The sequence below is a fragment of the Tamandua tetradactyla genome, chromosome 3 (genome assembly GCF_023851605.1).
Source record: "Tamandua tetradactyla isolate mTamTet1 chromosome 3, mTamTet1.pri, whole genome shotgun sequence".
Taxonomy (NCBI): domain Eukaryota; kingdom Metazoa; phylum Chordata; class Mammalia; order Pilosa; family Myrmecophagidae; genus Tamandua; species Tamandua tetradactyla.
In genome coordinates, this window is record NC_135329.1 from 40,639,974 (window position 1) to 40,755,940 (window position 115,967).

Below are 115,967 nucleotides of genomic sequence, written 5' to 3' on the forward strand. Positions count from 1 at the left end.
CTGGACTGGCTAGTCTGACTGTGAGACTCGGCTGCGGTGAGATCCCCGAGCGGCGCGCGATTTCCCGAGCAGCGGTAGCTGTGGCGGCCGGAGCTCCTCCCTCCCTCCTTCCCGGGCCGGCTGAGAGTCTCGGAGATGCAAGTTTCCCAAGCCGAGGTGGCAGGCGCCCCTCTTTTGCGGGCGGCTTCCAGGTCTGGCTACGAGTGTCGGATCAGAGGGCTACCCAAGCCGTGGTGACCCTCCCCCGCGGCGACTTCCTGGTCCGGTGGCGAATTCCCCAGGCCCATTGCGGCGGGCCACCAGCCACAAGGTCCCCTCAAGCCGTGGCGGCTGAGGCCCCCACCACACGCGGCCCCCCAAACCAACGGAGAGAATTGGATCGGAAATCCCCAGGCCGCGGAGATTGGTGACCGGAGGTGGGGGGGATCCATTCCAAACACTCGAGACAAATGTGTGCCACGAGCGCCACCTACTGGACAGGATAAGAAAAACAGAACCCAGAGATTTCACAGAAAAATCTTACAACCTTGTTGGGTCCGACACCAAGGGAAATCTGACTAAATGCCCAGACGCCAGCAGCAGAAGATAACGGTCCACGCTCAGAAGATTGAGAATATGGCCCAGTCAAAGGAACAAACCAATAGTTCAAATGAGATACAAGAGCTGAGACAACTAATGCTGAATATACGAACAGAAATGGAAAACCTCTTCAAAAATGAAATCGATAAATTGAGGGAGGACATGAAGAAGACATGGGCTGAACATAAAGAAGAAATAGAAAAACTGAAAAAACAAATCACAGAACTTATGGAAGTGAAGGATAAAGTAGAAAAGATGGAAAAAGCAATGGATACCTACAATGATAGATTTAAAGAGACAGAAGATAGAACTAGTGATTTGGAGGATGGAACATCTGAATTCCAAAAAGAAACAGAAACTATCGGGAAAAGAATGGAAAAATTTGAACAGGGTATCAGGGAACTCAAGGACAATATGAACCGCACAAATATATGTGTTGTGGGTGTCCCAGAAGGAGAAGAGAAGGGAAAAGGAGGAGAAAAACTAATGGAAGAAATTATCACTGAAAATTTCCCAACTCTTATGAAAGACCTAAAATTACAGATCCAAGAAGTGCAGCGCACCCCAAAGAGATTAGACCAAATAGGCATTCTCCAAGACACTTACTAGTTAGAATGTCAGAGGTCAAAGAGAAAGAGAGGATCTTGAAAGCAGCAAGAGAAAAACAATCCATCACATACAAGGGAAACCCAATAAGACTATGTGTAGATTTCTCAGCAGAAACCATGGAAGCTAGAAGACAGTGGGATGATATATTTAAATTACTAAAAGAGAAAAACTGCCAACCAAGACTCCTATATCCAGCAAAATTATCCTTCAAAAATGAGGGAGAAATTAAAACATTCTCAGACAAAAAGTCACTGAGAGAATTTGTGACCAAGAGACCAGCTCTGCAAGAAATACTAAAGGGAGCACTAGAGTCAGATACAAAAAGACAGAAGAGAGAGGTATGGAGAAGAGTGTAGAAAGAAGGAAAATCAGATATGATATATATAATACAAAAGGCAAAATGTTAGAGGAAAATATTATCCAATCAGTAATAACACTAAATGTTAATGGACTGAATTCCCCAATCAAAAGACACAGACTGACAGAATGGATTAAAAAACAGGATCCTTCTATATGCTGTCTACAGGAAACACATCTTAGACCCAAAGATAAACATAGGTTGAAAGTGAAAGGTTGGGAAAAGATATTTCATGCAAATAACAACCAGAAAAGAGCAGGAGTGGCTATACTAATATCCAACAAATTAGACTTCAAAGGTAAAACAGTTAAAAGAGACAAAGAAGGACACTATATACTAATAAAAGGAACAATTAAACAAGAAGACATAACAATCATAAATATTTATGCACCGAACCAGAATGCCCCAAAATACGTGAGGAATACACTGCAAACACTGAAAAGGGAAATAGACTCATATACCATAATAGTTGGAGACTTCAATTCACCACTCTCATCAATGGACAGAACATCTAGACAGAGGATCAATAAAGAAATAGAGAATCTGAATATTACTATAAATGAGCTAGACTTAACAGACATTTATAGGACATTACATCCCATATCAGCAGGATACACCTTTTTCTCAAGTGCTCATGGATCATTCTCAAAGATAGACCATATGCTGGGTCACAAAGCAAGTCTTAACAAATTTAAAAAGACTGAAATCATACACAACACTATCTCGGATCATAAAGGAATGAAGTTGGAAATCAATAATAGGCAGAGTGCCAGAAAATTCACAAATACGTGGAGGCTCAACAAAACACTCCTAAACAACGAGTGGGTCAAAGAAGAAATTGCTAGAGAAATTAGCAAATACCTCGAGGCGAATGAAAATGAAAACAAAACATATCAAAACTTATGGGACACAGCAAAGGCAGTGCTAAGAGGGAAATTTATTGCCCTAAATGCCTATATCAGAAAAGAAGAAAAGGCAAAAATGCAGGAATTAACTGTCCACTTGGAAGAACTGGAGAAAGAACAGCAAACTAATCCCAAAGCAAGCAAAAGGAAAGAAATAACAAAGATCAGAGCAGAAATAAATGAAATTGAAAACATGAAAACAATAGAGAAAATCAATAAGACCAGAAGTTGGTTCTATGAGAAAATCAATAAGATTGATGGGCCCTTATCAAGATTGACAAAAAGAAGAAGAGAGAGGATGTAAATAAATAAGATCAGAAATGGAAGAGGAGACATAACTACTGACCTCACAGAAATAAAGGAGGTAATAACAGGATACTATGAACAACTTTACGCTAATAAATACAACAATTTAGAGGAAATGGACGGGTTCCTGGAAAAACATGAACAACCAACTTTGACTCAAGAAGACATAGATGACCTCAACAAACCAATCACAAGTAAAGAAATTGAATTAGTCATTCAAAAGCTTCCTAAAAAGAAAAGTCCAGGACCAGATGGCTTCACATGTGAATTCTATCAAACATTCCAGAAAGAATTAGTACCAACTCTCCTCAAACTCTTCAAAAAAATCGAAGTGGAGGGAAAACTACCTAATTCATTCTATGAAGCCAACATCACCCTCATACCAAAGCCAGGCAAAGATATTACAAAAAAAGAAAACTACAGGCCAGTCTCTCTAATGAATATAGATGCAAAAATCCTCAATAAAATTATAGCAAATCGTATCCAACAACACATTAAAAGAATTATACATCATGACCAAGTAGGATTCATCCCAGGTATGCAAGGATGGTTCAACATAAGAAAATCAATTAATGTAATACACCATATCAACAAATCAAAGCAGAAAAATCACATGATCATCTCAATTGATGCAGAGAAGGCATTTGACAAGATTCAACATCCTTTCCTGTTGAAAACACTTCAAAAGATAGGAATACAAGGGAACTTCCTTAAAATGATAGAGGGAATATATGAAAAACCCACAGCTAATATCATCCTCAATGGGGAAAAATTGAAAACTTTCCCCCAAGATCAGGAACAAGACAAGGATGTCCACTATCACCACTATTATTCAACATTGTGTTGGAGGTTCTAGCCAGAGCAATTAGACAAGAAAAAGAAATACAAGGCATCAAAATTGGAAAGGAAGAAGTAAAACTATAACTGTTTGCAGACAATATGATACTATACGTTGAAAACCTGGAAAAATCCACAACAAAACTACTAGAGCTAATAAATGAGTACAGCAAAGTAGCAGGTTACAAGATCAACATTCAAAAATCTGTAGCATTTCTATACACTAGCAATGAACAAGCAGAGGGGGAAATCAAGAAACGAATCCCATTTACAATTGCAACTAAAAGAATAAAATACCTAGGAATAAATTTAACTAAAGAGACAAAAAACCTATATAAAGAAAACTACAAAAAACTGCTAAAAGAAATCACAGAAGACCTAAATAGATGGAAGGGCATACCGTGTTCATGGATTGGAAGACTAAATATAGTTAAGATGTCAATCCTACCTAAATTGATTTACAGATTCAATGCAATACCAATCAAAATCCCAACAACTTATTTTTCAGAAATAGAAAAACCAATAAGCAAATTTATCTGGAAGGGCAGGGTGCCCCGAATTGCTAAAAACATCTTGAGGAAAAAAAACGAAGCTGGAGGTCTCGCACTGCCTGACTTTAAGGCATATTATGAAGCCACAGTGGTCAAAACAGCATGGTATTGGCATAAAGATAGATGTATCGACCAATGGAATCGAATAGAGTGCTCAGATATAGACCCTCTCATCTATGGACATTTGATCTTTGATAAAGCAGTCAAGCCAACTCACCTGGGATAGAACAGTCTCTTCAATAAATGGTGCCTAGAGAACTGGATATCCATATGCAAAAGAATGAAAGAAGACCCATATCTCACACCCTACACAAAAGTTAACTCAAAATGGATCAAATATCTAAACATTAGGTCTAAGACCATAAAACAGTTAGAGGAAAATGTAGGGAGATATCTTATGAATCTTACAAGTGGGGGCAGTTTTATGGACCTTAAACCTAAAGCAAGAGCACTGAAGAAGGAAATAAATAAATGGGAACTCCTCAAAATTAAACACTTTTGTGCATCAAAGAACTTCATCAAGAAAGTAGAAAGACAGCCTACACAATGGGAAACAATATTTGGAAACGACATATCAGATAAAGGTCTAGTATCCAGAATTTATAAAGAGATTGTTCAACTCAACAACAAAAAGACAGCAACCCAATTACAAAATGGGAAAAAGACTTGAATAGACACCTCTCAGAGGAGGAAATACAAATGGCCAAAAGGCACATGAAGAGATGCTCAATGTCCCTGGCCATTAGAGAAATGCAAATCAAAACCACAATGAGATATCATCTCACACCCATCAGAATGGCCATTATCAACAAAACAGAAAATGACAAGTGCTGGAGACGATGTGGTGAAAGAGGCACACTTATTCACTGTTGGTGGGATTGTCAAATGGTGCAACCACTGTGGAAGGCAGTTTGGCGGTTCCTCAAAAAGCTGAATATAGAATTGCCATACGACCCAGCAATACCATTGCTGGGAATCTACTCAAAGGAATTAAGGGCAAAAACTCAAACGAACGTTTGCACACCAATGTTTATAGCAGCGTTATTTACAATTGTAAAGAGATGGAAACAGCCAAAATGTCCATCAACAGACGAGTGGCTAAACAAACTGTGGTATATACATACGATGGAAGATTATGCAGCTTTAAGACAGGATAAAATTATGAAGCATGTAATAACATGGATGGACCTAGAGAACATTATGCTGAGTGAGTCTAGCCAAAAACTAAAAGACAAATACTGTATGGTCCCAATGATGTGAATCGACATTCGAGAATAAACTTGGAATATGTCATTGGTAACAGAGTTCAGCAGGAGTAAGAAACAGGGTAAGATAATGGGTAATTGGAGCTGATGGGATACAGACTGTGCAACAGAACTAGATACAAAAACTCAAAAATGGACAGCACAATAATACCTAATTGTAAAGTAATCATGTTAAAACACTGAATGAAGCTGCATCCGAGCTATAGGTTTTTGTTTTGTTTTGTTTTGTTTTGTTCTTACTATTATTACTTTTATTTTTTTCTCTATATTAACATTCTACATCTTTTTCGGTTGTGTTGCTAGTTCTTCTAAACCGATGCAAATGTACTAAGAAACGATGATCATGCATCTATGTGATGATGTTAAGAATTACTGATTGCATATGTAGAATGGTATGATTTCTAAATGTTGGGTTAATTTCTTTTTTCCCCTTAATTAATTAAAAAAAAAAAGAAAGAAAAATGCTTGAATAGCAGTTCCAGGGTGCAAGTGACCTGGAAGGGTCTTTTACACTATATAGGGAGGTCCTAGATGAATAAGCTTAGCAATTGGGATGCAAAGAACTGGGTAAATGTGTTCAACTGTGACTCCACCAGGGGCAAGATGTTGCAGCCAGCAAAGTGTCTGCCCCTGCAGCTAGCTTGGGGCATCAGGCCCCCCAGCTCTGCAGCCCAGAACTCCCTTGGGGAACTTGGAAGCCAGTAACCATGCTTTTCCTGCTCATGGAGGCCATCCAGCTAGTACACAGAGGCTAAAGCTCCCCTTTCCATACCTGGAACCCTCAGGAGTGCACAGATGGGGAGGTGAGCATGAGGAAGCTACACTGCACCTCTAACCCCCACACCTGGGCCCTGGCACCCAAGCGTACTGCATCCTCACTTCCTGGCCTGGAATGACCCTTGCCCACACCTGTGAAACACCCCACCCTGTCCTGCACTCCACCCTGCCACTGTACTCCCACACCCCACCTTGCACCACCCCAACATTCTGCACCACCCAATGGCATGCCACACCTTACCCCTCACTGCCACACCCCTCACTCCCACACCCCACCTTATGCTGTGCAACCTGCACCCCACCCCAAACCCCACACCCACCCCATATCCCATTCCATGCCCAGCAAGTAGACATTTCCAGGTAGGCTGTAGTCAGGGACAGCTGACATACCAAGTCCCAAAGCCCAAGGTCATCCAAGTAGATCCAAGTAGGAGCCTGAGGGCAATCAGTCCCATCAGAGTTATAAGCTGAATCTCCACTGACATGCACACTGTCCACCCCCTGGCCCTGGGGTTGGTGGTTTTTGGCATGCACCGGGACAGCGGATCTGGCTGGGATTGCACAGGATCTCCATCCAGTTCACCTGGCTGTTGTAATTGGGGAGAGGTGTGCCTAAGGGAAAGAGGAGGTCTAAGAGTGTTATCTGCTGGGAAGAAATGGAAAGTTCAGTCTGGCAAACTGCCTATCTGACTAGATTTTCAATTAGAGATGCATCCCCGTATGAGGTCTGGGTCTTGATTCGGCAGGGAAATATTGGCAAACCAAGTGCAAAAGGAGACCTTCAATGCAAACTCATGCAAATACAAAACCTTAGATGATGGAGAGAAATCAACTTTCAAAATGACCCTATCAAGATAATCAATTGCCTTAAAGCCAACATAAAATCACAAAGCTTATGAAGATGCTGGCAGATATGGCCCAGCCAAATGACCAAATTAAAACACTGGAGGAGACACAGACTTAGGGACAACTAATCAAAGATGTTCAGACAACTCTTAAAATAAATCAATGGGTTGGCTAATGACATAAAGGATATCAAGAAGACACTAAAAGAGGATAAAGAAGAATTTGAAAGAATAATAGCAAAATGGAAGATATCACAGACATGAGAGATACTGTAGGACAAATTACAAATATACTAGAGACAATAGCAGATTTGAAGAGACAGAAGAAAGAATAAGCAAAATACAGGCCACATCAATTGAATATGAATGCACAAAAGAACAAATGGCAAAAACAATGGAAAAATTTGAATTGGATCTCATGGAAATGATAGACAACATGTAGCACACAAATATAGGAATCATCAATGATCCAGAAGGAGAAGAGAAGAGTAAGGGCTAGGTAAAGTACTTGAGGAGATAATGTGGGAAAACACCCCAATCATTATAAAAGACATAAATATACAAATCAAAGAAGCCCAACAAACCTCAAGGGGAATAAATCCAAATAGACCTACACCAAGACACATACTAATCAGTTTGTCAAATGTGGAAAAGAAGCAGAAAATCCTGAAAGTGACAAGAGAAAAGCTATTCACCACATTTAAGAGAAACTACATGAAACTGAGTTTGGAATACTCAACCAGCATCATGGAGACAAAAAGCAGTGGTATGATATATGTAAGATCCTGAGAGACAAAGACTTTAGCCAAGAATTCTTTTCCCAGACAAATTGTCCTTCAAAAGTGAGGGAAAGATTAAAATTTTCACAGGCAGACAAAAATTGAGAGAATTTGTCCACAAGAGACCAGCCCTTTGCCTGTGACAAAGCTACTTGAATTAATAAACACATTCAGCAAAGTGATGGGATACAAGATTAATGGGCAAAAATCAGTAATGTTTCTGTACAGAAACAATGACCTCAGGAGACAATTAAGGAAAAAATCTGCTCAAAATAGCAACTAAAAGAATCAAATCTTTGGGAATACACTTAACCAGGGATGTAAAGGACATATACACAGAACACTAAAAACATTGCTAAAAGAAATCAAAGAAGATCTTAATAGGTGAAAAGACATTCCCTGCTCATGAATAGGTAGATTAAATATAGTTAAGATGTCAACTCTACTCAAATTGATCTACAGGTTCACTGCAATACCAATCACAATTCCAACAACCTACTTTGAAGATTTGGAAAAATGAGTTTCAAATTCATTTGGAAGGGATATGGAATGCAAATAGCCAAAACCATCCAAAAAAAAGAAGAACGAGGTGAGAGGATTAACACTTCTTGATTTTAAAACTTACAACAAAGCCACAGTGGTCAAAACAGTCTGGTACTGGCAAAAAGAAGTATTGGCCAATGGAATCAAGTCGAGTGCAGAGATAGGCCACCAAATCTATGGTCAATTGATCTTTGACAAGGTCTCCAAATCCACTAAACTGGGACAGAAAAGTCTTTCCAATAAACGGGCATGGGAGAACTGAATATCAATAGCCAAAAGAATGAAAAAGGACCCTTACCTTACCCCTCATTCAAAAATATACTCAAAGTGGGTCAAGACATAAATATAAGAGCCACTACCATGAAACGCCTAGAAGATAATATAGGGGAACATTTTCAAGACCTAGTAATAGGAGGTAGCTTCATAAACTTTACACCCAAAGCACAAGCAATGAAAGAAAAAAATAGATAAATGGGAACTCCTCAAAATCAAATGCTTCAGTGACTTTGTCAAAAAGGTAGAAAGGCATCTAACTCAATGGGAGAAAATATTTGAAAATCACATATCAGATAAAGGTTTGATATCCTGTATACATAAAGAAATCTTAAAACTCAACAACAAAAGAACAAACAACCCCATTATAAAATGGGCTAAAGATATGAATAGACATTTTTCCAAAGAGCAACTACAAATGGCTAAAAAGCACATAAAGAGATGCTCATTTTCATTAGCTATAAGGGAAATGCAGATGATGGCTAAAATGAGACATCATCTCACACCTGTAAGAATGGCTGCTATTAAACAAATAGGAAACTACAAATGTTGGAGAGAATGTAGAGAAATTGGAACACTTATGCACTGCTGGGGAGAATGCATAATGGTATAGCTGCTATGAAAGACAGTTTGGCTGTTTCTTAGAAAATTAAATATTGAGTTGCTCTATGGCCCAGCAATACCACAACTTGGTATATAGCCAGAATAGTTGAAAGCAGTGACACAGACATTTGCACACTGATGTTCATAGCAGCATTAATCACAATTGCCAAAAGATGGAAACAATCCAGGTGCCCATTAACAGTTGAATGGGTAAACAAAATGTTGTATATACGTACAATAGATTATAATGCAGTAGTAAAATTAAATGAAGTCCTGAAGCATATAACAACATGGATGAAACATGAAGGCATAAGGCAGAGTGAAATAAGCCAGACACCACAAAAAGATATATACTGTATGCTTTTGCTACTATGACCTTGGGAAAGGTAAATTCAGAGGCTTATAATATAGAACACAGGGGACCTAGAGATACACAGAAGTTAGAGATGGGTGAATGGTTAGCTAATGAGGCTGAACTTAAATGTAAGAGAGTAATATATAATCTAAATGGAGATATCTTCTAAACTTCTAAAGAGAAAAAAATAGCCAAGTCATGGAATATTTGAAACACACAGTTTCTAAGATTGAACTATTATATTTATGGAAATTTAGCACTTAACAGAGACTATATTTATTTCTTTAAATATACATGGAATGTTTATAAACTCTGGGATCATGTATTTCATGTATTATGAAAAGTGAATTTAGCCACAAAGAAAAACAATAAATTCCACAGTAACAATATTATTCAATGTTGTCCAACATAATTAAATAAATTGTGAAATAAATAACAAAAGGATAGATTTTTAAAAACTATTATACTTTGGGAAAATAAATAACTTACTCAATAACATGGGCATTAAAATGCAAATCAGAAGGGGATTATGAAATATTTAAAAGTGAATGGAAATGAAAATAAGAATGTCAAAATTTGTGAGACAAAGTTACAGTAGAACTTAGAAGAAATTTTATCATTTTCAGGAAACAAAAGAAGTAAAAGAGAAAAAAATATTCAATATGATAAATGGAAAAAGGAAAATGGAATAAAACCAAAGTAATAAGAAGGAAGGAAATGAATACTAGGACAGAAACAAGCAAAACAGATAATTTTTTTTTAAAAAAAGATTAAGAAAAATAAAAGTGCGGCTTGGAAAGATTAATAGTATAAATAGACCTTGAGCAAGACCAGTTCAACCCAAAAGAAGCAAACAAAGAAGATGCAAATAAACAAAATTAGAACAATAACAATATAAAACTACATACATTAAGACATTTGCCAAAATAAGAAACATGTAGTTTAAATAATCATACATGTTTTTCAAAAATATAAATGCTAAAATTGTAACAGGAAGAAATAAAAAACTTAAACATATACGTTACAGAAACTTGGTGATTTACAGAAAGTGATGAGGAGTGAAAGAAATATTTAATTCCCAGAGCAACAAATAAAACAAAAAATTAAAGTATAGTTAAAAAGAGGGAAGAATTAAAATGGAATAATAACAACAATGAATAAACTCAAAAGAAGACAGAAATAGCAACAGAAAAACAACATAAAAGCATAAGACAAATAGAAAACAAACAGCTTAGTGGTAGATCAAAATCCAACCATTTAATGATTACATTAAGTATGACTAGACCAAATGCTCCAATTAAAAGATACAGATTGTTAGGCTAGAAAACAAAGCAAGATCCAACTACGTGTTATCTACAAGAGATACATTTTAAAATGTAAAGGCACAGACAGGTTAAAAATGAAAGGGTGGAAAATAAAATAAAATAATCCATGTACTTTATGCATAATTATTCTGTAAACCCACAACTAAAAAAGTTAATGTACTCCTACAATTGTTTTATAAGAGAGTGGCTAAGAACTCAGTTCTCACAGCAGCCAGCGTGGTGGACCAGGAGTTGAGCCTAGCTCTTTTTCCATGTCAAGTATTCTTTTCTCTATAGAATATTGTCTCCCAGGTGCTATAATTCAAGGAGGAATGTGTTAAGTGCCAATAAAATAGAATAGAATAAAATAAAATGATGGAAAAAGAGAGTGCATGGGTAGTGTAGTTGAGTTGGTTAGAATGCCTGCCTTTCATGCGGGAGACCCGGATTTGATTCCCGGACCATGCACCCAAAGGAAAAAAAAAAGGATAGAAACAATACAAACATTTAACATTTAGTATAAGAACATTTGAGTGGTTACATTAATATCTGAAAATGATTAATAAATCAATTCATCAGGAATACAAAACAATAAGAATGCATGTGTGCTCAGTAATAGAGCTTTAAAATACATGAAGCAATACTGAGAAAGCTAAAGAGAGGAAAATACAATAGTTGGAGACCTTAACACACCACCCAGGCAAAATCAATGAGAATGTGGAATACATGAAAAACTCCACCACTGCCTTGACTTAACTGACAACCAGTTTGGAAAAATTTGACTTTTTCTTATAAATTAAGCACACACCTACCCTATGACTTGAAATTCAACTCTCAATATTCACAGAAGAAAAAAATTGTACGTATTCCAAAACATTTGTACAAAATTATTCATGCTGACTTTAGTCATGATAGTCGAAAACTGGAAATTACCTAGATATCCATTAGAGGGACAATGGATAAACAAAGTATTGCATTATTTACACAATGAAATACTATTTAGAAATAAAAATGGATTTAATTTCTGATACACAATAATGTGGATAAATCTCATAAACATTAGGAGGGTAAGCAAAAGAAGCCAGAGGCAAAAAAGTAAATATTGCATGACTTTATTTATAGAATATTTTATAATAGGTAAAGTAATCTGAAGTGAAAAAACAAAACAGAAACCTGGTTGCCTCTGTGGGTGAGGAGAGCAGAGATTGGGAAGGGGTGTGAGAGAACCTGTGGGATGATGAGTACTCAGGTTCACAGGAGCATGTGTCCACTGTTCAAAACTCATTGAATTACATTAAGTATTTTTTTACTCTATATAAATTTTACGTCAAAAAAGACTCTAGTTAATACATTTGCCTTTTTTTTTTTTGTATCCTGTGTGGTGGGGGGTCACATTTCATTCTTTTTCCATGTGAATATCCTGTTATTGCAGCATCACTTGTTGAATATTTTTTTCTCGGAAAGTACATGGGCCAGAAATTGAGCCCGGGTCTCCCACTTGGCAGGCAAGAATTCTACCACTGCACTATCCTTGCACCCCCTAATACATTTGCTTTTACAGTGATATGGGTTAGTAACAAGAATATCAATAACAATAAAGCAAAAACTCATAACAACAGAAACCAAAATATGTAGGAAGTAACCTAAATATACAAGAACACTATTTAGAAAGAAATGGGTCAATGGAACAAACTAGAAGATTAGAGACAGGCACATGTATACATACAAACACAGGCACACACACACATACATATACATAACATCTTAATATTTTATATATTAATTGGGAAAAATAATCAAATGTTTAGAAGATGGTACTGGGAATACTTGTTCACCATATGGAAAAACACCAAACTGATATCCTGCTCTGGCAGATTTGTTTTCCAAAGATGGCCACACCAATATTTCCCATCCCATATGCTCTTTCATGATAAGACCATGTCACTTTCTTATAGAAAGTTGGGGTCTAAATCTCACCTTGAGTTTCAGTAGCCTTGAACCACTCTAACCAACATCAAAGGATATGGTGGTAGATAAAATAATGGTCTCCAAAGAGCCTAATGCCTGAAACTGTCACTATGTTTCCTTACATGCCTTACATGGCAAAAGGAACTTTGTATCTAGGTTTAAGGGTATAAAACTTGAGATGGAGAGATTGTTCTGATTATTTTGGTGGGCCCAATCTAATCACATGAGTTCTAAAAGTGCAGATCCTTTCCTGAAAGGGTTAGAAAGACGAGTGAGAGAAGAAGAGATTGGAAGCATGAGAGGGACCCAGCCTACTGTTGCTGGCTTTGAAGATGCAGGAAGAGGGCCATGAGCCAAAGAGTGTAGCAGCCTCTAAAAGCTGGGAATGGCCCTCAGCTGACAGCTAGTAAGGAAATGGGAATCTCAGTCCTATACATGCAAGCAACAGAATTCTGTCAATAGCCCAAATGACCAAGGAAACAAATTCTTCCCTAGAGTTTCCAGAAAGAAACACAGCCCTGCCTTCACCTTGAATAAATGGAAAGAAATTCCTTATAGGGCATCTTAGCATCACCAATATCAGTTGTCTCTAAGTTCGTGTATAAAAATCATGGGGTCTCGACAAAAATATCAATAAGGTTTTTTCTTAAAATTATATAAGTTGATACTAAAGTTCATGTGGAAAAATAAGCATGCAGAAATTAGTTAGAAATCACTGAAAAGAAACTACAGACTGAAAACAACTATACACCAAAAACAAAACTACAGAGTCTTTATAATTAAAACATTGAAATAGATACACAGACCAGTGGAACAGAAAACAAAGTCCAGAAATAAATGCAAGTGCATATGAAAAGTTAATATGTGATAAAAGTGGTATCTCAAGTCATTAGAGCAAATAAGGACTTTTTAATAAGCTGTGTTGGAACAAGTGGATAGCAATTCAGAAAAAGATAAAGTTAAATTTGGTATACTACACGCAAGAACAAAATCTGGATTAGAGATCAAAATGCAAAATAATGAAATTATACACGTATTAGGTGAATTCCTCTATAATCTGGGCGCAGAATGCTTTCTAAATATGATTGAAATGCAGATGCAGTGAGAGACTGACAAATATGACTTTTTTTTTTCAAACTGTAAGTTTTTATTTAATAACAATCTAAGGAAAAACATAGTTTAAAATGACATTTCAAAACAAACAAATTCTGGTAAATTTATCACCAAGACACTGGCACTGAAAAGAACATTTAAAGGATGTACCCCAGGCAAAAGGAAAACAATTCCAGGAGATTTGTGTTCAAGGAATAAATGGTGAGCAAATATGAAAATAAATGACTGACTAAATGATAGCCGACATTGGCTGCATAATTATGATTTTTAAAATGTCCATGACAAAATAAAATTAGCAAACTCCACATGTAAAGTCAAAAGACAAATGACAACCTAGAAAAAATATTTACAACATACATTAGAGATAAAGGGTTAGTATTCCTAATATAAAGAACTTTTAATTAGAGGAACTAAATGATATAAAAATTTACTGAAAATGAACAAAAATATAAACAACTTGCAAAAAATATATAAAAATGGAATTCTTGAGAACCCAGAAATAACCCCCCACATCTTTAGCAAATTGTTTTTCAACAAGAGTGATAAGATTATTCAATGGGGAAAAAAACAATCTCTTCAACAAACAGTGATAGAAAACTGGATAATCACACGCAAAAGAATGATGTTGGGCTGTTATCATAGACCATATAAAAATGAACTCAAAATTGAATCAAAGACCTAAACGTAAGAGCTGAAACTATAAACATTTTAAAAGAAAACATAGGGACAAATCTATATGACCTTGAATTTGGCAATGGTTTCTTAAATTTGAAACCAAAAGCACAGTTAATAAAAGAAAAAATAGATAAATTGGACTTAATGAAAATTAAAAAGTGCTACGCATCAAAGCATTCTATCAAGAGGACAGTGAAAAGACAACCCACAGAATATTAGAAAATTTTTGCCAATTATATATATGTTAAGGGTTTCATATCCAGAATACATAAAGAATTCCTACAACTAAATGACAAACAATCCAATTAGAACACAGGCAATGACTTGAGTAGACATCTTTCCAAAGCAGATAGACAAATGGCCAATAAGCACACATAAGGAAGCTCAACATCATCTGCCTTTAGGGAAATACAAATCAAAACCATAATAATATATCATTTTATATCTACCAGGGTGGCTGTGACAAAAATTTAAAAACAAATGAAAGTAGCAAAAGTTGGTGAGGATGTGGAGAAATTGGAATCCTTGTACATTACTGGTGGGAATGTAAAATGCAACCTCTGTTGTGGAAGCAATTTGACAATTCAAATTAGAGCTACCATATAACCTAGCAGTTCCACTCCTATGTATATATCTAAATAATTTAAAACAGGGAATCAATAGACACTTGTATGTCAATGTTCATAATAACATAATTCACAATTGCCAAAAGGTGGAAGCAACCCAAGTGTCCATCAACAGATGAATGGATAAACAACATGTGGTATAGCCATACAATGGAATATTATTCAGCCATAAAAAATGAGGTTCTGATGCATGCTTCAACATGATCCTTGAAGACATCATGTTGAGTGAAATAAGCCAGACACAAAAGGATAAATATTGTATGGTTGCACCAATTAGAAATAGATAGAATAGGCAAATTCACAGAGATGGAAAGTAGATTAAAGGTTAGAAGGGCAGGCTACGGTGGCTCAGCAGGCAGAGTTCTCACCTGCCATGCCCGAGACCCGGGTTTGCTTCCTGGTGCCTGCCCATGCAAAAAACAAAAAGAAAAACAAAAAATGGTTAGCAGCAGCTAGGGAGAGGGGGAATTGGGGAACTATTGCTTAATGGGTACAAAGTTTCTTGTTTGGGTGATGAAACTGTTTCAGAGATGGATGGGGGTGATGGTAGTTCAACACTGCAAATGTAATTAGCATTACTGAATTGTACACTTTAAAATAATTAAAATGGCAAAGTTTGTGTTATATATTTCATCATAATAAAAAAGGCTTTAAGTGAGCCTTAAAGAGATGAAAAGATGTTAAACTTCATTTATAAGAAGAGAAATGCAAATTGAAACTTCTCTGAGGTACCATAATTCAGCCATTATATTGTAAAAAGTCTAGACTTGCCAATACGCCCTGGGGAAGTAGTGGAGAAACTGACACGCTCATACTTTGTAAAACAACTCCCATTTAGGGGAATTTGACAATATCTAACAAAACTAAATATGCATTTGCCTTTGACTCAGGAATCCCTCTTCTAGGTCTTTATTCTGAAGAAACAAGCACAACAATGCAAAAATACATATACACAAGGTAATTTGTTGAAAGATTATTTGTAATCACAACTTATTGCAAACTATGTAATGCCCAAGTAAAGGAGATGGTAGAATAAATAACAATATACTCAAGGTATGGAGTATCATGCAGATGTTTTAAAAATTAAAATCTCTAAGAAATGATAATGGAGCATTTTCCTGGACATAATGTTAAATGAAAGAAGCAAAGTACAAATGAATAATAGTGCTATATTTGGGTTAAGGAAAGAAGAGACAATAAAAATGATTTACTTTTTGCAAAAGGGAAAACACAGAAAGGATAAACCACAGCTAACATGATACTCAATGATGACAAAGTAAACGCTACCCCCCTGAAATCAGGAACAAGATGAGGCTGTCAACTCTTAACATTTCTAGTCATCATTGAACTGGAGGGTGATTTCACAAGAAGATGAAATGAAAGACATCCAGACCAGAGAGAAAGAAGAAAAACTATTTTTATTTGCAGGTGACATTGTCTTGAATATAGAAAATCCCAGAAATCCACTAAAAAATTATTAGAACTAAAACGAGTTTGGCAAGTTTCAGAGTAAAGATTAAACTACAAAATCAATTGTATTTCTATACATTAGCAATAAACAATATGAAAATGAGATTAAGAACAGAATTCCATTTGTAACAGCATTAAAAAGAATAAAATACTTAGGAAAAAATGTAACAAAACCAGTGTCCTTTAGTTTTGTAGGGTGGCCAAAACAAAGTACCATTAACTGGGTGATTTTAAATAACAACAATTTATACTCACAGTTCTAGAAGTCTGAATCAAAGTGTTGGCAGGGCATACTTCCTCTAAAGTCTGTAGGATTCAGGCAGTGGTCTGCTAACAATCCATTACATTCTGTGACATAATGCAACCTGTGCCTCCATTACATGTTTGTCTCCTCTCTCTGTGTCCAATTTTCTCCTTCTTATAAGCATGCCAGTCACACTGGATTAGGGCCTATCCCAATGCAGCTTGGTCTCATATTAAGTGATAACATGTTCCAAGTGCCAGTTTCCATTTAGAATCACATTCATGGGATTTGAGATTTGACTTGAACATACATTTTTGGAGGTACAATTCAATCCATAAGACAGTGTAAGACTTAAATCCTGAAAACTATGAAACATGGTTGAAAAAATTAAAGACCTAAACAGTGACATTACATGTCCTTGTATAGAAAGACTTAAAATTTTTAAAGATGACAATATTTCAAAAATTGATCTATAGATTCAAACAATGCCTTCCCAAATCCATTTCTTCTTTAATTTTTTAAAGAAATTAACAAGCTTATCCTAAACACATATGGAAATTTAAGGGACCCAGAATAACCAAAACAATCTTGAATAAAAACAAAGTTGGAGGAATCACATGTTCTAATTTCAAAACTTAAGTACAGAGCACAATAGCTATCAGGATTGTGTGATACTGCCATAGGAATAGACTAGAGATCAATGGAATAGAATTGAGAATCCAGAAATAGACCCACACATGTACATCAATTGAGTTTTGACAAGGGTGTCAAGGCCATTGAATGGGGATAGAATAATTATTTCAGCAAAGGAGCAGGGACAACTGAATAGCCATGAGCAAAAGAATGAAATTCGATCCCCTGTGCTAGTTTGAAACTGTTATGTACCCCAGAAAAGCCATGTTCTTTTCCTAATCCAGTCTTGTAAGGGGAAGACTTATTGTTTAGGGTTGAAAATTTGATTAGATTGTTTCAATGAAGATGTGACACACCCAATTGTGGATGTGACCTTTTGATAAGATGGAGATGTAACTGTACTTATTCAGGGCAGATCTTAATTAGTCTACTGGATCTTTAAGAGAGCTCACGGAGAGGGAAAGAGCTCAGAAGTGACATAGACACAGACACTTGGAGATACTTGGAATGCTGAAGGAGATGTTTGGGGTATCTACACAGAGAGAAAATGTCTAGATGTGGACATTTGGGGATGCAGAGGAAACTGCCAGATAACCCCATAGGATCTGCAAGAACCGTTTGAAACCAGAAGCCAGGAAAAGAGCCCAGCAGATACTGCTATGTGCCTTCCCATGAGATGCTGAGCAAGTCAGACCCAGAGTTTTGCCCTGGAGATGCTAAATAAAGGGCCAACAGATGCTTAGAGAGAAAGCCACTGGAATCAGAAACACAAAGCAATGAACTGGGAACAAGAACCTCAGATGCTGGCCACATGCCTCTCCAGGTGACAGAGAAATCCCAGACACTATTCAACATTCCTTGAATCAATGTATCTTTCTGTGGATGCCTTAGTTTGGACACTTTTATGTCCTTAGAACTGTAAACTTGTAATTTAATAAATCCCCTTTATAAGAGCCAGCCCATTTTCGGCATATTGCATTCTGGCAACATTAACAAACTAAAACCCTTCCTCATATCATACACAAAAATCACACCATAAATCACAAAACTTAACTTAGAATGGACCATAGAACTAAATGTTAGCAGTAAAACTATAAATCTTCAGAATAAAATATAGGTGTAAACCTTTGTGTTCCTGAATAGGAAACGCTTTCTTAGACATAACACTAAAAACACAAGCATCAAAAGAAAAATAAAAACTTTTGTGCTTCGAAGGATACTAGTGAAAAAGACAATGCCCAGACGGGAGAAAAAATGCAAATCATACATTTGATAAGGGACAGGTATGCAGAATACATAAAGAACTCCTACAACTCAGCAATAAAAGGACCAATAACCCAATTAAAGAATAGATAATGGATCTGAGTAGACATTTCTCTAAAGAAGATATACAAATTATCCATAAGCATACAAAAAGACATTGAATATCTTTAGCCATCAGGGAAATGAAATTCAAAATTTCGAGGAGATATCACTTCGTATCTACAAAGACATGAATAAAAAAGATAATAAATGTTGGTGAAGAGGAAACTGGAATCCTCTCACATTGCTGATGGGAATGTAAGATGGTGTAGCCAGTGAAAAACAGTCTGGCAGTTCCTCATATGTTTAAACATAGAGTTACTGTGTGACCTAGCAGTTCCATTCATTATAAACCCAAGAGAAAGAACAACTGTATGTCCACACAAAAACTTGTACACAAATACGAAAGGAACCAGTCACAAAGACCACATATTGTTTGATTCCATTTATATTAAATGTTCAGAACAGGCAAATATGTAGTAGATCAATGGTTTCCTTTGACTGAGGAAGGAGTGTGGGGGAAATGGGAAATGACTGCTTATGGGTATGGGGTTTCTTTGGGGGGTGAGGAAAATAATATAAAATTGTTTATTTTTATGATTCACAATTCTGTGAATACTAAAAGCCATTGAATTTTACCACTTTAAATTGGTGAATTGTATGGTATGTGAATTATAGTTCAATAAAGCTGCTAAAATGAGGGAAATTGTTTATCTACAAAAGGAGGAGAGAACAGAATGGAGGAAATGGAATAATGTTTCTCTGGGCATAGTTTTTTGATAGTTTGACTTTTGAAGTCATGATAATATATATATTTTTGTGTGTGCTATATGGTGGGGGTCACATTTCATTCTTTTTCCATGTGACTATATGCTATCACAGCATTTGTTGATCTTTTTATTTTTATTTTTATTTTTTGGAGTGCCTGGGCTGGGAATTGAACTTGGGTCTCCTGCATGGCAGGCAAGAATTCTACCACTGAACTATCCATGCAACCTGATGATAATATTTTACATATTGAAAAAAAGTAAATTAACAAGAACAAAGAAAACTCTAAAACTGAATGTAAACTGAAGCAAATGAACCCAACTGTGTTTTAATGAATGATATAATCATCTGAAAAGGGATCAGGGAAAAGCCTGTTTAAGTACCTTGTAAACATAGCACTTTGACTATATTCCCTCATACAAAGAGAAAAAAAACTGCAAACAAATCTCAAACTCTTCTTAGTAGGCTTGTTTTTTATAGTCATGTGGGTACAATTATGAAAGTATTTTGTATTGTATGTTTCAGCCATGTGTCATTATATTGATGCTGGGTGAGCCAGGGTTCTCACCATGCATGACGTGACATAAAGCATGAAGTAGGGGAAGGCAAGGAAATGCCCTGGGAGTTGTATTGAAATTGGAGCTAGAAGGTCTAGCAGTTATGATGGCCCACTAGCAATGGGTACATCAATACCCATCTGTGTTAGTTAGATTCAGTTGTCAACTTGGCCAGGTGAGCATACCTAGTTTTGTTGCTGCAGACATAAGCCAATGGTATGTGAACCTCATCTGTTGCTAATTACATCTGCAGTCGGCTAGGAGGCGTGTCTGCTGCAATGAGTGACGTTTGACTTAATTGGCTGGTGCTTAAATGAGAGATCGCAATGTAGCACAGCCAAGCAGCTCAGCATTCCTCATCTCGGCACTTGCAGCTCAGCCCAGGCCTTTGGAGATGCAGAAAGAAATCACCCCGGGGAAAGTTGTGGGAACCCAGAGGCCTGGAGAGAAGGCTAGCAGAGATCACTCTGTGCCTTCCAAGTAAGAAAGAACCTCAGTGGAAAGTTAGCTGCCTTTCCTCTGAAGAACTAACAAAATAAATCCCCTTTTATTATAAGCCAATCTGTCTCTGGTGTGCTGCATTCCGGCAGCTGGCAAACTAGAACACCATCGCTTAATTTCTAAATACAATTCCTTACTAAAGAGAACCAGGAGCTATGGAAAAACAGATGATTCCAGTGGTGAGGCAGAGAAGGAAAATCATTGTTGCATTAAATAATAAGGACGTGCTCAAAAAGGGGATGGGGCATGAAAAAGGACATGGAAGCCAGTTTCAAAAGCTCCCCCTGGCATATCTGGGACAATTTGAACATCAAAATAAATAAAGACAATAAGGAATTATAATCCATTATTAAATATAGTAAAGTTATAGAGCAAAGTAAGGGCCCATGAATTCAGATTGATAATAAATAAAAAATGGAAAGAGCGTAAAGCTCTTTTTCGTGAAGAATGAATGCTAATACATATGGAAGGAGTAATGGAATTAGAAAATTAACATTTTTCAACCATCACAGTAAAAGTGGATTCATGTGTGATGCAAACATAATTTAGCACCAATGGATGCTAAATCTAGAGGTGGGAACAGTTTTATTGAAATACAGAATTTTTAAACCACTTCAATAGCTTTCCTCACAGATTATTTATTAATTTTAAAAAGTAAGATAATAATTATTCAGTGAAGAAACCAGATAACATCTTGATCCAGTGGCCAAAATTAACACTATCAATAAGGGATAAGCAAACAGATGCCTCTGAATTGGACACCCCCAAAAAGTCATTTACATAGTACTCCATGCAAAAATGCATGACCCAAATCTAATCCTGAGAAAATATCAGATCAACACAAATTGAAGGATATTCTATAAGTGGCTAGTATTCTTTAAAAATCAATATCATTAAAGACAAAGAAAAGCTGGGCACTGTTGCAGACTGAAGGTTTATTTGATGCAAAAACTAAATACAATATATGATCCTGGACTGGATCCTGCATCAGGGGAGAAAATAATGTAAAAGACATAATTGGGACATTGTCAAACTTGTAATATGAACTATAGATTAGATTAAAATAGTGTGATATGTGTTAAATTTATTGAATTTGTTAACTCCTATAGTTACATAAGAGGATATCCTTGTTTTTTTGGAATATACACTGAAAAATGAATGGGTAAGGGACATGAAGTTAAACAGTTAAAGAGAGAAAGAGAGATTGAAAGAGAGACTGCTATAACAAATGTAGCAAAATGTTACAGTTGGTGATGATGAGTAAAAAGTCACTGGGAATTTTTTACTTTTTCACCAAGTTCTTCGTAAGTCTGAAATTAGTTCAAAATAAAAAGTTAAAAATTAATAATGAAATGAAATGCAACCCTTTAAAAACAAAATTTTAAGCACAATGAAATACAACACTTTCAAAAATGAAGAGCCTTTTTGAGGCCATAATTTCCAAGGCTTCTCAGACGAGGGAGTGTGAGTTTAGTGTTCCCTTCTATGTCTCTCTTCCCATCAGGTCTGCAATTTCAGATTGGAAATGTTTTCTATCAAGGGCTCTCTAATTATTAAAACCTGTTCATTTGAACCCCAAAATGAAAGATGATATACACATATATGGGCTGAAAGTTGTCAAAGATTAGTATTTTTAATTAGGGCATTGCTCTAATTGATACTCTGTACCAGGATCATTACTAAAAGTAACAGAAACCACTAGTACAGTGGCTAAAGCAGTTTATTTTCCTGTCATTACATGGAGTTCAGAGGCAGGCATTTCAAGGCTTCTCTGGCACTTCAGCAGTGCCACTTGTCTCTTTCTGCTCCACTATACTTGCTGTGTTGATTTTGATCCTCATGCTTTTCCCTCTTGAGAAAAGCTGGTGTACCAGTAGGCATCATGACTGCATTTAAGGCAAAAAGGTTAGGGATGAATGGCTTTCTTCTTTCAAGGTTTGCTTTGCAAAGGAAAACAAATCCACCCGAGCAACCCCTTGTTATTTTTCATTGGCCGAAACAGTGGTATGTGGAGTTGCGAGGAGACAGGAAAACTGAGTTTTCAGAGGACAAATTGATTTAAGGATTTATGTTGGCTGAGCCCATCTACAGTCCCTGTAACTGGCTCCAAATAAAAACGTTAAAAGTTATCCATAGTAAATGAATTTTTTAAGTGAGCTTTGCCAATCAAGGAAATCAGATACTAGGACATCAACAAAAAATTACAAGTCATATTAACAAAAATGAAGATACGGCCCAAAGGAACAAACTAACACTTCAATTGAGATACATGAGTTGAAACAACTAAATAATGCTCAGTTAAGTATGCTAAACCAAATAAAAAATCAAATCAACAAGGCAAAAGAGATGAAAGACATAAAGAAGACATTGATAGAACATAAAGAAGAACACAAAAGTTTGAAAAAACAAATGGCAGAACTTACAGGAATGAAAGGCAGAAAAGAAGAGATGAAAAGCACAGTGGAGATTTACAACAGCAGATTCGAAGAGGCAGAAGAAAGGAATTGTGAACTAGAGAACAGATGTGAACTCCTACACACACACACACACACACACACACACACAAGTAGGGAAAAGAATGGAAAAATATGAGCAAGGTCTCAGGGAATAGAATGATTAAATGAAGCCCATGAATACACATGTTATGGGCAGTCCAGAAGGAGAAGAGAAGGAAAAAAGGGCAGAAGGAATAATGAGGAAATTAGCACTGAGGATTTCCCATCTCTTATGAAAGACATAAAATTACAGATCCAAAAAGTGCAATGTACTCCAACAAAAATAGATCCACAAAGACCTATTTGAATACAATGATTGATTTACCAGTTTGTCGAATGCCAAATACAAAGAAAGAATTCTAAAAGCAGCAAGAGAAAAGTGATCCATCACATACAAGGGAAGCTCAATAAGACTATGTGGAGGGTTCTCAGTAGAAACCATGGAGGTGAGAAGGCGGTGATATATTCAAGATACATGAAATATGTAATACGATATATTAAAGATTCTGAAAGAGAAAAACTGCCAACCAAGAATTCTATACCCAGCAAAACTGTTTTCAAAAATGAGAGGGAGCTTAAAATATTCCAAACAATCACTTAGTTTGTGACTAAGAGATTAGCTCTACAAAAAATACTAAAGGGAGCATTACAAACAGAGAGGAAAAGACAGGAGAGAGAAGTCTGGAGAAAAGTGTACAAATGAAAACATTCAGTAAGGGTAAAAAGGGAAAAAAAGACAAAATGGTATAAGAAAGTACTGCCTTTACAGTAATAATATCAAACGTTAATGGATTAAACTCACTGTCATGGTCAGGTTCATGTGTCAACTTGACCAGGTGGTGGTGCCCAGTTGTCTCGTCAGGCAAGCACGGGCCTGTCTGTTGCTATGAGGACATTTCATGGATTTAAATCATGACCACGTTGGCTGCATCCCCAACTGGTTGTACTTGCAATCAGTTAAGAGGAGTGTCTTCTGCAATGAGTGTTGCTTAATCTAATCACCGTAAGGTTTTAAGGAGGATTCAGAAGAGACAATCACTCCCTGCTTCAGCCAGCTAGCCTCTCCTGAGAGTTCACTGAGGACCTTCATTGGAGCTGCCAGCTTATGGCCTGCCCTACAAGTCTTGGACTCTTACATCCCCGTGATTGTCCAGCCAGCCTCTCCTGAGAGTTTGTTGAGGATCTTCATTGGAGCTGTCAGCTCATGACCTGCCCAACAGACCTTGGACTCTACATCCCCATGGTTATGTGAGACCCTTTTATAAAATTTATATTTACAGATGTCTCCTGCTGATTCTGCATCTCTAGAGAACCATACCTAATACAGCTTGGTACTGGGAATGGTTCTTAAGAAATAGAATCTTAAAAATGGGTTTTTATTATTGCTTTTCTATTCTGACTAGACTCAAAGGCACTAATGACTCTGTTTCCCACAGTCAGGATGACACTGCCAATCCATGGGGTGAACTGGCAAAAGAGATCATCAAAATATCACCATTCAACTCTGCTAATTGTTCACTTATACAAAGCCAGGCTGTAGATGATACTGTTTTTGACACCCTTATGGAGTTTTGTGGATTTAAGAGGTATAGAGATGTTGGCTGGTTGTTGTTAGATATGCTGTATGCATTGATGAAGAAAAGGATTGAGATGAAGGCTTCAAATGAGAAGCTTATGCTCCGTATGATATATGTAAAAGTTTCTGAGTGCCCTGAAGAAAATCTATTTCCTGTAGCCACAGACTTGAGATCTCTGAAAATAAGACTCAGAGTTTCATTGTTAGAGTAGCAACTTTACAACATAAACTGAAATCTCAATCTTACATGGTGTCTGCCATTAAAGTGAAGGCATTAATAGGAAAGGATTGGAACGCTGAAAAATGGGATGGTGACATGGATTGATAGTGATGATTGTGGAGATATTGAAACCCTAGATCATGCTGAGTCTTTTCTAGATAACTGTGTAATAGTCTGCCCTGAGGACATAGCCGCCCCACCTCCAGCCTGCCCTGAGTTGGCCACCTAACCTCACCTGAAGGGATTAACCCTTCAGTGCCTGTGAAGCACATAATTACCCCCCATGGAGAAATAGCCCTTGCTTCTCTGCCTGGAGTGATTAATCCTGTTTCACCAGATGAAACTGTAAATAGATGCCCTGAAGCAATTGGCTTGGAAGATACTTATAATTCTTTTCATGACCTACCCTACTACCCCTCTTTTCTTCCAGATCTATAACTGGACTGAAGTGCCAACAGGCCCCAAAAGGTGAGGTACAAAATGTCACCCATGAGTAGGTATGCTATACTCCAAAGAACTGTGTGAGTTTTCTGATTTATATAGAAAGAAATCAGGGGAATATGTGTGGGAATGGATTTTAAGGGTGTGGGATAATAGTGGAAGGAATATAAACCTGGATCAGACTGAATTTATTGATATGGGCCCACTAAGCAGAGATTCTGCATTCAATATTGTAGCTTGAGGGGTTAGAAAAGGCAGTAACTGTTTGGATGGTTGGCTGAAACATGGATCAAAAGGTGGTTGACATTACCTGAGGTTGAAATGCCAGAACTGTCCTGGTATAATGTAGATGAGGGGATCCAACGACTTAGAGAGGTTGGAAAGTTAGAGTGAATTTATCATGGGAAGCCTGCTCTTACACCCCAGGAATGTCCAGAGGATGCACCTTTTACCAGAACTGTGAGAAATAAATTTGTGAGCTCTGTAGTCACTCTTCTCTGTTGGTCAAATATTACCATGGGCACTGCTGTCACTGAGCTGGAATCCTTAAACACAGTGGGGATAATTAGATCCTGAGGTGGCAGAAGCCAGGTGGCAGCACTTGATCACCAAACACAAGATGGCCATGGCTATCATAATGGACAGCAGACTCAAAGCAGGAATCAAAATAATCTGACTTGCAGAGACTTGTGGTGTTGGCTAGTAGATCATGAAGTACCTAGAAGTACATAGATGGACAATCTACTAAATTCTTGTTTGAGCTATAAAAGCAGAAGAGTTCTAAGTCAAGTGAACAGAAGTCTAACTTGAATTACAAAAACAGAGGGTCATGGCGCCTTAATCAATTTCCAGACTTGAGATGGTTTACTGACCCAGAGCCCCTAGAATGAGGGGGAGGCCAGGACCCTTTGAGGGAGGACTCTATTACATGCCACAAATTTATACTGTTAATCTTCCTCCAGGCCTTCCCCAAGGAGACCAGTGGCCTTTTACCAGGGGAACTGTGCACTGGGGAAAAGGAAATGATCAGATATTTTAAGAATTATTAGACATTGGTTCAGAAGTGACATTAATTCCAGGGGACCCAAAACATCACTCTGGTCCACCAGTCAGAGTGGGGGCTTATGGAGGTCAGGTGATTAATGGAGTTTTAGCTCAGGTCCATCTCACAGTGGGTCCAGTGTGTTCCCGGACACATTCTGTTGTTATTTCCCCAGTTCCAGAATGCGTAATTGGAATAGAGATGCTGAGCAACTAACAGAATCCCCACATTAGCTCTCTGACTCATGGAGTAAGGGCTATTATGGTAGGAAAGGCCAAGTGGAAGTCACTAGAAACTGCCCCTATCTAGCAAAATAGCAAATCAGAAGCAATACTGGACTTGAAGGATGCAGGGGTGTTGATTCCCACCACATCTCCATTCAACTCTCCTACTTGGCCTGTGCAGAAAGCAGATGGGTCTTGGAGGGTGACAGTGGATTATCGTAAGCTCAACCAGGTGGAAACTTCAATTGCAGCTGTTGTTCCAGATGTGCTATCATTGCTTGAGCAAGTTATTACATCCCTTGGTACCTGGTATGCAGCTATTGATCGGGAAAATGCTTTTTTCTCAATAGCTGTTAGGAAGGACCACCAGAAACAGTGTGCTTTCAATTGGCAAGGTCCCCAATATATTTTCAATGGACTACCTCAGGGGTATATAAACTCTCTATCCCTATGTCATAATGTTGTTCACAGGGACCTTGATTGTTTCTCCCTCTCATAAGACATCACACTGGTTCCATATATTATTGCTATCATGTTGATTGGACTTAGTGAGCAAGAAGTAGTAACTTCTCTAGACTTAATAGTAAAGCATTTGTGTGTCAGAGGTTGGGAGATGAATCCGACAAAAATACAGGGGCCTTCCACCTCAGTGAAATCTCTAGGTGTCCAGTAGTGTGGGGCATGTCAAGAAATCCCTTCTAAGTTGAAGGAAGGATGAGTTGCTGCATCTGGCCCCTCCTATGGCCAAAAAAGAGGCACAATGCCTAGTTGATCTCTTTGGATTTTGGTGACAACATATTCCTCATTTGGGTGTGCTACTCCTGCCCATTTATCAAGTGACTAAAAAAGCAGCTAATTTTGAGTGGGGTCCTGCACAAGAGGAGGCCCTGTGACAGATCCAGGCTGCTGTACAAGCTGCTCTGCCACTTGGACCATATGATCCAATGGTGCTGAAAGTGTCAGTGGCAAATAGAGATGTTCTCTGGAGCCTTTGGCAGGCTCCTGTAGAGAACCATAATGCAGACCCTTAGGATTTGGAGCAAAGCCTTACCATCTGCTGCAGATAACTACTTTCCTTTTGAGAAACAGCTTTTGGCCTGCTACCGGGCCTTAGATGAGACTGAATGCTTAACCACAGGCCACCAAGTTACCATGAGACCTGAGTGGTCTGTCATGAGCTGGGAGTTGTCTGACCCACCAAGCCATAAATTTGGGCATGCACAGCAGCACTCCATCATAAAATGGAAATGGTATATACAAGATAGAGCCAGAGCAGGTCCTGAAGGCACAAGTAAGTTTCAACAGGAAGTGGCCCAAATGCCCATGGTCTGCACATTTGCCACAATACCTTCTCTTTCCCAGACCAGAGCTATGGCCTTTTGGGGAGTTACTTACAGTGAGTTGACTGAGGAAGAAAAAACTTGGGCCTGGTTTACAGATGGTTCTGCATGATATGCAGATATCACCCAAAAGTGGACAGCTGTAGCACTACAACCCCTTTCTGGGATGTCCTTGAAGGACAGTGGTGAGGGGAAATCCTCCAAGTGGTCAGAAATTCAAGCAGTGCACCTGGTTGTTCATTTTGCTTGGAAGGGGTACTGGCCAGAGGTGCATTTGTATATTGACTCATGGGCTGTTGCTAATGGTGTGGCTGAATGGTTAGGGGTTTGGAAAGAGCACAATTGGAAAATTGGTGACAAAGAGGTCTGAGGAATAGATTGTGGATAGACATTTCCGAGTGGGCTAAAAACATGAAGATATTTGTGTCCCATGTGAATGTGCACCAGAGAGTGACTTCAGCAGAGGAAGGTTTGAATAATCAAGTGGATAAGATGACCCATTCTTTGGATACTAGTTAGCCTCTTTCCCCAGCAACTCCTGTCATTGTCCAATGGGCTCATGAACAAAGTGGTTATGATGGCAGGGATGGAGATTATGCATGGGCTCAGCAACATAGACTTCCACTCACCAAGGCTGATCTGGCTATAGCCACTGCTAAGTGCCCAATCTGCCAGCAGCAAAGACCCACACTCAGCCCCCATTATGGCATCATCCCCCGAGGTGATCAGCTGGCTACATGGTGGCAGGTTACATTGGACCACTTCCATCATGGAAAGGGTAGTGATTTGTTGCAATTGTAATAGACACATACTCTGGACATGGGTTTGCTTTGCCTGAATGCAATGACAAAACTACTATCCATGGACTTATAGGCTACCTTAAATATCATCATGGTATTCCACATTGCATTGCTTCTGATCAAGAAACCCACTTCACAGCAAATGAAGTGCAGAAATGGGCACATGCTCATAGAATTCTCTGGTCTTATCATGTTCCCCATCATCCAGAGGCAGTTTCATTCATAGAATGGTGGAATGGCCTTTTGAAAACTCAATTACGGGGCTAACTAGGCGGCAATACCTTGCAGGGCTGGGGTGATGTTCTCCAGGAAGCTGTGTATACTATGAATCAGCATCCACTGTATGGTGCTGTTTCTCTCATAGATAGGATCCATGGGCCAGGAATCAAGGGGTGGAAATGGGAGTGGCACAACTCACTATTACCCCTAATGATCCACTAGGAAAAGTTTTGCTTCCTGTCCCTATGACCTTGAGCTCTGCTGGTCTACAGGTTTTAGTTCCAGAAGGGGGAGTGCTTCCACCAGCAGAAAGAACAATGCTTTCATTAAACTACAATCTAAGACTGCCATTTGGTCACTGTGGGCTACTCATGCCCCTGGATCAACAAACCAGGAAGGGGATTACTTTACTGGCTGGGGTGATTGATCCAGACTTTCAGGGGGAAATATGACTGTAACTACACAGTGGAGGTAAAGAAGAGTTTTTCTGGAATATAAGGGATCCCCTGGGGCATCTTTTAGCACTACCATGCTCTGTGATAAAAGTCATTGGAAAACTTCAATAACCCAATCCAGGAAGGACTACCAATGGCTCTGAAATTTAAGGAATGAAGGTTTGGGTCACCCCACTAGGCAAAGAATGACAGCCAGCTGAAGTGCTTGCTGAGGGTAAAGGGAACATGGAATGGGTAATGGGAGAAGGTAGAGAAGGTAGCGATAAATATGAACTACGACCACGTGATCAGTCACAGAAATGAGTACTGTAATGGTATGACTATTTCTTCCCTGCTTTGTAATTAGTATCTATGTATTTATACATAAATCAAATATCTTTGTTTTCTTCATTATTTTATCCTCTTTATCATATGACATAAGCTGTTTTTTTTTTTTTTATATATACATGGGCAGGCACTGGGAATCGAACCCAGGTCCTCTGGCATGGCAGGCAAGCATTCTTGCCTGCTGAGCCACCGTGGCCCACCCATAAGCTGTTTTTTTTTTTTAATAGTATTTAAGTTGTAAGATATCAAGTTTAAGAGTGAATATTACCCAAGGACTTGCACCCCATTCTGGACAGATTTAATGCATTTCTGGATGTATGCAGGATAGTTGAGTATAGCTCAACAGTTAAATGAGGAAAAAAATGTATCTGTTATTGTTTTCTATTTAGAGATTAAGTATGTTTAAGGTGATGTGTATAGCTGTCAAGTTGACAAGGAGTGGAATGTCATGGTCAGATTCATGTGTCAACTTGGCCAGGTGGTGGTGCCCGGTTGTCTGGTCCGGCAAGCGCTGGCCCATCTGTTGCTATAAGTACATTTCATGAACTTCAATCATGACCATATTGGTTGCATCCACATCTGATTGCTAAGAGGATTGTCCTCTGCAATGAATGATGCTTAATCTAATCACCAGACGGCTTTTAAGGACGATTCAGAAGAGACGATCGCTTTTCCTGCTTCAGCCAGCCAGCCTCTCCTGAGAGTTCATTGGAGCTGCCAGCTCGTGGCTCGCCCTACATATCTTGAATTCTTCCATCCCAATGGTGTCCAGCCAGCTTTTCCTGAGAGTTTGTTGAGGACCTTCACTGGAGCTGCCAGCTTGCACCTGCCCTACAGACCTTGAACTCTGCATCCCCATGGTTTCTTGAGACAATTTTATAAATTTTATATTTACAGATCTCTCCTGCTGATTCTGTTTCTCTAGAGAACCCTAGCTAATATGCTCCCCAGTCAAAAGACATAGACTGGCAGAATGGACTAAAACACAATCAACATCTATATGCTGTCAACAAGAAACTCACTTTAGACCTAAGGAAAGAAGCAGATTGAAAGTAAGGTATTGAAAAAAGATATTTCACACAATAATCAGAAAAGAGTGGGTATAGCTATACTAATATCTGACACATTTGACTTCAAATGTAAAACAATTAAAAGATAGAAAGAAGGACACTATATTAATAAAAGGAACAATTCATTAAGAAGACATAAGAATCATAAATATTTATGCACTGTTCCGGAGTCCCCCAAAATAAATGAGGTACATCCCCAAGGGTTCCACACACTAGAGTAACTTTCCAGAAACCTACAACCTCCAGATGGGTCCCTGGGCCAGATAAGTCCTGAAACCTAGAAGCCCCAGTTTCTCCAAAACTTCAGATAGTTCCATCTCCCTACCCCATAATAGTGACAGACCTTTCCAACATGAAAAATTAGAATGGTCATATATCAAACACCCCTAAAGAGAGTGATAGAAAGATCAAAGGTGGTGGTGGAATTATACAGAGAAGATAGGATTTAACAAATGAATATGTTTGCTGAATCATTAAATTGATATCTCTTTTAGTCTAAAGCAGTTAGAAGTAAAAACCTATAATTGTGGAATTGTAATCTATGCCAAACTCTGAAATATGTTCTACAACTAATTGTGGTGCTGTGCCTTGAAATTTGCTTTTCTCTATATATGTTATTTTCCACAAAAAAGAAAAAAATCAATTGTGATGATAAAAAATATATTTATGTCTTCTAGCCTCCTATATTCCGGAGTAGCTAGAAGGAAAAATCTGAGAGGATCATATGGTAGCCCATGACAAACTCTAGGATCAGTCCTGTAACTACTTGTTGAAGACTGCTTTGAAAACTGTTTCTTTTCTCTTTCTTTGCTTTATATATATGTTATATATATGAAGTACAAAACACTGAAGGGAGAAGAAGACACCTTTACAATAATAGTTGGAGACTTCAATACACTACTCTCATCCATGAACAGAACATCTACACAGGGGCTCAATAAGGAGACAGATATTTTGAATAATATAATAATCACTGTTAATTACCATCACAATAATGTGTAGAATCACCTCTATTTCCAAACATTTACAATCAACTTTACTACAAATTCTGCATAAATTAAGCACCAGCTCCCCATTCTCTGCCCTCATCCTATCTTTTGTTGACCCATGTTCTGTATATTAATACCATGAGTTTACTTGTATATTTTGTTCATACTAGTGAGGTCACACAGTATTTGTCCTCATGTGTGTGACATTTCACTCATCATAATGTTCTCAAAGTTCACCCATGTTGTCACATGCATCAGACTTCATTTCTTCTTATGGCTAAACAATATTTCATCATAAGTACGTAGCACATTTTATTTATCCATTTATTACCTGATACCTGGCTTGTTTCCATCTTTTGGCAATTGTGAGTAATGCTGCTATCAATATTGGCCTGCAAATATCTGATTGCGAACCTGCCTGCCGTCCTTCTGAGTATATACCTAGTAGTGGAATTGCCAAATCATATGGCAGTTCTGTATCAACTTCCTGAGGAACCACCAGACTATCTTCCAGAGAAAATGTATCATTCAACATTCCCACCAACAGTGAATAAGTGTTCTAGTTTCCACATACTCTCCAACACTTGTAGCTTTCTGGTTTTTAAAAATAGTGGCCATTCTAGTAGGTGGGAAATGATATCTCATTGCAGTTTTGATTTGCACTTCCCTAATAGCTAGTGGTATTGAACATCTTTTAATGTGTTTTTAGTCATTTGTACATACTCTTTGGAAAATGTCTATTTGAGCCTTTTGCCCATTTTTTAATTGGGTTGTTTGACATTTTATTATTGAATTGTAGGATCTCTTTGTATATTCTGGATCTTAAACTCTTATTGGATATGTGTTTTTCAAATATCTTCTTCCTTTGAGTAGCTTGCCTTTCACCTTCTTGACAAGTCCCTGTGTATCACAAAAGTATGCAGTTTTGAGGAAGTCCCATTTATCTATTTTTGTTCTTTGCTCATACTTTGAGTGTAGGTCTAAGAAGCACCCTACTACCACAAGATCTTGAAAATGCTTCCCTAGATTTTCTTCTAGGACTTTTATGGCCCTGACATTTATATTTAGGCCTTTTAATCCATTCTGAGTTAATTCTTATATGAGGTATGAGATAGGGTCCTCTTTCATTCTTTTGGATATGGATACCAGTTTTCCCAGCACTAATTGTTGAAGAGACTGCTATCTCCCAGTCAGGTGGACTTGGCAGCCTTGTCACAAATCCATTGACCATCGAAGTGAGGGTCTACATCTGAACTTTTAATTCTATTTCAGTGGCCAATATGTCTATCTTTATGCCAATACCATGCTTTTTTGATCACTGTAGCTTTGCAATGTGCTTTAAATCAGGAAGTGAGAGTCCTCCAATGTCATTTTTTCTTTCTCAAGATGTTTTTGACTTAGGTTGGATTATATGATGTGTGTGTGAATAAAATTGTTTAAAAATGAAAAAAAAATCTTGTTTTTGGCATTCAGGTCCCTTAACCTTTCCATGTAAATTTGATAATTGATTTTTCCAATTCTGTAAAGTAGGGTGTTGGAATTTTGTTTGGGTGGAATTGACACCTTCACAATATTTGTCTCCCAATCCATGAACATGGAATGTCCTTCCATTTATGTAGGTCTTCTTTGATTCCTTTTAGTAATGTTTTATAGTTTTCTGAATAGAGGTCCCTTAAAACCTTGGTTAAGTTTATTCCTAGATATTGGATTCTTTTAGTTGCTATTGTAAATGGAGATTTTTCTTGATTACCTCATTAGATTGTTCATTATTTGTGTATAGAACCACTCCTGAGTTGTGTGTTAATTGTGTATCTCACTGCACCCATTTACTAGCTCTAATAGCTTTGTTGTAAATGTTTAGGTATAGAATTATATCACCTGCAAAGAGTGATTGATTTGCTTTTTCCTTTCTGATTTGGATGCCTTTTATTTCCTTTCCATGCTAATTTCTTTACTTAGAACTTCTAGCTCAATGTCAATAACAGTGATGGCAGGGGTATCCTTGTCTTGTTCACAATCTTAATGGGAACGCTTTCAGTCTTTCAACACTGAATATGATGTTAGCTGTAGAGTTTACACATATGCCCTTTATCATGTTGAGGAAGTTCCTTCTATTATCAATTTTGAAGTTTTTTTTATCAAGAAAGGAGGGTGGATTTCATCAAATACTTTTCAATCGAGATGATCATGTGGTTTTCTCTTTTGACTTGTTAATGTAACATAACATTAACAAATATTACATCTATTGATTTTCTTGTATTTGAACCACCCTTGCATACCCAGGATAAAAACAACTTGATCATAGTGTATAATTCTTTCAATGTGTAGTTGGACTTGATTTGCAAGTATTTTTTTAAAGATTTTTGCATCTGTGTTCATTAGAAAGATTGGTCTGCAATTTTCTTTTCTTGTAGTATCTTTATCTGGATTTGGTATTAGGGTGATGTTGGCTTCATAGAATGAGTTAGGTGGCATTTCCTCCTTTGAAACATTTTTGAAGAGTTTGGTAGGATTGATAATAATTTTTATTGGAATAATTAATAGAATTCACCTGTAAATACATCTGGTCCTGGGATTTTCTATGTTGGGAGGTTTTTTTATGGCATGGGCAGGCTCTAGGAATAGAACCCGAGTCTCTGGCATGGCAGGTATGGTAGTTAGATTTAGTTGTCAACTTGGCCAAGTGAAGGCTTAGGCTGTTGCTGTGGACTTGAGCCAATGGTACATGAACCTTATCTGTTGCTAATTACATCTGCAGTCAGCTAGAAGGAGGGCCTGCTGCAATGAATGATGTTTGACTTAATTGGCTGGTGCTTAAATGAGAGAGCACAACATAGCACAGCCTAAGCAGCTCAGCATACCTCATCTCAGCACTTGCAGCTCAGCCCAGGCCTTTGGAGGTGCCGAAAGAAATCACCCTGGGGAAAGTTGTTGGAACCCAGAGGCCTGGAGAGAAGGCCAGCAGAGACTATCCTGTGCCTTCCCACATAAGAAAGAACCTCAGTGGAAAGTTAGCTGCCTTTCCTCTGAAGAACTAACAAAACAAATCCCCTTTTATTAAAAGCCAATTCTTCTCTGGTGTGTTGCATTCTGGCAGCTAGCAAACTAGAACAGCAGGCAAGAATTCTGCCACTGAACCACCATTGCACCATGGTGATGTGACCCATTCAATTGTGGTAACTTTTGATTAGATGGTTCCCATGGAGATGTATTTCTACCCATTCAAGTTCGGGGTGCTTACTGGAGCCCTTTAAGAGGGAACAATTTTTGGAAGAGCAACAAGAGCCCACACAGCCAGAGATTTTGGAGTTGAAGAAGGGAAACACCCCAGGGAGAGCTTTATGAAACAAGAAGCCAGAAGAGAAAGCTATCAGATGTCACCATGTTTGCAATGCGCCTTTCCAGTTGAGGGAGAAATCTTGAATGTCATCAGCCTTCTTGAACCAAGGTATCTTTGCCTGGATGCCTTAGATTAGACATTTCTATAGTCTTGCTTTAGTTGAAACATTTTCATGGCCTTGGAACCGTAAACTTGCAACTTGATAAATTCTCCCTTTTTAAAAGCTGTTCCATTTCTGGTTTATCACATTCTGGCAGCTAGCAAACTAGAATAGTGTGTTTCTAGCATATTGTACATTTTATCTAAGTTATCTAGTCTGTTTGCCTAACATTGTTCATAGTATCCTCTTATGATTGTTTATATTTCTGTAGGGTCAGTAGTAAATTCACCCTTCTCATTTCCAATTTTATTTTCATCTTCTCTCAGTTTTTGTCAGTCAAGATAAAGGATTGTAAATTTTACTGATCTTCCCAAAGAACTAACTTTTGGTTTTGTTGATTCTATTGTTTTTTTGTTTTGTTTTCAAATTCATTAATTTCGACTCTAATCTTTGCTATTTCTTTCTAGTTGCTTTGGGATTAGTTTTATGTTCTTTTTCTAGTTCCTCCAGGTATGTAGTTAGGTCTTTGATTTTTGCTCTTTCTTCCTTTTTATGTAGGCATTTCAGGCTATAAATTTCCCCTCAGCACTATCTTCACTGCATCCCATAAGTTTTGACATGTTGTGATCTCATTTTCATTTGCCTAGAGATATTTACTGATTTCTCCTTTTTAAAATATTGTTATTGAGAAATCTTCACACACATATAGTCCATAGATGCTGTACAATCCATAGCTCACAATATCATCACATAGTTGTGCATTGATCACACTGATCATTTTTAGAACATTTGCATCACTCCAGAAAAAGAAATAAAATGAAAAAAGAAAGAACTCAAATATTTAATACTCCTTACCTACTGATTTCTCCTGCAATTTCTTCTTCGACCCCTTGATTGTTTAATAGTGTGTTGTTTAACCTCCAAAAAATGTACGCATTTTCCAGCCCTCCATCTGTTGTTGATTTCTATCAACATCTTCCTGTAAACTACAAATAGGGGGAATCCTAAGTTCACAATGGCATGCACAAGATAAGATGAATGCTCAGAAAACATAGATCCCTGCAATTTCACCTTGGGCTATTCTTCTTAGTAAGAGGGCTAAACTCTAAAGTAGAATGCCCACTAATGCAGGGTTAATTTGCAAAGACTGTAAAATATGTTTCCTGCATTGACTTGCTGGTTTTTGTTAGCACCATATAAAGTTAAATTGATATCAAATCAACTTATAGATTTAGGATGCTAAACTTAAACGCTATGTTAACCACAAAGAAAATATTGGAAATACATGTACAGAAATAAATGAGTAGGGACTCAAAACTTTTCACTACACAAAAATCAAATAAATATGAAAATAGGCATTAAAGGAAGAACAAGGGAAAAAAACGTGTAAGACTTACAAAGACAAGTCTCAAAATGTTAAAATACTGAAATCATATAACGCATCTTTTCCAACCACAATGCAATGAAGCTAGATGGCAATGATAGAGGAAGAGCTGTAAATCACAAATATATATGGAAATAAAACAGCACACTCTTAAACAACCATTAGGTCAAAGAAGAAATCACAATGGTAACTAGGAAATAGCTTGAAATGAATGAAAACAAAGACACAACATACCCAAACTTACAGAATGCAGCAAAAGCAGTTCAGAGAGAGAAACTTATAGCTCTAAAAAGTCAGATCTCGAATTAGAGGTTTAATCTCATACCTGGAGGAAACAGAAAAAGAAGAGCAAAGTAAACCCAAAGCAAGTGGAAGGAAGGAAATAAAGATCAAAGTGGATATAAATGGAATATGGAACAAAAATTGCAATTGAGAGAATTAATGAAACTAAAAGTTGGATCTTTGAAAAGATCAGTAAAATCCACAAACCTTTCCTAGACTAACAAAGAAAAGGAGGACAAAATAACCAAAATCAGAAATGAAAGGGGGACATTATGACTAATCCCACAGAAATAAAAAGGATGATACTATGAATAAAAAAGGAGGTAACCTAGATGAAATGAACAAATTCCTAGAAACACGCAAACTGTCTAGTCTGACTGAAGAAGAAAAAGATGTTACCAGATGAGCAGCAAATAAAGAGACTGAAACAGAAATAATAAACAACAAAAGCCCAGGAGCAGATGGCCTCACTGATGAATTTTACCAAATATTCCAAAAAGAATTAACACTAATTCTTCTCAAACTCTTCCAAAAAAATTGAAGAGGAGGGGACACTTCAAACTTATTTCATGAAGCCAGCATCTCCCTATTATCAAAGTCAGATGAAGATACTACAAGAACAGAAAATTACAGACCAAGCTCACTAATGAATAGAGATACTAAAATCCTCAACAAAATACCAGCAAACTGAATCTCAACAGCACATAAAAATATAATACGTCATGATCAGTGGGTTTAATCCCAGTTATGCAAGGGTGGCTCAACATAAGAAAATCAACTAATATAATAAGCCACATTAAGAGAATGAAAGCAAAAACTACATCATCAACTCAAATGATGCAGAAAAGGCATTTGAAAAAATATAGTACCCTTTCCTGATAGAAATACTAAAAAAATAAAATACTGGGAATAGAAGGTAGCTTCCTCACCATGGTAAAGGTCATAAACAAAACCCCACAGCTAACACCATAGTCAATGGTGAAAGACTAGAGTCTCCCCGCTGAGGTCAGGAAGAAGACAGGGATGCCCACTGTCACCACTGTCATGCAACACGATATTGGAAGTTCTAACCAGAGCAATTAGGCAAGAAACAGAAATAAAAGTCCTCCAAATTGGAAAGGAAGAAATAAAACTTTTCATATTTGCAGATGACATGATCCTACATATAGAAAATCCTGAAAAATCTATAACAAAACTACTAGCACTAATAAATGAATTCAGCAAAGTGGCAGGGTACAAGATAAATATGCAAAAATCAGTTGTGTCTCTAATACGAGTAATGAAAAATCTGAAAAGGAAATAAAGAAAACAATTCCACTACCATAAAATTACAATTGCAACTAAAAACAAAAACAAATATCTAGGAATAAGTTTAACCAGGAATGTAAAGGTCTTACAGACATAAACTACAAAACTTTACAGAAAGAAATGAAAGACAATCTCAATAGTGAAAGGACCTTACATGTTCATGAATTAGAAGGCAAAATATAATTAAGATGTTGTGCTGGTTTGCCAGCTGCTAAAATGCGATATACCAGAACTGAAATGGTTTTTATAAAGGGGAATAATTTAATAAGTTACAAGTTTACAGTTCTAAGCCGATAAAAATGTCCAAACTAAGGCATCCAGGTAAAGATACCTTAGTCCAAGGAAGGTATGGGTCTGGAACAGCTCTGTCAGCTGGGAAGTCATGTGGCTGGCATCTGCTGCTCCCTTGTTCCTGGGTTCTCTTTCTTTCATCTTCTGTTCCTGTGGGGGCTCCTCACTTGGCCTCTATGGGGCTGGCTTTCATCTCTTGGCTTCCCTTGGCTCTCTTCAGGCTCTGGCTTGCCTAACATCTCATGGGAAGGCACACAGCTATGTCTTCTGGCCTCCAAGCATCTCCAAACATCTGTGTCTCTCCTTTCTGTTGGCTCTGAAGTTTCTATTGACTCTCTCTCTGTCAGCTCTGTCATTTCTGTTATTTCTGTCAGCTCTGTCTCTGTCAGCTCTGAGGTTTTTGTTGTTTCTGGTTCTCTCCAAAATGTTTCCTCTTTTAAAGGATTCCAGTAAACTAATCAAAATCCACCTGGAATAGGCAGAGCCACAGCTCCGTGGAGATAATCTAATAAAAATTGCCATCCTACTGTATTGAATCAGGATGATAAGAAATGACTGCCCCCACAAGATTGAATCAGGATTAAACATAGCTTTTCCAGGGTACATAATATTTTCACACCAGCATAGATGTCAATTCTTCACAGAAATCAAGGCTATTCCAATCAAGATTTCAACAGTCTTTTTTTGCAGAAATGAAAAAGTCAATCCTCAAATTCATATGGAAGGATAATGGGTCCCATATAGTCAAAAACAGTTTGAAAAAGAACAAAGTAAGACTCATACTCCTTGATTTTAAAATGTATTTAAAAGGCCACAAAATTCAAAATAGCATGGTACTGGCAAAAGAAAGGACATACAGACCAATGAAATACAAGAGAGAGACATAAAGAAGCCCTCACATCGATGACCAACTGATTTTTGGCAAGGGTACCAAATGGGAAATTGCAGTCTCTTCTACAAATGGTATTAGGAAAACTGGATATACATATGCAAGGGATGGATATGGACCTCAATACCTCATACCATATATAGACATTAACTCAAAATGGATTAAAGACCCATGTAACTAAATAACCTGTACAAAACAGTATAAGTCTCCAAAAACAAGGCATAGGGATACATTTTCAAGACCTTGTGTTAGGCAATAGTCTTTTTGATTATATGCCAAAAGAATGGGCAATCAAAGAAAAAATAGATAAACTGGACTTCAGCAAAATTAAAAACTTCTGTGTATCAAAGGTCTTCATCAAGAAAGGAAACAGTGAATCTACAGAATGGGAGAAAATATTTGGAAGCCATGTTTAACATCCAGAATCTAAAAAGGGTTTAACATTCAGAATCTAAAAAGAAATCCCGCAACTCAACAACAAAATGACAAACAACCCAATTAAAAAATCTACAAAAGACCTGAATACACATTTCTCCAAAGAAGATATACAAATGGCCAATACGGACATGAAAAGATGCTCAATATAATTAGCCATTAGGGAAACAGCAATTGAAACAACGAAATTTCATTACATCCACTAGACTGATTCCTATTAAAAAGAGGAAAATTACAAGTGTTGGAGAGGATGTGAAGAAATAGGAACACTCATTCATTGCTGGTGGGAACATAAAATGGTACAGCCACAGTAAGAAAGACAAATTTAGCAGTTCCTCAGAAAGTTAAGTATAAAATTACCACATGACCTGGCAATCCCACCTCTAAGGATATAGCCAAAGGAATTGAAGGTAGGGATTTACATATTAACACTTATAGTAGCATTAGTCATAATTACCAAAAGGTGGAATCAGCCCAAGTTTCCATCAACCCATGAATGGATAAACAAAATGTATATCCATACCATGAAATATTATTCAGCTATACAAAAGAATGAAGTTCTGATGCATGCTTCAACATGAATCTTGAAAACATCATGTTGAGTTGAGTGAACTAAGTAGACACAAAAAAGACAAATATTGTGGGATCTGATATGAAATAATTAGAACATGGAAATCCATAGTAAAAAACAAGAATACCAGTTCCCAGGGGTTGGGTGTAGGTCAGGAATCGGGTGTTAATCCTTAACTGGTAGGGTGTCTCAGTTTGGAATGATAGACAGTTTTCGTAATGGATGGTGGTAACTGTAGCACAACACTGTGAATGTAATGCCAATGAATTCATATTAACACCAGTGAATGTAATTAACACAAAGTCCAAAAAAAATGGGAATGTATACAACCTAAAATTGTATACCTATTACCAGAAGAAAAGCAAAACAAAACAAAACAATCATAGAACTGTATAACCGAAAGAGTGAAACTGAATGTAAACTATGGATTGGAGTAATAGTATAATTATGATAGCATTTCATCTATGGTAACAACAGTACCAAACTAAAGCAACATGTTAGTAACAGGGAAAACTTTAGAGGGAACTTTTGTACCTTCTGTATGATATCTCTATAGTCCTACAACCGCTCTAATATAAAGCAAAAACAAAGACATGATGCCTATACCTATGGTGTGAACGAAAGGGTAAGCTGATCTTCATGGCTTCACCTGGCTTCCTTGCCTGCTGGTTTCCATGGGCACTGACAAGAAATTGGAGTGTATTTATTCCTCCATCTCACTTCCCACTGGGCTAAGTTTTGATTACTGAAATTTAGTCAAGAGGCCTCTCCTGTGGCCACTGGTATATCCAGCCGCAGGAAACCCTTGAATTGAGGATGGGAGTGGCTTCCTAGCTGCTCTGTTAATACACCCTTCAATCAACCTTCTTCAATTACCCCTTTGAATTGTCATCAGTTTTCTGACAGGGCCCTGCTTGCCATGTACGGAAATTAAGATTATTCCTTCAACAGTTATGGCTGAGCACCTATCCTATGCCAGGCACTACTGCTACTTGGAATAAATTAGTGAGCAAAACAGACAAAAATCCCTGCCTTAGAATTGATATTCTGGTTACACAAAGATGTAACTAACTTTTTTCCTGGGAAAGATCTGTTAAGTATTTTAATATATTCTGTCCTAAACATTTGGCGAAGTGTCCCAGGTTACAGGTGCACTGATTTATTTGCTGTGCCTCCTTGGGCAAGTGGCAACCTTCCTGAGCTTCAACTGAAGAATGGGAACCAATAGTGCCTACTTCATAAAGAAATCATATATGTTATTTAGCACAGTGCCTAGCAAAAAATAAGCACTAAGCAGCTACCATGAGCCATGTTATAGCAAGTCCAGTGATACTTTGAGGAAACTGGGATACTGAGAAGAGAAATAGGCTTGATGTTACATTTAAGAGTGGGGGAGGAGAAGGTCAAGATGGCAGTATACAAAGTGTGAGATTTAGTTTGTCTTCTAGGGCAGTTAGTAAATGGCCAGGAACTGTCTGGAACAACTGTTTGGGTGACTTCTGAGACCAGATACACACCAACCAGGAACAATTTGAAGGACCGAGACTTAACATAAATTCATTGGCACAGAACTGTAAGTAAATTCTTCCACGCTGTGCCGCTCTCCCACTGGCACAGCAGGCTGACTCAGAGTCTCTCCCCAGTGGGAAACAGAAGCCCTCTCTACTAGGAACAAGGGTGGCAGAGCTCAACCACACTCCAACTGCGGGTTCGATTAACAAATTCGGCTGCTGAATATCAGCTCCAACCAGATAAATGTACAAAGCAAACAAGAAATACACCCTGTATCAGCTCCACTCACAGCAGACAGAAGGTAGGGTTGAGGAGAAATAAATAATTGAATAGATGAGATAGACAAGAATGGGGATAGAAAGTCTTCCTTTCCCAGAGAAAATGCCCTCTCCTATTTTTATTGAATCACTCAATCTCTTTGGCCTATTTTCCCCACTTTGAAAATAAATCTGGGTACAGAAAAATGTATCTCTACCAAAAGAAAAAAAAAGGGATTCTGGCAAACTGGACAGCACACAGCCTGGCTAAAGGCAAAAGCTATTTTTACCACTTCTGATAACTGCAATCATGTTGACACTTAAGGGCAACATTGCTAGACCTGAATTTTTTTTTTAAGAGATTCCAGAAATTCTGGTTGCTAGGTGAAATCTCTCATTTCAACATTTGCTCTCACTCTTAAATCATGTAACAGCCCACAAAACCCACCTGCAGCTGGAAGGCAATCAGTATACACCCAGTGAGTGAGACAAGCCTAGGCTCCCACCTTTGCACTTGGATGTTGAGTGCCTCCCTTTTCGCGGACACAGATTATAATCCACACACACGCAGTTGACCGGAGAATTAAATGATAGTGAAGAGACCCAGAAAAGTGGTGGGCAGATCTGGAAGGTAATATCAGTCTCTGGGTAATATTATGGCCTGGGTAATAAAGGTCAATAATGACCTTGAACTTAAGGTTTCAAAAACGTTTTTCTACCCCAGCGACCTGGTTTTAGTGTTCACTATTGAGAAGGTCCTGGTCAAAATGGGAATTAGTGTGTGCATAAGACAATAAAGTGGGTTACCTTACGTTCAGTATTTTTATGGCATGTATCTGTCTCTTTGCATTTAAGCAACTAATAGGACACACAGGGTGAACCCCTAAAAAGTTAACGTCCTCCTGGAGGTCAGACAAAAATTCAGCTAAATATTTCAAACTTCAAACTGAATGCTGAACACACAAAGACTTATCATCACATTGTTTATCTTCAAAGTTTAAGACATTCACAATGACATAAACAGGAAGATATATTTATTTTGAGAGACAGGGAGTGGCATCCATTTGGGTCCTGTAAACATCAGTTACATGAGTCTTCTCCGACGCAGCTGGAAAACACCAGCTGTCACTGCTTCTGCAAGAAAGGACACCACCGCTCAGCAAGTACACCATCACGGAGCTACAGGGATTCTGATTGAATAATCTTTATAGGGACATGATTTGCTGGGTAATTTTAATATTTAAGTCACTTCTTCAAATAAGATAAATAGGTATTACATGTCTTGACCTAAATATAGTCAATAATTTATAAAGTTTAAAGCACAGCTAATAAAAATGCACTACTGCCTAACAGCGCAAGTCACATCATTTTTAGGACCAATAAGCACAATGTGCTTTCAATAAAAAAAAATACATTTTATTTTCATTGCACACTCATGGCCAAAATAAAATTTTCTACATCTGTCGATAATGCTGCTAAGTTGATGGTGACAGAACTTGGACGCCAGTGGGAAAACAGGTCACTTTATCAGGCAGTTGAGAAAAGGATGACCTAACCCAAGCACTCTGGAATTCCATTCTAGGGAATGTTGCAAAAAACCTTCTAAGGATCTCAGGCTGCAACTGATGATAAGCTCTAAATGTGTCCAGAACTAGCCCACATCATGTAGGGCAACAGTGATCAATATCTTGAAATCTACAGAGAAACATCAAAATATTAGGCCCAATTTGGATACCTTTAGGTAACTTCCTCAATTTTAAAAGGTTCTAAAGTCTAGACAGGTCTGATTACTAAAATCCTGCCTTATTTAGTCAAATGAGCGACATAAGATGAATAAAAAATTCTCATTCTAAGTAAGGTTTCCTGATTACAACAACAAAAAAATTTCTTAAAAGAGGGACCTAACTTATCCCCACATTCACATGAGGGTGGGTAGATTTCAAGACTGGTTTCTTTTTCCCTACTGGGGTTATAAGCCTTTACAATGTCTTTATACCACTTGGCCACTAGATGACACTGTTGCATCATGTAGTTTTAAAATTTCGCAACTGGAAAATTGTAAGGGTAACAAGTCATACCACTTTCCAGCTTAGGCCGATTCTTTCCAAACTGAAAGAATCTGACTTTTGAATAAGAAACCCAAAATGTGGATGTGTGAATAGAAAGAATCAACGCTGACTCATCCACATTTACCACGTGAGCATTTCCAATTTGAAGTTACTCCAAGTGTTCAGACAAAGCCATGCTTCCTTCTCAACAGGCTGCAATGCCTCGATCCCAAGAACTCCTTTTCTTAAAGGAGGTAAAGTGGTCCAACACGGTTACGCCTACCAGGAATGAACCAAAACAGTTCAATTATAATGCCAAAAATCTGCTCCTGCAGGTAAACCAAGGGTTTACTCCAAGGCTACTTCAAAATTAATACTAATGAAATACGAAATTAGTATTTCACTTAGAAACAAGACTATAAACACAAATATTCACATCCTTTTATATATATATACATAAAAGTCACTCTTCAAGGAACTTCATATAAGCATGTGTGCTGCTATCTTGCAGGCAGGTATTATCAGAAGTCATTGGTTCCTGAAACAGTTATTGCTTCTTCTTCTGGAGAACTTGCCCATTGGTCCTTTCAGGTTGACGGCTTTTTGTTTCTGGTTGTGCAAAGTTCCAATCCACTGGATTGAGAAGTTGCTGAGTCTTCTTATGGGTCCAATATGGATTAAGGATTAGTGTAAGCAAAGCCAGTCCAACAAGGAAGAGTGCAAAATGCGGCAGATACAGACTGCTCATCAAACCATCCCAGTGCCAAAAGCACACCCACCACATGTGGTAGGTTAGGATCATGCGGCAGTGAAACATGTGAATCATCAGCCACTGATTTAGCTTCCAAAACAGAGACTCTGACCAGCCAGCCTGCAGAGGAGACAAGATAAATTCAAGTTTCAATACCACACAGTTAAAACCCATTCTTAACACTTTGTACTGTGAAACACAACATAGGCAGAAAAGTGACAGATTACAAAGTCCATTTTAACAAGCATGTATAGAACGAACTTCAAAGTATGGGATGGGTTACAGTTCCTCAATTTCAGGTATTTCCTTAGAGCTGCTCTTAAACATTGGAGACTAAAAGGAAACATCAATAATGATACAGTAGTCATTCTCATTTGTTAAATTCTATCTTCTCTGTTACAACCCCTCCCTTTCATTTGCTCCTTCTCTTGATCTTTAGGGATATTTGGGCAATGACCATTCTAATGTCTTCATGTTGAAAAGGGATGTCAACATTATGGGGTAGGGGGTGCAACTGGTTGATGTTCTTGGAGAGACTGGAAGCTCTGGGTTTCAGGACCTATCTGGCATAAAAACAATCTGAAGGGTTTAGGTTTCTGAGAAATAAACTGAATGAAACTATTAGAGCCTCAGACAGAGCCCTGGATATTCTCTGGGATACTGCTGGTTGAGGCTTGGCATACCATGGCAATTTCTTAATATTTTAAAAAGGTTCTTCCTACCTTACTTCACTGTACAAAACAAATTCACCTAAAAGCAAAAGAATTTTCTGACCCAGACTCTTCCCTCTTCGGGGCTTAATTCTTAAAGATAAACACCAGCCTCTGTGCATGAGAGGACATATGCCAAAAGGCAGTTTGATACTTGCTTGTTGTACACCTGGTTCTTCCTCATTTTTGCTCCCTATCCTATCATTTATTTACCTTGATATATTGAGTAAAAATAAAAGTGCTTGTCTAGTCCTGCTATACCAAGCTTTCACACCTAAGCCCTAGGAGGAAAAATCTCCTAGAAGAGGTAAGTTAACAAAGAGATAAATTTCCTATCTTGTTTTTTAATTTTTTTACCCTAGTAGCACTTGGACACATACCAAAGTGTACTTGCCTTAAAATTATTTTAAATTTGCATTAAAACTAATTCCATTAGTCGTAGGTAAAACTGATTATGAAACTTGAAGATGACAGGCATCAACTTGATGCAGCTGCAGAACTCTCAATCGAGCATGGAGAGAGAGACCTGCCACCTCTCAACAGATCACAGAGAGACCTGCCGTCCAACTAGTCAGGACTGGGATAGTTCAGTCCACCTCACACCGATGTGTTTCCTGCATACCCTTCTCTCTCTAATCTCCACTTTTACTCTGGCCAAATCCAAGTGGCAAAGATTTTCCTGAGCAGTTCTACATCGCAACACATTTCTTTCCAGAATAGGGAAACTTTCTTGCATTGGCAGAATAAGGAAACTCAATAGTTAGGAATGGAAGGTGCAAAAGAAAGCTGGGGCTGCTTTAAGATCAAGCAAGGTAATATGGGGGGCTGGTGCACACCAGGGCAGAAAAGGACACCACTAAATTCTGAAAAGGAGGAATTTATTTTACAGGATCTAAATTTACAAAACCTTATAAGAAGGACATGACAAATTATTAAATTAAAAAAAGGAAAATTCTAATTTCATGATTCATAAAAATGTACACATACAACTCTGACAAAGAAAACAACAATGGACATCAGTAAGTTAAGAGAGTACTTTAAATTGCACAGACAAACAGAATTTTAAAAAGGTAACTTTTTTGCCCTAAAAGACATTCATAAACATTTTGAACTGTCTACCATGGTTAGATCAAACATACCCATGCTCTTTTCTAGCACTAGTGACAATTAATTTATCTGTACATAATACCCAAAAGAAATACTCTAATTTGAACTTCTGGTAAACAGTTTTAAATATTAAAAACTCCAGGTAAATTAGCTTTTACTAAGTTTAGACTGAAAAAAAAAAAAAGCGAGGGGGGCCGTGCAGGGTAGGAAGCAAATTAATATAGCAAGAATAGGGAAAGACTGAAAGACCAGCTCAGCTGAGGTCTGTGGGGCACACTTCTCTGAAGCAGATTCCTGCATGCACCATCATTCACACTTATGTCAGTCTTTAAGGATGCTCTGAACTGCCTCTCTCTCAGCACACTACACCTCGGGCTGCTTTTCACCAACAGACCAAGTGCTTAGTTTGTCTCCAACACACATATAAATTTTAAAATATTCAAAATAAAATAAGATAAAATCAAAATTAAAAAATGAACAAAAAAGTATACAAAATGCAGGTCTGGTAGGTGGTAACTACATACTCCACAGCATGCCAAAGTATGGTAAACATACAGGAAGAGGTAAGGTGCAAGAACCTAAAAGCAAAAGAAAAAAAGCACAGTACCTCTAGATTAAAGGGGAAACGACATGGAATGAGAAGAAACTCACAGACCAAAAGAACCTGTGTTCATCCAACTTGAGGATTAATAAAGGATTAAAACCAAATTATAATGGGCTAATGCTTTAGTATTTTTCCTTGTTTGTAATTACACTACCTGATTATGAAAGCTCTAAGTAGAAGTCACAAAAGTAATCAACGCTCAACTGGCCACAATAACAAGATGCAAAGAGAGTGATGGTTAATCTCCAGCTGTGGCATAGGCAGAGTCTTGAGCTCATCACTCACTTTGGACGTCTAATGGCAGCACTAGGTGGAATCCAGACTCAGAAGATGCTGGACCACTGCTCCCACAGCTTTACTATAGCTCAGTTCCCTTGTGCAAACTCCTCTACACTTGGTAACAAGTGCACCGAAGCTGAACCAAAGCACCAAGTGAATTTTCATGTCACCATGGGAACACAAACAGTTAACAAAGCATCAGAGGTCTGGAGATCAAGAAAGCAAGTAAGTGACCATGGATTCTATTTCTATATAGGTGTTTTTATACACTCTCAGCGTCTATGTAACTGAAATTATTAACTCAGAGAGACGTAAAAGAAGCTTTGAATGAAAAAGAGCTTTTTTCTGCCATGTTTCTGGATACAAAAACCTAGATACAAAGATGTTACATCTTCGCTTCCTGAATCATCGAAAGATTTAGTCCAATAAAAAAAATACACTAGTATTTCACTAACCTAAAATAATTTAGAAATTCATCTGACAGTATAAACATAGAACAGACCAGAGAGGCTTGAAAGAGAACAAGAGGACTAAATAATGAAATATTAAAAAGTTCCACGAGTAAAATGTGGTACCAATGCAAAACATACAAATGAAACAACACAAATTATACAAATAAATAAAAATACATGGAAAATTAATATTGGGTGTGTTCTGGTTTGAAACTATTATGCACCCGCTCCAATCTTGTGGAGGAATTCATGTTACATAATCCTGATTCAATACTGCAGGGTGGGACCTTTTGATTAGGCTGTTTTCATGGAGATGTGACATAACCAATAGTGGGCGTGATCTTAGCAAACTAAAGCAGGGTGGCATGTCAAATCCCTAGGAAAAGACTGAATAATTTCAATAATATAAAGACAGTAGGCTAAGCCCTAGTTCCATCTTATGTAAAAATAATTTTCAAATGGATTAAATGATGTTTTCTCAAACAAAAACAAAGTCATAAAAGTACAAAAAGAAAATATATATGAACAGTTTTGTAATCACTGTGTGGGAAAGGGCATTCTGAACATTGTAACTATTAATCATAAAAGCAAAAATGATTAAAAAAATAAAGCAAATTCTCTGAAAACTTTTAAAATATAATCCAAATTAAAAGAATGCATGGTAAAAAATGTGACAAAGACTATTTTACAAGTTCTTATAAACAATAAAAAAAAGACCAACTCCCATTAGGAAAAGGAAAAGGGCAAGTCAAGGACAAGCAAAGAAATTCACAGAACAAATGTAAATGTCAAACATGAAAAAAATAGTGTAATATTGCTAGAATTCAAAGAAATAAAAACAAAAAGAATGTTTAACTTAGATTGGCAGCAATTAAAAAGACTGATATCTAAAGAAATTTTGGAAACAGGATCGTCTCATACTTTTGGTCGGAGTATAAATAAGTACTATCTTCTGGGGGGATATTCTGGCAATTTATATCTAAATATAAAATAGGCATACTCTAACTCAGCACTTCCACTTTTAGCTAAGAATATAATCAGAAAAGTGTGTAAAAAGTATGTACAACATATCATGTTCCCTGGAGCACTGTTCATAACAGCAGGGGGGAAAACAAGAAATAACCTAAATGCTCAACAATATGGAATACATTGATTAAATCAAGGGACACTTAGCAATGTTACTTTACAACACCATTAAAAATTATGATGCGGCTAAATAATTCTTTACTGGTATGGAAAGAAGGCCATGATTTTGCAAAACAACCTGTAGAATAATAAAGAGAGAGGATGGGGGGCTGGGGTATATTCATGTATTTTAATTTATCCAGAAGGAAAAAAAACCCACTAAAACCCTATACAAAAAAAATAAAGGTGGGATTATCATGGTGGGAACTCTGCATGGTGGGATTATCAGTGAATTTTACTTAGTTTTTTTATACCTTTCTGCCCTTCTGTGTTATTTACATTTTTCTTAATATGCATACATTAACACAAGTTTATATTAAAAAATTTCTGATGAATAAAAACAAAATAATCTTCATTATAAAAATAGGAACAGTTAATACTAATTTTTAAACCCTTAATTGACATGTGCCTTTTAAGTTTAAGGCTTTCCAAGAGGGGTTGTATCGTGAATTCATGATCCAAAAGTCTGACTTTACTTCCCTGAGCAGCCCAGAAAACTAGTAAAATGAAATGTTATATTGTCATTACCACAATTCACAGATAAAAATAATTCTTCTGCACTTAATGTCTGTTTCTCTCCTCAAAAGACTTTATTTAAAATTAATATGCAACCAAGATGTTTCTTACTAAGTGAAGGAATAAACCAACAGTGGTACCTCTGTACAATGGAATTCAGTGATAAAAAAAAACGAGCAATGTGGCATGTACACACAAGGGACTGTCATTTCATAAAAAGGAATGAAGTGCTGATGCATGTGACAACATGGATGAACCTTGAAAACATTATTTTGAATGAAATAACCCAGTCACAAAGACAAATACTGCATGACTTAATGCATACGAAATGCCTAGAAGAAACAGATTTCATATAGATAGTAGATTATAGGTTATCGGGGGAAGGGTGTGGGGGAGAGGGAAGGGAGAGCTATTGCTTAATGGGTATAGAGTTTCTGCTTGAGGTGATGCAGAAGTTAAGAGCAATGGATATTGGAGATGGTAGCATAGTATTTTGAATGTAATAAATAACAGATTTGCACATTTGAAGGTGGCTAAAATGGGTAATTTTTAGTTGTATATATGTGATTACAATAAAAAGTTAACTGAAAAAAAAAAGGAGAAAAGAAAGAAATGTGCTATCAAGCATGAAAAGGCATGGAGGGACCATACTGCTAACTGAAAGAAGCCAATCTGAAAAGGCTACACATTGTATGATGCCAGCTATATGACATTCTAGAAAAAGCAAAACTACAGAGACAGTGAAAGGATCAGTGGCTGTCAGGGGTTTGGGGGTAAGTGGGGAGTGATGAGTAATAGGCAGGGCACGGGGCACGTTTGCAGCATTGAAACTGTTCTGTATGACACCGTAAAGGTAGATACATGATGTGAGAGCTGAACTGGAGAAACAAGCAAGCACGAAGACACTGCCACAAAGAATCAACATCTCCAGGCTCTCTGGCCCCCACCTGCTGATAAACCCCTGTGCATAAACATTCACCCTCTGGCAGTTACGACCTTGCAGCATTCTTAGGATAAGACTCCCTTGCCTCAAAATTCCCCCTCCCGCAGTTACAATCTTGCAGAACTAAGGCAGTGTTTTCACTAATAGAAGGCAGCCAAACGCCCAAAGACCCATGTGCGAGAAATCTGCCTAACTCTACCCCCAACCCCTTTTAAAACCCTTACTCGAATCTAGGCAGGCTGGAGTTGATTTCTTGAGTCAACTCTCCATGCGGTCCTCTGCTAATAAATCTGAACCCCTGCTGATGATGTCATGTCCCTGTCTCTAAATTGTGTCTCCAACCTTGGCCCAGCCGGGACTGTCATTTCTGGTGCCGAAACTCAGGGAAGCAGTTCCTCCCTCTCCCCCAACCCTCCATGCCAGGGGACTGGGTCCCCCTTTCCACCCATCCTGTGCAGAGAGCTATTCTCAAATCTATTCTCACTCTCTCCCTCCTTGACCCGGCTCGCCCTCATCTCTGTCCTACTTGCAAATTCCTTTTCATGTAGTGGCACATTTGGTTTCAAGCACTGGGGAGAGAGGTCTGCCCTATCCCCTGATCCTTGATCTCAGGGATGGTCCCCCCTCCTCACCGGAGATACTGCCATGGAACTGCTGGACTTAGGACATCTCAACCCTGTCATTGATTAACCTTGCACACAACAACAGTCACAGCCAATTTCTCGGATGAGTGTCAATCCTCTGGGAAACTCTAGCTTTTGCACCTCGGCCCCGGTTAACTCAGGGCACCTGAGTTTGATGCTCACAGTTTGATGCTCACCCTCCTCAAAATGGGTTCAGAACAGTCACATCCACCTACAGGCACTTCTCTCAGATGTCTACTAAAAATATAAAACCTCTTGAACTAGCAAAGGCAATTAATGCGCACCCCCCCCACCAAAAAAAAAAAAATCAATTTTTCTCTCCATTGCTGTCTGGCTACAATATCAGCTAAAATTCACAGCAAATGGCCTGAACATGGAACACTTGATTATGGGGTCCTTTTAAACCTCAACAATGTTCTTAAATGCTACAGCAAATGGTCTGAGACACCGTATGTCCAAGCTTTTCAGGCTCAACGAAGTCACCCTTCTCTCTGACAATCTTCTACTACTTTTCAAATTCTTCTCAATGAAAAGCCTTCCTGCCCTCTGCACCAGTCTTTTCCTCGCTCTCTGCTCCACTGTCCTCCTCTCCCTCTTTCACAGACCCCTCCATGCCTACCCTCCTAATCTCACAACCACACACCTGTTCAAAAACCCAAATTTGTTCTCAACCCATCCTACGCCTTAGGGAAGTAGCAGGACCAGAAGATATGAAAAAGGCCTGGAGGTGGTTAACTATAATAAAATTGAGGAAATGACCCAAGGACCTAATGAAAACCGAGCAGCCTTCATAAGTCGCCTTACAAAGGCAATACTCAAATATACTAATCTAGATCCCAACACAGAGGCTGGCAGTCTATATCTTCCTACTCACTTGATATCTCAGTCCCTGATATTAAAAAAGAAACTGCAAAAACTAGAGGACAGCCCCAAACTCCACAGTGAGACCTAGTTAAGGCAGCTTTCTGGATGTTTAACAACAGAGAGGGAGAATGTAAACGGGAGGAGAAAAAAAAGGGGAGCAGGCATGGGAGAAAAGAAATCAAGCTAAATTCTTAATGTTACTCACAGACCTATAAAAGGGTCAGCAGCAGGGAAGACCAGCTAACAATGCCAGAGCCTTCCTGAGGCCTTCTTTTAGGTGGGGCAAAGGACACTAATCCCCAACCTCTACTGGGTCCCTGCCCTCTGTGCAAACAGAGTGGGCACTGAAAGGTGAGTTGTCCTTCGGTCTCTAACCCAAGGAAAAGACAACCTCCCCAGACGCACATCCCAGCCGCAGACCCGGAGCAGTGGTTTGCTGTCTCTGACTTTCTCGAACTTGCCACGGACAACTGATAAGGCTCGGGTTCAGAAGCCCCAGCACTTCCCATCACTGCAGCGACACCCAGGGTAACAATGGTGAGAGCAGGTAAACCCATCTCTTTTCTCTCAGACACTGGAGCCTCCTACTCCGTATTCCCCAAATCTTCTGACCCTGTCTGTCTCTCCTTCCTCCATCTCCATTGTTAAAGCAAATGGAATACATTTCACGCCCAATACTAGCCCTTCCCTGACCAGCATTTTAAACCAGCACATCTTTACTCATCACTTTTAAATAATATCCTCCTGCCCTGTTCTTTCCCTACTTGGTAAAAATATACTAATTAAATGACCCACAGTCACACACCCTCCGATCATAACTCCACAACAACCAAATTTACAGCCAACCATAGTCCTGCTGTTCTCCTTAAAAACCTCCGATCCCGCCTCTCCCCCAGACCGCTTCTCAGCGCCCATACAAATCTCCATCAAAATAAATTAAATTTTACATACAATTTGTAAAACTGTTTGATTACTCCGTTTAAGTAAATTAAGAAATTAATGCTAATATAACCAAGTTATAAATATAATGTTATTTATATCTTGTGAGACTGCATAAAAACAAACCAAGGTTTAAATTGTGCTGGATTAACACGAAGAAATGGAACCATGCATGCCACAACATTCCTCTAATCTCTATGCTCTTACTCTATTTCTACAAGCTAATTTTTTAGTTCTCTATGCACAGCATGTATGTATTGTAAATAATAACGTAACTGAATTGGCTATGATGAAATTAACTGTCCCCTTCTCTAAATATCTGCAGCATTTAGAGATGTTTTACTAGCAGGGTAAAGTATCTTATTTATCCCCTAACCATGTGGAAAATGTTTCTTGCACTTAGATACCCAAATCCTTACCTTTACCTAGTGTTTATGTTTCCTTATCATTTCTTGTAGGTATAATTAAAAATGTGTTAAAAGCTTCTCATATTATAGTTACTGATACTAATCATCATTGGTATGATTTCTTATTGTACTCTGTAACTGCACAAAAATATTGGAATGCTATAATTCACCCTATATTAATTATTACTATAATTTAAACTAAATTATTTCTTCTAATTATCACATGTGGCAAAAAATATATAAAATATATTTGATAGTGACCCCCAAAATGTTAACAAAGTATATGATAAAATTTCAGATTCTAAGGCTGATTGAAGGGTTAATAAGGCAAGAATCTTCAAGGTCCCTGCAAGTGACCCTGGTAACTATATGATCAGAGGTTGTTTAGGCTGCACATTCCTTCTTGGAGAATCGGCTCTTCTCCCAATTGATAAAGTGTAATTGGTAAAGATGTTTAAGCTCCAAGAAATATCCTTGGGAGCCTAGCCACCTCCTTGTGTTAAGTACAGGAGACCAGTCACATAGGACATTGGCAATTAGCCACCTTTATTCCAAAATGGTATTTAAAAGCCTAAGAATGGGTCTTCAAATTTCAATAGCATCTTGTGTAATTAAATTCATTTAATAAAAAAGTTAAAAATGAAATGACTTGCCTTATAGTCAAGCTTTTAAAAAAATTATATAATGATCATGAAACTTTGAAAAAGTACATTTTTTTAGGAAACAAATATAATATCTTTATGTGCTGTAATTTAAAATTATATATTAATGTTTCAAGTATGCATTAACTAAAGCATTTTAAGTATCTGACATTATTCTGAAAAGTTTAATTTTGATGATAATTTTATGTGGTGAGATACTTGTTTAAAGGCAGCTTCCAAAATCATTTTAATAACTGAAATATGAAGAGTATAAAGGCTGTGTTTTTACTAAAAAGAAAAAGAGAGTAGTTTTGTCCTAAAATAAAATGAATGGCTGTTACAAAATGAGGAAACTAGACAAAACCTGAGTGGTTGCAGAACGTTTGTGGAAAAGGAAATTATGGTCAAAGTTGGGAAAAAATTTGATAAGCCTTTCTATAAAAATTTTTAAAGCTTTAGTATCAGACAATATACTGATGCAAGACTAAAATTTAGTTTTCTCTCTGTTAAAGTAACAAAATTTTCTTAGATTGTCTGCTTTTAGTAAAAAGCTATAAAAGTTTTTATTTTAATTAATCAGGATAAAAAGCAAAAAGTCTATGTTTTATCAAAATAACTTCTTATACTTTATGCTTACTTTATTATGTTCCGGTTAAAAACAAACAAAAACAGGATGTCCTCAGCTTTAATTAAGTGAGGAAACAAATATTATTTCAAATCTAATGGCTTTTAACATTTTGCTTTCTCAAAGTCAAACCCTAAAAGAAAAGTTTTATTCCAAACAGTTGTACATTTGTTCTTTAACTTTATAAAAATGAAGCGCTAAAAATAAAGTTTAAGTTGCATAAAAATGTTTTAAAAAGTTATAAAAATTAAAAAATTTTCTGTTAAGCCAAACCTTCTCAGTTCTGCTTACAGAAATAAAATAACAGCCTCAAGAACACACTGTGGCTCAGTAAATCACCAACTTCCTCCATTTTATCTGGGAAACCTGGTTACAGAGTAACCTACAGAACTCCACCCCTGAAGAAATTCAATTCTATACCTTCATTCTCTCAGTATGCATCATAAACCTATTTTCTTAAGCACTGCTCTCCTATCATCCTCCTCTTTATCCATTTCCTATTTCATCCCTCCCCTTTGGGTTATGCTGCCACGCCGGTCTGGCAACTCTTACCCTCCCAACACCTCAAATCTACACTCAACCTAAATCAAAAACTTCTAACAAAAGAATAAATTCCTCACTTGTTTATAACTACTGGTTCTGTCTCTCTCCTTCAACATCAACATACTCCACCATCCCTACTCCCCTTTCCCTCTGGAGTTCCAACCAAGCAAAAATATCCCTTCCAATTCCTTCACCTACCTCATACCTCATATCAACACGCCTATCCTCCTGGCACTCCTAACTCCTTTTTATTAATACTCCTTTTTGTATCTCTAGGACCACATGCTTTCAGAATCTTTACCCAATTTCTGTGGAAAACTATTAAATCTATAACCCAAACCCAAATTAATCATGTTCTCCTCCTCTGAGATTACAGGTATCCACATCTCAATTAACTCCAATGAACAGTATAACCAAATAGAACCAAATCGCCACTTCCCTGGGGAAGAGGTAAAGGAGACCACCCCATCTGACGTCCCCTAACAGCAGGAAGTAGCCAGATCTGACTCCGAAGCGTCTGCTCTAACACCATCCTCTACCTCCTCCCCTCTTCCCAACTTCCCTAATTTTTCTTTCTTTACATATAAGAAGGACCGGAATATGTGAGAACTGAACTGGAGAAACAAGGATGAAGATACTGCCACAAAGAATCAACATCTGAGGCTCTCCGGCCCCCACCTGATGATAACCCCCTGTGCATAAACATCCACCCCCCGGCAGTTATGACCAGGCAGTATTCTCCGGATAAGACTCCCTTGCCCCAAAGTTCCCCCTCCCGCAGTTACAATCTTGCAGAACTAAGGCAGTGTTTTCGCCAATGGAAGGCCACCAAACGCCCAAAGACCCCCCAGTGAGAAACCTGCCTAACTGTACCCCCAACCCCCTTTAAAACCCCTACTCAAATCCAGGCAGGCTAGAGTTGATTTCTTGAGTCAGCTTTCCATGCTGTTCCTCTGCTAATAAATCTTCCTTCCCTTGCTGCCAGTGTCGTGTCTCTGTCTCTGCTTTGCATCTCTGACCTCTGGACAGCCCAGGACTTTCACATGACATTATACCTTTGCTGACACATAGAACTGTCTAAGGCCAAAAGTGAACCCTAATGCAAACTATGGGCTTTAGTTAACAATAATGTAACCAGGATACTGGTTCACCAGCTATCACAAATGTACCACACTAATACAAAATGTTAATAATAGGAGTAATTGGGGGGAGAGAGTGAGTGTCGGGTATACAGGAACACCCGGGCAAATTTTCTGTAAACCTAAAACTGTTCAAAACATTAAAGTCTATTAAAAAGAAAATACACACACACACACAATCTCACAACTAAGTACATCTTTGAATAAATTAAAAACAGTCCAAATAGCAGTAATTTTTTTTTTTTAAGTTTGGTGCATGCTTTATGATAAAACTTTTACATGTGCTTATTTACTTACATGGGCACTTTACTCATGCACTATTCACAATGACCCCAATTTCAGAAGTGAAACAGACACCATCCGGTTAAGTAACTTGCCCAAGATCACAGTTAGGAAGTGGGGAGGTTGGGATTGGACCACAAACTTACTGAAAAGTCCTCTGTTAGCCCATGAAATACACACATCTCATTTTTATCAAAGTAATGCTAATTATGCTGCTCAGGACTGGCTCTATCATTAGATAATCAATTATAACTTTAAATGGACTCAACAGAAATGATGAATGCTTTAAAGAATGACTTTAAACCCCCAACATTTAATCACATAGATATGGTATATATTTCCTTTACCACTCATCAAACTGGTAATTATCTGAGCGACATCTATAACTTTACCAGGCTTTAAGCAGGATAGTACGGACAGGGTGGTGTTTTTGTTTGTTTCTCAGTTTACTGAAGCATAATGTGCAGAGAGAAATGTGTTGCTTTCTAGTCACTAGCTACCACCACCACCCCTTAACTCAAGGGTAGCTACTATCTTGATTTTAAAATAGATCACCTGGCACTGTGGGATCAACAATTACATCTTGATCAAAAGGGGAAAAAGAAGTGTAACAAATAAAGTATCAGTGGCAGAGAGGGTTCAAATAACGTTGAGAGGCTACTCTGGAGGTTGCTGTTATGCAAGCTTCAATTAGACCTTGCTACCTATCATAACCTGCCAAACCCTAACGAGGATCATTCCAGCCAATCCTAAAGAACACCTAGGACAATTTATAAGATTCCACAAGGGTTCCATGCACTAGAGTAACTTTCCAGAAACCTACAACCTCCAGATGGGTCCCCAGACCAGATAAGTCCTGAAACCTAACCTAGCCTCTCCAGAATATCAGATAGTTCCATCTCCCTACCCCATATTGGTGACAGACCCTTCCAACACGAAAAAGTTAGAATGGCCATAGTCCAAACACCCCTAAAGAGAATGATAAAAACATCAAAGATGATGGTGGAGTTATACAGAGAAGATACGATTTAACAAATGAATATGACTGCTGAATCATTAAACTGATATCTTTTGGTCTCTAATTTCTTAGAGCAGCTAGAAGTAAAAACCTAAAATTGTGGAACTGTAACCCATGCCAAACTCTGAAATATGTCCTACAACTATATTGGTGCTCTGCTTTGATATTTATTGCTTTTTTGTATATATATTATTTTTTATAAAAAAGAAAAACAAAGTCGATTGTCATGATAAAGAAATATTTATATCTTCTAGCCTCCTATATTTTACAGTAGCTAGAAGGCAAAATCTCAGAGGATAGTATATGACAAACTCTAGGATCTGTCCTGTAATTATTTGTTGAAGAGTGCTTTGAAAACTATTGCTTTTTCTTTGTTTTGTATATATGTTATATTATAAATTAAAAAAGCAAAACAACAACAACAACAAAGAATAGATCAGCTTTGCCTGGTTTTCTACTTTATATAAAATGGAATCATGCAGTAGGTTTCTTGCATCTGGCTAATTTCATTCAACATCATGTGAGCGTAATTCATCCAAACTGCTGTATCTATTTGTAAATTGTTTACACTCACTGCTGCATAGCACTCCATTTTGGAATTATTGCAGTGTTATGTACCCTTTCTACTGTGGGTGGGCATTTGGTAGTTTCCAATTTGGGGCCACATGAACAGAACAGTGCTGCTATGAAGATTCCACTACATGCGTTTTGTTGTATTTTTTTCCGCATGGGCAGAACTGGGAATTGAACCTGGGTCTCCAGCATGGCAGGCGAGAACTCTGCCTGCTGAGCCACCATGGCCCACCCTCCACTACATGCGTTTTAATAAACATATGGACACATTTCTGTTGGGTATATATCTAGGTGTAGAACTGCTCTACTTTCCTTTCAGATGTATATATATATATATACTTTTTTTTTGCCATGGAAGTTTTATTTTTGAAGCATAATATGTTCCAATGTTATGGAATGGATTATATAATAATCCTGTGCCAAAGCTTCTTTCTCTAATATGTACTCCTGCACTCCACACTTAACTATAAATATACTTGGTGTGACCGAGAAACAGTTAAATTATAGTCCCTTGTCCTCAAGAAGCTTCGAATTTTGTGCAGAGGAAATGCATCAAGGGAAAACTGAAAAACTATGTGATATGGGGACTAACAAGAGATGTGCACAGGATATTTACAGGGGTACCAAGTCTTAGCATCTTATTTAAAATGACCCTCACACATCATCCAGCACAGCAGCTTTATCTATCATCCATTCTTCCAGCAAGTGACCTCAGAGGTAAAATGGGCAATTAAGTGACTCTCTCAATCCACTTATGGTTTCCAATCCTTCTGTCCTACAGAAGATTTATACAAATCACACCCCATCCACCTACCCCCCAGACATCTCCAGCTTTCTCTCAAAAATACACACATTCACAATAACCTCTCCAGCCTCTTCACTCTAACCTACTGTCTATAACTTTTTTTTCATGGCTTCCCTATAAGGCTTTGCACTGGCAATGATTTTTGCCAAGCTGGCATTGATAAGCTATGACTCAACTAAAGCCTCACTTTTTCCTTTTCCAGGCTATACAGGTTCCCACTTGAGTCCCGGATACATGCTGTAAGCTGCACATACCTCTATTCCAGGACTCACACATTCTATCCTGACCCCAGATGGGACAGCCTGGGGGAATAGCAGGGATGTCCTTCCTTGGAGTCTCAGTTGCTAGCACAGTGCTGGCACGTAATAACTGGTGTTTAATAAATGTTTGTACATATGAACAGTCTGTACCATTATGCTGCCAATTGATTTTTTCTTTTTTTTTGGTGCATGGTCTGGGAATTAAACCCGGGTCTCTGCATGAAAGGTGAGCATTCTACCACTGAACCACCCGTGTCAATTCACTTTTGATGTGCTTAGACCACTTTCCAACTAGACCTTGAAGGCAAAAAGGATATTTTAGATTTCCATTGTTTCTGCTCAAAGTTAACAATGGTGTTTTATACGAAAGAGGGCCTGAAAACAATCTGACCAATTTGGGGTGACTGCATTAATAACAACAAAAAAGCATTTTTTCAAGTTTCATATAAATTATCCTGTGAAGCTGGCACGTAATAACTGGTGTTTAATAAATGTCTGTACGTATGAACAGTCTGTACCATTATGCTGCCAATTGATTTTTTCTTTCTTTTTGGTGCATGGTCTGGGAATTAAACCCGGGTCTCCGCATGAAAGGTGAGCATTCTACCACTGAACCACCCGTGTCAATTCACTTTTGATGTGCTTAGACCACTTTCCAACTAGACCTTGAAGGCAAAAAGGATATTTTAGATTTCCATTGTTTCTGCAATTTCCATTGTTTCTGTAACAATGGTGTTTTTTTTTAATTTCATTTTTTTTTATTAATTAACGGAAAAAAAGAAATTAACCCAACATTTAGAAATCATACCATTCTACATATGCAATCAGTAATTCTTAAAATCATCACATAGATGCATGATCATCGTTTCTTAGTACATTTGCATCAGTTTAGAAGAACTAGCAACACAACCGAAAAAGATATAGAATGTTAATATAGAGAAAAAAATAAAAGTAATAATAGTAAAAACAAAACAAAACAAAACAAAACAAAAACCTATAGCTCGGATGCAGCTTCCTTCAGTGTTTTAACATGATTACTTTACATTTAGGTATTATTGTGCTGTCCATTTTTGAGTTTTTGAATCTAGTTCTGTTGCACAGTCTGTATCCCATCAGCTCCAATTACCCATTATCTTACCCTGTTTCTAACTCCTGCTGGACTCTGTTACCAATGACATATTCCAAGTTTATTCTCGAATGTCGATTCACATCATTGGGACCACACAGTATTTGTCTTTTAGTTTTTGGCTAGACTCACTCAGCATAATGTTCTCTAGGTCCATCCATGTTATTACATGCTTCATAAGTTTATCCTGTCTTAAAGCTGCATAATATTCCATTGTATGTATATACCACAGTTTGTTTAGCCACTCGTCTGTTGATGGACATTTTGGCTGTTTCCATCTCTTTGCAATTGTAAATAACGCTGCTATAAACACTGGTGTGCAAATGTCCGTTTGAGTTTTTGCCCTTAATTCCTTTGAGTAGATTCCCAGCAATGGTATTGCTGGGTCGTATGGCAATTCTATATTCAGCTTTTTGAGGAACCGCCAAACTGCCTTCCACAGTGGTTGCATCATTTGACATTCCCACCAACAGTGGATAAGTGTGCCTCTTTCACCGCATCCTCTCCAGCACTTGTCATTTTCTGTTTTGTTGATAATGGCCATTCTGGTGGGTGTGAGATGATATCTCACTGTGGTTTTGATTTGCATTTCTCTAATGGCCAGGGACATTGAGCATCTCTTCATGTGCCTTTTGGCCATTTGTATTTCCTCTTCTGAGAGGTGTCTATTCAACTCTTTTTCCCATTTCGTAATTGGGTTGGCTGTCTTTTTGTTGTTGAGTTGAACAATCTCTTTATAAATTCTGGATACTAGACCTTTATCTGATATGTCATTTCCAAATATTGTCTCCCATTGTGTAGGCTGTCTTTCTACTTTCTTGATGAAGTTCTTTGATGCACAAAAGTGTTTAATTTTGAGGAGTTCCCATTTATTTATTTCCTTCTTCAGTGCTCTTGCTTTAGGTTTAAGGTCCATAAAACTGCCTCCACTTGTAAGATTCATAAGATATCTCCCTACATTTTCCTCTAACTGTTTTATGGTCTTAGACCTAATGTTTAGATCTTTGATCCATTTTGAGTTAACTTCTGTGTAGGGTGTGAGATATGGGTCTTCTTTCATTCTTTTGCATATGGATATCCAGTTCTCTAGGCACCATTTATTGAAGAGACCGTTCTGTCCCAGGTGAGTTGGCTTGACTGCCTTATCAAAGATCAAATGTCCGTAGATGAGAGGGTCTATATCTGAGCACTCTATTCGATTCCATTGGTCGATATATCTATCTTTATGCCAATACCATGCTGTTTTGACCACTGTGGCTTCATAATATGCCTTAAAGTCAGGCAGTGCGAGACCTCCAGCTTCATTTTTTTTTCCTCAAGATGTTTTTAGCAATTCGGGGCACCCTGCCCTTCCAGATAAATTTGCTTATTGGTTTTTCTATTTCTGAAAAATAAGTTGTTGGGATTTTGATTGGTATTGCATTGAATCTGTAAATCAATTTAGGTAGGATTGACATCTTAACTATATTTAGTCTTCCAATCCATGAACACGGTATGCCCTTCCATCTATTTAGGTCTTCTGTGATTTCTTTTAGCAGTTTTTTGTAGTTTTCTTTATATAGGTTTTTTGTCTCTTTAGTTAAATTTATTCCTAGGTATTTTATTCTTTTAGTTGCAATTGTAAATGGGATTCGTTTCTTGATTTCCCCCTCAGCTTGTTCATTGCTAGTGTATAGAAATGCCACAGATTTTTGAATGTTGATCTTGTAACCTGCTACTTTGCTGTACTCATTTATTAGCTCTAGTAGTTTTGCTGTGGATTTTTCCGGGTTTTTGACGTATAGTATCATATCATCTGCAAACAGTGATAGTTTTACTTCTTCCTTTCCAATTTTGATGCCTTGTATTTCTTTTTCTTGCCTAATTGCTCTGGCTAGAACCTCCAACACAATGTTGAATAATAGTGGTGATAGTGGACATCCTTGTCTTGTTCCTGATCTTAGGGGGAAAGTTTTCAATTTTTCCCCATTGAGGATGATATTAGCTGTGGGTTTTTCATATATTCCCTTTATCATTTAAAGGAAGTTCCCTTGTATTCCTATCTTTTGAAGTGTTTTCAACAGGAAAGGATGTTGAATCTTGTCAAATGCCTTCTCTGCATCAATTGAGATCATCATGTGATTTTTCTGCTTTGATTTGTTGATATGGTGTATTACATTAATTGATTTTCTTATGTTGAACCATCCTTGCATACCTGGGATGAATCCTACTTGGTCATGATGTATAATTCTTTTAATGTGTTGTTGGATACGATTTGCTAGAATTTTATTGAGGATTTTTGCATCTATATTCATTAGAGAGACTGGCCTGTAGTTTTCTTTTTTTGTAATATCTTTGCCTGGTTTTGGTATGAGGGTGATGTTGGCTTCACAGAATGAATTAGGTAGTTTTCCCTCCGCTTCGATTTTTTTGAAGAGTTTGAGGAGAGTTGGTACTAATTCTTTCTGGAATGTTTGATAGAATTCACATGTGAAGCCGTCTGGTCCTGGACTTTTCTTTTTAGGAAACTTTTGAATGACTAATTCAATTTCTTTACTTGTGATTGGTTTGTTGAGGTCATCTATGTCTTCTTGAGTCAAAGTTGGTTGTTCATGTCTTTCCAGGAACCCGTCCATTTCCTCTAAATTGTTGTATTTATTAGCGTAAAGTTGTTCATAGTATCCTGTTATTACCTCCTTTATTTCTGTGAGGTCAGTAGTTATGTCTCCTCTTCCATTTCTGATCTTATTTATTTGCATCCTCTCTCTTCTTCTTTTTGTCAATCTTGCTAAGGGCCCATCAATCTTATTGATTTTCTCACAGAACCAACTTCTGGTCTTATTGATTTTCTCTATTGTTTTCATGTTTTCAATTTCATTTATTTCTGCTCTAATCTTTGTTATTTCTTTCCTTTTGCTTGCTTTGGGATTAGTTTGCTGTTCTTTCTCCAGTTCTTCCAAGTGGACAGTTAATTCCTGCATTTTTGCCTTTTCTTCTTTTCTGATATAGGCATTTAGGGCAATAAATTTCCCTCTTAGCACTGCCTTTGCTGCGTCCCATAAGTTTTGATATGTTGTGTTTTCGTTTTCATTCGCCTCGAGGTATTTGCTAATTTCTCTAGCAATTTCTTCTTTGACCCAGTCGTTGTTTAAGAGTGTGCTGTTGAGCCTCCACGTATTTGTGAATTTTCTGGTACTCCGCCTATTATTGATTTCCAAGTTCATTCCTTTATGATCTGAGAAAGTGTTGTGTATGATTTCAATCTTTTTAAATTTGTTAAGACTTGCTTTGTGACCCAGCATATGGTCTATCTTTGAGAATGATCCATGAGCACTTGAGAAAAAGGTGTATCCTGCTGATATGGGATGTAATGTCCTATAAATGTCTGTTAAGTCTAGCTCATTTATAGTAATATTCAGATTCTCTATTTCTTTATTGATCCTCTGTCTAGATGTTCTGTCCATTGATGAGAGTGGTGAATTGAAGTCTCCAACTATTATGGTATATGAGTCTATTTCCCTTTTCAGTGTTTGCAGTGTATTCCTCACGTATTTTGGGGCATTCTGGTTCGGTGCGTAAATATTTATGATTGTTATATCTTCTTGTTTAATTGTTCCTTTTATTAGTATATAGTGGCCTTCTTTGTCTCTTTTAACTGCTTTACATTTGAAGTCTAATTTGTTGGATATTAGTATAGCCACTCCTGCTCTTTTCTGGTTGTTATTTGCATGAAATATCTTTTCCCAACCTTTCACTTTCAACCTATGTTTATCTTTGGGTCTAAGATGTATTTCCTGTAGACAGCATATAGAAGGATCCTGTTTTTTAATCCATTCTGCCAATCTATGTCTTTTGATTGGGGAATTCAGTCCATTATCATTTAGTGTTATTACTGTTTGGATAATATTTTCCTCTAACATTTTGCCTTTTATATTATATATATATCATATCTGATTTTCCTTCTTTCTACACTCTTCTCCATACCTCTCTCTTCTGTCTTTTTGTATCTGACTCTAGTGCTCCCTTTAGTATTTCTTGCAGAGCTGGTCTCTTGGTCACAAATTCTCCAGTGACTTTTTGTCTGAGAATGTTTTAATTTCTCCCTCATTTTTGAAGGATAATTTTGCTGGATATAGGAGTCTTGGTTGGAAGTTTTTCTCTTTTAGTAATTTAAATATATCATCCCACTGTCTTCTAGCTTCCATGGTTTCTGCTGAGAAATCTACACATAGTCTTATTGGGTTTCCCTTGTATGTGATGGATTGTTTTTCTCTTGCTGCTTTCAAGATCCTCTCTTTCTCTTTGACCTCTGACATTCTAACTAGTAAGTGTCTTGGAGAACGCCTATTTGGGTCTAATCTCTTTGGGGTGCGCTGCACTTCTTGGATCTGTAATTTTAGGTCTTTCATAAGAGTTGGGAAATTTTCAGTGATAATTTCTTCCATTAGTTTTTCTCCTCCTTTTCCCTTCTCTTCTCCTTCTGGGACACCCACAACACGTATATTTGTGCGCTTCATATTGTCCTTGAGTTCCCTGATACCCTGTTCAAATTTTTCCATTCTTTTCCCGATAGTTTCTGTTTCTTTTTGGAATTCAGACGTTCCATCCTCCAAATCACTAATTCTATCTTCTGTCTCTTTAAATCTATCATTGTAGGTATCCATTGTTTTTTCCATCTTTTCTACTTCATCCTTCACTTCCATAAGTTCTGTGATTTGTTTTTTCAGTTTTTCTATTTCTTCTTTTTGTTCAGCCCATGTCTTCTTCATGTCCTCCCTCAATTTCTCGATTTCATTTTTGAAGAGGTTTTCCATTTCTGTTCGTATATTCAGCATTAGTTGTCTCAGCTCTTGTATCTCATTTGAACTATTGGTTTGTTCCTTTGACTGGGCCATATTCTCAATCTTCTGAGCGTGGACCGTTATCTTCTGCTGCTGGCGTTTGGGCATTTAGTCAGATTTCCCTGGGTGTCGGACCCAACAAGGTTGTAAGATTTTTCTGTGAAATCTCTGGGTTCTGTTTTTCTTATCCTGCCCAGTAGGTGGTGCTCGTGGCACATGTTTGTCTCACGTGTTTGGAAGGGATCCCCCCGGTCACCGTTCTCCACGGCCTGAGGATTTCCGATCCAATTCTCTCAGTTGGTTTGGGGGGCCGCGCGTGGTGGGGGCGTCAGCCGCCGCTGCTTGAGGGGACCCTGTGGCTCCTTTATTAATTTCCCTATTGGTGTTTGGTTGGACCCAGTCCCTGCCACTGTCGGAAATTCCCTCCTCTCCCTGGAGGGGTGTTGGTCGCTGGCCGCAGCGGGCCCGGGGAATTCGCTACCGGACCAGGAAGCCGCCCGCAGGGGAGGGGCGCCTGTCACAGGCCGCCGCGGCCTGGGGAATTCGCCATCGGACCAGAAAGCCACCTGCGGGGGAGGGCCACCGCAGCTTGGGTAGCCCTCTGATCCGAGACTCATAGCCGGACCAGGAAGCCGCCCGCAAAAGAGGGGTGCCGGCCGCCGCAGCTTGGGAAACTTGCCTCTCCGAGACTCTCAGCCGGCCCGGGAAGGAGGGAGGGAGGAGCTCCGGCCGCCACAGCTGCCGCTGCTCTGGAAATCACGCGTCGCTCGGGGATCTCACCGCAGCTGAGTCTCGCAGTCAGACTAGCCAGTCCAGACTGGGGTATGCTGTGTGTCCATTCCCTGCCGTGGCCCCGGGAGCTGTTTCTGTTCACCTAGTAGTTGCTCTGGAGGAGGAACTAAGACGCACGTACCTTACTAAGCCACCATCTTGGCCCCGCCTCAACAATGGTGTTTTATACACAAGAGGGCCTGAAAACAATCTGACCAATTTGGGGTGACTGCATTAATAACAACAAAAAAGTATTTTTTCAAGTTTCATATAAATTATCCTGTGAAAAGTGTATTTTAAAGAATTTCATATACTTCAAAAACAAAAAGGGAATTAATGGCACAAAACCTGCCAGACAAACAAAAAACCTAGGTCATCAACAATTCTAAACACTAGTAAAACAATCATTCAAAAATAAAAAATAAAAAGCAGAAAAGGTATGAATATGCAAATTTTATTAAGATTATTAAAAAGTATGTAAAGGAAGGAAAATCCCTGTTTTCTAGGGATATTTACTGAGACATAAGATCCACTGAGTTTTCTTTCTTTATGGAATTGGAAAACTAAAAGATCTGTTTACAATTAATAAAATGGAATTCAACCAAAATAAGTTTATTACTGAATTTGCATGCTACAATTTAGTCTGCTGATGAGTTTACAGTATGGTTCACAATGAAGTTCTAAACATTCATACAAATATTAAATGCTGTCAAATAACAAATCTGTACTCAGTAAGGAGAGACTTTATTGGAAAAGGATTATAGCAAGGAGGGGAAAGGGACTCCTGCAATAGGGAGAATACTCTGGCTATACAATCCACAAACATTTTAAGAGTTAGGCAAAAACGGTGTTGTTTTGTATAAAGGAATAAAGACTATAAAGAACCCAGTGTAGAGGAATAAGAGGGAAGGGTGGAGAGATGAGATAGTTGATTAGATTTGTTCTCCCTGAGGCCAGCCTATTCTCTGGGAGCCCTGAGGGACAGTATGGTGACTGAGGCTGAGAATGGGCCAGAATTGAGGACCTTAACCAAAGTTTGATTATCAGGAATTTTGTTCCAACAGAGGAGTGGGAATAAGTCCATGAGCTAATCATTTATGAGACTAAGAATGGGAGCATGGAGGGTGTGTGTCCAGCCTTGTCATAGGCAAACAAGGGTTTTATCTAAGTCATATGGAGAAAAGTGGTTCTTTGCAGTAAACAATTTTCAGAAATGCAAGCATGAGGGTATTTCTTAACCATCGCTGTTTTCCAGGGTTACAAGATTCAGGGAAAACTCAATATTATCAGGTGCATAAAGTACTCTTCTCGGCTCTTTGACTTCTGCTGACAATAGTAAAAACTGAGACTGAATCATACACTTTACAAGAAACACTTACCTTTAAGAGCATCCAGGAAATGCAGGTGAAGGGGGTGCTCATCTCCAAAAGCATTGTGGTCATAGCTAGATAGTGGCCAGCTTTGAGATTGATCACTGAACCAAGGAAGCCAAGAAAGGCAAAGAGATGGTGGACAACTAAAAACAAATCAAACGTCCGGAAAAACAAGTTGGACAGGTGAACCGCCACATTCTCAAAGAAAAAGAATCCAGTTGCAGTGGCAATGTTGAACCAACACCAGTTCTGCTGGTTAACTGCTTTATCAGCTTGAAGTACAGAGTCCACCAACAGGGCCCACAGGCCTGCCACTGTACTCTGAACACCAAAGACAGCCCGAGTGGCTGCAAGATTCCAGAAGACCTTTTCTTTGGCCACCAAAGAACGGTAAGTGGAGTTCAGGGAGGAAGACAGCTGGTGGCAGACCACAAAAACACCCAGGTAAAAGAAAAAACCGGCTATCACTAGTGTTAAGCGGATTTTCCAAGAAGCATAGTCCAAATCAAAAACGCTCTCTGATGTCGCTCCATCACTTTCAAGATTCATTGTCCTAAATTTTATATCAAAGGAGTTTCAGGGTAAACACAGGGCTTGTGGGTCCTATACTCTGTCTTCTCCAAGAAAACAAAGTTAATGCAATCGTTCCTACGGTCTTCATAGATGTGTCTTCAATCTGAAGAAAGAAAAGTCAAGTCACTTTTGGCTGACTAAGCAGAAGCTAGGAGATACCACTACTCAGTACCACACAAATATAAAAGATCTTTATCTTAAAAAAATTCTTTAGTATTATACATATAAAAAGATAAATAAACTTTGCAGGATGATATTCACTGGAAATACCACAATGAAAGAAGAAAATCTGAAAATAGATATGACCACTAATTGGAGGCAGGAATTTGCTAACAGAAACAGAAGGTCTTATACTCCTCCAGTGGATATACCACAAATTAGGCTCTAACTTCCACAGCAATATAATGGTCAGTTACACAATTTACAGATTCCGCAGAATTAAACATACACACACACACATGCACTTAAATAACTACCTTGTGAAAGCATTTTACTTCTAGAATCCAAGACAAAAACACTGCTACCCCACTTCCTTTTCTACTGTGTACCATTCTGCCACATCTGGGGGGGAAAGGTGAAGTCTAGTGAAAAAGCCCAGCCAGACTTTAAACCTGGTAATAGGGAACAAGCAGCTCCAGATGCTAACAAAGCAAGGATTCTCAGTACTGGGGATCCCAACCCCCAAAGTGGATAAAAACCACACTCAAACAGTATAGACTGGTCTCTCTTTTCTGGTACAAAGTGGGGTGTGCAGAATTGCTGTCTATTGACCCTGAGTTTTTGGCCACCTGGGGAGACCAGCCATGAAGAGCCTCCTTCCCCTGTTCTTTTGGACTCTTTGCGCTGTGTAAGTAATAAAGTGGTCATTGTCTGAAAGTTTCTGTTGTGCCCATGAGTCTGGGCCTCCATGATGTAACTTAATCCACAGCCTTCCTGGAACAGGGAAGTACCACTGACTAGGCTAAACCCTTTTGCTACAAGCTCCTAGGGCACCAGGGCATTTTCCCTTATAATACATAAAGTGTCTCTGTTTACTCCTATCAGCATTCTGAAGGCACAGTCCATGTCTGCCTTGTCCATCACTGTATCCCTGCTGCCTGATAAATGTCTGGTGACGATTAGGTGTCCAGTAAGGATCTGTTGAATATATGAACAGATTTTAAATTATGCTCAAGTGGTCAAATTTCCCTAATTTAGGACTTGTCTTATTTGTTAAATTGCAAAAATACCAAGTCCCAAGTTTTCAAAATTAGCAAGAATTTTGAAGTTATCTATTCCAGCCTTTCAATTTAATTGGAAGGAAACCAATGCACAGAATTAATTACTGACAAAGGAGGATTAAAAACCAGGCTTTCAGATTCTCCACTGGATTTCTTTCCCATTACGCTTCCATTTTCACACCTCATCTGTTCTGTCAGGGCTCACTTAGACAGGACATCTTCTCAGGAAGGGGGAAGGCCCTCTCTGCATCCACATCTAGTGAACACAAAGCGAGACCGGGGGAGAGGGAATCATGCTACCTAATACACGGTTTGAACTCCGAATTCTTAAGGAATATCACAGAAGAAAAAAACCGTAAGAGCCCATTCACCCCAAACCCACATCTGACTGAATTGTGAGGACAGAACAAGAGCCAAGGGCACTGAGAGGGCTGACCAGAAACTGCATTTTGGTTCAAAGGTGCCTAAATCTCTCCAGTAGAACTGATTCTAAGATATGCTAAAGACCTGTTTGATGCATTAAACTAGCGTTAATCTACATTAGCCAAAAATGAACCCTCAGCTCCAAAGACATACAAAGCACCAGCTGACAGAGGCATGTGCTGAGACCTGATATCATGGGCCTCATGTAAACTATGAATGAAATATTTATAACTGCTAGAAGTTTAGATTTAATAATGGTTATATAATCAAAGCCCAAAATGGAAGTGTTTACCTTTCTCTTAATTTAACCATTCTAGCTTTAATACAGTCCAGATCTCTATGAATATGAATCTAATTCAGAGGAAAAAAACATACTTCATTCACATTTTCTCATCTAGGATTCTGATGACTTCAATGTTATTTTACCTCTGGTATATATGCTTTCAATATATAATGGAGCATCTCTGCAATGGGTATAGCGATGATAATCAGGAGAAGATCAGCTATTTCTGCAATTAAAATTTCTTGGACCAGAGTTTAAGTAAATCTATAACAGAATCAAGTTGAATAGTGTATGAGGTGGACAAGAGGACTTGCCTCTGGCTACCTGGTAGTGCAAGCAAGTCACACTTCTGATCCCACCAGTCTGGGTTTATGTATCTTCCTGGTACAACTCAATCTCAAGTAAAGCCTAAAGCTGAAGGGGGGAAGAGACTGTGACAGAGCTAAAAAAAACAGGCTGAGTAGAAAGGAAGCCTCGCCATTAAACTATGTTAAAACATGAACTCCTCCTAAAATTTCTTCTTGTACTTTTCTACATGTCAGTCATGAGATGTGAACTACAGTTTCCACTATATTGCATCAATATGCTCTGGGCCAAGCTACTTCTCTGGGACCTATTTTGAAATGAGGGAGGTGGGAGGCCCCTTTTGATTCTGAAAAGCTCTGATCAAAATGATGACTCAACATCACACCAAGGGAGGGACTGGTAGAGTTTTCAATTTAGGAAGGCACTGGGCAGGGATGGGAGAGGAACAGGAGAGCACTAGGATCTAGGAAGATAAAGAACAGCTGGGGCAGCTGGGTTCTAGAATTAGTTCTGCTATTTAGAAGCTAAGAAAACTTAGGCCTCTTAACTACACCGGACCTCTGGGAATAAAAACTATACATTAATACAAAATTATGAAATACTGGCCACTCTATATCAAGCACCAACTGTACGGCAGTTACACTGAGCAAATTAATTTAATCTTTACAACAAGATAGGTACTCATATTGTTCCCAGGAATTCTAGGCTTACTTATCTACCCACCAAGAAGCTCCTCAGTGGGGGACTGGATTGGGACCCAATCAAGGAAAACCTCAGAGCTTTCAACTCCGGTATACTTTAAAATTTTGGTTTTTTCCATACCTATAGAATTTGCCCACCCTCGGGCCTCCACCTCCAGAGATTCCGACTTAGTTGTTTTATAGTGATACCAAGGTTTGGGTATTTTTAAAAACGTAGTCCCAGTTACTCTAATATAGGTGCAGAACTATGGAACTGGCATGATTTCCAGTTCATTCTATTTGTAAAATTCTATGACTCTAAGCTGGAATAGTTTAGTCTCTTACTTCTCCCAATCCAGGCTAGCACTAACCGGAAAACACAACACAGAAAGAGCTATATGTGTGCTTTGGATTGGTTTTTAATGTAAGCTGGTTTTAAAAAAATCTGATTATTCTGCAGAAAAACCCTGCAAGAACAGACTGCCATGAATTCCTCTTTTTTATTTCCCCTTCTCTAACCTTCCTTCTTCCCATCATTCAGCACAAGCAGAACCAGGGTTCCCTGGCAGTGGGTGGGAACAAGCAGTTAAAAGTGGAAGGGAAAAAGTTCCTTTGTGGATTGGGAAGCAATGACCTAAGTGTGTCTCTGTAGTTGAGAACCAACCTTCATCAGTAAGGGAAAATGGAAGGTCTAAGCTGGAACAGGACTAGGAGCCACTGTTCATCCTCCCCAGTGTCCTAGAGACTCTAGAATAGTCAAGAACACAGATTCCAATTACTGGTTTATATCATTTCTGGACTGTGTGCTTAGCTATCTAACAGTAAGACTATTTGAGATAAGCATGGTAAAAATAGGGTGTATTATGATGCTACAAGGAATGGTGTAAGCATGCTAAGCAGGTAACAGAGACGGCTTCAAGAATTCAAAAATCCAGGGGAAAAAATGTCCTCTAAAAGTTTTACTATACAATAACTTAAGACATCAACATGAAAAAGTTAGAATGGGCATGGCACAAATACCCCTAAAGAGTGGGAGAAAGATCAAATGTGATGGTGGAGTTATAGAGAAAATAGGGTTCAACAAGTGAGTATGATTGCTGAATCATTATATTGGTATTTCTTTTAGTTTCCAGTATCTTAGAGCAGCTAGAAGGAAAAACCTAAAATTGTGGAATTGTAACCCACACCAAACTCTGAAATCTGTTCTATAACCAATTGTTGTGCTGTGCTTTGAAATTTACTGTTTTGTAGATATGTTATTTTTCACAAAAAAGTCAATCGTGATGATTAAAAAATATATATTTATTCCTTCTAGCCTTCAATGTTCTGGAGCAGAAAAAATCTGAGATGATAGTATGGTAGCCAAAATACAAACTTTGGGATCTGTCCTGTAACTACCCGTTGAAGAGTGCTTTGAAAACTAGTGCTTTTTTCTTTCTTTGCTTTGTATATATGCTATATTATACAATAAAAAAAAGTCAAAAAAAAAATAATAACCTAAGAGAATGGCTTCCAGGTCTTCAAGTCTCTCTGGTAACCTTTTTGAGGGTATTACTGTATTTAAAGAAAGATTTGTGGATAGGTTAAGGTCAGCTGCTGAAAACAAAGAAACAGTGGAGAGCGGAGACCTGGCAAGCTCATGTAGGCAGTGTCACAAAGCAGGAGCCGAATAGATAAGCGGAAACAACAGACTGTAAAAACCTGAATTCTCATTACCCCTTCAAATTCTATAACCAACTCTGTTTGTAGTGAGTCCTCACTCAAAACCTCCTAATAATTCATGTTACTATATTCTGGGCAAACTGGTGCTGTTCTGGTTTTTACCTGCTACCATTAGTCTCTCTAGGTTTGATCAGCTCCAATCCACATCCTCCAGCACAGGATGCAAAGAGGTGGTGAATTCAACCATCTGAGCCATGAGCATAAACGGCCAGGTCCTAGGTGACAGCGGACCCAAAGGGAACCAGCCTGGGCAATCAGGCGTTCCTAGAAGGCACTGCTGCCTTCAAAGATGTCAGTTTTACCTAAATCCCCGCTCAATCCAGAAACATCCAAAAGACAGTGCTAACTAACAGCTACTGTTTACTATTTTCTGTCTCTACTTACTGGTCGGTCTCTGACCTCAGGGTTCACTTTCTAGTTTATTTTCCCACCCAAAGAGAGTGCTGCTCTGGTAAATCAGTGGCAGCCAGCTGTGTGGAGCAGAATTTCAGTTCTTCTTTTGCCTCTCGTTCTGGTCCTCTATCTTGCTACATCGCTCTCAGCTTTCTGAGCCCCTGCAAAGTCTAGTCCTCTGCTCAGATGGACAAAAACTATCACAACCATTCCACTTTCACTTCTACCTCTTCACTTCAAGCTTCAGACTTCTTTATATCACCTGAAGCTTAAAATATCATTCATAGCTGGAAGTCATTGCTTCCGAATGTCATTTACACACTCGATGCATAAAAGTGGAGATGGAATAGCACCAATTTATCATATTACTCTTAACTCGAAGACTTTGAAGACCATCAACCTGGCCCCTTCATTTCAGCAGTTGAAGAAACAGAGCCAGTCTTAGTGCCACACCTAAAAGTCCTAACCCCTAACTTTCAGTACATCTTAATTTTGGGGTGGGGGTGGGGGAATGTATCGATACACCTCATCTTAGTTTTTGTTTTATAAATTTCCCTCGTTTAAGCTGCTCTATTGCACTGGAACATGAATTGTTATTTTTAATTTGAGTGCCAAAAAAGTTGAGTTTTAGGTAAATTATGTAAACTTGCCTATAAAGCAGGAGCTTGGACTAAATGACAATTAGGATCCTTTTCAATTAATCTGACAAGCATCTATTGAGCTCCTTCTACTCACCTCAGGCTAAATTGCGATAGGTACAAGCATTAGTGTGTTTGGTTAAGATAACTTATCCAAAACTTGGCAATGAAGTAAAAAAAAAAAAAAGAGAGAGAGAGAGAGAGAGCGATAGAATGCATGCTTTTTTATGTCATACTTGAACACTGCTTAACAAACCTGCCAAAAGATCATTTGACCGGGGAAAATAACTTTCAGTTCTTTTCTGTTCCTGTTTTCTATTGATTAGGAACTAGATATCTTGCAATCTATAAAGTTAGAGGTTAATTTGTAGAAAACTATTAAGGTGCAATAATTTTCCTTTCTCTCCAGAGAAAAGTTCATCCCAAAGGTTATGGTTTCATTGTACAGCAGGATATTCACCAATCCTCTTTTATACTCACCAAATTTTGTATTCTGTTTTTAACTAGCTTTGTCATCTTACTGGTTCCTTCATTAAAGAGTTAAATAAAACCTGACATATGTTGACTATTTCCATGAGAATTACATTTCTAACATTTTGAGAGAATTATACTTTGACAGTTTGTAAAAAATCAGAAGAAATACATGTACGATGAACAAAATTCAGAAAATATAAACAAGTATAAAGAACACAAAAATAAACATTTGTATGCCTCTCACCCAACTCCAAACCGTTGTTGATTATTTTGTGGTGCCTGCTGGTTTTTTGAGATACAAGCTTTCGATTTTTTCACATAAAGAGATAAAACTACCCATGCGGCTCTGTGGCCTGTTTCACTCCTTTTTGCAATATATTATTGCATTTTTCCAAGTGAAACATCCTCTACAATATGGTCTTTAGAACTGTAAAGACTCCACTACATGAAAGTACCATCATTTACTTGCCCAATTCCTTATTAGGTTTCTTGCAGTTTCTCATTATTATAAAATATTCAGCAATGAATATCTTTGAGGCCACCTACAGAATCTACTATTTTAACTTTTTAAGGTATATGCTCAGTGAGAACTTACTTAACAACTATGGCCTAAAAGACCATGGCCAGTCTATTAGTGTTGTTTCTCCAAGGAACGCACAAAAGTGTCAAAATTCAGTGGGAAGAAATGGTTGGCTCATATTTGTTCAATTATCCATATTTCCTTCAGTCACTGCTTTTCCCCTAATCACTGATCTTTCCTTCTCACAATTTTTCTAACATATCTTTAAGTAAAATACAAAACCAGGGAAATAAGCAGTAACGGCCAGTTATAGATTGCATGCACACAGAAGCGTCAATTCAAACAGGAGTTGGAACCCCCTGCGCACGCCCCACCTCTCCACTCGGTCCCATCCCACGCTGGGGGAGAAAAGAAATCACTTACAGGATCTGGTGTCAGGGCAGGTTCTCTAACCTCCTATCCTCCCGCAAGGCCCTAATCCTGGGCGGCTGATCCCAAGGCGTGGTGACAAGCCCCAGCTTGTCACTTCCTCCCATCCCAAGGCAACCCCAGCGACCCCGACGTGGGCAAGACCAATCGTAAAACCGCGCTGGGCTATGACAGAGGGGCTCAGTGCTCGTTCTGGTTCTGAGCGAGACCTCTCCGTTCTGAGCCTTAGAAGCCACATCTGTAAAATGGGTAAACAACCACCACCTACCAAGCAGGTCTGACAGAAGCAAATGAAATCACGGACGAAACACGCACCCGCCTCAAGTAACCTGCATCCCTTCCCCTCAGTCCTGCCATTTTACCAACTCAAGCGAGTCAGACAGGCGATTTTCCAAGTCGGAAAATTTTCCACTCTCAGTAAAACAGCCTTGCAATGAAAAAAGCAAAACAAAAGTTCACCCACGGGGTTCCGGGGGCTGGAGGGGGCTCGCAAAATCACCCCGCAGGTAGGAGGGGACGATAGGAGCGGACGCCTCCTAGCTAAGGCCTCACTGCACTCGCTCTTGAGGTCCGACACCCCGCGCGCGCCGGCCTGGACCCCGGCCTCAGCCCCCGCCCCGGACCCCGGCCTCAGCCCCCGCCCCGGCCTCAGCCCCCGCCCCGGCCTCAACCCCCTCCCCTGCCCCAGGTCCGGCCCCGCCCCGCCCCCTCGCCCAGCCCGGGCTCCGCGCGGTCCCGCCGTCCGCAGCTCAGGTCCCAGCTCACCTCGGCTCCGCGCGCCGCCTCGCTCCCGGGTGGGTATCGCCCCACCCGTCGGGGCTCCCCGGGCCACACGCCACAGGTCTACACGCAGACAGTCACCAGACTGCAGAAATGCAAGGTCACGACTTTGCTCCGCGCAGCGGCAACGTAATCGAGCCCAACCGCCTGCCCACCCGCCCGCCTTGTGGGCGGAGCCGCGGCGCTCGGCCCCGCCCCCGGCCGGCAGGGCACCTCCACGGCGGGCGGCCGGCGGGGGGGAGATAGGGCCGTACCACGTCCGCGGGGGTGCCTAGGTAGAGAAAGCCCAGAAAAACACTCGGCTTTTCTTAGACTCGTGGTGGTGGAATAAAAAGGTTTGAGCCGCCCCCACCCCACAGCAGGAGACCTTGGCAGACTGACCTGGCAGAAAATCCGAAAAATCTGCATCTTATTTTCTGTACTTTTCATACATAATGCACTGAATATGTCTCAATTTGACAACTAGGAAAATGCAGATTAGCAATATGTAATTAACATCTGACTGGCGTCCTCATCATGACTCATTATGGAGCATTAGCAAAAGCAAAAACAAAACAGCCGCCTGAGAAATGCTCTGAGAGCGGGGAGAAGACTAAATTTCTTGTTCCCTCCACCCCCACCTCCCTCCTCCCCCCCCCCACCCCCCCCCATGCCCGGACCCCAAACCTAGCCTCCAAAAAGAGCCTCCAGGCACACCCTGGAAACCTGGAACTGCTGTGGGAACTCCTCACCAGCTGAACTCCTAGGTACATAGCGCTGCCACGTGACGGTGTCTTGTTTTAGGCCCATCTCCTCTCTAATAGCCTCGCGTTACTACCTGGCTCTGAGCCTGAGAGTGGACTCTGGCGCTCCCGGGGACCCAGCCTCTCCACCTTCCACCCCTTTCCGTCCCCCACCCCCCACCGCCGCTGCTGAAGAAACACAGGAGCCAGAAGGACACAAGTTAGAATCCTGGTTTTATGCTCTTACTGAGTAACCCGAATAATTGCATAACCTCTTTGAACTTCACGTCTTATTTTTAAGAAGTCAATGAGATTACCCCATGGCCAGAAAGTCTATGAAAAAAAAAAAGGGTCTATTTCAAGCTTTCAAATACTCGTTTTATTTCTTAGAACTACTCTGTAACGTTGGACAAATTATGCAACTTCTTTCAGCCTTAGTTTTCTCATCTGCAAAGTGAAATAATAAAACCTGCCCTTACTTTTCACCCATAAAAGGTTAATTTTGTGTGATTATGAAAAGTAACAAAACCATAAAGTAGATAGAAAGATGCTATTATTTTTATCTGGGGAATTCCTTTCCCTCTCACGCAGTTGCTCTAATCCTCCTAGGACTCTGGAAATAGATTATATTTGGTTTCTGTTTTTTAAAACATTTTAATGAGAATCATATATTTTTATATTTATTGATATACAGCAGTGCTGCAAGGCCATAGTAAAATAATATGTGAGTCTGGTTGTTCTGCCTCTCCCTAATTGTGTACTCTTTGTCAAACCACTTGGCCTTTCCTAGCCACCTACTTCAGAATACTGAGAGAATAAAAGGTGGTTATGTTATGACATGGGATCACACCAGACATTACATTAGCATTGCTTATGGTAAAATCTTTAAAAAAATGTGATTAGGAAAAGAATATCATATGAAATTATATATATGAGACAGCTTTTAAGCTGTAAATTAAGTTTAAATATTAGGTGTTATACTTTCCAGATGTGGAAATTGCAGCTCAGGCATTGTGACTGCTCCAAGATCACAAAGCAAGTAAAGTTTGCTTCTTGCACAGAATGCTCTCTGCTCTGTTATGGTTTGAAGCTGTAAGTACCCCAGAAAAACATGTTTACCCATTCCTGTGGGTGTAGACCCATTGTAAGTAGGAACTTTTGATGAGGCTACTTTAGTTAAGGTGTGACCCACCTCATTCATGATGGGTCTTACTTCTTGCTGGAGTCCTTTATAAACAGAATGAATACAGAGAGAAAAAAAAGAAAGAAAGAAAGAAAAAAAAAAGCCACAGAAGCAAGAAGCTGAAATCAAGGAAACCCCGAGGAGAAGGGAGAGACCAGCAGATGCCACCATGCATTTGCCACGTGGCAATAGAGCCCGGATCGCTGGCAGGCTGTCTTTGGGAAGAAAGCATTCCCTTCACCATGCCTTTATTTGGACATTTTCCTGGCCTCAAAACAGTAAGCTAATAAATTCCCATTGTTCAAGCCAAACCATTTCATGATATTTGCTTTAGCAGTCTAGGAAACTAAAACATTTATGAACCCAATTGGCTTTTTTGAGTGTGGATTACATTCTGTGGAAGCGACAACATTTTATTTACTAGGCCTATTCCATACAATTTTCCCCAGCTCAACCCTCCTTTCTGGGAATCAGGACCATTAGGGGGTCCTGATCAGTTGCATAGAATTGGGCTTTGGTTTTGAACATCGCTTGCAAGGCTTTGGAGATCCAGGAACAATTATAGTTTAGCAAAAAACAAACCAAAAGGCACCACATAGCTTTGAAGTCTGAAGTCACACCTAGTCTCAAGCTCTGGTGAAGTTAGGCCAGGTAAAGTTAGACATATACTTGCTTCCCCTCTGGTCAGTGGGTCCCTAGTTGTGAAGTTTGGGTGGCAGTGCCTAGTAGAGTTGTTTGAAATGTCCTCTGGTGCTCATTGATTACAGCAAGCTCTTCCACAGACCTCCCCTGGCTTACTCCTGGAGTCACATGTCAGCTCTCAGAACCCTTTCCCGATGATTCCATACGACATAGCATGTCTTCCTCATCCTACAGCCCCTTTAGCCTCTTACACTGTGTTTTTTCCTTTTTGCACTTATTACCCTAAGATATATTGCATTTTATGTGTTTGCTTGTCATTTGCTTTAGTTATTAGTCTCCTCTGACTCAAATGTAAGCTACATGGGTGTAGGGACTTCATTTTGATCACTTGTTTATCCCTGGAATTTAGTGTAGTATCTGGCATATAGTTGGTGCCTAATAAATGTTTGTTGAAAGAACAAATGAAATGAGAGAACATGTGAAAAACAATTGGACTATAACGAGTCATCTTGAACCACCCTGCCTGTCCCCTTCCTTGAGCCTAATATATGACAGGTGTCCAAAGTTGTTTAATGAATTGAATTAAAATATGATAGACATTGGCACATGCTATTTTTTTTTTCTTTCCTGTTACATAGTAAAGAAAACCTCTGCTTTATTTACCTCTAGGACTGTTAGGGCTTAAATAAAATGTACCATGCTAAGCATTTTCTGTGAACTGGTTCATTTAAACTTCACAATATTTGTCTGAGGCAGGCATTGTTACCTGTATTTCACAGACAAGAAAGCCAAAGTTCAGTGAGGTGAATTAACTTGTCCGAGGACACACAAATGATAATTGGCAACAGGGAGTCTGGAAACACTGTGCCATAACGTTATTTGGAGAAGACAATTGAAATTGACCTTTTGATGGAAGAGGTGAGGGACTGCTTTTTTTTTTTTTTTCTTTTCCCACAAGGTAACTGCCTTAAAAATCAGATATAAAGTTCATGACTCCTAAGAAATCTGAACAGAGACTGTAAGTCTTACTAAAGATCGGTGGCTCTGGGCAGGCCATGGTAGCTCAGCAGGCAGAATTCTCGCCTGCCATGCTGGAGACCCGGATTCGATTCCTGGTGTCTGCCCATGCAAAGGAAAAAAAAAAAAGATCAGTGGCTCTGATCTTTACATATGAGGGTCATCTGATCGCTGCTTCTAGGAACTGAGCATCCACTTCAGACTAAGCCCTCATTATTGCACCTTGGCAACGGGAACATTGCCCCAGATTATATTCTGGTAGGAAAAGGGTGAGTTCATGCCCACCTTGTTGTGAGTACATCCCAGGCAGAAGCTGCAATGCCCATCTGCAGAGATTGTCTGACTTCCCCCTTTGCCTTCCACACAGACAAGGATCCCCAACCCCTGCTCACATTCTCTCTCCCTCTGTTTCTCCAGGGTGTTTCAGCCCAGAAAAGGACCTCCAACGTGTCTCTCTTAAATATACTTGCTTCCTAGCTTATTGCTTCTCTAGCTCCTTCCTCCTCCTTTATAGGCATCCAAGACTGATATTCTCTATTTATCATCAAACATCCCTTCTCCCAAGTACCGCAACACACCTCTAAGATTTTCTCAATGCCTGTTCACATCACCGACCCTATTGTCTTCCCACCACCACCTCAAGCTTCAGCCTGGCAGCCCAGTGCATGGTGCCTTTTAAGAGAGCAAAAACAAATCCTTGTGAACCAGGAGCTGCATAGACGGCTGGGTCAAGAGTCATGCACCTGTTCTGCTTCCAACGTGGCCCAGTGTAGCAAATCCTTAGCAAGAGAAGCAGAATCTTTAACTTTGCAGGGTTGAGACAGTCCTAATAAACTTTGCTGAAATCTTGAGATCAGAGGCTAAGAGCAAGCCTTGGAAAGTTTGTAGATAGTGGGGCTGTATAGCTAGTGAGAGAACATTAGAGAGATCTCCATAACTCTGGAGTTTTATATTTCCAGTGAAAATGAATCGTAGCGCCTTGGAGATATCCCTACCTTGTAAAAGCTAGAGACAACAGGGCTTATCTGGAGAGATTTATTTATTTTCTAAAGGGTTACAGTGAGAAACCAGGATCCTTTCCATCCTGTCCCCAGGCAGTGCAGGTTTTTCTCCCTCCTTTTGGGAAAGAAGAGGGAAGCAATTGCCTCCTACTCCTGTATATAAGCAGAGAAAATCCATTTTTCTCTATCCTTCTTCTATGGAATATCTGACCACCTGTTTTGGAGATTTTTCTATGTGACCTTCGCCACAGCATTCCAGGAGTAAGCACTGGGACAAGGAGTGCCAATGTAGTTGTAATTAGTTCATGATATTATTTTCTTATTATTGTATAAAATAATAACTAATCTATCTCTGATCCTGAGCACCTCATGTACATTCAGAATAAAATTAACAAAAATGAGTATTAATAACTGAACAATTGCAGCAACAAGGATGATGGGGTCCTATTTGTCATATGGACAGTTGGCAACTGAGACAGATGAGAGCTCTGTACCAAGTTAACAGAATTTAATGGACTGTCTTAACATAATCTTATTTTCTGAGCATAGATCAATACATCCTCAGTGTAATGTTTGTTCAATTCAGAAAAGACAGGTTTTATTTTAAAGACATTAGCAGAGGCATGATAAGATTTCTCTTCTCTGGCTTATTTTTTCCTCCTAGAACTCATGAAATGACGGAGTTCTCAGAGGGATGGATAACAGAATGGGGGGGTGGGAGGGGAGAAGACTCTTTCCCTAACTTTAAAGCCGTAGTGTTAATCTCCAGAGAGTAGTAATTAGTTTTCTGGGAGAAATGTAATATATACTATGCATCCACACGTTTTAAAACCTTTGAACACAAGTTCATGATATGCTGACAGTGAATTAGCAATAAGCACATGATTCTTTGGCTCAATGCAGTTCAAGCGGTCAGGTTCTCAGACTAATTGTGGCAAAATCAAAGCTTCTTAGAAAAAAGAAAGAAAATAAAATTTTTCAGAGGAATGTATCTTACTAGATCATCCTACTTATATTAGCGTCCATTTTGTCCATTTCTTTTTCTGAAAAGCAAATCCTTCTTAAAAATTGAACAATTGTGAACCACACAGTACTGTGCCTATGGCTTGGACCCAACATGCTCAGAATGTAGTGAAGAGCTCTGAACTTGGGGTCTTGGGGCTTTATTTCTTGCCAGGGTTGTGTTTCCTACTGGCTTTGTGGCCTCAGGTTAGTTGCTTAACCTTTCTGACCCACAACATTGCAATGATGATACTGGTCACTAAAGCCTCTTCCAGCAATAATGTTCTATGGTCCCATGACTTAGCTATTTGAGGGTCAAATAAACCACTTTGGGCAGGGCGCTCGGTGTTGAGAATGACACATGTGAAGCTAGTGTTCATAATTACCTTGACATGCAAAGAATCCTTAAACCTTGCTTGGCCAAACAGCCTTCCATAACAGCCTGTGTTTTCAAAAATGCCCTGATCAGATTACCTTGATTCAAAGGCTGCAAAGCCAAACCACTCTTGTGAGGTCCACCTAAACACCTCATCTGGTTCTCAGCTGGGGAAGATGTTATGCCCTTCTCCAGGAAGCATTTGGCAATGTCTGGAGTTACTTTTTATAATGGGGGTTGAGTAGATGTTCTACTGGTATTAGTAAGCAGACGCTACGGTTGTTGCTAAACATCCTATGATGCACAGGACACCCCCCATACAAAGGATTGTCCAGCCTAAACTGTCAGTAGGATGAGTTTAAGAAATCTGATCTAGAGAAAGGAAACGTCTCCAATTAAAAAATAAAAATGTACAGAGAAGCATACTGTCCCTGCTAAGTGGGCTTTTCACTGCCCTTCCAAAAGCTAGTCTCTTGGAATTATATCAAATGGTATCTAGGCAACCTAAAATATTTTAGTGCAATTTTGAGAACTGCTTAATTCATATCCAGAGAGAAATAAGTTTTTTGATTTATTTTTCACTCCAGTTTTCGTTTTAGGAGTAAATGTAGAGGCTCCAAACCATCCTCTATGCCCTCTTCTATTCTCCCAATAACACAGCATAATATAATATAAATCAAATAAATAGAAAGTCAAATTTAGAGTTTTTAAAGTGTCAGGTGGAATGTATGAAGTAGGTAAGTGCAAAAGTAACACACTGAAATATTTGCTAAATTTCCAAACAATGAAAACTTACCTAGGCATTTTCTTTCCACATTTTCCTTGTGGCAACCACATTGAGTTTAGATTTATATATAAGGATGTGACTCTTGGGATCAACTGACCAGAAATCACAAGTAGTAATTAGAAAACAGAATTTCAATTCTCATGTTCTTCCTCTCTTTTAAAATATCTAAATAAAAATTGTTACGAAGAAACAAGACTCCAAATGTTCTGCCTCGCTCCACGTTTTGATGGTTACCAATAAAGAGAATATTGCACATCTTCTCATGAACTAACTACTAGGGAATAAGGCGGTGCTAACTAATTTTAATAATAACTTGGCAAGCATGGAGTTCATTACAAACAAGGTTTGAGTCACTCAACATGAAAAGAAGGGTGTAACATAATGTTTCCACTAAGGAAATGGGCCACCCGCATTCTGTGAGAGGTCACCAATTACACCTCACGTCTGGCTATGGCAAAATTGCAATGTCTCGCCACCCAAGCCCAGTTGCCATACCTGTTCTTGTGTAAGTTGTTTCAAGGCAAAGAGGCTACTAAGTGAATCTCTGATATTTATATGAGATAGCATAAGTGAGTCATAAAATGAACGAACTGTCTTAATCAGGTAAAACTTGATCATATTATTATAAAATCATGCTCATCTGTTCTATAGAATAAAAGTCATATTTCTTGAAAACCAGGGCAAATGGGTCTTTATTTAGACACACTAGCAATAAGGCCTTTTGTTCTTTTCCATCAATAAATATTAGCTACAGAAATCAATTAACTACTGTCTTTCAGGCATCCAGGAGAGCACTGCTTCAGCATGCTACAATCACATGTCCACTATGTATGAACTTATATTCCAGTTTTTATTCATCAAGATAGTAACTTTTCCTTCTTTTTGGCTCATTGTACTTTCAGGAGAAGGATATCATAAAGTGAAAAGGGCAAACAATTGAAACTCAAATTAATGTTAGCAGCAACCTTTGAAGATTTTTAAGGGGGTGTTGATTACACTTGCTGTGATGGTGAAGTTGAGGTTGGTAGAATATCTCTGAGTTTCTTGCATTCATTCTACCTTCAGAAAATTATAATTGAAATACAGTTGAAGACTAGACATTATCAATGGAGAAGAAGTATATAGAAACACTAGGGGATCCTTTTTTGCCTCACACATTCCCTCTGCTGGGCCATTCTCTTATTCTGAAATTGTCATTCTCAGCTCCACTTCTCTCTCTTCTTCCCCCTTACATTGACAATGACTCTTATAATGAACCACTGCTGTGAATTAGAGACTATCAGAACTTTTGGCTACACTGGGATGGACTGAGACACGTAAATTGTATTGAAAGATCTGAGCAAAATTATTGTTAATGTAGTTACTTTACTTAAAGAACAAAATTATTTATGCTTATGTTTAAAAATACCAGGAAAAGAAACAGGTAGTAATCATTGTATTGTTATATATCATGGAAAATATTTATTTGTATGATGTAGATGTGTTAGTGTATAAAATATGTTTCAGGAACATCATGTCATGTGCTCAATGAAGATTAACCAAAGTTAATAAGTAATTGTGATCTTTTCAGTTAATCTTCCTGTGTTCCAAAAGGAGAAGAGACAAGGCTCTTAAAATACAACATAGTCTCAAAATAGGATATATTGGAAAAAATAAACCTTGGTTTAAAGCTTGTTTATGTTTCATTTGCTAAAGTTTGCACCTATGCTTTCAGGAGAAGAAATAGTTCTTTTAAACCTGCTAAAAACAAATAAACAAAAAATCAGAGATGAAAAAACCATAATAACAGCAACAACAACAAAAACCTTTTGAAGTTACAGGTGCTTCAGTTAAAATTTTACATATGTAAGGAGATGCTAAGAACAAAACTTCTTACTGTCTCAAAGTGGTGCCCAAGACTCAAAGCTGAGGACATGTTGTTTTCATGCCTTGCATCTAAAATGGAAATTAAAATATGAGGTGTTCTAGTTTGCTAGCTGCCGGAATGCAATATACCAGAAATGGAATGGCTTTTAAAAAGGGGAATTTCATAAGTTGCTAGTCTACAGTTCTAAGGCTGAGAAAATGCCCCAATTAAAACAAGTCTATAGAAATGTCCAATCAAAGGCATCCAGGGAAAGATACCTTGGTTCAAGAAGGCTGATGAAGTTCAGGGTTTCTCTCTCAAATGGAAGGGCACATGGTGAACACAGTCAGAGTTTCTCTCTCAAGTGAGAAGGCCCATGATGAACATGGTCAGGGCTTTTCTCTCATCTGGAAGGGCACATGGCATCATCTGCTAGCTTTCTATCCTGGCTTCCTATTTCATGAAGCTCCCCGGGAGACATTTTCCTTCTTGCTCTCCAAAGATCGCTGGCTGGTGGACTCTGCTTCTTGTGGTTATGTTGTCCTGATCTGCTCTCTCTGAATCTCTTTCTCCTCTTTTATAGGACTCCAGTAAACCGATCAAGACCCACCCAAATGGGTGGAGACATATTGTCACCTAATCCAGTTTAACAACCACTCTTGATTAAATCACATCATCCAAGAAGATGATCCAATCACAGTTTCAAATATACAGTATTGAGCAGGGATTATTCTACTTATATGAAATGGGATTTTGATTAAAACATGGCTTTTCTAGGGGGCATACATCCTTTCAAACTAGCACATGAAGTAATACCCACACCCCTCAAAGAATTTACTAAGGGAGAACAGGACAACCATCCCTGAGAAGACTAATAAGCACCCACCTCTTCCATAATCACCCTTATTAGGTGATTATGAACAAAGAGGGAGAAGGGCCCATATGTCATTGACCTGGTAGACCATGTGCCATCATGAAACTTGCTCCTCCAGAAAAACATTTCTCCTTAAGAAAATCATTCATAGAGATTGGGGCACCTGGAAGAAAAGGAGAGTGGCATCTTGATCCCTGTCTGGAGGCTTATGAGCCAAAGCCATTTATAGGCTCTCTCTGTTGTATCAAAGTTGTCTTGGCATTGAGAGAACTCTTAGAAAGCATGCATGGGATCTGTGATGTTTTGGAGGCATCTGCTTCTATTTTGGATGTTTGTTCATCAAATCAATATCCTTGGGTTGGGGGTGGGGGTGGGGGGAAATTGTGTATGTCAGGGGTGGATTCTAGATTAAAACAGACCGAAGAGATCAACAATCAAATGCATAGGAGTCTTGATTGGATATTGTTTCAAATAGTGGTAAAACACATCTATGGGGATGAGGTAGATTGAATCATGTGCTTTACAAAGACGTGCTCAAGTCCTAACCCTGGTAGTGGGTGTGAACTCATCTGCAAATAGGATTTTTGAAGATCCTATTTGGATCAGGCCAAATTGAATCAGGATAGGCCTTGATTTGAAACTGCTGGTGACCTTAGAAGCAAAGGAAATCTGAACATGGACGTACAAGCTTCAGAAGAAGACAGAAAAGATCACCCTGTGGCCCAGGCAGAGATGGATTGCCAGCAGTCCATCACCAGAATACTACACATTTCAGAGAAGGTGTGTCCTGCCAATATCTTGGTTTTGGACCTGTAGCCTCTAAACTGTGAGCCAACAAATCCCTGTTGTTTAAGTCAGCGCCATTTTGTGTGTTGTTTTTTTTTTTGGGGGGGGGGAGGCAGAGTGCATGGTCCTGGAATCGAACCCAGGTTTCCTGCATGGAAAATGAGGATTCTACCACTGAACCACCCATGCACCCATTTTGTGGTATTTTCTTATAGCCGAACTGGCAAACTAAGACAGGCAACAATTAGGGAAATATGAATATGAACCAAGTATTAGAAGATATCAGAGATTTATTATTTTTCTTAACTGGGTTAAATGGTATCATGATCATGTAGATGAATACCATTATTTTTCAGAAGTACTAGAGTCAAGTGTAATGACACCTGCAGCATTGTTTAACTAACTCAGCAATGTGTGTGTAAAGAAATATGTCAAAACAATAGTTATTGAATCTGATGTTGGGTACATTTTATTATTATTTTTAAAACTTGTTCTTCAAGTTTGAGGATTTTTTTTAATAAGCGGGGATTTTATTGGATTATTAAAACAATATTTTAACCTATTTACACAGCCTGTTTCTAGTTCTAGAAAAAAATAGTATAGCAGAGAGGTTATGATCAATTGCAGAAATCAGACAATACTACTTTGTGTATATGTTCTATCTGTGAGACCCTGGGAAAGTTGTTTAAGTTGACAGTGTCTCAAGTCTCATTTTCTTTAAATGGGACAAAGAATTGTACCTGCAACCAAGGCTGATACTAAGCTGCCTGAACATTACAGCTATAATGGGTTGTTAAAATACTTGAAATACCTCCAAACCATTTGGTAAATAGCTGATTACTCAGAATACCCTGGATATCCCCCATGACCCAGCAATTAAATTTGTACTGAAATTATTGTTAATGATTTCTAAAAAATTGCTCCTGTTTATCTCATAGGATTCTTGTGAGAACTCGAGTTAATATATTCAATGAGTTAAGCATTCAGAACCGCTCCACCACCTAATAAGCACTATGTAAGTGTCTGCTATTACTAACAAGCCCTTTTATTTTTACAGAAGATTGGATACTAATCCATGTTTATTTTATGTTAAAAGGGTTGAGGTTCAATATTGAAGTAATTAAGTTCTTGCCTGAAGTGCATAGTTAAAAAGTAATTGAAAAGAAGAATAGATAAGGTCTGCAAAAGAGTTCCATCTCTTGTACCTTGTGTGGAAATATTACTTGTGAACTCCAATCAAGTTGTCTTGAAAGCACCTTTTGTAAATTAAAACCTATATGCTGAGAAACAAAAAGAATGTAAAGTGAAGCTGAGGAACTAAAGCTACCTAGAAGCTGTCACTATCAATTTCAAATCCAGGCATTTTATTTAGCATTTCAATAATGGTTGTGATAAGAGACATTAATTTATTATGGGCATTACGCAGAATACCAGTAGAAGATTTGTGGGGCACAAAAGACTGACTTGGAATTTGGGGTAGAGGATGTGAAAGGTGAGTCCAACAGGACTATTTGGTACAACCCTGGGTACACAGAGAGATCAGGACAGGAGAGGGGGAGGCAGCTGCAGGAAATGAAATTGAGGGGTGGCATGAATTAGATCGTCGAGATTCCTTATATTTTAGGATAATAAATATGAACTCAATTCCGTAAAGCAAATCTTAAAGAATGTAAAAAAAAAATTGTAAATTCTATCTAAAAAAAAAAAAATTTGTTCTGAGGACCAGATAACTTCCAGCAAGGTGGGGAATTTGCAAGAGGGCATCAATATTTAATTGTTCATCACAACAGCTCCTAGTGGAGAATGCTGCTAGCAACTTTGCTTCATGCAAGAGGTCAGAGGAGCAAACGTGTGTTAACTTGTACATGGAGAAGTCCCCTATGATCTCATTTATTCAATTAATAAATATTTGTTGAATGGCAGTAAGTGCTTGTGGTGGTTTGATGCTGTACCCCAGAAAAACATATTCTTAAATTTAAATCCATTCTGTGTGAGTGTGAACCCATTATAAATAGGGCCTTTTGATGAGGTTACCTCAGCGAAGAAAGTATGCTTACATCAATCAGGATGAGTCCTAATCCTATCACTTAAGCCCTTTATAAGTGAATGAAATTTCTTCTTGTAGAAGAAAGCTACAAGAAGCAAGAGGCTGGACGTCAGTGCAACCTGGAAGAGAAGGGAGAGACCAAGATACTCCACTGTGTGCCTAGCCGAGTGACAGAGGAGCCAAGGATTGTCGACAGCCAGCCCCAGAATGCCATTGTTTAAGGCGATCTGTTTCAAGGTGTTTGCTTGAGCAGCCCAGGAAACTGAAGCAGAGCCATGTTAAACTATGGAGTGGGGAAAGAAAATGAAATTATCTTCTTTACCACCCTCAAAAAGCTCACAATATAGCTGAAAAAAGAACAAGGACCTTTATCCTTGTTATCACCAATCATATATCCATGTTCATCTTTATCTTTCTATCATCTATCTGTCTTTAGGTGTGTGCATAAATGTGTATATATTTATATATATATTGAATTAGGAAAATAAGCTCAGAGAAGTTACTGTTACACTGTTAGTAAATGTCAGAACTGGGATGTAAACTTGGGCTTGTGTGCCTTCAAAACCAGTGTTATGTCCCCTACCTAGCACAGCCTTTTTGACTTCAAGATCAGAAACCCAGTGATTCCACTTGATCCACATTCCAAGTCTTTTAATGCCTAATTCTGTTGACCAATCACTAAATGATGCTAAGAGCAAAGGTTTCTCATTCAAGATAATAGTTTACCCATTGAGTTTTCATAGTTGTATTCATTTAGCCAAACTTTGGAAACATCATTACTGTGTTTCAATTTTATGATTGCACCCTCAAGACTTTTACCTACTATATCATATCCTTGGAATACTTACTTTTCATAAACAGATGTATTGATAATTGTTATTTATATGCTATCAAGACCTAAATTAGAGCAATAACAATACTTAGTATACATATAGCACTTTAGAGCTCTCAGCTTGCTGCTTTATACTTGGAGTCATTCATTACTAACGACAGCTATGGGAGGGAGGCAAGGCAGGACATCACACTCATTTACAGATGATGAAACAGAATCAGTGGAGTTAAATGACTCACAGTCACAAGGCTGGTGGTGGGTGGAGCCCAGATGAGAACTGTGGAGCTCTGTCCTTCTGTCCCATTTCATAGTGCCTCAGGGATTTCATTTATGAGTTTATGGTTGTATGGGGCCTGGGATGGAGAGTCCCTAGTAATATCTGTAGTTTCAGACAGAAAACACTTTGTAATCAACTCAGGGAAAGTAAGACACACAAAAATAGTCTTAATACAATGTATCTTATAACTTTAGGGAACATACTTATTGAACTCTTTGTTCTGTCTTTCCTCCATAATTGCTTTGTAGCCTTAATTTCTTGATATTTCTTATTATTCTGGGGGTGGGGGATAATGATAAAAAAATTAGGATAAGTAGAAGCAAAAGTGAGAAGAAAGAGTACGGTAGAATTTCACTAACAATATTATCATGTCAGCATGTCATAGGATTACACTGTAAATGAGACTGTAGTTTAAGGAAGTGCTTCAGATGAGTGAGGGTGCAAGATGGAACCCGCTTTACCCCACCTTTAGCTAGTTAATGTTACAGGGAAGTTTTAGTATTTGTGGCATAAAGGCTATATTTTAGCTCAACTTTGGCCCCTGTGTTTCTCATGTTCTGTTCAGGCAGGCATGCCACATTTAGTTGGTGGTCAATAAAAACTTGAATCTCTGACTACTGTGACAGTTCCATTGGCTGGCGGGAAAATTCGCTTAGGAACTGTACTTAGAACAATCAGGTTATTGCACACACCTGGAGAGCAGGAAGTGAATGAGTCATTGCCCTGCAATGGTTAAAATCAAGAATTCTGATGACATCAGGTCATGCCACAAATACTGTTGCAGTCACTTTTGCAAAATGTATGGAACTATGGAAGTCACCCCCTGGCTGATTTTGTTTCTTGGTTTTGGTTTTACAAAAAGCATTAGGTCAGGGGGAGTTTTTTTAAATAATGTTCTGATCTTTAAACATTTTTCCTGCATAAATACAAACCATAAAAACATGAAATCAGTCAACCATAGCTTACATGTTTCAGCAATCAACTCAGAGATCTTTCACAAAGCAAACTGTTTAGAAGCGAAAAGACAGAAATATTAAACATTCAGGAATGTATCAAATACCACTGAATTGTTCAATTTTAAGTGGATAATTTTATACTATGTGAATTTTACCTTCTTAAAATTTTTTTTCAAAAATCAAGGAAAGGAGAATTTCATCTACCATATTAATTTCTTAACAGCAAAATGTATTTTTGTGACTGAATCTCTAAAATAGCAGTCTCATATTTTAGGATTAGAATCAGCACGTGAACTTGTTCTCCTTGTTATCTGCCCATTTAGACTATATGTCTATATGATGGAAATTTTTTTTAATTATGGAGAACAAGAACTGGTGAGTTAATTTATTAACTCATAAATTACTCATCCAATGTTTATGGAGTGCTTACTATAATGCCAGCTTTGGTGTTAACTGAAGTTACTTAGTTTTTTCCTGAGAATATTTTTTTCCTGACACATTAGAGAAAGACTTTTATCCCAGACCTATGTTGGATGTAGGATAATACAAAATCATCACTTATCACAATTTAATACTTGGAATTTTTTTCAATGACTCTCCAGTTGCACATGAGATCCAGACAACATCACAATCTGTCTCTGGTCCCATCTTCTGCACATTATCTTCTCCCAGAAAGTCTTCCTTTCTGGCAGGTCAGATTGACCACTATTTCAGGACCTCACAATTGACCATCATCTCTCCTTGCTCCTGCTGATCACTTTCCATGATATGCCATCCCACCCTGCACATTTCCTGTCCAGGTAATTTCTGCATCTCATTCAAGACCCAACTTAAAGAGTTATTTTATTTTGTTTAGACCTTCATCTTCTATCATTCTTCATGAACCAACCCCCATGCCCATCTCTATTAGTTTCCTAGGCTGCTTAAGCAAATAGCATGACGTGGGTTAGACTAAACAATAGGAATTTATTAGCTTATGTTTTGAGGCAAAAAAAAAAAAAAAAAAAGGCCAATTCAAAGCATCCTCAAAGCCATGCTTTCTCTCCAAAGATTGTGGCATTCTGGGGCTGGCTGCTAGGCATCCTTGGCCCTTAGTTTGTCACATGGCAAGGGACATGGCAGTGTCTCCTACTCTCTTCCTTCTCTTCTGGGTTCCGTTTCAGCTTCTTGCTTCCTGTGATTTTCTCTCTCTTTGTCTGAATTTCATTCTCTTATAAATGACTGCAGTTGCAGTAATAGGATTAAGACCCACCCTGATTGAAGTGAATCACATTTTAATTGAAGTAACTCCATCAAAAGGTCTTACTTACAATTCCTTACAATCCTGCAGGGAATGGATTAAATTGAAGATCATGTTTTTCTGGGGTACACACAGTTTCAAACCATCTATCTTCAAAAGAGTTCTAATAACCCTTTTTATGCCAGTATAAATGTCTTTATCACATCACATATGGTTCTTCATTATAATTTGTTTTGTTATCTTTTTCCTTGTGGTTGCTTATATCATGTCAACTTAACCTGGCTAGGAATATGATTTTCCAGAATTCGCTTCCACAAATGGATGTATATTACTCTTGGCCATGAGAGAGGTTTGCAGAAAATTTGGAAGGCAGATGGGAAAGAGCCATTTCTAAAAACTATGTTATTCCTATATTTGTTCAGAAACGTTTAGCACCACTCATCCTCTCCTAGGAAACAGTGAAGCTGTCCTCACCCCATCTATTGTGCTATCCTCACCACCATCCAGTACCAGAACTTTCCCAGCACCCCAGAGACTCTAACAAGTAACCATTAACTCCCCGTTCCCTAGCTCCTCCGCACACCCTGGTACCATGTATTTGATTTCTGACTCTGTGAATTTGCATATTCTAATTATTTCATATAAGTGAGATTAAACCACATTTAATGTGGCTTTGTGTCTGGATTATTTCACTCGACAGTATCTGTCGATTCATTTTTTTCTTCTGCTATTTCCTTAAAATGAGATTGAGATTATACATTTTTGGCAAAGAAGTCTTCTAATTGCCTCCTAGCACATGATTTCATGATTCTCAGGCTTACTTTATGTAAAAATATCCTTTTATTCCTTAAGATTCACTGTCTTGCTTATTTGTTGCTTTATTTGTTTACTCGTTCATTTATTCTTTCCTTCATTTGTTCATTAGAGAATGAGGCTAACACTTAAAAGCTGGTATTCTACTTTAGTCAAACATCGAGATAGTTTCCCAAAAGGCCACACCATAGCTCCACCTTTCTTAGCTCTGTGTTTCTTTTTTGGCATGGGCAGGTACTGGGAATCAAACCCGGGTCTCTGGCATGGCAGGCGAGAACTCTGCCACCTTACTTAACTTGAAAACAAATTTTTTTTTATTAGAGTAGTTATAGGTTTTCAGGAAAATTATACAGAAAGTGCAGGGTTCCCAAAACACTGCCACCCTCCTCATCACCTTCCTTTATGTTTTTAAGAATTCTATGCCCTCTGGCCAGTTTCATACTTCTTTCTGCTTCTTTATTTTACTTCCACTAAATTATAAACTTCCTGGGAAAAAGACAATCTTTTTAAATCATTTCTTCATCACCCCACAGTTACAGCTTCATTACAGCATGTAGCATCGATAGTATTTTAGAGTTGAGAAAGCTGCAGAATAACTCATCCAAGGTCTTCAACAAAGGCCTTCTGCTTCCACATCTCTGCCAACTTTGACCATGACCTACAAGCTGTATAGGTCCTAGCCTCTGCTGACTGTTCACACTGGGGTCTTACTTCCCCTCTTTGTTGATGGCAGTGTAGTCAGACTGGTTCTTTGCCAGTTTCTAGAAGAGACTGAGTTCTGTCAAGCTCCAGGGCCTTTGGATTTGCTATTGCTCTGCCTGGAAGTTTCTGCAGCTGTGCAAATGACCAACCCCTTCTCATCCCTCAGGTCTCAACTCACATAAAGGCTCCTCAGATGAGCTACCTATCTGAAAAACACCACTCCCTAAGGGATCTGCTGCTCTCTTCTTCTCTATCACATCATTCTTTTATTTCATTCATTGCACTTATGTTAGTGATAAATATTATAATTATTTTTTTATCTATTAGTTCATTGTTTATTTCTTGTCCTTGCCCCTTGTTTTAGTTTGCTAGCTGCCAGAATGCAGCAGATCAGAAACAGAATGTCTTTAAAACAAAAAAAAGGAATTTATTAAGTTGCAAGTATACAGTTCTAAGGCTGTAAAAATGTCCCAATTAAAGCAAGTCTATAAAAATGTTCAAATGAAGGCACCAACGAGAGGTTACCTTCACTCACGAAAGGCTGGTGAAGTTCAGGGTTTCTTTCTCAACTGGAAAGGTATGTGGTGAACATGTGACGTCTGCTAGCTTTCTCTCCAGGCTTCGTGTTTCTTGAAGTTCTTCTGGAGTCGTATTCTTTCATCTCCAAAGGTCTCTGGCTGTGTGGGCTCTGGTAGTTCTCATGGCTATCTCATGGGCCTAAAAGGGACTTTCTTCAAAATGCTTCCTCTTTTGAAAGATTCTAGTAGACTAGTCAAGACCCACCTGGAATGGGTGGAGCCACATCTCCCTCTAATCAAACGTTAATACCCACAATTGGGTGGGTCACATCTCCACGGAAATAATCTAAATAACTTTCTAACCTACAGTGCTGAAGTGCTGAAAAGGGATTAAAAGAGACAGTTGATCGTAAAGATCGATCAGTACTAAAACATGGCTTTTTTTTTTTTTGCATGGGCAGGCACTGGGATTCGAACCCTGGTCTCTGGCATGGCAGGTGAGAATTTCCTGCTGAGCCACTGTGACCCACCCAATGAAGGACTTTTCTAGGGTATGTAAATCCTTTCAAACCAGCACACCCCTCTTATCTCATAAGAATGCTGAACACCCAGGAAGCAAGCACCTCATCTGTTTTATTCGTCTTGTTGATGCTGAAAGAAAATTTTTATCTCCAAATGGCGAAAAAAATTATGACATTTTTCTATCTTCAAGGAGTTTACATTGTAGATATTAAAGAATGAAGGAACATGGCTAATTTTCATGAAATGAATAGAGTTCAATTACAGTTTAAGTCATAGGGTTCTAAGGGCGAACTGAATTTGGAGAAATGAGGGTTAAGTATGGACTGGTGTTATTATAGAAGGCTTCATGGAGAAACTGGGCTTTGAGCCAGGCTGTATAGGGTATGGAGAGGAATAGGAAATTTAAAATAAGAAGACCTTGGGTTAGAGGCCTGTTTTGGGACAGTGAGAAAACTCATCTAACTGTAGTAGAGTTTAGCAAGTAGGGGATTTAGAAATATCATTTTTGCTTAACTATATTAGGATTTTTCATACTACTGAAAGTAAAATTGTACATATCCCCTCTGTCTAGAACAGACTAGTTAGAATGCTTACAATGTTTCTATTGTATTTCCATTCTTGGGGAGGAGAAAATACTAGAAAGCTGACATTGTTTCAGTTACAGAATTCCCAGCAGCAAAAAGCTTTGCTGTCACAAAACAGTGTCATTATTTGCATGTTGATTCATTAAATATTTTTGAAGATAATACCAAAGGTCAAGATTATCCATCAAGGTTACCAACTTTAGCAGTTGCCCCTTTCTTAGCGTGAGAAAATCAAGACAAATTCCATTTTTTTTTGTCCTTCTCTCTGGTCCATTCCACCCCACTTTCCTGCTTTTCTTCCAAGCATCAAGAAAATTCCCATCCATCATGTGAAGGTTTTACATCCCTGCCTCTCCAGTCCTTTGTGCTCTCTCTTTCTGGGAGTTGTTACAGATGGGTGAGGGAGAAAGCTTGATTCCCATGCAGCATTTCTGCATTACTTCATCCTTTCTTTTAAACTGTTACCTTTCTCCCACACTTCTTCAAGCACAGGAAAGGACTTCTGTCAATGAGAAAGTCTTCCTTCCAATGGAGGACTCTGTATGCTGAGGATCCACAAATATGTGAATAGTTGGGGGCCTTGGGAAAGTCATCAGAGTATTTAAATCAGGGACTATCTGTGAACTTAGTTGGGCTAGTAGATTGTTATTGCATGTTCACAGTAGCTGTATCATTGAACCCTTGAACAGAGCCAGAAAAACTGATCTCTAAGGTAGGAGAGCTCAATCTGTGAGTTGACATAGAGAAATGGAAAAGAGCATTACAAAACCCCCCAAATTCCACCATTGACATGGAGGAGAGAAGGGGAGTATTTCAGTTTGTTAAAGATGCCAAAATGCAATATGCCAGAAGGGGGCTGGCTCTTAACAATGGGAATTTATTAGTTTACAAACTTACGGTTCTGATGCCATGAAAATGTCCAAACCAAGGCATCATCAAGTCGATACCTCCTTCCTGAAGACAGGCTGTAGATTATCCTGGATTTTTCTGTTCACATGGCAAGGCACGTGGCTGCGTCTGCTTTCTCATCCTTCTTTTCCAGGTTTTGTTGCTTCCAGCTTCTGGCTTCAGTGGCTTCTTCTCTGTTTTGTTTCGTGTGTGTGTGTGTGTGTGTGTGTGTGTGTGTGTGTGTGTGTGTGGCTTTTTCTCTCACTTCTGTGTTTTTCTCTGAATTTCATTTTCTTATAAGGAATCCACAAGAGAACCCTTATCTTTTTAAGGATACGGGTGTGACGGGTCACATTTTAACTTAAGCTCTTACTCACCCAAAGATCCCACCGACAACAGGTCCATGCCCACAGGAATGGATTAATGTTAAGAACATGATTTTCTGGGATACAAAAGCTTCAACCCATCACAGGGAGGTAAGAAAAAGAAAAGGCAGCTTCACCTGACAGTATCAAATAGTGATGCATTTTGCATGAGAGGAAAACCTTCTTTACTTTGACAATCTTGGTTCCTTGTAATATGTTACTTTGGTCATCACTTTTTATTTTCAAAATATGTATGTGTGCATTTATCTGTATATATACAAGCTAATGATGTTATGATATATATATGAGTGTATGTATGGATATAATGTAATGATGCATTATTTGGTGCAGTTTCTACATTTTCTTCAGAATCATTAATGAACATCACTGAGAATATTAGTCGTATTGGTTTTTTCTGAAGTTTTCTTCTCTTTCCTGCTTTGAATTTGTCCGCTGTGCCACCCTTATTTCTATTTGCTTACTTTGGCCTCTTACTAACATATTGGGAATCTTTACCTGCATATTTTTTGGATCTCTGTCCTTATTTGTAAGTAAGTACCTAAAAAGCTATTTGGAATTTTCCTGCACAGGGCTTGGGTTGTTGACTTTTGGGTTTTACTATGGGAAGAAGGTGAACAAAAGAATGTTTTTTTTTGAGTGACCCACAAATGCAGTTGAAGGAGTTGACTTTCCTCTCCTCCCTATCCTTTCACAGAATTCTCCAGGCTCCCGACTTCTGTCCGTAGAGCTATCAAAAATAAAATGAGGCAAATTAAAATTTTATCAAAGTTTGTTTTTTTTTGAGCAACAAGTGATTTGCAATTTGGGAGGCAGTAGAAAGGGGAAACTTATAGAGGGCAAACAGGGAAGCAAGGGAAGAAATGCCATCGACTGACGTTGAGTTTCATTTTACCTTGGTGAGAGGATCTTACAGAGTGGGGAGCAGATAGGCATTGATTAGTATGGAAAGTCTGATATGATAAACAATCTCTCTTGGGTAGAAATTGGTTTATCACCAGGTGTTGCTTTTCTGCAATTCTGTAGGATATGTTCCATTGTTCCATATTCTTTGAAAGCCCCAGCAGGTCAATTATTTTTGCTTTCTAGAAAATCCTCTGAAAGGGGTCCTTCCAGCAATGCCCAATGTAAAAGCCCATTTTTATTTTACTTAACAGTGTGATATTGTTTGCTTCTGTCCTGATAGGAAAGGTGGCATGAGAGTTGGGAGGTGGAGCAGGTCGGGAATTCTACTATTCACAAACTAGATTTTTACTCAATATCCCATTGATCAGACCCAGACTCACTTTTGCTCTCTGCTATGCTCAGTCTCTCCATGTAATAAATCTCTTGACAGTGGTGGTTAAGGATGAGGTGCTTTCTTGATGTGTGAGTTGGGGATAAGGACACAGACACCTAACAGCTCTGAATAAAGACTCAATCTTCAGTTTTCAGCCTAATACCTTATTCCAATTTTTTTGAGGCACCTGGTACTTTAAAATCCCAAGTCATTTTAAAGTTCTGCTAGGTTTTCTCCTCCAAACCACGTCTCAATTTCCTTTCTGGTCCCCCACATTGGATAAAATCTCTCACCAGCTATTGTTTCTTCTTGCATTTTTTTTTTTTTTACTTTCTTTTCTGTAGTTTTATCAGGACTTTAGAAGAGTGAGGAGATAAAAATTCACGGCCAATTTGCTGTGTTTGATGACAGGTCTGCATACTTTCTATATTTATCCAAACTATTTAAAAAAACTACTATTTGCTCATGAACATTTGTATCTGCATTCCTAAAACCGTCATCCATTTCTCCTAATTCAGCCTTTAGACCTAAACAGAAGTCTAATCCCATTCAATGCCTCAACTTCTTCAACCAGTTCTCTTATGGTCTGGTTTCCTGTCGTGTAACACTCCCTCCAAATATAGTTTAACTTACTAATGTCCTTGAAGTGTTATATTGAGAACCGAGTCATTCCAGATGCGGACTGATGGACTAAGAAAAGAAAGGCTTTCATGTATCTAGGTGGCACTGCTTGTCACAGCTCTTGTGGCAGGTTTCAGTTTAGGCAAATCAACAGACATTTCACCATGACTGCCACCACCTCACCTCCTGGTGCCTCCTTGACCCTTCCTCCACATCCCCACTAAATCATTGAAAGTTTTCAGTGAGCAATTTCTGAAGGAGGACACGAAAGATCTCAGAGAAACCAGAAGTCCATTTCCTTGCTTTGAATTTCTAAACAGATTCTTGAATCTCACAGCAGAGACAAAAATCTTGGATAACAAAGCTTTTGGGAACTAGTGATCTTGAAATTCAAATGATAACCTCTTTGGAAAAATTCATTCTACAAACAATAGCTGAAGTAAGTAAATGAAGAGCTAGAAAACCCACCCATGCATACTGGATATAGTTAGTCTGGGCTGGAGCATAGCAAAGTTAGAAGTGGTATGGAAGCCTTAGCTCTGTCTAAGCACAGAGCACCTGTGCTTTGGTTCTTGGGTGGAGGCCAGGGAGGTGGCAAGCCTTGTAAAGCAAGGAAGATGTGAGAGTCTTGGAAGGAGCACAGCTTCCATAATTTCCACGCATGCTGGCCTGGGAGGTTACTAGTAAAGATGAACCACATGGTATACTGGAACAGATGGACCCGGGACAGCCTTATGGAGCAGTCCTGCTCTTCAAACCTGAGGCTGCAGAGGGAGCTGCCCAGTATTTTCACAAAAGACACAAAAGAGCATGTGCTTATACTGAGAGACACAGTGCATGTGGTGTTCTGGAATGGGAAGGTGGAAAGAGTATTGTTCTAGTTTGTTAGCTGTCAGAATGCAATACACCAGAAACAGAATGGCTTTTAAAAAGGAGAATTTAATAAGTTGGTAGTTTACAGTTCTAAGGCTGAGGAAGTGTCCCCGTTAAGGCAAGTCTATAGAAATGTTCAACCTAAGGCATCCAGGGAAAAGATACTTTGGTACAAGAAGGCTGATGACTTTCAGCTTTCCTCTTTCAGCTGGAAGGGCACATGGCAATGTCTGCTGGCTTTCTCTCCAGACTTCGTGCTTCATGAAGCTTCCGAGGGGGTGTTTTCTTTCTTCATCTCCAAAGGTGGCTAGCTGGTGGACTCTCTGCTTCGTGGTTCTGTGGTGTTCTGAAGTTTTCTTGAAAATACCTCTTTTATAGGATTCTAATAAACTAACCAAGACCTATGTAGAATGGGTGGAGACATGTCTCCATCTAATCAAGTTTAACACCCACAACTGATTGAGTCACATCTCCGTGGAGATAACCTTATCAAGTTTCCAATTGTACTGAACAGGGATTAGAAGAAACCATTGCTCCTACAAGATTGATTAGGATTCAAACATGGCTTTTCTAGGGTGCATAAATCCTTTCAAACCAACACAAGTATGGAAGCATAATATTATGCCCCTGTAAAATATATATTATATACATATACACACACACACAAATATGTAAGTATACATGGATATCTATATCCACGCAGATATAATTAACAAAGCCTCAAATTCACTTAGGCCCTGCATTTCTTTTTTTTTTTAAAGGACCCCAATATGTTCAGGGGGCATTATTTAGTTTCCAACAGTTCATATTTCATTTGTCCTCTGGGAACCGTATGTATGAATGTGCATATTTATTTGTGTGTGTGTATATATACACACACATACATGCATTTCTCATTCTCTCTATCTCTCTAAGATGAGTAGTGACCCAAGTTAAATGTCTGAATCTGCTGCATATTTACTGAACCTCTCTGTGTGTTTGTTTCTTAACCTAACAAGGAATAAGAAGAAGGAGATCATGGTCTTTAAAATTCCTATTTCCAAAAATGGTCTATGCCCTTTAAACAGTTGAAATTTCAGACATAAAACTGATAAAGGAAGAGGCTGTGATTAGAAGCAGGACTGAGCATTGGAGCCACAGTTACCTCAGAGGCCCTGCATTTTTTGTTCATTAAATTTTAGCAAACGAAACCTTTCTGTACATTTTAAAAGGTAAGCCCTCCTAATTAGTTGATGCTGGATAAAAAATTCTCTGGATAGATGAGTGGGAGCATAGTAGGGGGGCGACTGTTTATGCAGGTACAAGAAAAGATGAAGAAATTTCCTAGGAAAATTGAAGGCTAAAACCTCCATAGTAATACAATTCCAACAGCTTGTCCAAAGTAATTGTTAAAGTCTTCCTATGACTTTATATTTTAAAAAGCCCCCTTTGAATGTGGCAAAATGCTAATAGTTGGTACAACTCACAGATGAGAAAACTAATGTGGAAAGAAGTTAAATACAGTGAGAAATATTGTGCTGCTAAGAAATGTACAGCTAGGATTGGATTCCAAGTCAGAATGGCTCTCAAGTCCAGTGCCTTAACTATTCCCTTACCATGCTAAAAGATAGTTTACATCACACTTGGATTCATAATTTCTGGTCCTATTTTCTTTCTGTTCATTAATCCCTTTACTACTCATTTGGGCCATATCTTTACCCCTTGTTCAAAGAATTTGAAAAGCTCATGACTATCCTAAAGGAGAAATTATCTTGTTAATGTGTTACGACTTTTTTCTTAATACGTTTGTTAAATGTTTTATTCTGTTATCTATTGTGCTATGACTTTTTAAAATGTGTCTCTCTACATTATTGTTATACTTTATTTTACACAATCAATACTCCCTGATATGTTATATATAAATAAATTGGGACTCAATACCATGTAAAGGAATTCTGTGCATCTATAAAACTGAGCACAAATAAAGAGGCCTCTGTTGTATAAAATATTTTTTGGTTAATTCTAGATATCAATTTGCATAAACTGTGTCTCCAGACAGCTTCACATGTAATTCAGATTCAAAGCATGGCATCTTTAGAATATTTTCACTTCTGATCTGTTTGCTCAACTACATGTTCTGTTGAGTCAAGAAAACAAGTCAGATTCTTTCATTTTCTCATAATAAAACTTCAACTTGTCCTTTTATTCACTTGGGAGTAAAACGTATGGATCTCTTTTCAGAGAATCCCCTGATCTCACACATTGTCGAGGGACCTCAGTCTTGAGCGGTCTGTGCTTTGCTCAGGTCAAACCCTAGGGTAGGGATAACTGCCTCGACGGCTCGCTCAGGGGCATGACCTGTGTCTGTGCTTAGGATCCGTGCTTCTCAGTCTTGTGAATACCTCCCAGACTTTACAACACAAAATAGCAAGCAAAGTAACATAATACAAAATATGTCAGTTCAAATACCACCACCCCAGGCAATTCCTATAGTTGCTTTCACCTTAGTGAACTGGAGGACAGGTTAAATAATTACAAATTTCTACTAAGGTTACAAAATTGGTATAAGGAACTCCCAGAAACCCAGCGCCCAGTCTCCTCTGCTGTTAATACTTCTGATTGTTTGAAAATAAGTTGTGGACATATTGGCCCATTTCCTCCTAATTCTTCAGTGTGTTCTTTCTAAACATCGGGTGGAAAACCACACTACAAAAGCAAAATGAGGATGTAACCTTGAGGCAATATTGCCATCTATATCCATAGCTGTCATTCACATTTTACTGACTGTCTCAGCAATAACCTCATGGGTCCAGGAACCAATCCAGGATCACATGTTACATTTAGTAGTCCCGTCTCTCTCTCTCTCTCTCTTTTTTCTTTTTTTTTTTCAAAACCTTGGTATTTTTGAAGCGCAGGCTGGCTGCATTGTAAAACGTCATTCAGCGTGAGTGTGTTGATGTTTCGGCATGTTTTACGTGTTTTTGGCAGAAGTAACATAAGCTCTTCTTGACAGAGCACAGAAGACTCGTGATGTCATTTTGACTGACTACTTGTGATGCTCACTTTTATCACTTGGTTAAGATAGTGTCTGTCAGGTTTCTCCACTGTCAATTGATTAATAAGGACGTTATAGTTTTTAATTAGTGAGAAATTAATAAGTACTATGTGGACAGAGACATTGGGACGTAAACATATTGATCTTTTCCACACTTCCACTATATTTTTAATTTTTTAAATTATTTATTTTTATTGATATATATTATATGCTTACATAGCATGTAATCATCCACAGTGTACAATCAATGGTTCACAAATATCATCAAATAGCTGTGCATTTATCATCACAATTGATTTTGTTTTGGAAAAATAACATATATAAAAAGAGCAATAAATTTCAAAGCACATCACAACAATTAGTTGCAGAACAGATTTCACAATTTAGGATGGAATACAATTTCACAATTTTAGGTTTTTACTTCTAGCTGCTCTAAGGCACTGGAGATTAAAAGAAATATCAGTATAATGATTCAGCAATCATACTCATTTGTTAGACCCTACCTTCTCTGTATAATTCCATCATCAACTTTGATCTTAGGGGTATTTGGGTTATGTACGTTCTAACTTTTTCATGTTAGGAGGGGCTATCAATAATAATAGTGGGGATGGAATTTGTTGATGTTCTGGAGAGGCTGGCCCCTCTGCATTTCAGGACTTATCTGGTCCAGGGACGCATCTGGAGATTGCAGGTTTCTGGATAGTTACCCTAGTGCATGGAAACTTTTTAGAATCTTATATATTGCCCTAGGTGTTCTTTTGGATTGGCTGGAATGGTTTTAGTTGTGTTTGACAAGTTATGGTAGGTAGCCAAGTCTACTGAAGCTTGCATAAGAGTGACCTCTAGAGTAGCCTCTTGACTCCATTTGAAATCTCCCAGCCCCTGATACCGCATTTGTTACACTTCTTTTCCCCTTTTGGTCAGGATGGCATTGTTGATCCCACAGTGCCAGGGTCAGGCTCATCCCAGGGAGTCATCTCCCACGCCGTCATCACCCACTATATTTAGCATCAACGAATTCTTGCACCCAATAAGCACTACTATGATGGTTATCAAATGAAATTTTCTCATTCATCTAGATTTCATTAGTTGGTATTGTACTATAGAGGGTAGAATTTTCTATTTTTTTCCTTTTAATTATTCACTTAATGTGGACCCAGTCGATTCTGATTTTATGCAAAGGGATAACAATTTACTATCATTATTTATTGTTCTATTTAGATTGTCCCAGACTTAGCCACTGAGAATCCCTTTGCTGGCTCCTGTGTCCTCTTGGCACCTTTTCTCCTTTCAGTGTACACTGTTTTGTTTGCCTGTGCAACAAGATGTTGCAGTCTCATCTTATATATTTTTTCTTCCATAGCACCAGCGTTAGCCATCTCTTGTTCATCTTGGTGGAGATGTGGTCAGAGCTAAGGTCTGGGTGGTAGGTAAGATGATTGCTCCTGATGTGCTATTGCTTTTATGAGTTCTCAGCAAAGCCAGGGGAGATGCATGTGCGAGTACACACACACATGTGTGCGCATATAAAAGTAAACTTTTACTTATTTATATGTGCATATGCAGACACAGAGACATGCATATAACTGTTCTATCATTTATCATCTATCTTGTCTATTATGTATCATTGATCTCCATCAACAATCATTTATATCTATCATCTACTGATCGTCTACATAGCTACTATGAGTTCACACAGATACTTTCAATTCCAGTTGAAAACCATAGGTTTCTTTCTAGCCTTCACTATTTCTGTAGCTGTAGTTTCCTTCTTTAGCAGTGACAAATCTGCCTCTCATTAACCTCGATGTACTTTTGTTCAGTTTTCCTGTATGTGACCAAACTGACCACACCTAGTTACTCTCTCAGGCAGAGGAACCAGGCAAAATTGTTCTGAATTCTCCACTCCTAAGAGGAAGAAGGAAGGGAAGAAGGAAGGAGGAAAGGCCAGTCATTTGGAAAGCACAACTTCAGCTATGCTGCCCTCACCTTGCAGCTGGACATGCCTGCTAAAATCTGGGCTCCAACCTTGCAGCCTCCCCCAACTGGTACACCAGCTGAAAGCATTGACAAAAGAGAAGAGAGAGGGGAAGGAGAAGGAGTAGTTGGGTGGGTTTCCTCTGGCTGTGCTGGTATCACCCACCACTCCTTCCACTAATTTGCCAGCCTAAATCTGGGCTACCACGTTCTGGCTTTCCCCTGCTGTATTTGCTGACCCAAAGCAGCCAGACTCCAATAAAGGAAATGGAGGCAGGAAGAAACAGAAAGTACATGTTAATCTTTGAAGGATATTTTCAGTATGCTGGTTTGAAAGGATGTATGTACCCCAGAAAAGCAATGTTTTAATCCTAATCCCATGTTGTAAAGGCAGCCGTTTCTTCTAATCCCTATTCAGTACTGTATGCTTGAAATTGTAATTAGATCCTCTCCCTGGAGATGTGACTCAATCAAGAGTGGTTGTTAAACTGGATTAGATGGAGACGTGTCTCCACCCATTCTAGGTGGGTCTTGATTACTTTACTGGAATCCTATAAAAGAGAGATTCTGAGAGAGCAGAATGACACAGCCATGAGAAACAGAGTCCATCAGCCTGTGACCTTTGGAGATGAAAAAGGAGAATGCCTCCTGGAGAGCTTCATGAAACAGGAAGCCGGAAGGGAAAGCTAGCAGATGACGCCATGTTTGCCACGTGCCCTGCCACTTGAGAGAGAAACCCTGAACTTTGTCGGCCTTCTTGAATCGAGGTATCCTTCCCTGGATACCTTAGATTAGACATTTCTATGGACTTATTTTAATTGGGACATTTTCTTGGCCTTAGAACTTTAAACTAGCAACTTACTAAATTTCCCTTTTGAAAAGCCATTCCGTTTCTGGCATACTGCATTCCGGCAGCTAGCAAACTAGAACACACTGTATATAGATTTTAGGTTGACATTTCCCGCTTCTCATCACCACCCTCCCCCAACATCCTTTAAATATATCTTCTGGCTTCCATTATTCCTGTTGCAAAATCAGCTCTCATTTTTATTGTTGCTTGCTGCTGATAATATATATGTTTTCTTTCTGGCTGCATTAAAAAGTTTTCTTTCTGACTTTGCTCTTTAGCAGTTTTATTAAGATTAAGTGTGATTTTTTTCCCTCCTCTATGTACCCTTCTAGTGTTCCCAGCATTTCTTGAAGCTGTGGCTTGATGTTTTCCACTAGTTTTTAAAAAAGTCTTAACCATTATCTCTTTCAATATTTCCTTTGCCCCCTTTTCTCTTTCTGTTTCTCTGGGACTACATTACATGTATTTTAGATGTATTGGCCTTGTTCCATATGTTCAAATGTCTTATGGTCTTTACTGTTTTATATCCTTTTTTAATCTGCATATTTCAGTATATATAAATTCTTCTGATCTACCTTCATCCTCTCTTCTGCTATCTATACTTTGTATTAAGTTCTTATTTTCAGTTATTACATTTTTCATTTCTAGAGCTTCCATTTAATTAAAAATAAATAATTTTCACCTTCTCTGATGATATTTTCCATCTGGTCATTCCGGTTTTGAACACATTAACCATACTTATTATTATTATTTTTTGTATGCTGTATGTCGGGGGGGGGATTCATTTCATTCTTTTTCCATGTGGCTATACTGTTATTGCAGGACCATTTGTTGAATTATTTTTCTTTTGCGGATGTGGTGGAGGGAGTGTTAGGGCCAGGAATTGAACCCGGGTCTCCCGCATGGCAGGCGAGAATTCTACCACTGAATTACCCTTGCATCCCCAATCAGATCTATTTTTAAAAGGAAATATTTGGTAACTCCAGAGTCTGGACTTTCCACAGATCTGCTTCTGTCATCTGTTTCTCTTATTGTTGTTGTTGTATTTTTTTTTTTGCTAATTTTTTTTTCTTGTCTTATCTCTGCTAGATAATTTTTGATTGAGTGCTAATTATTGTAAGTAAAAAATTATAGAGACAATTTGAGGCTCTGGATGTACTATCTCTGTTAAGGAATTCTTTTCTTTGACTTATGGTATGCAGGTAGGTGGGGAAAATTATATCAATTCAATCAGGATCCCCTGGATTGGGGGCTGAGTTTCAATTTTTTCTTTTTTCAATCTACTACTAAGTCAGATAACTAATATGTCTTGTTCTTTATATGAATCATTATTAGAGATTATTAGAGGTTATTTTGTACTGCTTAGCTCAACCTGGATAGAGAAACGTGAGTTCAAAGTTAACATTCTCTAATTGTGGCAGAAACTAAGTCAATAAAGAGTAGGTCCCTGAGAGGTATTGCGGTGGGGAGCAGAATTTAGTTCGTCCTCCATGGCAGCTAGTAAATAGCCAGGAACTGCTGGGAACAATGGTTTGGGGGACCTTAGTGACTGGACACACTTCCCATACCAGTTTGGAATGGTGGAGCGGCCGGGATCCCACATAGAAATGTAAGTTTCCCAAACTGTGGAGGCTGGCACCCCTCCCCCAAGGGCACAGCAGGCTGGTTCCCCAAAGGAATGAGAAGCCCCACCCTGCCCACTGGGACTAGTGGATACAGAGAATAGCCCACCCTCTGGATGCCATGAATAGCCATCCCAATAGGTGTGAGAATAGCCACCCCACCCCTTGCCATCTTGCTCAGCCAGCCACCAGAGCTGGGGAGTGGCAGGGCTGAGGGGAAGAGGAGGCTCTACAGGAAACTCATCTTAGAACCAAGTATATCAACAGACAAAGTGAAAGGATGAAAAAGATCTTCCATGTAAGCTGTAACCAAAAGAAAGCAGGATTAGCTATACTAATAGCAGATAAAATAGACTTTAAATGCAAAGATGTCATAAGAGACAAGGAAGAACACTACATATTAATAAAAGGGCCGATTCACCAAGAAGAAATAACAATTATAAATGTTTATGTTCCCAATCAAGGGGCTCCAATGTACATGAGGTAAACACTGGCAAAACTGAAGGGAGCAACAGATGGTTCAACAATAATAGTGGGAGACTTCAATACACCAGAAGAGTGGCTGCTATTAAACAAACAGAAACTACAAATGTTGGATTGGATGTGGAGAAATTGGAACACTCATCCTGCTGGTGGGAATATATAATGATATAGCTGCTGTGGAAGATAGTTTGGCGGTTCCTCAGAAAACTAAATATTGAGTTGCCCTATGACCCGACAATTCCAATACTTGCTTTATACAAAAAGACCTGAAAGCAATGATATGGACATAATGCTGCTATGAAACGGATGTTCATAGCAGCACTACTCACAATTGCCAAATGATGGAAACAATTCAAGTGCCCATTAACAGATGAGTGGATAAACAAAATGTGGTATATACATATGATGGAATATTACGCAGTGGTAAGATGAAATGAGGTCCCCAAACATATGACAACAGGGATGAATCTTGAGGACATAATGCTGAGTGAAAACAGTCGGATGCAGAAGGATAGATGCGATATGATCTCACTATTATGACTCTGGGAAAGGTAACTCAGAGGTTTACAATATAGATTATTGGAGACTTAAAGATAGACAGAAACTAGAGATAGGTGAATGGTTACCCAGAGAATTGAACTTAAATGTAAGGGAACAGATAATAGTGATGGTGATTCATTTGTGGGGTAATAAGTAATGTTGGTCTGTTGAAAGTGACTGTGACTGAAAGGAGTTATATAGAGTCATGTATCCCACTGATTAACTCCACAATTATATGTCAGCTCTTGCATGGACTACTTCAAAGATTTGATCTTGTACAAAGAGTCTATAATAGAAGGGTACCGGGGGAAAACTAATATTGCATGCTGCAGCCTATAGTTAATAGGAAGACATCAACAGTACCACAGGAATGTCAGGAGTTAATAATGGGGGTGGGCAAGGACAAGAGATAGGGGGAGGTTTAGATTTGATATTTGGTGAGGCCATGTTTATTGGTTCTTTGTCTCTTTGGACTAATGGAAACTGTCTAGAATTGGAAGTGCTGATGAATGTACAACTGAGTGAGGACACTGTGAGGCATGGATTGTTTATTTTGGAGATTATTCATGATGCCCAACAGATGGAATGGGACAAATGGTATAGCGACTATGAGTTGTTTAGTTTGCCAGAATGCAATATACCAGAAATGCAAGAGCTTTTAAAAGGAGAATTTATTCAGTTGCAAGTTTATAGTTCTAAGGCCATAGAAATGTCCAAACTAAGCCATCCAGAGAGATACCTTAACTCCAAAGAAAGGGCTGAAGAAGTTCTGGGTTTCTCTTTCAGCTGGGAAGGGACATGGTGCAACTGCTAGCTTCCTCTTCTCATTTCATAAGGCTTCCCTGGGGGCATTTTCCTTCTGTATCTCCAAAGGTCTCTGGCACCTCTGAAGCTTTTTCCAAGACGGTTCCCTCTTAAAAGGCTCCAGTAAGCAACCCCACCTGGAATGGGTTGAGATGCATCTCCATGGAAACCATCTAATTAAAAATTACCACCCACACGACGAGCAGTCTCACCACCCTCCCCCTTTCTGCGTGGGACATGACTTCCAGGGGTGTGGACCCTTCCTGGCAACGTGGGACAGAGATCCTGGAATGAGCTGAGACTCAGCATTGAGGGATTGAGAAAAACCCTAGAATGAGCTGAGAATTAACATCAAGGGATTGAGAGAACCTTCTCAACCAAAAGGGGGAAGAGTGAAATCAGACGAAGTGTCAATGGCTGAGAGATTCGAAACAGACTCGAGAGGTTATCTTGGAGGTTATTCTTACTCATTAAGTAGATATCACCTTGCTGTTCAAGATGTAGTGGAGAGGCTGGAGGGAACTGCCTGAAAATGTAGAGCTGTGTTCCAGTAGCCATGTTTCTTGATGATGATTGAACAATGATCAAGTTTTCACAATGTAACTCTGTGATTGTGAAAACTTTGTGTCTGATGCTCCTTTTATCTACCATATCAACAGACGAGTAGAACATATGGAATAAAAATAAATAATAGGGGGAACAAATGTTAAAATAAATTTAGTTTGAAATGCTAGTGATAAATGAAAGCAAGGGGTAAGGGGTATGGTATGTATAATCTTTTTTTTCCTGTTATCGTTTTATTTCTTTTTCTGTTGTCTTTTTATTTCTTTTTCTAAATCGATGCAAATGTTCTAAGAAATGATAAATATGCAACTATGTGATGATATTGAGAATTGCTGATCGTATATGTAGAATGGAATGATATGTCAATAAAAAAAAGAAAAAAGAAGTTACCACCCACAACTGGTTGAGTCACATCTCCATGGAAACAATCAAAAAGATCTCACCCGACAATACTGAATGAGGATGAAAGAACATGGCTTTTCTGGGGTACACAATAGTTTCAATCTGGCACAGAGGTGTCTGATGAAGTTAAAGAACTTTGGGGACATTGTGCTGTGCAAAATAAGCCAGAAACAAATGAACAAATATAGTATGGCCTGTTTTAGGAAGTACTTATAAGAAAACTGGAGGCTAGATTATAAATTCTTATAGCAGCCACATTTTGTCCAGAATTGTAAGTGTATTTTTAGATTCTGAGGTACTGTGCAATATGTGTATAGATGGTAGGGTATGTATTCTGGAGCTTCACCTACTGTATGAGACCTAAGACAGAGAGGTTTATTGTGAATGCATTTCATTTAATGTAACACACAACCAACATCAACCTGCCTGGATAGCTCGTTTTAACAAGTTAAATGCATGGAACCCAGAAAGGGAACGAACGAGGGCTTGTAATTCTGTATGGCTTCATGTAATACCCAGATACATCCCAGACTATGGTGGGATGATTATTAAAAAGTATTGGTAGAGTTCCTTGTAGGACTGGAGGAAAAATATGGAACAATTAAATTTTCCCATCTGGGAAACACCTGGTACTCTCTCAAACATTTGGGACTCCCAAGAAATAGGTCAAGCCTTTGATTTTGAGCATTGCCCATATGAAACTCATTTCTGTAGTGAAGAAACTGAGACTACTTATAATTATGCTTAAGAGTTGCTTCCAGGAAACCTCTTTCATTGCTCAGATGAGGCCTCTTTCCGGCTAAGCCCACCTCTGCAAGGAAATTACTATCCTCTCCCCATGCGGGATAGGATAGCCAGGGAATTCAGTCTCCCTGAAATCATGGGACATAATTCCCAGGGATGAGCCTGGCCCTGACCCCAGGGTATCGACAATGCTTTCTAGGCCAAAAAGAGGAATAGAAATGTAACAAAATAAGATATCAGTGGCTGAGAGAGTACAAATGGAGCTGAGAGGCTCTTCTGGAGGCTACTCTTATGCAAGCTTCAGATAGATATTGCTAAGTGTCACAGTTTGCCAAACCCCAACCAACATCATTCCTGTTAACCCTAAAGAACACCTAGGGCTCTAACTGAGACTTTACAAAAGTTTCATGCACTAAGTTTACTTTTCCTGAAATTTATAACCTTCAGAGAGTTCCTAGGACAGATAAGTCCTGGAACCCAGAGGGGCCAGCCCCTCCAAGATTATAAACTAATTCCATCCTCTATCCTGTATCACTGATACCCCTTTTCAACATGAAAAAGTTAGAATGGTTACAGCCCAAAGACTGTAGATTACGAGAAGGACCAAAGGAGAAGGAGGAGCTGAAATAGAGAAGACAGGATTTGATAGGCGAGTCTGATTGCTGAGTCACCATATTTGCTGTTTCTTTTGGCTTCAGGTATTTTGGAGGAGCTGGACGGTAAATTGTGGAATGGTAACCCATTCTAAACTTTGAAATCTGTTCTGTAACTACTTGTTAAAATATACTCTGAAAATTATTGCTCCTTTGTTTAAAAAATTATGTTTTACTTTTTGTATATGTTACATTTCACATTAAAAAAATAAGCTTCTGATGCTGATGTCAGAGTCTTGGATGAGAGGGAGCAGTTAGGCTTAGGCTTGCTTTTGATGTAAAGAAGGGTTTTGTGAGGGTAAGTGGCGAGAGGATGTGGAAAGGGGCAGGGCTGCCTGGGAGGAAAGGATAAGCTATCCTGAGACCCAGTGAAGAGGTAGGGGCTTATTTTCTTCATCAAGTGCTTAAAGGCCCAGTAAACTTCCTTATGATTTCATTTACAGGAATAAATGAAACAAATTAAAATGGGGAATGGTTCTTGACAATCTCCTGCTTTGAGACCAAGCATGCGCTATTGGTAAACGGGAAACAGATATTTAAATTTTTTCCTTTTTCTGCACGGCACCTAAATAAATTAAGTTTTCCTCACTCTTTTTCTCTCTTTACTTCCCTTCTCTTTTTTCCCCCTGATATTAGAATGATTTAAATGGTTCAAAGTGCTTAAAATATTTAATATAGGAATCAAAATATGTGTCAAAACAGGAATTGAATCAGTAAATTATATAAGCAAGCCGAGACGCGCTTATGGAAAGCTCATTAAATAGATTTGGGTGGCATTTGCACCTGATCTAGCCTTGCGGTCTACACTGCCTAACAGGGAGCTATCTCCTTGTGGATGCTCTTTTGGTACTAGGAGTAATGCAGAGTTCACAGAGGAGCTGTGCGGAGGCAGAAATCTTTGTATCCACTGTCTAGTGCCAGCTGATAAGTATTTTACTTGCAGGAAATGCCTGGGAAAAGACAACAATTGTTTGTTGATTTACACCGAAGATTAAAATAAGATATTTCTGTCACTTCCTACTTTACCTATTGTGTTAATTTTCTTATTAATCCAACATAGCATTCACTCTCTGGGTAATATCCAGTTAGTTCAGAACGAACTGCTGGTTACTTAACAAAACTACTTTATGTTCAACAGGGCAACTAAAACTTTGGAACCCTTGCATTTATTTGGAAATGCAACGTTGTTTCACTAAACCCTGTTTATTTAACCATCCTTGAACTAAAACCAATATTAAGAGTAACATTGCCTTTATGTGGTTAATTTAACTTAAAAATTAGTGCTTCTACTATTTGTAGTTGTGGATTCCCATTAAAGCCTTGCTTCTGAATGTTAACATACTGCCCTCTTGTGTAAGACCTTTGATGCTGCGAAGCTTTTAAAATTGGCTTTAATCTAGTGAATCTTAATTTCATTTGACTGAAGCCAAAAATATCCTTAGACAACTATGATAAAATGTGTTACTTAAGAAAGAAGGTTGTATCTGAGGTCTGTTAGCCATTTGTAGCACATATTAATGCCTAAGTCCCTAAAACAGATTTGTGGGGTGTCAGTTAACTTAATTCAAATGAAGAATCCCTGTGCAATCCCTTCATGGTTATTAGGGCGAGAACAGCCGGGTTCTTCAGAATTGAATATGTGGAGGGAATTGTTAAATTCAGAACTCAATTTCCTATCTCACCTCTGGGAGCTTCGATTAGTCACGTCTTGAACAGAGATACCCTGACAACATCGCATAGGAAAATTGCTAAATCTGCATTAAGGGTGCAAAAGCCATTAGAATTTTAGTTTGTAACGTTTTATCAAATCACCTTCTTCTCTGAATACCGTTAAAATGAGCTCTTATAAGAGCTTAATATTAAAATATTTTATATATTTTTCTACAAAAATTCCAGGTCAAAATCCTTAGCACAAGTAATTATATTGATCGTTCAGACTCAGAGAACTTGAAGAGCTCTGCAGAAGTTCAAAGATATGTTAGGTATTAGATCGTAGATTATAATAAAGGAAAACTACCTGAAAATAACAAGTGCTGTGTGTAAGGAGCTCTGCTCTTGCCCAGGTTGGGCTCACTGCAGAGTCAGAGGCCTGTCCTTCCTCCCCTGTGGTTTAGCTCACGGTGGTGCCAACATAGCAAAGCAGCAGCCAAATGCTGGTGGTAATTGGAGGAAAGAAGGATTGCTTGGAAATCACGAGAGTGGGGTGGGGATTAAAACAGAAAGAAAGGCAGTATTTAGGTAGAGGTTAAAAGAAAATATTACCTAACTGATTTTTTAACTCAATATGGATGAGTTAACACCTTTGTGGTGTTAGAGCAAGACTTTCTAGTTGTTGGGAAAGACAGTCCTCCAGGGTTTTCTTCACACTTCTGTGTGTCTTGCTAGGGTGCTAAGATTGTGAAGCCCTGACTACTCTTTAGCCAGGCTATTTCTCAAGGCTGTCCTTGCAGAGAGATAATCTTGAAGGGTAAGGTAGTATCTCCCTCTGGGTCAAAGAGCAGGCTTCCTTACTGTTTGCTACAAAACAATGAATTACCCAAACTCTGGGCTCCTCAACTGTGATGCAAATCTGCTATGTCTGTTGCATCTAGGCTGCCTGTTGGGACTTGGGACTTATAAGGAGACCCAACATAAACATGCTAGTACTGATGCTGCTTGCTGTGCCGTAAGCAATAAAGACTTTTGTCTCTGGTCCGGGAGTCTCATGTCTGCAACCAGCATCCACGAAACAGTAAAAGAGGTTAACTTATTACCTTGTAAGTAAAGTAAAAGAAAACCCCAGACCATTTGTAGACCTAACACTACCTTGAAGTAAATCTTCTACCTGGCATTTGAACATAAGAGCGAGATCCATAACTTTTTTTTAACTTTTAGGGTATCTCCAGCACTCTGCCCAGCATCCAAGCATTTACTAAATCAATGTATGATTGAACAGTCATTCATTGATCATTACATATAAGAATATAGTGAGAGTATAATCAGCCTCACATTTTATTGGGAGCCAGTGATACAAAGAGGAATAAAGTGTAATTTCTGCCCTCAACAGCTCACAATCTTGTCACAAACCAGTGAGCTAATACACTTAGTGTGTATGTCACACTTAGTGTGACATATTATGATAGATGTATGGATGAGCATCATTTTGGGAGAAGAAAGATAAAAATTATTATTCTATTTTGGGAAGGACAGGGAGAGCCTTAGAGGTGAGGGTTGAGAAAACTTATGGAGAAGGAGTTTGATAAGGCTATGGGTGTGAGGACAAAATGAAGGGTGTTTCAATCAGAGTGAATGGCAGATCCCAGGGCAGAGCTGTGAGGTTGGATCAGGTATGCATTTGGGGACTGCTAGTAATTTGTTATAGCTGGAAAATTAGGTGCATAGTAGACTGCAGTAAAAGACAAGGCTGGAAAGGGAGGCGGGGTTCAGGTTATGGAGAGCTTTGTGCTATGTACAGGAGTTTGAATTTCTTGTGACCATTATGAGGAACCATTGGAATGTTTTAAGCAGGAGTGCCTGCATTTGGCAATGATTTGAATAAACCTAATGGAAAGTAGATGTATTGTGATCACAAGAAGGGAGGACCTTGGAAGGAAATCCAATTGCTTGTGACCGGGAAGATAAACAGTGGAGTGAGAGAAGAATGGATACTTGCAATCAGTATTAGGTGCCTTAAAGTGCCCACACCAGAGGCATAGTCTCATTTCTTAAAGAGACTTGTTGCTTCAAGGTAGGGTTCTGTGTCGTGAGGCAAAGAAAAAAAATGGGGGGAATGAAGGTTCAAGAAAGGGGAAGGAATAGGAGAGGACCAGAATGGGGAACCTCAGCAAGAAGAGGCTCAGTGAGCAGCAACATTCTATTTCAGGGCTTTAAAAAAAGTGGGGTGTTCTATCATGGAAGCTGGGTGACATTGAGGAAAAGGGTGACTGAGAGAAGGGCTAAAGTAATGCAAGACCTGGGTCATGGGATTAGAAACTTAGAGGGGTGGGGCTTCCATACAAAGGTACATGTTTGGAAAGTAAGTCTGTCTCTTCATTGAATTGGGGCCACTGCAAACTGTGCTGTGGATATAAAATTGAAGTTTTCGTACTCTGAATTGTAGAAGACCATAGCGGTGTAATGAGATCATTTGGAAATGGATTGATATCTGCACTGGACTCTATTCTGGTAAAATCTATTTAGCAAATTTTTAACTACAATAAAAGGTGTTAGGAAGCACTCCCAAGAATTCAAGGTTGATGTTAATGGCTAGATGTCAGAGCTTCAAGTAGTGCCTTCTAAAATCTCTGCTTCTTTCCTGCTACAACATCTGTGTGTTGCTCTTCTTCGTAATTAGGAAGCAGCAATTTTCTGAACATATTAAATGATGCTAATTTAAGAGCTCACAACATAAAAATAAACAAAAATAAGGAGCAGAAAGGTTGTCAATGTGTTCATTTTCAAAAAGCAATTCATGTATAGTTTCCAATAATGGAAAACAAACTGAACACATCCAAACTGACATTTTCTAATCAATGCCTTTTGCTTTTTACTTTAAAAGATTCAAACAAATCAAGTTATAATGATTTGAAATGAATATCATATAACTTCCTTTGCACTTTTACTGGTCCCTGGGAAAATAGTGTAGAAAGAAACAGGGGAAGAGAAAAACAAATTGGATGTATGTTCTTGAATTCTTTAGAAATGGTATTGCTTGACTGAAAACATACAGATCATAATTGTAATGGAGTGAGTTGAATAGAAAGGATTCATACATGGGTTCCATTTTATTCAACAATCTTAATACATTGATATTCCTGTACATCAACAGAAATTCTCAATCAATTGTGTTTAATTCACTGTGGGGGGGTGGTTGGTGGTGGTTAGAAAATATTCTTTCCAATCTCAATATTCTCTAGAGACTATTTTTCTTCATTCTGCCACATTTGTAATCTAACCTCAAAACCTCACTGAAGCCAGAGCAGGTGAAGGGAAGACAACAGTATGAAAAAATGCATAAAACACAATGAACACTTGGGGGGGGGTGTTTGTCGTTGAGTATGAAGTGGTCTTCCTCGAGAACTCTGTCCATGCTCCCTTGGGAAATTTTAGGTTGTACATTTTTACCAGAATAAAAACAAACAAAACCCCATAGAACTGTAAACCACCAAGAGTGAAGCCTAACGTAAACTATGGACTAGAACTTTATAATAAATAGTAGCATTTGCATAATCTTTCATCAATTGTAGTAAAGGTACCACGGTAATGCAAAATATTAATGATAGGGAAAAATGTGTGTGGGGGGAGGTAGTGTATGGAAACATGTACTTTCTGCATGATTTTTCTATAAACCTACAACTGCTCTAAT

General features: G+C 38.6%; 1 protein-coding gene across 5 annotated transcripts; it reads right to left on the bottom strand.

Annotated features, from left to right (window-relative positions):
* Nucleotides 1–22,435: 22,435 nt before the first annotated feature.
* On the bottom strand, nucleotides 22,436–76,312 carry CLN8 (CLN8 transmembrane ER and ERGIC protein). Of its 5 annotated transcripts, none has more exons than XR_013172472.1 (4): nucleotides 76,165–76,312; nucleotides 67,745–68,414; nucleotides 42,820–45,232; nucleotides 22,436–22,632 (listed from the first exon to the last, which is right to left on the bottom strand). XR_013172472.1 is itself a non-coding variant. In XM_077153012.1 (3 exons), the coding sequence occupies exons 2-3, from the start codon at nucleotides 68,285–68,287 to the stop codon at nucleotides 44,909–44,911; spliced, it is 867 nt and encodes a 288-aa protein (XP_077009127.1). In that variant the 5' UTR covers nucleotides 68,288–68,414; nucleotides 76,165–76,312; the 3' UTR covers nucleotides 39,254–44,908. The 5 variants fall into 5 exon arrangements, 1 of the variants encoding a protein (XP_077009127.1); XR_013172473.1 differs by lacking the exon at nucleotides 76,165–76,312 and adding an exon at nucleotides 75,863–76,010; XR_013172474.1 differs by lacking the exon at nucleotides 76,165–76,312 and adding an exon at nucleotides 75,668–75,843.
* Nucleotides 76,313–115,967: the final 39,655 nt, after the last annotated feature.

Excerpts from the sequence above, each read along its gene's own strand:
- CLN8 (XM_077153012.1), bottom strand. The coding sequence starts at position 68,287 with ATGAATCTTGAAAGTGATGGAGCGACATCAGAGAGCGTTTTTGATTTG. Across the intron at positions 45,233-67,744 it reads TTTCCTGGATGCTCTTAAAG|GCTGGCTGGTCAGAGTCTCT; the intron begins GTAAGTGTTTCT and ends TCTCCTCTGCAG.